Below are 121,896 nucleotides of genomic sequence, written 5' to 3'. Positions count from 1 at the left end.
ATAGGCTCCACACACAGAGTAATTGGGCTTATGAGCAGTTCTTTGTCTACATCAATTTCTTTTTTTTTTTTAATTTTTATTTATTTATGATAGTCACACACACAGAGAGAGAAAGAGAGAGAGAGAGAGGGTGGGGGGCAGAGGGAGAAGCAGGCTCCATGCACCGTGAGCCCGATGTGGGATTTGATCCCGGGTCTCCAGGATCGCGCCCTAGGCCAAAGGCAGGCGCTAAACCGCTGCACCACCCAGGGATCCCTACATCAATTTCAAACAACAAACCAGCACATTGCTGGTCTCGGGACCCATGCTCAAGTTTCAAAGCTGAGGAAAATGAATGACAAGAGCTCTTTATTCTAAAGGAAAGTTCTAGACTTGTCCATGCAGCTAAAATACCGCTAGGTTGGGGATCCCTGGGTGGCTCAGCGGTTTAGCGCCTGCCTTCGGCCCAGGGCATGATCCTGGAAACCCGGGATCGAGTCCCACATCGGGCTCCCTGCATGGAGCCTGCTTCTCCCTCTGCCTGTGTCTCTGTCTCTGTCTCTGTCTCTGTGTGTGTGTGTGTGTCTCTCTCATGAATAAATAAATAAAATCTTCAAATAAATAAAAAATAAAATACCTAGGTCAATCCAATAAGTACAAACCTCAGGCTTGATGATTATCAAAGAGGTTGGAGTTTCCCTGAAAAGAAGTCTTTGAAAGGAATTCATGGACACAGAGCATAGTGGTGACTCTGCTCCATGACCAAGCAGAGAGGAGAAAGTGCTTCCCCCTGCTCCCCTGCCCACCCCCCATTACCTCAAACCAGGTGAGGGAGCCCCCACAAAAGACTTGCTAGAGACTGAGGTTACCCAGAAAGCATCTCACTTTGCTGCTAAGTGCTCACTGAGCTGGAGAAACAACTCTTAGGCCTGGCCCATGCTGCTACCAGAGCAGACGGCTCTTGAGAGAGTGTGACTGATGTCCCTGGAAGTTTGGGGCGCACATGCGGAGGGAGACTGTGGCCAGCTGAGAGAGAGGAGAGAAGGCACCAATGAGAGCAGGCCACCCTGGACAGCTGGTCGGGCTGGGAACGTCCTTGTGGAGGGAAATCAGGTCCAGATCATCCTGAAGGATCCTGTCCAAGGGAGGTTTTAGCCAAGAAGCTGTAAGGGTATCAGGGACAGTGACTAAAAGAATGGGCAAAATAGACCAGCCCAGAAACACAGCTCACTAAAGGGAGAGCAAGGATTTGAAAATCTTTTAAAACAGAAGGCCTTTGCCAGACAAGCAGGAACCAGAACAGCACCAGCTATGCTTACAGGCCCCTTTGTCTCTCGGCCCTGAGCCCCTGCCCCATCCCATCCCAGACAAGGTGCAAGCAGAGGGCGGGGGGAGGGGCTGCAGTTAAATGTCAGCCCAAGGTCCCCCTTCTTTCCTTAACTCCTGCTCCTCTGGGCTACAGGCTGAGCCCAGATGGAAGGGAGCAGAGGTTGCTGGTCATCCCTGCTCAGGGCTATCCATCTAGCAATCTTTCTTGATTGAGGTTCGGTGTGCCCCCTAGATCTGTGGATTCACATTTTTTCATCAATCCTGGATCTCTTTCTTCTCTCTATTCTTTCCTTCTGGAAATCTGATTAGATGTCTCACCCGTATCTCTTATCATCTCTTTGATATTTTCCACACCCTTATCTTCTAGGTAATTTCTTTGGGTAGAAGACTTCGCTGATGATTCTTTCTCCGACTCTGTCTAATCTGCTATTTGACACTTATGTTTTTATTGGAACTGGTATGGTATTTTTCTCATTTCTAGAATTGTGATTATTAAAATTCCACCTTACTATTTCTAATCATTTCTTGCTAATTGATCATCTTTGCAGTTGAATTTTTTATTTCTTTTATCACTCGTACACAGCTAGTCTATACTCTCTGACAACTCCAATGTCTACATCCTTGGCCATCTCTATCTGCTGTCTCTTACTTCTCTTAACTCCCTGACCCACAGTGCCTTACTCTCTTGTGTTGTGAGACTTGGACTGTGAGCCCACTGCTTGATCATAATCTGCGTCGATTTTGTGGGCCTACACTCGGGCATGGGTAAGCTCTCCTGCAGAGAACATGGGCTTTGTCTTTCACTGGAAGCCAGGGTGCATCACCAACTGGGGATTATTTCAGCTTCTGTTTGGGAGTACAGGCTCATTTTGGGAGCCTCTCCTTCCTGACCTTTGTCTGGCTCCATTTCCCCATGGCATTGCTGCTACCAGTGATCCCCACTGATAACCCCTACCCCCCACCTCCTCAGGCACCTGCCCCCCACTGCATAATCCCCCACCCAGCAACTTGTTACTCTGGCTCAGGCTACACTGAGAGCTTTGGAGAGCTCTCTGATCTTTTATGAGACCAGCAGTGTGTCTTCTGCTGTGTCTTTTCCAGGCTGTGGTTGTTTGGCAGGGGGACAGTTCCTTGGAGCTCCTAGGCTGTTGTCCCCATATGAATAGTCCTAGAGAAGTATTTTAAACATATGTATACATCTTAGCACAAATTCTTCATAATAAAATTATGTTATTCTCTCCTTTGCTATTGTCTGTTGCTGCTACTTCCTGTGATTTGGGGCAAGTTACTTAACTTTTTGAAGCCAGAGGTCCCTCATCTGTAAGTGGGAATGTCAATACCCACTTTGTAGAATAATGAAATGGCTAGAGTAAAGCAGTTGGCCTGATGCCTGGTACCTATTTCCTTACAGATGGAAACCCATTTCTAGTAATAGATTTGCTACTGCATTGAAGATATAAGGCTTAAAAATCTGTGAGAACTTTAAAAAAATATCCAAGTTAAAATGAATCTTGTATAACAGATTTGTGCAGTAATCAATTGTGTTTCTTAAGAAAAGTATTCACACAATCTTTAAGAAAAGATTAACCATGGGTGTGGAAGCATGACTTGCCTAAAAACAATGCAAAGTCTAGTGTGATGGAGCAGGAAGCAGGGCTGCAGGGAGGTAGGGCATGAGTCTGAAGACAGGGCTGGGCGTGAATGTCACCAAAGAGGCTCTGGGAGTGTTACCCCTGACCGCACACCCCACAGTCTCTGTCACATGTCCTGTGCTGTTCCCCCACATCTGGCCAAGCCCCCACCTTAGTGTTGCTGGCACATAGGTGCCAGCAGGGCCAGATTAGGAGCTAGGGCCCAAAGCATATCCCAGGGAGGCTTCTGTGATAAGGATGACACTGGCTATGCTTGGGGGAACCCAAGGATTGAAGGCTTGAAGAACCAGGAATGTCGAATTCAAGACAGCAAGAGTCTCCAGCCCAGCCTTCCAAAGGTCAGCAGTCTGGGGAAGAGATCCCAGAGCATCTGGTTTTCAGGCCAGTGTTCTCTGCACTGCTTATGTGTCCCATGGTGGGGTTGATCCTATGACCACCAAGATGCAGAGCTTGGCAGGCACAGGTCCTGCTGGGGCAAAGCTGTAGGAAGGTGCATACATGCTCACAGCCTCTGTGTCCAGCCCTGCATGACCTGCCTTGCTCTGGCCAGCCCTGCTTCGTTGGCCTCACAGAATGTGGGGGGTCCTATGAAATGGCGCCATGGGCTGGGAAGGGCTTTCTGTGTCTTGTAACTTGTGCTCCTGTGACACTCAGTAAAAACTAGTGCTGGGAAAATCTCAGATCACCCCAAAGGATTTCAAGCCCTTCTGTTCGACGTCAAGGTGTTTTATTCTGACCTGAGGTCCATTTAATAAATTCCTTGGGAGAAGCTAAGGATCCCCTTGAGTGTAGGGAGCATGTGGAAAACCTGGGCTGAACTGACCACCCCAGGAGGAGGACTGAGCTGTAGGTTGGTCTAGGTCCTCTTGGGTTCACTGTGATTCAGTCCCACAGTGGAATTTACATCTTCCCATAACTGGGCACAAGTCACCATCAGGGAGTTACACACGTGACTTGGGGAGATGACAGGACTTGGAGACTCCAGGGCTGATGAATTCTCTCTGTTGCCCAAGCACGTCCACACCAAATGTGAATGACCCTGGCTCCGGAATTAAGGCCTGAGTATTGACAACAAAAGGGAGACCAAAGCCATAATATGGATTTTAAATATTGCCAGTGGATTTTTTTTTCATCAGAAAGAGAATGTGTGAGCCTATTTGGAAATACAGTTTTCTGCATTATGACAGATGCGTGTGAGCCTCTAGCTCTTCCGGTAAGGGGTCAGCCCTCTGGCTTTAACAAACTCCTATATGCAGAGGCCAGAGAAGTAGAAATCTTGGGAATTAAAAATGCAAGAGTCAGCCACTTAAAAGTGTTTCTCTAAACAGCTGGATTTTAGCTGATTTTTGTGTATATTAATATGGTTCTGTTTTTCATTTACTGTTGGTTGCATGAAACATTAAGGCTTCTTTTTCTTATGAGGCCTCTACACTAATTTTCTGAGGATAATTCTAAAAGGCTTGTTCCCAAATATTTAGGGAAAAATGCCTACCACGGTGCTATTTTGTAGAAAACAACATTCCTTAGGTACATACTGTGGCATGTTCAATTCGATTCAGTGAGGAGCTATTACAGCAAGTTGGACAGGAAGGATAGTATGAGAGGCTCCCTGTCCTCTGGAAGCTCATTACTTGGTGGAGGAGCTAAATATAAAGCGAATAACAAACAATGATCACAATTCAGACAAGTGCTATGAAGGAAGGGATTTTCCTTTTTTTTAAGATGGGAAATTCTATTAGACTAGAAGCTTGATAACCCCATGGCCTTATGCCTTGTGTGCCACAGAACCACCCACTCTCCTGGTGAAGTATGATGGTCCCAGTGGTAGGATGGACTGGTGAGTGGGGGTGAGATAGAAGGCTGTTGTTGAGAAGCTCTGTCCTGGAGTTCAGGATAACAAAGTCATCTCTACACTGAGGCAGGTGTGACTGGTCTCCAATGTGTGTTACGGTGGGTGTTCCCTGCACTTCTCTGGGCTTCTGTATTGTCCATTTGCTCTCACAGTTTGTGCTGGCTCCTGAGCTACTTTGGGTTGCGAGGACCAAGAAAATCCTTGGGTTGTCTCAAGTGATATGTTTCATTGTTAAGATACCAGAGAGGTTAAAAGGGAATATCAAGGCTGTGCAGTGGCCTGGAGTTGGCAGGTGCCACTCCCAGCACCCGGCAGGAGATTAGTGGCTACTCACAGCTCCAGGGTATACGGGCACCCCAGTTGTTGGCCTCAGGGAATAGGCACACACTGCTCCCGATCTAGGCCCCATCTCCAGGGTAACTCAGCCACATTGACACTACCACTAGCCAGTTCCACTCTTCCATACGGCTCGGACCTACTACCACATTTCTGTGCTCTGTCCCTACATTTTCCCTCTCAGCTCTTCTGCATCTTTTAAGATCCTACCTTATAAGATTCTAACTTTCTGGGATCCTCTGCCCAGCTGGGTTAGCCCTCATCCTATATACAGAGTTGGTCTTGAATAGAGCTTTTGGGCATCAGGCTCAACCCTGAGCAACTGTCCAGTTCTCTGGGTCAAGTGCCCAGGGCCCCTGCTACCACCTGCAGTATCTTTCTGCGAAATGGAAAAAGACTCCCCATCTAGGAAGATAATTATAGAAAGGACTGTCTCTGACTGGATGAATTCAAAAAAGGGGCTCTTTCCATAGGTTCTTGCACCCACAGCCAGTATATGACTTTTTGCGCTGAGTGTGGCCTGGGTTTCAGTGCCCATTGCCCTATTGGCCAAATGTCCTGACCAAGGCACACCCGCAAGGTCACATGCAGTAGCCCTCGGGTACACAGCCTTGGCCCAATTGGTCTGACTCACCTGAGCAGTGATCAGGTGGTACAAACCTTCCCGCTGGGTAAGGAGCCATTCAGAAGAGAGCTGTGGGCACAGCAGGCGCCTGAGTCTTTCCAACCTGGGCTGTGCATGCTGTGACCATGGGAACTGCCCGACCTTCAGGGTATCCTCCTCAAGGGAAGGGAGATGGGCTATGGATGGAGCCAGGGAATACCAGACACAGCATGACTCACTAAGAAATTAATTAGCACCTTGTCTTTTTTTTTTTTTTTTTGCTGCAGTGGGAATGCAATTTCCATTCACCAGTAATAGAAAAAGGTATTCTCTCCTCTTCCTTTGGGCTTGTGGGTTTCAGAATTGTGGGCTCCCCTGCTCTAGGGGAAGTTGACCACTTTTTTTCTGATTCCAGCAAAGTGGAGATAGGTGCCCCCTCAAATCATCTCCATCCCCAAATGGCACAACTCTTTATTTGCAACATCTAGGGGAATGAGGATTGCATAGCCAAGAAGAATAGGGGCTGCGAGGGAACAAGATGAAGGTGTTTAGAAGAGGAGACAGGTTTAGACAGTCCAGGGGAGGTAGAGCCCTGCGCCGTGCTTCCAGGGAGGATGGAGGCTTCAGAGATGCCTGGGAACCCAGACTTGGCACCTTCATCCTGAGAGCCATGGCGAAGGTTCTTCTGCAGGCCAAGCTGGGGTGGAGGGAGCTGATCCCATCAGCAGAGTTGTCCAATCCCAGATGGTCTGTGCATGATAAGACAAAAAGCATAGGCCACAATGAACTGCGGAGCACCAGCTCTGCTATAGAAAAGAGACTGCATGCAGATTCGCAGGTAGGTTCTTTGGATATATTTTAAACGCATAGAGAATGCCTTCCTCTGGCAGCAATTGTAAACTTTTATAGCAACCGAAAAGCTGGAATCCAAAAGAGCTATAATCTATAAGCTATCTGTGTATGTGTGTGTGTGTGTGTGTGTGTGTGTGTGTGGTCAAATAGGTTCAAACAAATGTTTCCAACTGTCAGTGCCTCTTATTATGGTTTTGCCTTTTAGACAAGGACAGATGGCTGGCATTTTGGGTCATGCAGATCCAAATTCATTTTAGAATCAAGTGATAGACACAGCTAAGCCTTCTCTAGATGGAAAGAGACTGCAAGCCATGAAAAAATTCTGACGCCCTCACCCAATTTTTGTGTGTGTGAGCACTAGAGTGACCCCAGGGATGGAGACGGGTACCATGACATCACATGGGGACTCATGACAATCAAAGAAAATCTGACTCCATGTTATCACTCACTCGCAATGGTGAGTGGTCACTTGGAGCCAAATATAGTTTGTTTTTTTAAAAAAGAAATGGAGCATTTCCTGCCCCTTGGGAGTCACAGGACAATTCATACCAGCTACATGGCCTTCTCTGCCACCCACTCCTAGGTTCACACAGCATTGTGTCTTGCCTGAATCACTTCTCATAGCTCCCTTGCCAAGCCTGACACTCATGCAGTGGCCTCCAGTACATACTCCTTTAAGTGACCAGAGGGAACTTTTCAAGGTCAAATGTGATCATCTCACCAGCCCTGTGCTCCAATCTATTATCCTTTCCCATGGCTTCCCATGGCTCTGGACATGAAGACCCAAATGCATAATGGGGCTTACAGGATCCTGTATACCTGCTTCATTTTGCTTCACAGCCCACCCCATTTTCGGAGCTCCATCCGTCACTCTCCTCTCTTGAAGACACCACAGTCCCTCCCATCTTGAGCCATTTGCACACACCATCCCTCTCTATGAATGTCTTCCCCACCCATCTAATGCACATTCCTCCTTCAGGCCTCTGGTCCAGCCCCACTTCCCTAGGCAACCTTCTCTGAACCTCCTGGACTGGGTCAGATCCTGTATTTACCACACTCCTGTGAGATGTACCTCTGCTTCATGCATGTGTCACAGCCATAAATATACATTGATGATATGGTTCCATTAATATTCTTCCCTACAGACTCTAAATGCCACATAGGCAGGAACCTCCGTGAACTTTCAGGCCTCTATTTTTTTGCTCACTGCCACATCTTCAATGCCTTGTGCTGTGGCTGGAGTAAGTAGGTCTTCTATACTTTGTTAAATGAATGAATGAATGAATGAATGAATGGACATAGAACCATCAGGCATTTATCAACAGATGGCCCATTTGGCTTTGCCAAGAAACCTTTGGATCCTATCGTCTGAAAACAAAAAACGCTCTATGATCTCTAAGGACCTGTTCCATAAAATTCTATGGCAATGAGGGAAGATTTCTAGGCAAATGACCAATGAAAGGGAACACAAAAGAAATAGGCTCTCAGCAAGGAAGGGAACAGAAAACATGGCTAAACGGGATTCTTTTCTCTCCGCACTGTTTGTAGTGATTTCTGTCTTATCCACTGAGGTTGAAGAGTATGTCTTATTTATCTTTATATTCCTGGTGTTCAACATCTCACATGCAGCAAGTAGTAGGTACTCAATAAATGTTTGTTGAATGGAAAGAGCAATTCATCACTTAGAAAGATATGAACACAGTGACATTATTCTCCATTATTAAATCAGACTTTACATTAATAATTGATTGTGGTCATTGAATTCTTTTATTGTGATTTCATTAACTATTCGGCAATCCATGGGCTCATATTAACCTCCCGGCCTCTTTCATGTAATTGAATGTAATGGCTTGAAAGGGTTTGTGATAACAAGGTTAGGAAGGCTCCATGCCCTGAATTTGATTGTCTATTTTTCTGGCAGGCAGCATGGGTGGGTTTGTACATCCCCAGGCTATCGACTCTTGATTCCCCTGCACTGCCTGGCTGCTCAGCTACTTCCTGCTGCCTTTGCTGCCCCCCAGCTCAGCTCCTGTCCTGATGGAAGTCACTGATTGCAGCAACCACTTCTGGATGGAAACACAGAGAAGCTTTGGAAGCTACCAGAGTAAAAATATATTGATTTAACCTGAAGGCTTTCCTCAACTCAGTTCAATCCATTCTGTTCAGAAATATCTGTCACTATTTTTTGGATGGATTCTTTAAGAGTTTTAGTAGGGTTTATTAAACGAGTTTGTTACCCAGAGATCCAGAGCAAGAGGTCCGAATTTACAAATATTTGGATGGGCATAGGCAGTAGTTAGGGTCCTTCTGTTAACTTCTGGTTCCCTAAATGAGCCCTCTCTCCAGGCCTTTGCTCATGCTGTTCCTTCCTTCTGGGACACCCAGTCTCTTGCTTTTCCTGCCTGGATAAGCCCAGCTCATCCTTGGGTTCTCAGCTTAGACTGTACTTCCTTCCAGAAGCCTTCTTGGACACTCTAAGTCTGAGCAAAGTTCCCAGCACCTGTGGGTTCCCCTAAAAGAGTTTTTAATACACCACATTTACTTATTTCTATGCCCCATTCCACCTAAAGCTGAGTGAAGGCAGGGACCGTATTTTAATTACTACCAATTTCCCACTACCTGAAATAATGCCTGGCACACAGGAGAGAGTTAATAGATTTTTGTTGACTACCAGATGAACAGGATCACTGACCCTGAGAATAAGCTCCTTGAAATACAGAGAATGATAGAGCCTGGCTTTTTCCTTAGGGCCAAAGGTCTAGGACTAGCCTGTATATACAAGTAGTTAGCCCTACATGTATATACAAGTGGTTCAGTTTATTATTTCATTAGAAACCTCCTTTATAACAATTTTTAGAATTTTGCCATATACCTTTTTTTAGAAGAAGATTTACTTATTTATTTGAGAGAGAGAGAGCAGGAATGGGAGGGCAAAGGGACAGGGAGAGAGAATCTCCAGCAGATTCTGTGCTGAGTGTGGGAGCCCAACATGGGACTTGATTTCATGACCCTGAAATCATGACTGAGCTGAAATCAAGAGGTGACCACCCAACCTAGTGCACCACCGAGGTGCCCCAAAATTTTGCTATATACCTTGATGACTATGTAAATGCTTATTCCTATTAATCATAATAAAAACAACAAAATAAATGATGAAAACACAGAAACCATTTAGCTATAAAATGTCATATCAATTTTGATTAATGTAATCGCATATTATGATAGCATTTCTTACTAGTCATAACCAGATTTTTCCAAGAAGAGTAATTTATGCAGATGCTGTTTAATTTAAATCTATTTCTGGAGATAACTTATATAAAAATTTGTATATTTTTTAAAAACATACTCCATCCACATCGAATGTTTCAGGACAACTTAGTAGTAGTAGCAGATTTCGTGGTGGTAGTACTACTAGTACTCTAGTATTACTAGATCTGCTAGGAGTCTACAGCATCATTGGCTCATCACAGGAGGGTAATACTTTACAATTCAAATAATTTGCTTGGAGGGTAGATAAGATCATTTTCATAATTGTAAAAGGAAAGAAATTTCTGTTCTTCACATAGTCTGTTGGGTACTCACCTTCCAGAAGGATGCTTCTCCTCATGAATTCTGTGGACAGCATGGGCATGTGAACAGGTGGAGGAAAGTAGCTCCTGGAGAAAGCCTTGCTTGGGACCCTGGTCTTGCACTAGCATCCTTCTGCTTTTCAGGACACGGGATACAGTGTTTCTAACAATGTCCTCGCCCTTTTAATGTCAAGGGATAGTGACAGTATGCATTTGGTTTTTTTCACAAAAAATTCTGTATTTTGTGTCATTTGTAAAAACTTTTGAAAATCAGGATGTGCATTGTTCACAATCACACAAACAAGAGGTAGGCACCCTAGGGAGCAAACACACTGCCTCCTGGGGTCCAGAGGACTGGCTTATCCCTAGGATTTCCTCTAGCAATTCTACCCATTTTATCTCTGAGGAACGTTGGAGGTTTTCACTGTAACAAGTAGAGCTTCCAGGGAAACAAATTCAAAACTTGCTCTTCCAGTCTAGAGAATGTTGTTTTGGCCCTATTGCCTCTAAGAAAAACTGACTTGTGAAAATCTAAATAAAAGAATGCAGTTTGTACTACCAGAAATGAGCCTTTGCTTCTTCTGAAATTGTCCTGAATTTCAGGTGCATTACTGTGTCGGGGCTGCAGGTAATGAGCCTCATCATTCCCCAGGGGACAGGTACTGAGCACAGGCCTCCATGTGCAAGGACAGGGCCAGCCACCAGGTTGTCAAGATATGGAAACCCCACCTGTGCTCTCTAGGGTGAGACATGCTCATATATACTGCAGAGAACCACAGAAGGATTTGAAAATGTGAAGCTCAAATAAAGGAAGGAAGTTCCTATCACAGGAAGCCAGGATAAGGGGTCATGGGGCCGGCCGTCAGTGCCTCAGCTCCATCACTGGGTGCCTTTCTTGATGCCAAACTCCTGCCTACCCTCAGATGTTAGCAAAAATGCCATTCCTCAGACACCCTTCCCGATGACAGCCCCGGACCTAAACCAGGTCCTCTTACTAGTCCCTCCTAGCGTCTACCTATCCCAGAGTTGTAGTAAATTGAGGGAACTCCAGGCAGTGTGAGTGTTCCTGGGATCGACCTTTCTGGAACATATCTTGCATCTTTTCATTCATTCTACTATTGTTTGCAATGCTCTTATTTTCTCCCAGAGAGTTCACTGACCTGGGGTGCTTTACACCACCCTCTCCAACCCCGGCTAATGCTGCCTTGTCCTTTGAGTTGAGACCAACCTTTAGGCATCCCCATCTGTCTGTATCCCTGTCACCCCACTTAATAAAATGAAGCACAGCTATAGTCTTCTACGTATGTCTCTCCACCCTACCTCCTCATGTGAACTCCAGTATGGTAACCCAAGACGGACCACAGGGTAGGTGTTCTGCTATTATTCTTGGATGAAGGACATCACTTAGTTTAAGTCCTTTTGGATCAAATGAGAGCATGAAATGCAAGGATGGGTAGTTTCTTGACCACAGTCATGGCTAGTTTGTTGCAAAATTGAAACTACAGAGTTATTCCCGTACCTTTTCCACTGTGTCTGTTGGTTTAATTTCAGCATATTTTAGTGTAACAATATTCAAAGAGAGGCTTTACACATTATAGAAATATAATATAAATATAAAGCAGATTCTAATGGGTATCCAAGCAAAGATTCATGATATGGATGTTTCTGAGCCCCAAAACTAGCCCTACCAATTTGAGAACAGAATGTTATTCAGGATTAGTAACTTGAGTATGAATACAAGAATGCAGAATGACTTCTTGGTCAAATTGTGAAGTTAGGTTGTGAGTGTTCATTGAGTTCTTCATTTCTTCACTAGCTTTAGATTCACTGAATGCCTATTATATGCCAAGCACACTTTAGGCGCACGCAGTCCAGGTAGAGATAGGGACAGATAATTTAAGCATGTGTGTAAGTGCTATGAGCAATATGAGGTGCCCTGGGCGTCCAGAAGGGGCACTTGGCACTTGGTCACTATTTTTGAATAAGTAAAATCAGTTGGAGAATCAGTTGGAGACCAGGATGCGCTTAGTGGGCAAGTGGGTGGTTATAAGGCTAGGCAGGTAAGTGGAGACTAGAGCAGGAAAGGCCTTATGGCACTGAAACTCTTTGTAGCTCAGGCTGAGCTCTGGTGACTTGCGGAAGCTCTGTCACTCTCCGCTGCTCCTAAAGGTTTTATGCGGGAGGATAATCGCTCATTCTGTGTGTGTGTGTGTGTGTGTGTGTGTGTACATGTGCACGTGTGCATATGCACACAGGGAAGGGTGGGGATGGGGAGCGGGAGGCAAAAACACCAATACTGTCCTAGCACTGTTTTACTATTCCTGATAATTAAATGTTCCCAAGCGAAGGCTCACGAAATCATGTCACACTGCAGAAGAACAATTAAACGGCCAAATGGCTCTTAGATGCACATCCTTCATTAGGCAGCACCTGTCATGTTTGAACATAAATCAGAGGGATTGAAATGGGTCCTTGCGTAAGATTGTTGTTGCATAATTTTCATACTTTTAAAACACGTTTGTGGACATCCCAAACATTTGCCCCTGGCTATAGATAACTTCATTTCTTTAAAAATGTACACATGCTTAGAAACTATTATAAGTGGAAGCTTATGACAGAAGTCACACTAAACCCTGGTCTTAGTAAGGCCGACAAGGCCATGCCATTCCCACAATGGACTCTATCTGCTCTTGCCAATGTCCTGCTTCAAGGGAGAAAGTGTGTTCTAAGCTGGTCTTGAGTTTTATACTGTGCCTTTCATGCCTACTGTATTTTTGTTAGTTTTTATTTTCCCGTATCCAGGATGCGTGATAGAATTTCTTTTAAAATTCTAAAAAGTTTAATTTTTAAATTGGAACAAAATTTTCAGACATTGATTTCATAGTGTTCTGACAAAGGTTACCTATATTCTCACATCCCTGTGATTATATCTTCAGAGAGATTTTTCTTTAAGCTTTGAATGTGAATGTTCTGGGTTTACCTTTCCCTTTCATAGCCAAGCAAAATAACTTGCTACCCCCTCCGCCCCCAACTACAGAGAGCTCAATGCTTGTCCCCATGCTCTGCAGCTTTCCTGGGCATGAGGCATTTACATCTCAGCTGTCATCTTACCTTTGATCCCACTGCAGAGCTGGTTTGCTCCATTTTTTCCTTCATTTTGCCCTAAAGTATGAAAGTAGCTTGTACTCCTGCATTTAACAAAGTACCATTAACATATGGTTAGTTGACGTGACAAATTTTTGTTACAGGTTTGGAGATAATGGAGAATTATAATAAATAAATGAGTTGAACAATCAAATGAAACAAGAAGAAAATAACCCCAACCAGGACACATCTTAAAAGTCAGCCATCCTGCTTATTTGGCACTAGCTATTCCACCCACAAGGGTAGTGTCTTGTGGCGCTTAATCTGACAGTTTTGCTCCTTTAGATGACTTTCCTCCCTGTCCTCTGAAAGGATCAGAGCCCCACCCACTTCAATGTTAGGGGACAATTGAATATCCCTGCTAAGGATTCTACACCCAATTCCAATGTGTATGGGTCCCCCGCCCCTCCTCAAGCAATTCTCTGGCACCAGCTGGGTGTTCTAGAAGTCAACTCAATTCAGACACTATCTATCTGGAGACAACATCAGAGCCCACAGGTTTATGGCTCAGTCCCACAAGCCTGTCATCCACTTCAGATGCCAGTTTGACGCCCATAAATCAGGGATTCCCACTACGTCCTCTTTGGCTCATAGGACTCAGGAAACAAATTTACTCACTAGATTATTGGTTTATTACAAAGGATATTAAAGGATACCAATCAACAGACTGCTGTAGAGATCTATAGGGTAAGGTATGTGGGAAGGGGCTTGGAGCTTCCATGCCCTTCCTGAGTAAACAACTTCCCAAATCTCCATATGTTCACCAACCCCAAAGCTCTCCAAACCCTATCCTTTTGGGGTTTTATGGAGGCTTCATTACATAGACACGATTGATGAAATCATTGGCCATTGATTCAAACTCCAGCACCTTTCCCTCCCTCAGAGGTCAGGGGTGGAACTGAAATTTCCAGCTCTTTAAACAGAGGGTTGATTTTCCTGGCAACCACTCCCCATCATTAAGGGCTGTCCCAAAGTAACTTCATTAGCATAACAAAGACATCCTTGTCACTCTCATCATTTAAGAAATTCTGAGGGTTTTAGGAGCTCTATGCCAGAAGCAGAGACTGGGAGAAAGACTAAACATATATTTCTTATTATAAATCACAGTATCATACCTGCTGATAGCAGCGGGGGGTGTGGGGGGTGCGCAGGAAGCAGATGGAGAATAAGAGGGTTTGACCCAAGACAGTTTAGTGAAGGGTCTATTGACACCAGCAAAGGGAAGTAACAAGAGATGGTGAGGTCCCCAGGGATGAGCCATGGTGGGAAGATGTTATCACTCCTGGACTTGACCAATCTTGTGAGAACCCGGTGAGGGTTGGAGCCACAGAAAATGGAGCTCCATGTGGAGCTGGGGCAGCAGAAAAATGCAGCCAACACTGGACCCTTGGGTAAGTAGGGATTGGGAGAGGGAGTGGTGTGGGATGTGACAAGTACATATCTCCTCTTTTCTCCTCTTTTCTCTTGCAGGTGCCTCCCATTGACTGAAATCAACTGAAAGCCCTGGGGCCAGGGAACCTGTGTGGTGCCCTCCTGGAGGTCAGCCTCCACGGGCACAGAACAGTGCAGCAAGAGGAAGACTAATCACAACCAGCTCATTCTTTACACGGGAAGTTTTATCTCCCTCATTGTTTGAACTTCTCCCCCTCAGACTTGACCTATATTTGTGGTCTTTGAGCAGTCAAAAATCTTACTAAGTATTTTTTTCCCTCAAACTAAAGAGCAGTTCTCTCCCCAAGAGAAATTCTGTCATTCATCTAGAACAAGTGTCTCAAGACTCTACCAACATTAACAGCAGTGGCTCCTTAAGGTTTGGAGCATCACCTCTTTACTGAATCTTTTCTCTATGTATTTTTTAATGGTCTTATTGAACACCTGCCCCCCACCTGCCCCCCAAACGCCACCACACACACACACCCTGAGCAGCAGATGGCCAGGCTGTCTTAGCTCTTAACACACAACTGGTGGTGTTCCCTAGCTCACTAGTGAGTATCTCTCACTGACTTTCTTTTATTAATATAGTGAGGAAGGGGAAGGTGTGATACTGATAATCATGTTTGACAAATGATTAGATGTTAGGTTGTGAATATTAGCTGCATTGCTTCTTGAGGAGGCTTCTCTTTCCGTATCTCCATCCCTCTGGGACAGGAAAACAAGGGAATCCATAAAGGACTGTTTTTTTTTTGTTTTTTTTTTTTTTTTTGCTCCTTTTCCTGCTTCTATTCTCACTAGGACCTATGCCCCTACCTTTACACACCCTACAGAACAGATCATGTATGTCCTCCTTGTAAAGATCAAGGAGTTGATTTCTTTGGCGTCTTCCAGTGCAATAGATAAGATCTAAGGAGAGGACAGTCAGGGTCAACAAGAATGTTTTTCAAAACCACAGATTTACCATGACCTCTGGCTCTAGGGCATTAATAACTATGGAGGACACCTAAATATTCCTCTTTGCTCCCACATGCCTGAGAAGACACATGCACCAGACCACAATCCTTAGTAAAACCCCCAGACCCAAGCAAAGACCAGACTCTCTCTCCTTTCCTTTCTGAGCCTCCCAGATGCTCTCAGTATCTGCTCTGTCTCTATATCTTCAATAAACTCTACTCTCACTTCTTGGCTTGTTTGATTTCCATTTTGTATGAAGCTAAGGACCCTCTTGGCTGATCCTGTGGGACCCCGCTCTGGGTCCTTGGACCCAGCTAGCCTGCGTCACCTCTGGAATCTGAACAACTCCTGCTGCAAGCCCACACATGACCCCACTACCCAGCCCCTTGCTCTAAGAAAGGTTGGTGGATATTCAAAGAGATGTGAAGGGTGGCTGACACTAATTACGGACCTCCTTAATCCCAGCAGAAGAATTAAAATAAGATTTCAAACAAACACTGGTGACAAAGGCAATTATCTCTCTCTCTCTCTCTCTTTCTGGTTAGGAATAAGTACTTCCTGATTTATCTCTTCTAATGATAATTTGGGCCTGAAGGATATACTGCAGTTGTTGGCAGCTCTGGTAATGATATGGTCTGAAGCTTTTTAAGTGTCATTATTCAATTCCTATGAATAAAATAGTTAAGGTCAATTATTCAAGATAAATAGGGAAAAAAAAACATTATCAGAATAGAGGCGTGGCTAATGAAAATGGCTCCTATCACAGAAGGATTTCCTCTTTCCTCCCTTCCCCTCTTAGAGCCATAGGGTTTGGCCAAGGGAGATGGGCAAGGGGGAGATCCAAGGCCTTGGTGGAGGGGAGGGGAGGGAAGCACCCTTTCCTGGGGGGAGGCCAGAATGGCCTTTCTTCTGACAGCAGGATGCCTGCCCCAGGCTGCTTAATCTCCTTTGCCCCTTCTATTGGCCTGGGAGTGGGTGTGTGTTGGAAGTAGGGTGGAAGCTGGTTCTCAGGGAAAATAATGTTGCAACTGAGAAGCAGTTGTCCTAGGATCAATGAATTCCAAGGAAGAAAACCTGTGTCAGAGACTTACCCTTGTCACCACACTGCTGAGGGCTTCCAGTTCCTGTCACTGTGACAAGTCAATGCTCTAGGTTAGTTTCCTTACTGTATCAAGACAGCTGTGTAACATGTTCTAGGCAGAATGAGCAGATACAGGCTTGGTGCCTGCATTCTAAGACAGAAGATAATGGAGAAAAGGTAGTAAGAATATGCCATATATATATATATATATATATATATATATATATATATATATGTATATACACATATGTATATATACATATATATATATGTATATAGCTATCTCTCCTCTCACCATCAGGGGCCTCATCTATAGGTAAAGATATGGCTTGATGGTAAGGGATCTCACCAGGGATGGTGAGAAAAATGCTATTACTTTCTAAAAGGGACAGGTCCTCTTTTACTAGAGGACTATTGCTGTGGGTTTTCTCCTATAAGACTCGTGTGAGCTGCTATATTCAAATGACATTTTGCCCTTTATTTATCCTATCTGGATCTAGTTTCCTCATCTGTAAAATGAGGATGTTAACAGTACCTACTTCACAGAGTTATTGTGATGTTTGAATGACTTAACAGTACTATCACTATTTGAGTTGATCAGAATAGCTGGGCTGCTTAATACTTTTACTTAACATGTAAGAATTTACTTCTCACTCACTCAAAGTCTGCTAGGGGTCCAATGACTCCCCAAGATAGCCCTTTTCCATGGAGTGACTCAGGGTTCCAGACAATTTCCATCTTGTGGCTTCATCACCTCATGATAGAGAAAGGTGAGTGAATGTCGTCAAAGAAGGAAGACATCCTAGGCAGCATTTGTCCCTGGGATCCCTGCCCCCTTTTCCATGCATCTGTGAGAACTGGAAATGTAACCTACATGGCCTTGGTAGGCCAAGGGCTTGGGCTTGACATGATTGAACACTAAGACCTAGTAGACAGATGTCCACGGCTCTTGCACAGAAAAGATTGTGATGTATAGATTCTGGACAGTGGGAACCTTGTTTTCAGTTCCAGGTCTAAGCAGAGGAAGAATGAGTTTCATCCCCTTCCTAGGCCCTACCTTCCCCTCGAACCCTCTGTCACCATAAGCAGAAAGCACCAATCTGGAAGGACAGCAGCAGCCATAGCAGCCCTCAGAGGAGAAACTTCTGGTCATGGCCAGAGGAGCACAGGTGCAGACATAGGGTACTTGCATGAGAGAGACCCAGGCACAAAAGCTAGGTCATCTCCAGCCTTTGGAAGCTTGCATCCAGGCCTGGAACCAAAATCTTCCTTAAAAATCAACTAGGAAAGGGATGCCTGAGTGGCACAGTAGGTTAAGCATCTAACTCTTGGTCTCAGCTCAGGATTGTGATCTCAGAGTTGTGAACTCAGGGTCGTGAGATCAAGCCCTGCACTCAGTGTAGAGTCTGCTTCAGACTCTCTCTCCTTCTCCCTCTGCCCCTCCCCTCCAATGCTCTCTCTCTCTCTCAAATAAATAAATAAATAAATAAATAAATCTTTAAAAAAACAAACAAAAAAGAAAGTCTTTAGGAAAGACACAGTATTTCCAAATTTTATGGTAAGCAAGCATATAAACAACTACTAAGGTCTAGTAATTAGGATGCAGAACCCAGAAGCATGCAACTTGGCATTAGAGCACCTAGAGACACAAAATCAGGAGTCCAGACTAGATTACAACTCTTTCTCTAACCTTAGAGATGACAGAGAGACAGAACCTTAGAGTATCAGAGAGACAGAACCAGAAACAGCATTTATAATGCTAAGTGTGTCACCTGTAAAATCTCCCTAATGTCCACAACATATGAGGTAGGTGCTCTTCTATTCTTAACTGAGGCAGACACAGGTCACCCAACTGCCTCAAGTCTGGAGCAAGTTTGAATATGACATAAATTTTCTAAAGACTATGACTCAAAAAAAATAAAAAATAAAAAAAGACTATGGCTCAGCCAGCATCAATGAGTCCTCTCACTCTCTTGGTCAGAGCAGTGAGAGATGGGGCCTTTTAGGCACAGCTACAGCTTGGACCACAGATGGAGAGCTCTTGCAGAACTATTTGAGTCAAGTACTTGAGTATTTGAGCTCAGGCCTGGTGGGTTTCAGTAGTAGCTTTTCCTATCTGGTGCATCAAATAATGCACAAATGATTAAATGTTATTTCATGGACAGAATTTAGTACAAATTATAGTTGTTTCTTCTGCCCCTGAACAGAAGCTTCCACAGCTTAAAGTAGTTTCCATTCATTACCCCTAAGTCCTTCGCTCAGTGTCCTGCATATGATCTTGCCCATGGGTGCCTGAAAGCTCTGTGTTGGTAATGTTGACACAAGGTAAATGAATGGATTCCCACAATGATGTGCATGGAAAAGTTCTCTGGGAACTAGAAGGTATTGCCTCTCCCTAAAAGTCTCTTTTTCTAACTCAGAACAATTTAGGTCCTAGGAGAAGGCCTTTCCGTGCCCTCCCTCCAAGGCTGCAGTGGCGGGGCCTGACAGCAGCCGGTGTTTATTGGGAGTATCAGGCAAGTCTGGACTTGTGTGGCCATTTATAGCGCAGGCTGCCAGGTGCCTATTTATGTGACAGAACAAGGGATCCACTGGGACAGAGCAAACCCTAGGGAACGAGTTCCATGAGCAAGGATGATGTTGCTATCAGGCTGCTGGGGGCAAGGCAGGGCCCCTAATCCATTCTGCCATCCTATTTGGCCCCGTGAACTTGTTCCATTCTGAGCCTAGGAAGGGGATGTGGGCCAGACCAGGAAGAGGAGCCTTCCCCCAGATCAGTGTGAATTGGTGAAAACAGGAAGAACAAGTCTCTCTGGACTGGTAAAGATCCCAGTCTGATTTAATGCACTGAGGACTCCAGAACATTCCATACAGTAGCACTGGCAATAGCAGAGGGTTTGTGCTCACAGTAGAGGCTCAGTGGGCAGCCTGGTGCTGACCTGGCAGACTGGGCATCAGCAGGAGCAAGGCTTGGCAGCTTTGGCTGTGATGGGATGTAGTTTTCCAGGTGACTTTGCAGGGGCTCTTGTTGGCTTTTTGGCACATGCATGGCATCAGAGGCCTCAGCAGCAGCCACTATAGGCACTCCCCTAGAAGAAGAGAAAAGTGGCATGGAGAATGGGGAGAAGTCAGGGTATGCTCTTTGTATAATTTTTGTGATCTTGACTTTTACCCCAGCCTCAGGAAAGCCCACCTGCTGCAGGAGTCTATATCCACAGGTTGAAGAAACATTCTTTCTCCCCTGGCTCCATGTAAGAGTAGAAACCCCACAACAGCAAGCTATGAGGGACTATTATTCCTCCCTCAGTCGCCCTTTCTGGGATAATTAGGGCAAGACCAAGACATGAGTGTGCTATGGGCAAGGCTAGGACAGGATAATTGATTATACCTTCCAGCCGATATTCTTTATATGCACATTCAACATTTACTTGGTAGAGAGATTGAACACTGCATGAGGGATGGGCAGAAATCACTGGTGGCAGGACTCAGCATCCCCTTCCTTGGGCGGGACAATCCCCCATGTTCCTGAAGGCCTCTAGGGAGGCAGTATCACCCTGCTAAGAACCAGTAGCAGATATTGCTGAGCAGAATGGAAACTGCGGGTAACAGGTCTCCTCCTGCAGAGAAGTCTCTTAAACATCTGAGGATGTCTGGACGTAGTTTTTGGAGGTCTTGTGCCCTTCAGAAGTGACTTATGAAAACACTCCTTTTGTTCATATCCAGTATGTACTTAAGAGTGGGTCTGCAAAGTCAAATTTTCTCTCTCTCATTACAATTAGTGCAGCCTCATTGAGGCTGGCTGGCAGGCAAATCCCCCTTTAATCTAGCTCTGGGGGTATTACTACCCTATCAGCCAAAAAGTGCTTTTTGGCTAATTTTCTGCTCACTTTAATTCTACTTACTGATTTGTGAATCCACAGCCACACACTCTGGTTTTGGTTGAGGATACACATTTTTTTTTACATCTCTTTAGCCTTTTTCTCCTTTTCTTCCCTTCAGTGCTCAAACTTCAAGCCCATTTATCACATACATTCAAAATAGTTTCCTTGAAGTTCATTCAGATCAATAACACCAGAGTATTTGATTTTGTAGAGCTGCATACTAATTTGATACCTATTTTTGCTGTATCTACTGTACCAATAGATTCTGAAAACAAGTTTCTCTTTCTCTCTCTCTTTTTTTTAAGAAACTGAGAAAGAAAGAGAGAGAGGCAGAGGCAGAGGGATCAAGCCAACATGGAGCCTGACAAGGGGCTCGATCTCACAACCCTGAGATCATGACCTGAGCTGAAATCAAGAGTCAGACACTCAACCAACTGAGCCACCCAGGCACTCCCGAAAACAAATTTCTCTAATGAACACCAGCTCATGTATCTCTCAATGCTTTTCCTCCTTTGGTGGCTCCCCAATATCTGTGTGATAGAAGTCAGAATTCTCTGGCTTGATATTTAGGCCTTTCATGACCAAGCCTCACCTCCTTTTCTACTGTCCTCTCCGAAATTCCCTCTCATGCACCCCACCCTGCATGCACACTGGAAATGATAAGCATTCCAGGATCATAATAAAAACCTCTTAGAGACAGACACCCAATTATCCAGCAGGCTCGCAGGACACCGTATGAACTTCCTGACACATCTGAGAAAATGATAGGACATCTCCAGCACAACTCATAGTACTAAATCCTTACAAATTCAACACACATCAGACCCAATGCACAGCTCAAATCACCCACATTCTTCTCATTGCTCAGCTCCCTTCTATCACCATGGCAGCCCATACCCAATAGCAAACAGTTAGGACCCCTGACAAGAGAATGAGGACATTAAACTTCAATGTTTGTACTCTAGAGTCTCATGTAGCTGTCCAGTTTTTCTCTCCTTGTCACACTATGAAACGCAATCCTTAAAAGCCCCATCTGGGTTAGGACAGAGAAACTTCTGTGTCTTCCAAGCTGCCTATGATGAAGTCACAGAATCTCCCCGCCTTAAAAACTAGCAAAATAAATGACATGACAGTTTCTCTTCATTGGACAGGCAGCACAGGGCAGTAACCTCTGAGAGAAAGGCAATAAATGAGACCTACAATGGCCTCAGTTAATTGCCTATAGGGTTTCCAGGCTGATGTTCAGAGAGGCAGAGTCCAAACAGAGCCTAACAGTTTGGCTGAGTTGAGCTTGACAGAGGTCAAAGTTTAAAGAGGCCAAATTGGCTAGAATTTCCAGGGCAAAATACCAGAGAGGAGGGAGATTTACAGAGAGCTCCAAATATCTGCAGAGAGATCCTATGGAGTGTGTGGATAAGGCTGATCTGAGCATGTACACAAAGATACTACCTGAGGCCAGGATAAGAATCAACAGAAAGGAGTGGGCAGGGTGACCTGGGTGGCCCAGGTATCAGAAGACCTGAGTGGCCCAGTCAATTAAGTGTCTGCCTTCCACTTGGGTCATGATCTCAAGATCCTGGGGTCAAACCCCACGTTGGGCTCCCTGCTCATGAGGAGTCTGCTTCTCTCTCTCCCTCTGCCCCTCCCCACACTGTGCTCTCTCACTCTCCCTCTCAAATAAATAAATGAAATCTTAAAAGAAAAAGAAAGGAGTGAGCAAAAAATTCAATAGAGATCACACAAGGCTAGAAATAATCTGTATTCCCATCAGCCAGGCTGGAAAGACCTTATAATACAGTGGATATTGAGAGCAGATTTCAGATATCGCCTTAGTAGTGAGACCAAATTAACCCTAGACCCTGGGGAGGCCCTAACAAAATATGAAAGCCAGTCTTGGAATAGTTGCTCCCCAGAACAAACTCCAACAATATACAAAGGTAAACATTGTCATCCATAAAATTTGTACTGTTTAGCATACAATAAAAAAAATCAGGAATGCAAAGAAGCAGGAAAATGTGACCTATGACTATAAGCAAAAAGTAATAATATATATAGGTTTTCAAAAGACACAGATATTAGAATTAGCACACAAGGATGCTAATACCACTATTATAAATATACTAATCTTCAAGAACATAAAAGAAAACATAACTATGATGAATGACTTGAAGATATAGAAAAGCCCCAAATAGAATTTTTGGAGCTGAAGAATGCTATATATTAAGTGAAAAGTATACTAGATGAGAGTAACAGATGATTAAACATTGCAAAAAGAAAGATCAAAGAATTTGAAGACATAGTGATAGAAATATTTAAAATGAAAGCAAGTAAAAAGATTATAAAAAATTGAATAAAGCGTCAGTGAGCTGTGAGATAATATCAAGCAATTGAACACGTGTAATTGGAGTTCCTTTTTTTTTAAGTTAACATGTAGTACAATATTGATTTCTGGAGGAGAATTCAGTGATTCATCACTTACACACAACATCCAATGCTAATCACAAGTACCCTCCTTAATATCTATCACCCATCTAGCCCACCCCCCACCCACATTCCTCCATCAACCCTCAGTTTGTTTTCTGTCATTAAGAGTCACTCCTGGTTTGTTTCCATCTCTCCTTTTTCTCTTTTCCCCCTTTCCCTATGCTCATCTGTTTTCTTTCTTAAATCCCACATGAGTGAGATCATAAGGTATTTGTCTTTCTCTGATGTATTTCACGTAACATGAATACTCTCTAGTTCCATCCGTGTTGTTGCAAATGGCAAGATTTCATTCCTTTTGATGGCTGAACATTTAATGCAATCCCTATCAAAATGCCATTAGCATTTTGCACAGAGCTAGAACAAACGATCCTAAAATTTGTAGGGAACCACAAAAGACCCCCAGCAATTCTGAAAAAGAAAAACAAAACTGAAGGCATCACACTTCTGGATTTCAAGCTTTAATACAAAGCTGTCGTCAACAAGACAGTATGGTAATTGGAGTTCTATGGAAAAAAAAGCAGAGTGAGAAAGAAAAAATATTTGAAAAGAAAACAATGAAATTTGATGAAAATTATAAACCCACAGTTAAAATAATCTCAACAAACCCCAGGCAAAAGAAGCATGAATAAAATGACATCAAGGTGTATCATAATCAAATTGCTTCAAATAAATGATAGAAAGTCTTAAAAGCAGCCAAAGAAAACATATTACTTAAAGGGACTGAAAATCGCAAATTTCCCATCAGAAATTATGCAAATCAGAAGACCACAGAGTGACATCATTGAAACACTGAAAGGAAAAAATGCCAGCATAAAATTCTATAGTCAACCAAAACGTCTTCAAAAAAAAAAAAAAAAAAAAAAAAAAAAAAAAGAAAGGAAACTAAAGACTTCTTCAGATAATGAGAAGTTGAGAGAATTTATCATCAGCAGACATCATCAGCATTACAAGAAATGTTGAAAGGAATTTCTTAGGTAGAAAGAAAATGATACCACACTGGGGGTTATTCTGTATATTAGTAAATTGAACACCAATAAAAAATAAATTAAAAAAAAATAAAAAAAAATAAAAAAAAGAAAGTGATACCATTGATAGTATACAAAAGAATGAAGAGCAGTGGAAATGGTAACTATATAGGTAAATTGGAGCATATAATTCCCCCTCATTTTTCAAATCTCTTTAAAAGATAATTGCTCCAAACAAGAGTAGTAACAATGTATTGAGGACTTTATAACATGTAGAATGTTATACATTAGAATGTATGGCAATAATAGCACAAAGGCCTGGAGAGGGAAGTGGAAGCATACTGTTGGAAGGTTCTTAAAACATATGCAAAGTAGCATAACATCATTTGAAGGTAGACTGTGATAAGTTAAAGATGTACATCACAGGGGCACCTGAGTATCTTAGTTAAGCGTCCGTCTCTTGGTTTCGTCTCAGGTCATGATCTCAAGGTCATTAAGATCAAGCCCCATGGTGTGCTCCATGCGCAGTGTGGAGGCTGCTTGAGATTCTCTCTCCCTCTCCCTCCCCATCTGCCCTCCCCTCCCATGAGTGCTCCCTCTCTCTCAAATAAGTAAATAAAATCTTTCAAAAATAAAAATGTACACTGTAAACCTAGAGCAACCACTAAGATAAGACAAAACAAAGAGTTATAGTTAATAGACTAATAATAGAGATAAAATAAATTAGGATAGGGACATGCTCAAGGTCATCAGTACTTAACCTCCATATATCAAAGGGAAATGAACAAAACTACAGAGCAAACATGGGGAAGATAAAGGACCTGTGTCTCCCTATGTAACAGTAGCCTAGTCCTGAAATGTAACCACAATGTGTCCTAAAATAAAAGATAACATAGAGGCCATTGGCACCACTAATCTTAGATATATAAGTTATTAGAGAGTGATATTAACCATCACAAAAGGCACCATCCAGAGACACAAACAGAGAAACATTCAGACCAAATTGGTGAGACAGATTTAAGATATTGACTCCACATTTTCCCCTTCAGCTGAGGACTCAATCTAAATCAACCCAGTTCTGTTTTGAGAATTCTGGTTTTAAAACCTCTCTACCACGAGGGACTTGTAGTTACCCAAGCCAACATATTTGCACATGTTCTTTTCCTTCCTCTGCCTGCAACATCTTTCCCTATGTTATCTCTCTGGCAAAGTCCCAATCAACCTGAAGTGGTTCAGTTAATGAATCACCTCTCCTGTGATGCACCACTTGCTCTCTCCTGGTGATTGCCACTGGGTTCCCATAGCACCTGGAGCACAACTCTAGCTTAGCATTTATCACAAGGAATTGTGTTTTCCTATTTTCCTCCAGACGAATAGGTCTCAAAGTTTAGCATGCATTAGAACCATCTGCAGGGCTTACTGCTGTCCTCCTCTCCACCCCTAGAATTTCAGATTTAAGAAGACTTGGATGGGGCCCAAGAATTTGCATTTTTAACAAGCTTCCAGGTTGATGCTGATGCTGGTCCAGGGGCTACATCAATCAAGACAGTATAAAGCCCCCACAGGACACAAAAAAATGTATTTATCTTTTCACCCGTCACACCTAGTATGGTGCCGGCACAAAGTAGCTGGTTTGTACACATTTTTGTAGATGGATGAGTATATGAATTCATTAAGATATAGTCTACTGGCACCCCTAGAAATCATTATAGCTTCTTTATCAAATAAATAACTCCGTGTAGCAGAGTACCGATATAAAAATAGTCAAAGAAATATTGAAGTATTTGTCATTTATATCTCACGGTCTTCTTCTCCCACAAAATAACTTTGAGACAATTTGAAAAGTTAAAACACCAGTAAAGCAGGACACTTAAAAATAAAAATTGAATAAAAATAAAAGTAGCTTAAGAAGTAGGTATGTAGGGTGGCCCAGGTGGCTCAGTGGTTTAACGCTTGCCTTCGGCCCGGGTATGATCCTGGAGACCCTGGATCGAGTCCCACGTCAGGCTCCCGGCATGGAGCCTGCTTCACCCTCTCCCTCTCCCTCTCTCTCTCTCCCCCCCGCCCCACAGTGTCTTTCATGAATAAATAAATAAAATCATTAAAAAAAAAGTAGGTACATAGAATATAGGGGTACATTTCTGAAATTGAAGACAAAAATTAGCTCTGTGCTTCAGAACCTAATGCAAAATGATGAACACTTTGGGCAGCAGAGAGTTAAATAAAGAAGTTAACGGAGAAGAATGTTTGGAGACCTTTTAATGTATCATTGCAGGGCAAAGAATGGCAGCCCATGGTGACATACTGCCATGACCTTCCAAAGATTCTGTAAAAATGCATATTAAATTACTAAATATTATTAAATTATTAAATATTTTAAAAATATTATTAAATATATTAAATTACATCTATTAAGTTCTAATATGCTGAAATTGGCCAGAATCGTTCCTGTTTTCTGCAGTGGCATCCTGATGGGCAGACACCCATGAGCAATAAAATACATGCAATGGAGGTGTCAGCATTTCTGGGCTTCATGAAGACCATCGCTCCAGGAATCTCCCCTATAGTTTTTCTGGAGCTGGATTGGCGGGCACAGTCCCTGAGAGACCCAACAAAGTCCAGTTTCTGAACCCTTCCTGTAGGGGCCCAAATAAGACTCTGGTGCTCTGTCCCCTTAAATGACATTTTGTTTCTCTAGCCACAAATAGTATGTTGTAGATAACGCATTATAATAGCAACTATTCGTATGGTGAACCCCATTTACAGGTGAGACTCCTGAGGGTCGGAGTGGTTAGTGATGCATCCATCATCTCAAAGTTGGTACTCCATGGAGACAACCATTCCAACGATCTCAGCTGCAGCCCAGCATCTCCAGAAACTCTTGTCAGCTCCAACTGGATTTCGAGCAGCATTGTATTTCTTGATCTGGGAATGCTGACTATCTATTTTTGTATATTTGCAAGTTTGACAAATGTCAAAATAAAAAAAAAACACAAAAAGAAGTACGTTTATGTGAAGGAAAGAAAAAAACCAACCCTAATAATGGCAGAGACAGAACTGACGTAGTAAATTAATTTTCAGGATTGGCTTTAAATACAGTATCACACTCCTCGGCTCCTCTTGTAATAGTCACGTGCCGGGACGCGGAGAGAACCGTGTTTACCATCTGTTACGCTCTCACACTTGGCACTTATGAGATGTCACTTTTCAACAAAAGAGCCATCACCAATTTCAGGTCGGGAGAAGTAACGGGTGATTAACCCTATCTTTCAAAGAGACTGTAGAATTTTTGCTTGTGGTTTCATAAATGGATGGATCTGTATTAGAAAGTAAAATTGAGAAGGTAAAGTTGTGTGTTTTCCTTTTCTCATAAAATATGCGCAGTATTCTAGCATTTCTATCGTGGTTCTATTAAGGACGAGGAACAGATCCTTCGATCTCCTCCTGTGAGGGCGGATCTCTTGCACGGAAGCAAGCTCTGTGGCCTGGTTGGGCAAATCCAGGTTGCCGGTTGCGCCTCAGCCTGCGCCACCTCCTCCTTGATTAATGAAACTCTGCAGGGAGCCGGCTCCGCGTCAGCTGGGTTGAACATTTCAGGACATCATCAATTTTCTTTGTCAGTTTCTCTGCTTTATCTGATTACAAACTCTTTCCTCTCTAAATATCACTTTACATAATAATCAGGCAGGAGATTTGATCATTCATCACTCACTCCCTCTGCAATAACTTATTCTGTATTGTGTGATACAGGCAATCAGTCCCCCCCAAACCCTTCTCTGTGTGATCTGTGAGCTAATGATCACGGGGATGCTCGAGGGCATACTTCTAGAGACCAAGAGGTGGTGGTGGAGGTGGGTGGGAGGGCATTTAGACCCAGACCACCCTCCTATTTCCTCTGGCAAATAAGCAGCGTTTGTTTCTCTCATTAATAGCTATTCTCGACTGAGGGCCTCTTAGGATCTGGGTCCTCTTCATATGTGGTTGTCCTAAGTATTACAAGAGCCCTCCGAGGGAGCTTATTATCCTGATTTTTACAGTAGAGAAATTTGAGGCTTAGTAAGGTGAAGTAATCTGCCCAGGGTCATGCAAGTCTGTTGGATTCCCTGGTGCAAGCCCTTTATACCTCCACATCTAGGTGTCCGGCTGGCTATTCGTCCCTGCTCCTGGGGCTCACGGGTCTAGGGACGGGGTTCCTATGGTGTCTACTTCTCCCGGCCCCACTGTCCCTCCTACCTTTCTTCCCAGCCACATGAGAGTCTTCCTAAAAGCAGAGACCCTTTGCGTCCGAGAACCCTGGGTGCCCGCTAGGTGCCTGACAGTCAGGGCACACAGACACCTATGTGTGCCTCTTTACCCAATGACTGGCTTCAGTACAGTTATGCACTCCTGAGGTGGATTTTAATTTTATCTACATTTTTCTCTTCTCTGTTTTAAAAGTCACTTTAGCTCCTTCCTGAAATCCTGTGTTCTCTCTCTGGAGATCACCTTGAACCGGTTCTCAGGTAGGTCCTTGAAGATAGCCAGCTGCGTGATCCTGTCCTCTGTTTGCCAGGCAGGGCGAGTCGGTGCTCTCAGCACCACCCTAGCGAAGTCAGGAGCCTTCTGAAGGATCCAAGGCAATGTGACTCATCCTGAATCTGGCTACGGCACTTTCTTCTCCTGCAGTTCTTGACTGTTAAAGAGTAATTTCCTGGCAGGACTGTGCACCTGTCTACCAGCTACTCTCGGGGGTTCTCACCCCGGCCAGCCCCTCTGGAAGATGACTCCTAGGTCATAGCCTTCTGTCTTCCCACGGGGATCCATGAACACCAGTCAAGACCTTGAGATCCCACTGTCAGTAAGGTTTTCTCAGAGAGGCCGCAGGGCAAACACAGTTCTCGATCATACAACGAAACAGGAGCTAGTGTACGCCCCACTTACTAAGCGTAACTCCGAAGTGGTGCGGCGCTTCTGATGTCTGAATCGCGTAGCCTTCCATCCCCGCAGAACTGTCCTCACAGCCCTAGGGCAGAGCACCATGCGTCCTGGGGGAACCTGTTGGGGCAGCGGAGCGGCCAGTGGGAACAGGGCCTCCTGGGTCTCCCCCAGCACCTTCCCCGGGCCGGCCGGGGCTGTGCAGTCTGGCCTGGACAGAAAAGTCCGATGGTGAAAGTAAGCTAGAGGCCAGCGCATGAAATGGGTCAGGGAGATGGCTTGGGATAGGTGAACTTTCCAGGGCCCCGCAGGACGGCTTCTCGGGGGCACTGGCTGCAGGGTGTGGCAAGGTTTTAAAGAGGCAGCGAAGGATCAGCTGCAGGCCTCCCGAAGAACTGGGGTGCGCTGGATGCTCTTGAAGTGTTGCTTCTGTTCAGTGGCACTTACCAGCCATTCGTGGGCTTGTGCTATGCGCGAGGAGCCGAGAACACTGTTGCTGCCCCCGGAGAGCTCACAGGTTTACGGCGAAGGGGTCATATTTTTATAGAGTTCAAAAACAGTTATATTATTTTTCTAACCACACGTATGTCTTGAGCTAGACAAGAAGCTAAAAGGCAGTGAAGCCATCAGCTGGGTGCTAAAATTGCAGAACAAAATTTGCGAGGTGTCAGTTTTCTGTCAGTTTCAGAACAAACAGCCTGGGGCTCATGGGAAAAGAGGCGTGGGAGCCGGGGCCACCCAGAGATGGGAATTGGATCTTGGTGTCACTCTCCATGTATCGTTCTACATTTAAAGAAATGTCTCTGTTTGTAGGCTCTGCTGATGCCAGGTGGTAGAAAGTTTATGTGTTGCCTGGGATTCAAGGCAGGGCCCCTCTGCTCAAGGTTGCTCCAAATGGCAATCATTCATTTGTAGGAATTTATATAATACAGTCCCCATAATACAGTTAAATTGAATCCACTGCCTCTTGTGGGGGAAAAAAGCATGGATCTGGGAGCCAGACACATACGTCTCCTGCCTGCCATCACCAGACCACTGTGCCACTTGGTTCAGGTGATTGGGCCTGCTGTTTCTTGTTGGCAAAATGGGAATAATAACAATAATAAAGACTTCCTGGAATTATGATGAGGATTACAGAAGATCATACATTAAAGCCCCTAGCTCAGTCCTGGTACACAGCAGACATTTATAAAAACATTCTCTGGGTTTGCACAAACAAATGCACCTGTCTGCATTGGGTTTTCATAAGAGTTTTGACGAGCCAGAGCTGGGAAATGGGGGCCCAGGGCAGAAGATTGGCCAAAAAGGGCGACAGACCCCAAGAAGTAGAGCCATGAGGAACCTCCAGGTGAGCATCTCAGCAACATCATTAGAACCATGGTCAGAGAAGGCAACGAAAGCAAGGAGGCTGTGACGGGCAGGTGTGTCTACTTCCCAAACGCCTTTTGAATCCACCCATTTTTATTCATCCCACTGCCACCGTCTGAGATCTGGGCACCTGGAATCCTCCAAGGGCCTCCTAATTCATTTCCCCACCTCCCCCCCTTCTGTCCATCTGCTCCTTAACTCTGTAGTAAGAAAGATCCACCTGCACTTACAGCCCTCATGACCACTCTTTGCCTTAAGTAAAAAGTCTCATGTTCTCCCATGGTTTATAATACCCGATGGAGGGGCACTTGGGTGGCTCCGTGGTTGAGCATCTGCCTTTGGCTCAGGGGGTGATTCCAGGGTCCTGGGGTTGAGTCCCACATGGGGCTCCCTGCAGGGAGTCTGCTTCTCCCTCTGCCTATGTCTCTGCCCCTCTCTCTCCGTGTTTCTCATGAATAAATAAATAAAATTTTAAATAATATAAATATAATACCTGCTGTATCTGGTCCCTCAGATCCTACTAGCTGGCCTCTTTGCTGACAGCCATGCTGAAGAAACTCAGTTCCTCTGTCTTCCCTTGTGCCCTGTTGTCTCTGGGCTTTTGCACATCCTGTTTCCCACGCTTAGAACACTCTTACCCATCACCCTGTTTTCCTGCATCTTCTATTTATCTTTCAGACTCCTGATTGTACATGTTTCTTCCTCTGGGAAGCCCTCCTTGTCTACTTGCCCAGTCCCAAACTGGGTTGATAACCACTCTAATCTCTAAGATGCATGAAGCCATCTCACACAGTAGATGGCATACAGTGGCATCCAATAAATGTTTACTGGGTGAATAGATCTCCCTGGCAGAGGAGCTACAGACCCACAGGCAGATAGTGTAGAAACAATTTACCAGCAGCTCTCACCTAGGTTTTTCCCACCTGTGCCAGTCAGGATTCCAGCAGGAAGCAGATGGCTCACAAAAACAGGGTAATCTAGAAGAGTGTGACCAAGGGACTTTTTAGAAAGATGTAGACTGAGTCAGGGGAATCCAATAAGGGAGGGAAAAACACCTGCCCTTGATTAAGAAAAGCAGGAAGCCACCATCTCCTTGGGCCAGACAGGACAAGAGGAGAGAGTTACAGAAACTCAGAGCTGCAGTCAGAGGAGAGGCCTGTTGGGTATGAACTGGGGCCTTTGGTGAAAGAATGCAGCCACTGCTCATCGGGGCCTCCCCCCACCCACACACTCCCCTCTCTTACTCGTGCCTCCACTGGCCAAGACAGTCAGAGGATAAGGAAACCTGTCAATGCAGATTCAGACCTGTGGGCTCCAAGCAGACTGGAGCAAGATGGGGTATGATTGTAGGGAGAAACAGAATATCCAGTTGTTCTAATAACCTATCTAATAACCTGTCCTAAACCACTATAGGTAATAGCTTCCTCCTTCCATTGTTAATGCTTCTATCCCTTGGAACAGAATGATGTTGACCTGACAATTGAATATAGATTCAAAAGAAATGACTTAAAAAATATTTTCACTTGGGGCACATGGGTGGCTCAGTCCATTAAGCATCCGACTCTTGATTTCGGCTCCAGTCATGATCTCAAGGTTGTGAGATGGAGCCCCATGTCAGACTCTGCACTGGGCATGGAGCCTGCTTGGGATTCTCTCTCTTTCTCCCTCTGCCCTTTCCCCTCCTTCCTCTCTCTCTCTCTCTCTCTCTCTCTCTCTCTCTTAAAAAAGAAAGAAGAAAGAGAAGAAAGAAAGAAAGAAAGAAAGAAAGAAAGAAAGAAAGAAAGAAAAAGAAAGAAAGAAAAAGTACTTTCATTTAACTGAAAAGATTAAGATTTTTAAAACTTAGTTCTATTTGGACTCAGTGTCTTATTCATAATTTAATGAAAGTTGATTTAAATTTTTAATTTTTAAAAATTAAAAAGTTTTAAAAATTGGCTCTGATATTTGCCCAACACTGAGATGTAACTCAGTCTCCAATCTGCAAGTGAGTTTGCCCACTGCCAAATAGGCCAAGATCTGAGCAAAGGCCTTTTGTCTGGACTGAGAAACCTCTCTTCCAAAGGCATGAAACATCTTGACAGGGACAGGTGTGAGTTTCCCCACTGTCCATCTACTGGTCATGGGAATTAGATGTCAGATTCAAAGATAGCTTGCAATTTGAGGGTTAATATGTTGTCACATAGAAGATGTCAGTATGGAGTCAGGACTTTTCCTGCTTGAACAGACGCATGCTTCTTCACTTGTGAATCCATAAAGAGCTTCCTGTCTGCTGAACTCTGGTGTGCTGGGACAATTCACAAGTCAGACTACATGCAAAGGCTCCCAGTGTGTACTAAGTGCTGCAACACCATCTGCTTTTGTCTGTATTTAGGTGCCTCATTTGTTAGCTCAGAGTGCTAAACGCTAAGGTTGCAGGGGCCGGATGCTATCAGGACTCAGTTCATCTGAAGGAAACCTCGTCTTCAAACAGAATCAGAAGAACCACAGCTGAAGGCTTGTGTGTTCGCCACTTCCTTCACTCTTCACCAAGCTCAAAGTTCTTTCCTTGAGGGACTCCCGTTTTGAGTAGCCGCACATTTGTGGGTTGCGGTGCCTGCTCTGTTTCAGGACTGCTTTGGTAGACCACAGACACCTCTGCGTCGGGCTGGTTACAGCGGTCCTACCTGGACGACACATGCATAGTGTATGAGTGCTATGTACTGCATGTTTGGTTCCCCCAAAGTCACACATTGAAACCCTGATCCCGTATGTGATGGTATTAATAGGTGAGGTAAGTAGGTCATGAGACTAGAGTCCTCATGCCATCATGATTAGGCCTCGTGCCTTTATTTTGTTTTTTCAAAGATTTTTATTTATTCATGAGAGACAGAGAGAGAGGCAGAGACACAGGCAGAGGGAGAAGCAGACTCCCTGCAGGGAGCCCGATGTAGGACTTGATCCCAGGACCCTGGGGTCACGCCCTGAGCCAAAGGCAGATGCTCAACCATTGAGCCATCCAGGAGCCCTGGGATTAGGGCCTTTAGAAGAAAAGACACAAGAGAGATCTCTGGTCACCACGTGGGGACACAGCAAGAAGGCGGCCATCTGCATGCAAACCATAAAGAGGGCTCTTGCCAGACACTGGATTTGCAGACGCCTTGATCTTGGACGTCCAAGCCTCGAGAACCGTGAGAAAGAAATGTTTGTTGTTCAAGTCAGCCAGCGCATGGTATCCTGTTGATAGCAACTTGAACTGACTAAAACAGTGGGGATGTGGCGGATATATGATGGACACTATGTTAAAATATTTTTCTCTAAGATTCCTTGAGTGAAACCGTTTGCATCTGGTTTGTTATCCTAAGTCCCGAAAGAAGCTGTGTTTATCCAGGAGAATTGGCTCAAATATGTATAAATGTTGGATTTCCTATCCCCCTCTTGGCTTTTCATTCAAAATGTGGCTTGTGGAAGAACCACTTTGCATAAGAAATGTGGGGAGCAGAGCTAGGGAAGGGAGAGAGGAAAAGAAGGGGGTTGTGTCCGGACCTCTTACAGGCCAGCAGTGGAGGGTGCCTTTTTGTCACTGATGCAGAGAGAGGCCAAGGCCATGTGTGTGAAGTCTAGAGCAGGGTGGATGCCACAGCCACAGAACCACAGGATGCAGTGTCTGAGGGGCTTCCCAGGTGAAGTTGGGTTACGGGGAGGGTCCTGGGGCACAGGGATGACATCCCCACTCCTCTCTCTCCTCAGAGTCAAGCAGAGTCTGGAGAAATGTGACAAGGAAGGCTATAAATAGCTAAGCAAATCAATAAGCAATGCACGCAATTAAAGATGATTTTAATTATATGAGCCTGCCTGGCCACCAGACACTCAAGTCAAACAGAGTAAATGTAATTTCCTTTAACCACTCCCTTCCCTGAGGCTAACAGTGTTTGTGGATCATCTCTATGTCCCTCCAGAAAACACATCTCAGATCTCACAGGTCTGCCACTGTCAATGCAGCATGCCACTTGGTCTTCTCTTAGCTCTTAGGAAAGCTCTGATTCTAGGGCAGTGGGGTGTCGGAGATGCCTTCTGCAACGCCTTTCATCTCACAGTGTTGAAATCGGCTGCTTGGAGCCTATGTGGAACCTGCCTGCCTGCCAATACACGTGCAGAGCACCGCAGGCTTACAGTCCTGTAAGTATGGCAGGTGATGGTTCCCCAGATTTGGAAAGCTCCCCACATGTAGCCCTTGAGATCAAGAACCATATCTCTCTGTGTTTCTATGGGGCAGGCCAATACAGTGTTGCTCTCAGACCAGGGCAAGAGGGTCCCCTGCCATGCAACCCTGTTTCAGAGGGTCTTGCATGTCATAAACATAGAAACAATCAATTCCTTAAAGAACATGACACCTCTGTCACTCAGGATCCACTGCTCTGTGCTGGCTTAGGGCTCCCCCCAACTCCAACCCCCATTCAGGCCCCAGGGAGAGACTTCACTGTCTTGCCCCTTGGCTCAAATACTGAGCAGATTTGCATGCTGACACCAGAGAAGGACACTTCCTCGAGTCCAGGTGGAATTTGAGCTGTGGAAGCTTCTAGAGAAGGAAAAGAAAAATTAACTTGTCAAATCCTTCCTCTTCACGTAAGTGCAGTTGATTCTTGCATAGCAAAATCTCATTTCCCAGGGGGGTTGATGCCCATTTCTTTGCTTCTCCTCACCTGATTTCTGGCTCGGGGCATGTACTGGCTAGTATGGTGTTCACAGTAAAGGCTAGGGAATGTTCTACATTCTGGAACCCTCCCAGAGCTCTCAAATGTGTATACATAAAGGTAGAAAGTCAACCTGTGCCGGATAATGACACTGAGCCTCAGTCTTGACAATGAGATGAATATTGAATGCTAGAATTGTAAATGGCTTTATTTTTATAAAAATATTTAATAGGGTAAAATCACTTTTTCAAATTAAAATCGAAGTTTTATTTAAGTAATTTTGATTTACACTTTTAATATTCATGAACTATGACCTATTTGCTTTTGAAATTCCTAGATGACTTTGTAAACTTTGTGGGGAAAATAAGTGTTTTGAAAACACACACTAATTTTGATTTACATTTTTTATGAACTGACATTCAGATTCTATATACTTAAAATACAGTTCTATATATTTTTTCAATCCTTGAGGTGAATCCTTGAGTATGGGTATAGTTGAGATTGCGATACGTACAGAAATACAAAAATAGAGCTCAGAAAAGAAAAAAAAGGATGAAAAAAATAGAAAATCTTCAATCTGTTTAAGTTTTTTAAAACTGGAACCAATGAAATTTTGTAGACCTCTGGTGAAACTACCTCACAACAAATTTACAAATAGGATATAATCAAGTCTTCATTTAATGAAGCTTTACTTAATTCATCGAAACAATGGAAACGAAAATAAGAAAACCCTTGATTAAATCGATAACTTGAAGAGGTCAAGTAAGATCTCTGAAACTGCATACTCCTTACTATAGAAAGACTTAATTATTAATCAAAACAATAAGACTGTAAGAGGGCCTTCATTTCTGCTCTTGTTAGGGTCCCAAAAATGTTTGGGGTGATCCTGGCTGCTCAGATTCTTGTCAGCAAGCCTTCCCCTGCTGAGGGTCCTTGAGCATAACTCCCCATGTTCTGAACCTGGGACTTGCCATCAGGCCACCAAGCTACCTGGCCACCACCCATTGGATCAAATCCTCTCGGTTTCAATTCAAGACTTGCAGAGACTCAGGACATTCTGAAAAGAACAAAGAGTGATGTAGGATCTTATAGTTCCTAGCACAGTGGCTTGCAAAAAACAGACCTTAATTGTGCTTTTTAACTTTTACTTGGAAATCGTCAACAAGCATGCACTCCTGTGGTCAGGAGGAGCCGCCCATTCTTTAAATAGATGTATGCTGAGCATCACTGGGGTAGGCACCGAAACGGACTGGAGGTGAAGTCTAGGATCGTGGCTTCATGGGGTCTGATCGGTGGAGATGGCAGATGTGATTTAAGGAATCAGGCAAGGTGACAAAGAAGAAAACATGACTGCTCATCACAGAGAGACTCACAGCCAGAGCTGCCAGCAGGAAGGAGCAGGTGGTGGTGGCATCCTCCCACTGCCCCCAGGAACTTGACCTTGATCTTCTCTCCCTGTTTCTGATTGTCTGGCTCAGGGCTGGCCTGCCTTCTTCTCTCTCCTTTCCCCTATAAGCCACCCTCAGGGTTTTATATGGAAGAAATGTGAAACTCTTACCAGGAAGCAGCAGTACTCAAGTAAATGGAAATTCAGAGCAGAGGGACTGCATCATGGAAGCTTATGTTAAAAAAAAAATAATAATAATCATGATGAATGTCCTTGTCCTTGGAGAAAGAGGCTTGTATCTCAGTGTATGAGAAACGACTGCCTGAAGCATCAGGGGTGTAAACGTGCTTCCCGAGATTTTAGTTGGTGCTGTAAAAAAAAAACCAAGGCTGTGGGAAGGCTTAGAAAAAAAAGAAAATAAGGGGCTGGAGCCGCAGATGGGTGAAAGTCTCACTGATTCCTATAGAAATAGAGCATTTAAAATTAGCTTGGTATAAAAATAATCAGGGATGTGGGGTTGATTTACTATCTATATTCCCCACTGCTTGATTCAATTTCTGTTTTGAGAAATCTGTCACGTATCCAGTTTCCTCCAAAGACTCAGTCTCAGCTCTGGGCCTCAGGAACAGTGGTCACTGCAGCTTCTCGGTGGGGGTTGGAGGGCTTCTGGGGAGCTCCTCCATGGGCCGCCAACCTGGCGCCTCCCAGCCCGGGCTCTTGACCTCCGAGTCTTCCTGTCGCCTGTGCTGACCCAGGCAAAATTCTGAGTTTCCTCCTTCACCGCATCTTGTTACATTCCCAAGTCCAGAAACCCTTGAGCCCTTTTATTTCATTATATTTTATTTATCTTTTCTTTTCCCCCCTCAAGACTAACTCCTACAGCCACAGAAGGGAGCCGAGGCCTAGGCCTTGATGGTTAAGAATCAGACAGGTAAATATTGTAATAAAACTGAAAGCATAGGGCAGATCTCAAATCAGAAGGCTAATGGCCTTCTGGTCATTGGGATACCTTGTGTTTCTAGAGTAATATCATGGGTGGAAGTGTGTTCCAAGAAGTCTGAACTGTAAGAGATGTTCTAGTCCTTCATTCTCCCCGGTCATTCCACACCTGGCCGAGGCCGCACCACTGGGGTGGTGGCAGAGCAGATCGCTGTCACTTTGAGGGTGGCCCAGCACTAGTGAAACAGGCCCTGCTGTGCTTCGGAGGACCCTGCCTGTCTACTGTGCCTCTTGCCTGTGGCCTTGAGTACCTGCCAGGAATGAAGGCTCAGGATCAGGGTTGAGGCTCTCGTCTCCCAGGGTTGGGGGTGCAGCAGCCTCTGTTGTTGGGGTCCCACCACCCCCAGAGCTGCCCCTGCAAGTGGGATGCAGATTCCACTTCACGCTCCCAGGCTTGGAAAATCGTAAGGTCATGTTTCAGGGCTTCTGCCCCTCACGACCTGCAGAGGCTACTCCTCTGTGTTTATAAAGTCAAACTTAAAAAAGAAAAAAAAGAAAAAAAAAAGAAAAAGACCTAAAGCCCACAAGCAAAAAAGAATGAAGTTAGGGCAAGGGAGGAAGGAGAATGACTGTTTTATGAGCTGGGGCTCCGGGGGCGAGGTTTTGGGGGCAGTTTCGGCTTTGAAACCTGTTGAACCCTCCCTGACAACTTTAATTAGACGCCAGCATCTACTGAGCGTGGGGGCCCCGACCACACATCTCCCCGCCTCGCCCCCTGGCCCAGCACCACAGCCGCTCTGGGAGGGGCTCTGCCAAGGCCAAGGCCAAGTCTGTCTTCAGGGAGGGCATCAAGCAGAGGTCAAAGCACTATTTCTCCCGGCAGGATCCAGGGCATCCTCCATCTCTTGTCCTCTGTTCCCTGGTCCCCTGAGCTGGCCTGAGTGCCTTCCACAGGGTGGGGGCTGTCCTCAGACTTTCAGGACCTCACAGGGCCAGGGGGTGGTCGAGGGAAAGAACACTGGGGCTGCCCTGGCCCAGTCCTGGCTCAGGTTTCTGCCGTGGGCAGTGTGGCCATCCAAGCAGGTTGAGTAGAGGAAACTCCTAGGCAAGTAGGGGACCTCGGAAGGTTTTTTTCTCCCCTAGGTGGGTGATGAGAGATGTGTGTCCCTCTAGAGAGGAACTGGGAGAGCGCCTGAAATGGGGTACATGGGCCAAGGATGTCTGGGTGCTGCCACCTGGTCTAGACTTGGACCTAGGGCTTTGAGGGTCAATAATTGGTAGGCTCTGGTATTAAGAGCTCAGCCTCAGGAACAGGATTGCCAGTGTGTGAGTGTGTGTGTGAGTGTGTGTGTGTATTGGGGGGTATTCCTATTCAGGACAAATGCACCAGCAGGCAGCAGGCCTGGGGGGTGGGAGAGGACAGGCCTTGCCAGCCTCTGTGAGCTGTGGAAACGGGGTGGGAGATGGGCCCAGCTGTAGGGTCACACCCAAGCCCAGTGTCAAGGACACTGTTGGTTGCTCATCAGGCACTTAGTAAGACATAGCTGACGAGTAGGCAAATAATAAGCTGTATAGCTGACCAGAGATTGGGCCAGGCCCCACGTTCTTTCAATAGCCCTACAGAGCAGGATCCCTCATCCCCTTCTATAAATGATTCAGTGAATGAAGGAAGAAGGCCCAGGAGCCCATGTCAGGGGGTCAGACTGCCCAAGGGAAGGCAATTCTTTTCTTTTTCTTTCATCTTTCATTTTATCTTATTTCCTCCTATGTTTACTCTGGTGATGGAATTACTGCAAAAAGTCATGAAGATATTAGAAAACAAGAGTTATAGGTTTAAAAGCCAAAGCTTGGGGCTGCTGGTGGCTCAGTCCACTAAGCGTCAGACTCTTGATTTTGGCTCAGGCGATGATCTCAGGGTCCTGATATTGAGTCCAGTGTGGGCTCTGCACTCGGTGGGGAGTCTGCTTGAGTTTCTTTCCCTTTAACCCTCCCCCTGCTCTCTCTCTCTCTCTCTCTCTATCTCAAAATAAATAAACAAATCTTAGAAAAACAACAACAATAAATCTTTGTAGACAGGAAACAGGGAGGCAAAGATAAAAGGCCAGCAGCAGGATAAAGAACTTTGGCATCGAGCTGTGGTTGGGGAAATGACCAAGACTCTCATTAACCTAAGTCGTGGTAGCGTGATAATTGGATCAATAATAATATTATTACCATTGACAACCAGAAGATGCTACTACGTATGCACCAGAGGCCATCTCAGGGTCCGGGACTGCCTCCCAGGTACATGACATCTGGACGGCTAGCAGATCGTCAGGGTCCTCGGGAGAAGGCGGAGCCACCCCAGGAGTACTGACAGGCCCTAGAAGAAAGATGTAGCAGAGAACAGCGCCAGCATCACTGGTCCCATGGTGGTTTCTGACCTGAGCTTTTCTTTTCCAAGGCTGAGTCAGAGCCTGGGTTAAAGGACTGGAGCCTTCTTTCTATCTGTCTCTCTCTAAATGCAAGTGTGCGGGGGGAGGAGCAAGATGGCGGAAGAGTAGGGTCTCCAAATCACCTGTCTCCACCAAACTACCTAGAAAACCTTCAAATTATCCTGAAAATCTATGAATTCGGCCTGAGATTTAAAGAGAGACCACCTGGAATGCAACATTGAGAAGAGTTCGCGCTTCTATCAAGGTAGGAAGACGGGGAAAAAGAAATAAAGGAACAAAGGCCTCCAAGGGGGAGGGGCCCCGCGAGGAGCCGGGCTGAGGCCGGGGCGAGTGTCCCCAGGACAGGAGAGCCCCGTCCCGGAGACGCAGGAGCTGCACCGACCTTCCCGGGGGAAAGGGGCTCGCGGGGAGGTGGAGCAGGACCCAGGAGGGCGGGGATGCCCTCGGGCTCCCCGGGACAGTAACAGCAACTGCGCGCCCAGGAGAGTGCGCCGAGCTCCCTAAGGGCTGCAGCGCGCACGGCGGGACCTGGAGCAGCTCGGGGGGCTCGGGCGGCGGCTCCGCGGAGGGGGCTGCGGGGCGGGAGCAGCTCGGGGGGGCTCGGGGGCGGAAGCGAGAATCCACCAGCGCAGGCCCCGGAGCACAGGGCGCCGGGACACAGCCCAGGATCCCGCCTCCCCCGGGACAGGCAGAGGCCGGGAGGGCCCAGGACAGAGAGGACGCTCCTGCCCCAGCTGAGCAGATCAGCGGCCCCGCCCCGGAGCCTCCAGGCCCTGCAGACGGAGTTCCTGCGGGGGCTGAATCCAGGTTTCCAGAGCTACCCCGCCACTGGGGCTGTTCCTCCTGCGGCCTCACGGGGTAAACAACCCCCACTGAGCCCTGCACCAGGCAGGGGCACAGCAGCTCCCCCAACTGCTAACACCTGAAAATCAGCACAACAGGCCCCTCCCCCAGAAGATCAGCTGGACGGACAACTTCCAGGAGAAGCCAAGGGACTTAAAGAACACAGAATCAGAAGATACTCCCCCGTGGTTCTTTTTTTTTTTTTTTTTTTTTGTTTTGTTTTGTTTTGTTTTTGTTTTCTTTTGCTTTTTGATTTGTTTCCTTCCCCCACCCCCTTTTTTTCTCCTTTCTTTTTCTTTCTCTTTTTCTTCTTTTTTTTTCCGTTTTTTTTTTCTCTTTTTCTTCCCTTTTTTTTTCTTCTCTTTCTCTTTTCTTTCCTTCTTTCTCTCCTCTCTTTTTCTCTTTTTCCCAATACAATTTGCTTTTGGCCACTCTGCACTGAGCAAAATGACTAGAAGGAAAACCTCACCTCAAAAGAAAGAATCAGAAACAGTCCTCTCTCCCACAGAGTTACAAAATCTGGATTACAATTCAATGTCAGAAAGCCAATTCAGAAGCACTATTATACAGCCACTGGTGGCTCTAGAAAAAAGTATAAAGGACTCAAGAGACTTCATGACTGCAGAATTTAGAGCTAATCAGGCAGAAATTAAAAATCAATTGAATGAGATGCAATCCAAACTAGAAGTCCTAACGACGAGGGTTAACGAGGTGGAAGAACGAGTGAGTGACATAGAAGACAAGTTGATAGCAAAGAGGGAAACTGAGGAAAAAAGAGACAAACAATTAAAAGACCATGAAGATAGATTAAGGGAAATAAACGACAGCCTGAGGAAGAAAAACCTACGTTTAATTGGGGTTCCCGAGGGCGCCGAAAGGGACAGAGGGCCAGAATATGTATTTGAACAAATTCTAGCTGAAAACTTTCCTAATCTGGGAAGGGAAACAGGCATTCAGATCCAGGAAATAGAGAGATCCCCCCCTAAAATCAATAAAAACCGTTCAACACCTCGACATTTAATTGTGAAGCTTGCAAATTCCAAAGATAAGGAGAAGATCCTTAAAGCAGCAAGAGACAAGAAATCCCTGACTTTTATGGGGAGGAGTATTAGGGTAACAGCAGACCTCTCCACAGAGACCTGGCAGGCCAGAAAGGGCTGGCAGGATATATTCAGGGTCCTAAAGGAGAAGAACATGCAACCAAGAATACTTTATCCAGCAAGGCTCTCATTCAAAATGGAAGGAGAGATAAAGAGCTTCCAAGACAGGCAGCAACTAAAAGAATATGTGACCTCCAAACCAGCTCTGCAAGAAATTTTAAGGGGGACTCTTAAAATTCCCCTTTAAGAAGAAGTTCAGTGGAATAGTCCACAAAAACAAAGACTGAATAGATATCATGATGACACTAAACTCATATCTCTCAATAGTAACTCTGAATGTGAACGGGCTTAATGACCCCATCAAAAGGCGCAGGGTTTCAGACTGGATAAAAAAGCAGGACCCATCTATTTGCTGTCTACAAGAGACTCATTTTAGACAGAAGGACACCTACAGCCTGAAAATAAAAGGTTGGAGAACAATTTACCATTCGAATGGTCCTCAAAAGAAAGCAGGGGTAGCCATCCTTATATCAGATAAACTAAAATTTACCCCAAAGACTGTAGTGAGAGATGAAGAGGGACACTATATCATACTTAAAGGATCTATTCAACAAGAGGACTTAACAATCCTCAATATATATGCTCCGAATGTGGGAGCTGCCAAATATATAAATCAATTATTAACCAAAGTGAAGAAATACTTAGATAATAATACACTTATACTTGGTGACTTCAATCTAGCTCTTTCTATACTCGATAGGTCTTCTAAGCAAAACATCTCCAAAGAAACGAGAGCTTTAAATGATACACTGGACCAGATGGATTTCACAGATATCTACAGAACTTTACATCCAAACTCAACTGAATACACATTCTTCTCAAGCGCACATGGAACTTTCTCCAGAATAGACCACATATTGGGTCACAAATCGGGTCTGAACCGATACCAAAAGATTGGGATTGTCCCCTGCATATTCTCAGACCATAATGCCTTGAAATTAGAACTAAATCACAACAAGAAGTTTGGAAGGACCTCAAACACGTGGAGGTTAAGGACCATCCTGCTAAAAGATAAAAGGGTCAACCAGGAAATTAAGGAAGAATTAAAAAGATTCATGGAAACTAATGAGAATGAAGATACAACCGTTCAAAATCTTTGGGATGCAGCAAAAGCAGTCCTAAGGGGGAAATACATCGCAATACAAGCATCCATTCAAAAACAGGAAAGAACTCAAATACAAAAGCTCACCTTACACATAAAGGAGCTAGAGAAAAAACAGCAAATAGATCCTACACCCAAGAGAAGAAGGGAGTTAATAAAGATTCGAGCAGAACTCAACGAAATCGAGACCAGAAGAACTGTGGAACAGATCAACAAAACCAGGAGTTGGTTCTTTGAAAGAATTAACAAGATAGATAAACCATTAGCCAGCCTTATTAAAAAGAAGAGAGAGAAGACTCAAATTAATAAAATCATGAATGAGAAAGGAGAGATCACTACCAACACCAAGGAAATACAAACGATTTTAAAAACATATTATGAACAGCTATACGCCAATAAATTAGGCAATCTGGAAGAAATGGACGCATTCCTGGAAAGCCACAAACTACCAAAACTGGAACAGGAAGAAATAGAAAACCTGAACAGACCAATAACCAGGGAGGAAATTGAAGCAGTCATCAAAAACCTCCCAAGACACAAGAGTCCAGGGCCAGATGGCTTCCCAGGGGAATTTTATCAAACGTTTAAAGAAGAAACCATACCTATTCTCCTAAAGCTGTTTGGAAAGATAGAAAGAGATGGAGTACTTCCAAATTCGTTCTATGAAGCCAGCATCACCTTAATTCCAAAGCCAGACAAAGACCCCGCCAAAAAGGAGAATTACAGACCAATATCCCTGATGAACATGGATGCAAAAATTCTCAACAAGATACTGGCCAATAGGATCCAACAGTACATTAAGAAAATTATTCACCATGACCAAGTAGGATTTATCCCTGGGACACAAGGCTGGTTCAACACCCGTAAAACAATCAATGTGATTCATCATATCAGCAAGAGAAAAACCAAGAACCATATGATCCTCTCATTGGATGCAGAGAAAGCATTTGACAAAATACAGCATCCATTCCTGATCAAAACTCTTCAGAGTGTAGGGATAGAGGGAACATTCCTCGACATCTTAAAAGCCATCTATGAAAAGCCCACAGCAAATATCATTCTCAATGGGGAAGCACTAGGAGCCTTTCCCCTAAGATCAGGAACAAGACAGGGATGTCCACTCTCACCACTGCTGTTCAACATAGTACTGGAAGTCCTAGCCTCAGCAATCAGACAACAAAAAGACATTAAAGGCATTCAAATTGGCAAAGAAGAAGTCAAACTCTCCCTCTTCGCCGATGACATGATACTCTACATAGAAAACCCAAAAGTCTCCACCCCAAGATTGCTAGAACTCATACAGCAATTCGGTAGCGTGGCAGGATACAAAATCAATGCCCAGAAGTCAGTGGCATTTCTATACACTAACAATGAGACTGAAGAAAGAGAAATTAAGGAGTCAATCCCATTTACAATTGCACCCAAAAGCATAAGATACCTAGGAATAAACCTAACCAAAGATGTAAAGGATCTATACCCTCAAAACTATAGAACACTTCTGAAAGAAATTGAGGAAGACACAAAGAGATGGAAAAATATTCCATGCTCATGGATTGGCAGAATTAATATTGTGAAAATGTCAATGTTACCCAGGGCAATATACACGTTTAATGCAATCCCTATCAAAATACCATGGACTTTCTTCAGAGAGTTAGAACAAATTATTTTAAGATTTGTGTGGAATCAGAAAAGACCCCGAATAGCCAGGGGAATTTTAAAAAAGAAAACCATATCTGGGGGCATCACAATGCCAGATTTCAGGTTGTACTACAAAGCTGTGGTCATCAAGACAGTGTGGTACTGGCACAAAAACAGACACATAGATCAGTGGAACAGAATAGAGAATCCAGAAGTGGACCCTGAACTTTATGGGCAACTAATATTCGATAAAGGAGGAAAGACTATCCATTGGAAGAAAGACAGTCTCTTCAATAAATGGTGCTGGGAAAATTGGACATCCACATGCAGAAGAATGAAACTAGATCACTCTCTTTCACCATACACAAAGATAAACTCAAAATGGATGAAAGATCTAAATGTGAGACAAGATTCCATCAAAATCCTAGAGAAGAACACAGGCAACACCCTTTTTGAACTCGGCCATAGTAACTTCTTGCAAGATACATCCACGAAGGCAAAAGAAACAAAAGCAAAAATGAACTATTGGGACTTCATCAAGATAAGAAGCTTTTGCACAGCAAAGGATACAGTCAACAAAACTCAAAGACAACCTACAGAATGGGAGAAGATATTTGCAAATGACATATCAGATAAAGGGCTAGTTTCCAAGATCTATAAAGAACTTATTAAACTCAACACCAAAGAAACAAACAATCCAATCATGAAATGGGCAAAAGACATGAACAGAAATCTCACAGAGGAAGACATAGACATGGCCAACATGCATATGAGAAAATGCTCTGCATCACTTGCCATCAGGGAAATACAAATGAAAACTACAATGAGATACCACCTCACACCAGTGAGAATGGGGAAAATTAACAAGGCAGGAAACAACAAATGTTGGAGAGGATGCGGAGAAAAGGGAACCCTCTTACACTGTTGGTGGGACTGTGAACTGGTGCAGCCACTCTGGAAAACTGTGTGGAGGTTCCTCAAACAGTTAAAAATAGACCTGCCCTACGACCCAGCAATTGCACTGGTGGGGATTTACCCCAAAGATACAAATGCAATGAAACGCCGGGACACCTGCACCCCGATGTTTCTAGCAGCAATGGCCACGATAGCCAAACTGTGGAAGGAGCCTCGGTGTCCAACGAAAGATGAATGGATAAAGAAGATGTGGTTTATGTATACAATGGAATATTACTCAGCTATTAGAAATGACAAATACCCACCATTTGCTTCAACGTGGATGGAACTGGAGGGTATTATGCTGAGTGAAGTAAGTCAGTCGGAGAAGGACAAACATTATATGTTCTCATTCATTTGGGGAATATAAATAATAGTGAAAGGGAAAATAAGGGAAGGGAGAAGAAATGTGTGGGAAATATCAGAAAGGGAGACAGAACGTAAAGACTGCTAACTCTGGGAAACGAACTAGGGGTGGTAGAAGGGGAGGAGGGCGGGGGGTGGGAGTGAATGGGTGACGGGCACTGGGTGTTATTCTGTATGTTAGTAAATTGAACACCAATAAAAAAAATAAATAAATAAATAAATAAATAAATAAAAATAAAAAAATAAAAAATAAAAAAAAAAAATACTCAGCAAATTTCAAAAAAAAAAAAAAAAATAAATGCAAGTGTGCTCTTCCAGCACCTGACCGTGCATGAGAGAACGTGGGCAGAGGAAGGCAGGCACTCAGCTGGGCAGTGGCCACGTCACTTCCATCAGTCCTTAGGGCTACCCTGATGGCTTTGCCCCATGGCGCCATGGGGCACTTTCGGAGGGTCTTCTGAGTTCAGTAAAATCAACAAATGCTTTACTGACACGGATTTAGCACATCATCTTAGTATCCCTCTCACGGGAGGATGTAGGGTAAAATCTGCCATCACTGAGGGTGGCTGCAGAGACCAGTATCCCCTGGGTCCATGCGGGGCCTCTGTTTCCTTAGGACACAGTGGGCCTTGCACTAGTGCACCAGGAAAATACACACCAGGCCTGAGCTCAAATCCAACTGTGACTTAGATTTGCAAAATGTTGGGGGAACATATTTAATCTCCCTGAGCCTCAGCTGACCCACATACAAAGTAGAGAAAATCATATTCACCAAAATTCTTTTGGGGGAGAACACACTGAGTTTGTGTGAAAGAGGCACTTTGTGATCAGAGGTGAAACCTCGAAAAAATCTACTCAAGGAAACCACCTTCTAAAGAGAATGAGTCTGGGGGTGCCTGGGTGGCTCAGTCGGTTAAGCGTCTGCCTTCGGGTCAGGTTATGACCCCAGAGTCCTGAGATCAAGCCCCATGTCAGGCTCCCTGCTCAGCGGAGCCTGCTTCTCCCTCTCCCTCCCCACTTGTGCTATCTCTGTTGCTATCTCTGTTTCTCTCAAATAAATAAATAATCTAAAAAGAAATTTAAAAAATTAAAGAGAATAGGTCTGTTGAATGGGAAGCCCAGCTGTCTGCCAAGCAGACAGAGTGACCAGCGTGTCAATACGTAAGACATATTTGGGGACAGGGGAAAATATAGCTGGGAGAGAGCCCAAGGCCTCCCCCACTCCCCACCACCCCTGCCACCTGCCCTGGTTGGCCAGAAGGGCTTCCAGGGGCTGGACATGCCTTTGGTGGAGTTTTATGGGTTTGTTCAAGGATGTTTGAAGTCAAGCCCTCCCTCTTCAGTCTTCCCTAAGGAATCCTCAGCAAACTTTCCCTACTACTCACTTCGCTAGATGTGGATGGACTTTGGTGGGGGGAGTCCAAGATACGCGAAGTTCCGTGCTGAGGCTGGCATGGAGGGAAGTATGGAATTCTGGGCGTACAGCTGCAGCTAATAACTAGTTACATACATAAAACCTGCTACAGAGTGAGTGTGCCCTGAGTGGTATTGAAGAGCATTTTTACCATAATAAAAATGAATTCTCTTCATCCCATTTTACAACACTGAGCTGCCTGTGCTTCTGTTCCCAGAGGGCAGGATGCAGCACCCTCTCCCAGTGTGAGCTGTGGAGGACACACTTCCTTCTCCGTGTTCAATCTCTTCTTACTGAGGGCCTCCTGGTACCTCTACATTCTGCTGCAAGGAGGCATTTGCAGTATGGAATAAACAGGAACACCGGTAGCCCCCAGACACAACTGGGGGACTGTGCTGGCCCCTGCATGCAGTACAAGTGAGTACCATACGTGGCTGGGCTGCTTGCACAATGCCACCACCTCCAGGCAGTCTGCCCAGAGTTCCTAGACGCCTGTACATATTCTCTGACCTCATCATTCCTGGATGAAGAGACCTAGCTTGTCTGCTACATCTCCCGTGTGGCTTTTTTAATTTTATTTTTGGTTATTTTTGTGCTTTTGAAATGGTTACTATTACATTGTGTGTGGCTTGAGCTCCTTGAGGGGGAGCTTCCCGTTCATCCCAGCACCCCTCACAGACCTGGATGTGTGCTTCTGCCTAGATACCCTTCATAGATACAAGCATAAAACTCCCCTCCCTAAGAGCTTCTGGCATAGGTTGTAGAAGCTCCAGTGTTCAGCCCACAAGGACACGCTGTGACCTGGAGTTGTTGAGGGCTCTCTGAACACAGATGGGTGTGGAGGGCTGACCCACCAAGTCCCGCCCTGGTGGCTAGAGCCACATAGAGCTTAGTGCCCATGCCAAGGCATGCTGAGTGTGAGATATGGGCACTGTTCATAGCTGTCTCCAAGACAGCAGACAGAGGATGGGGTCTTCCCACTGCTCCAGGTGCATGGACACCTGTTCTTACCACACCTCCGGCCTGTGGTCTTCCCAGCACATGCCATCAAGCAGGATTCTAATTGCTACCCAAGCCTCTCAGAATAGTTCCAGAACTACATTAGCCTCTAAAACAGAACAGTGTGCTATCACTGGAGGAGTGGGGGGAAACGTTAGGGAGGCTGCAACCAGGGTGGAGCTGCTCCCCGGAGCTGCTGGAGCTAGAGCTGGAGCCAGAGGGTGTGGAGAGGCTGAGAGTGTCCCTGGAGGTGCAGTGATGTTTAAATGGAACCTTAAAAATAAGAGCGCTTTTTCCCCTTGCTTCAGTTACAGTTTCTGGATGGACTCTCAGAGCCACTCCCTCTGGAAGCACAGGGAAGGGGCGGAGTGCTAGAAGTCAGGAATTTTAGAAATCAGGGATGATTATTCCAATTTTTAAAAAGTTGGAAAGAGCATGTTTCAAAACTGTACCAATTAGATTAATGCTGAGCTTTATTTAAAAATCTAGAAAAATTTGGTGGCACCTGGGTGGCTCAGTCAGTTGAGCATAGATCTTGATTTCCTCTGAGATCATGATCTCAGGATCATTAGATGGAGTCCTGCATGCGGCTCCCCGCTCAGTGGGGAGTCTGCTTCAGATTCTCTCTCTCCCTCTCTCTCTCTCTGCCCCTCTCCTACTTGTGCATGCTTTCTCTGTCTCTCTCTAATTGAATAAATAAACCTTTTTGAAAAAAAGACCTAGAAAAATTTTAAAGAGCTGAGTGGGATTGAATATGGGCTTCAAAAATCAGATAGATCCATGTGCATGTAAATCTTTTTGATTCTACATCCACAAGCAACTTCTTGAAGCTAATTTGTATTGTCTGTGGACAAGAGATAAAACTATCTATCTCAAAGAGGTCATTGTAAGAATTGACTGAAAATGTGAAAAGTCCTTTGCACAGTGTCAAGCACAGGGTAAATATTCAGTATAATGTACTAGAACATAATTGAGAATACATTTTGTATTATATACATTATATATAGTTTATAATGCAATATGATGAATAACTAGGAACAAATTTTGGTTCACTGAGAATGTTATACTAATTTAATTTTAAAAAATTTTTGTTGCTATTACAGCTCTAGCCATAGTATATCAGGATTTTAACAGAGAGTTTGACAAAAATCCTTAGTAACATTGTTATGCTTGTGACAGATATTCTGGTTAGTGATTACCCCTGGGGAAGGAGGTGGAAACAGATGCACAACAAGTGCATAGAGAGCTTTGTATCTGTGGTGGGTTTTTTTGTTTGTTTGTTTGTTTGTTTGTTTTGAGACACCATGCAAGTGGGGGCCGGGGGAGGGGCAGAGGGAGAAGGAGAGAAAGTCCTAAGTAGACTCCCCACTGAGGGCAGAGCCCTACACTGGGACTCAATCTCACCACTCTGAGACCCTGACCCCAGCCTAAATCAAGAGTCGGGCACTGCACTGACAGAACCACCCAAGCACCCCTGTGGAGTTTTATTAATTCAATAATTCTAAAGAAATATGACAAAATGTTTGGGTGGGTGGGGAATGGTCACTTCTGACCAATAGCATGCTTTTCTTTCAACAATGACTTTTCCCTTAGAAACTAACAGCCTGGTTCCTGACTAAACCACTTGTCTTAGTCTGTTCTGGCTGCTATAACAAAATGCCACATATTGGGTGACTTATAAACAACAGAAATTTATTTCACAGTTCTAGAGGCTGGGAAGTCCACGGACAAGATGTCAGTATGGTTATATTCTGGTGAGAACCCTTTTCCTGGTTTATAGCTGGCACCTTCTCATTTACATGGTGGAAGAAACAAAGGATCTCTCTGGAGCCTCTTTTATTCTTTTAAAAGACTTATTCTTTTATTTATTTATTTATTTATTTATTTATTTATTTATTTATTTGAGAGAGAGAGAGAGCATGTGAGTGAGCACTAGGGGTGAGGGAAGAGCAGAGGCAGAGGGAGAGAGAGAATCTCAAGCAGACTCCCCACTGAGCATGGAGCCAGATATGGGGCTTGATCCCAGGACCCTGATATCATGACCTGAGCTGAAATCAAGAGTCAGTCAGTTAACCAAGTGAGCCACCTAGGCGCCCCTCTGGAGCCTCTTTTATTAGGGCATGAATCACATTCATGAAGACCCTACCTTCTTGCAATAATTAATTCCCGAGTGCCCCATCTCCAGATAGTGTCCCATTGGGTTTAGGGTTTTAACATAGGAATTTGGGGAGGCAGGGGAAAGGGAGGGCGTTGGAGAGGGGGACACAAATATATAGACCCTAGCACTGCTGGCTGAAACTGCTCCCTGCATCTTTTGTAAAAGATCACTCCTTTTTAAAAAAATTTTTAAGATTGTTACATTTTGAACAATGTGGTTCAGCACATAACATCATAGAGCGATCAGAAGAACTGGGATTGGTAGCTAAAATAAGGAACAAAAACATAACATTTTACAGTACAGTCTGTGTGGTTCCTCATGGGAGAATGACATTTTCAAGACTCATAGCAGAAGGAGACTCCTAAGCCCTGACTTGCCAAAGTCAGCTGCGATGCAGAACACTGCCTTCTCTGAATCACTGCAGGCAAAGTCTTTCCTGGAGAGTAACCGAGACTTTCACAAAAACACTTTTTAAAATTTGACCCTGACATTTTAAGATATTACTTTGACAGTAAAGTCAATTGTTATTGAGTATTTGTATTGCCAACCACATTCGATTGATTCCTGATCTTAGCTTCTTATTTTTAACAAGTAAAATGCAAGTCAAATATATGTAAATTATATGAAAAACAACCCTGGCTGTCACAAAATCCAAGCAATACACAGTGAAAAGATAAGTTACAAATCCAGTTTATGCTTGATCTGATTTATATGGCTGAGAGAATACATTTTTTTCAAAAGGGCTGATATTAGAGGAAACAAGCATCGTACAATGTCTGAGAGGGAAGGGTGTACTTGCTGTGTTACGTGTACCAGTACCGGTTAGCTATTGCTGCAAGACAAACCACCCCAAAATGCAGTGGCTTAAAAAATAGAAACATTTATCATTATTCAGAGTTTTCAAGTCAGCTGGGAAGTTCTGTTCATCTGGGTCAAGATTTGCCAATCTTGTCAGTGTTCATTTATTCTTCTTTAGTTAGCTGGAGGTGGGATGGGGCAGATGAGTTAATCTAGGATGACTTCATTCATGCAACTGTTGGTCAGCTGGCTGTTGACTGGGACACTGAGATCATTGATGGTGTGTGCATGTGTACACGTGTGTGTTAGAGGAAATAAAGAACAAGGATCATTACCAGGGGTAAAGAATGTCACATGTAACAGGAAGCCACTGAGGACAAATGTGACCTGATTTGCATTTTGGTCCATAGCCTTGGTGATTGTCCTCAGAGGTTAAGAGAACAGACTTTATAGTCAAAAAGACTAGATTTGTGGCAAGGTCCAAAACTCACTGCAACTTAGTTTTCTCATCTCTACAATGTGAATGGTGTTACCTATCTCTCAGGGTAAGAGTAAGTGAGGTAATGTACACAAATCACTAATCATGGAACTTGGCACATAGTAGATTCTCAAGGATAAAAATGTCAGATTCTTGACCTTCTAGGGATTTCATTGCTCCCATGACTCTAGACATTCCCAGCTTCTTCCTTTTCTTTTGCATATAGATATGAATATCTTGGTATGATCCTGGTGTAATGGGACACACATTCTGTTCATGATATCATCAGCAAAAGACAAGGGGGAGGTGTCCTTGTTTAAATCTGAATTGGAAAGATACTGGTCCCATCATTAGCCCTTAGACTGGCCTCTCAGAAAGAGATGGGAGGGAGGTATTAGCTGTCCCTGCCTGGTAAGATTCCAACCCCAATTCCCTGGTGTCTTTCAGGAAACTCTCAGGAATTAGGGATCCCATTTATCTCTACTGTTGTCCACCAGCTCTGCCTAGAAGAGCAGAAGAGCAGTGCAGACATTGTTGCACAGGCTGAGTTTTTGGACACAAGGGCATGAGGCAATTGTCTGAGGTGATGAGGTGATTGTGCACTGGTGCTGGGCCCTGTGGCCTTCAGATAGCGCATCCCCCCACCCCCCGCCTGTTGGCTCACAGGAAGCCTACCGCTGACTTCCATTAACAATGTGCTCTCTGGTTAAATGTGACAATCCTTGGGAAAGGTCATATTTGAAGTAACAGACATAATCCATTAGCTTAAATGGAGGACTAAAGATCTGCCCCAGAACCTCCAGGGATCTTGTAAGCACAGCTTGAAAATTACTGGAAAAGTCCATCTCTGGGATTCAACTGCAAAATCTAGGCCACTTTCTGTCAGCCTTGCTGAAGCAGATCCTAGGAGCAGTAGCCCTAGTGCTCACTGAAGAATCTACCCAGTATCTACCCACTACCCAATGCCACATCTTGTCATACATACCTATGTTGGCCAACTCAGTCCCTCAGAGTTCTCTGTCTTACAGAGCATTTCCAAGTGGACCTGAAGCTGTTTCCCCATAGCTGGGAATAGAGGCTAGAACTATTCTATCAGAAGGTCAACACTCTGCCCTTTGGCAGAGATCAACAGGGTGGGACCACAAACCTTGTTGAGAATAGTGTCCCTTACCTTCTCAGTCACACATACACACACACACAGCCTGGAAACTTCCACACTGCTATCCTGGCTGGCACTAGGCCTGCCATTGAGCTGGCACAATGAGAGTTGTGAGCACATGGCAGATTGGGGGTTATTTTTAAACACCCTTGCTGGGAGGCAGCAGTGACCTTAAAGTAGGTTGTCTCTCTTTTTCTGGCATTTCAGTTTTATTGTAAAAGCATTTATTTGTAGAAATAGAGAATGTTAAGCTACAAAAGCACATGTTATGCAAATGGCAGATGTTGGATGTTTCCCATGTTGGCAAAGGGAAATGGGGTGGGGAGGGAGCAGTGGTGACACACCCTTGGAGGTGAAGGGGAACACCTGGTCACCCTGTCTTGAGCAGGACCATACCTACAAAACATGTTCTTCTTCAGACCCAGGGACCTGAGGGGTTCCAGGAACTTCCTGAACTCAGAAAGGATCACTTCCAGGATCTTCCTGGAAAAGAAAGCAGGTTTTGCTGGTGGGATGGCACCATCAACCCTCCCCCAAAGTCCCCTTCTTGGTTGTGATTGCCTGAGAAAGCCAGTGGCATTTGTTACCATCCCCTTGCTGAATCTATCCCATCAAAAGGGAGAAGAGATAAAAAGGAATCACCTTCAACTCGGAAAGCCAAGAAATATGGTGAATGCTTGAAGATTTGTAAATGTTCTGAGAAGTTGGATCTCTGAATAATAATAATAATCATAACATAGCAGTAGACAAATATATTATTAGTATATTAATTAAATAATATATGGATTATATATAAAGTGAACAGGTTAATATAGTTATTTTATACTATTATTCATATGCTATTATCATTTCAGTGAGTAGTTCTGCAAAAAATTTTTAGATGCTTTATGCATGTCAACACTATATCAGACATTGAGAGTCCAAAACCCTCAGGGGGTTACAGTGTAGTGTAAAGGGAGAGACAGATGCATAAACAGATAATTTCAGTGGAGCCATGGAAATGAGTAGGACAGAGGAGGGCACAGGCCCAGCCAGGGGACAGAGGACAGAGGCATAGTGTAGAATTCACAAAGGAACTTCCTATCACTAGTGCTTGCTGGAGGTATCAGGCTAGTGAGAGGATTAGAGACCATGTCAACACAAGCCTAACACATGGAGAGTCTTCTAAAACAGCAGCAACTGCTGATATTTTGTTTTATGCCTAGAACTTTCCTGGTGAAGGCCCCACATAAAGATCTGTTCTACAATCCCAGGAGATGAGGGGCCCCTCGGCCATGTGCCCACAGCACTTTTCACTCCCTTTTCTTAGCATGTGGTACACTGCAACTTCATGATCTCCTCATTAAACGCTTTCTCTCCCTCTGGACCTTGGGCCCCACACAGTATGCTTGTCACCTCTGTGTCCCCAGAGCTGGGCAGACAGCCTATCACACAGCCAGTCATCAATAGATGTTTCTGGAATAAATTAGCAATGACTGCATGAAAAGCATTACAGAAAGTTAAGCTTCTCTTCAATTCAGTTTACTAAGGAAATGTGAGTTATTTTGGATTGAACAGAGCAAACATCCAGATCACCCCTCCCCTGGGTTTCAGGTCTAGTGTGAGGCTAGAATTTTATGCTTTCAGGGGTGAAATAAAGAGCAAAGGGAGTTAAGTGATTTGTTAAGATGATGGTTACAGCTCTTCTCTGAAGTGGAAAATCCATGAATCAGAAAAGCTCACTGGTCTCATTCCATAATAGGAAGCGTTCAGCAGAGAGACCAAAGGAAAGGTTCACTTCAAGGCAGACCTTAAACTCAGAGCATCCGGCACCCAACCCTGAGCCTCCTACAAGCTTTGTGCAGCTCGATTGCCCACCCCCTCATGTCACTGAGAAAGGAGTAACTAAACCAAGGTGATGTTTATGAATTTTTATGAAATTAGAGCCCTGTCCCAGTTCTTCAGAATCTGGATTGGAATGAGAATTCATATAGACGATTCACCACAGAAAATTAAAGCTGGTGCACTTGGATGAGGCAAGCCCTGGGAGCTCCACAGGAGTTTACTAGATCATAGGGGAAAAAAGAGTCAAACCAAGAAATAGACTCTTAACCATAGAGAACAAACTGATGGTTACCAGAGGAGAGGTGGGGAGGGATGGGTGAAATAGGTGATGGGGATTAAGGAGGGCACTCGCTGTGATGAGCACTGGCTGTTGTATGAAAGTGTTGATTCACAGTATTGTACACCTGAAACTAATATTACACTGTATGTCAACTGGAATTTAAATAAGACCTAAAGAAAAAAAAAAAGCATTTGCTAGATCATTTTGCTCTCACTTCTCTTCTCAGTAAGAATCTCTCCTACTTGTTTCCTATTACCAGATATTTTTCCTGACCCAGATGTCCTGGCCTGCTTTCTGGAGCTAAAACATAGGAGGTAATAAAAGCAGAAATGAAAACACAACATTTACAAATAAAAAGCAGTATCTCCCCCCGCCCCATCCTTTATTCTGCTGGAAACATCATGAGCCAGGACCTGCACACAGGCTGCCAGTCTCCAAAACGTGAACTAAAGAGTCCTAGAAATGCTCCTTTTCTTCCCTTACAGAAATTTGTTAAATGAAACATGATTCCAGCAATTTAATCCTCTCGACTCTTATTATTGGAAGATTCCCTGAGCATTATACCAGGACCACTGAACTTTTTGAGTGGAAAAATAAAAATAATAATGCCTGAGGACTCTGACTCTGAAAAGTAAATAAAAGCAAGTGGATTGTGGAGAGGAATCAAAACTTCAAGGAGGGACCACCAAGGTTAGCTTCCATCTCCCCCTCTTTAGGTTTGTTCTGAGGATGACGTCTCGCCACACTGCCACATGCGGCAGGGGATGGTCATACCGGTAGGGAAAACTTCAGTAGAAATTATTTCTTTCTGGTCAGAGGAAGCAGAGACATCTCCTGAGGGCTGGGGGGTAGAGGAGGCCAGAGAGGGGGGCTCTCCTAATTCTGTACATAAACCTTCCCAAGTCCCAACTTTACTCCCAAGCAATACACATGCACAAGACAGACCCGCAGCACAGTGAAGTCTTTGAGAACTAAGCTAGGAAGTGAACTGCTGCCCACAGAAGGTTAAGACAGAACTTGTGGTCTGAATCAAACCGAGTTGGTTGCCTGCTAAACCAAACTTCAGCATCCTCCTTAGTGTTATGATAGGAATGAGTGTACACAACACAACACTCACAATGTCCAGGATATAATCCAAAACTATCCAATATACAAAGAACCAGGAAAACATGACCAATTCTCAAGGGAAAAGACAAAGAAACAGATGTCAACCCCCAAGTGACCCAAATGTTGGGATTATTAGGCAAAGACTCTAAAGCAGCATTAAAACTATGCTCTGTGGGGAACCTGGGTGGCTCAGTGTCTGCCTTCAGCTCAGGTCATGATCCCAGGGTTCTAGGATCAAGTCCCACAACAGGCTCCCCTTGGGGAGCCTGCTTCTCCCTCTGCCTATGTCTCTGCCTCTCTCTGTGTGCCTCTTATGAATAAACAAATAAAATCTAAAAAACAAAAACAAAAACAAAAACAAAAAAAAACTATGCTCCATGAGGTAAATAAAAATATACTTGAGGATCCCTGGGTGGCGCAGTGGTTTGGTGCCTGCCTTTGGCCCAGGGCATGATCCTGGAGACCTGGGATCGAATTCCACGTCGGGCTCCCTGCATGGAGCCTGCTTCTCCCTCTGCCTGTGTCTCTGCCTCTTTGTCTCTCTCTGTGTGACTATCATGAATAAATAAATAAAATCTTTTTTTAAAAAAAAAAATATATATATACTTGAAATGGGGGCTCCTGGGTAGCTCAGTTGGTTGAATGTGTGACTCTTAATTTTGCTCAGGTCATGATCTCAGGGTTGTAGGATTGAGCCCTGCATTGGGCTCCACCCTCAGCGCAAAGTCTGCTTGTCCCTCTCCCTCTGTTCCTCCCCTGGCTTGTGCTCTCCCTCTCTCAAATAAGTAAATATATAAAATCTTTAAAAATATACTTGAAATGAATGAAAATATACGTGTTCTCAAAGAAATAGAAACCATAAAAAAAAGAAGTTGGAAATCTAAAAATTCAGTATATGAAATAAAAAATTCAGTGGAGGATCCAATAGCAGAATATAGATAATGAAAGAAAGTCAGCGAAATCTTATCCAATGTGAAGACAGCAAAGAGTGAAAATAAATGACAGTTTATTTGGGACAATACCAAAAGTGTCAACATGTATCTCACAAAGTCCAAGAAAGAGAAGAGAATGATTAGAACAGAAAATTACTTGAAGAGTTTATGGCCATCAATTTCCCTAATTTGGCGAGAGACATAAATTTAGAGCTTTTTGAGAAGCTTGGTGAGTCCTGAACAAAACAAACTCTTTAAGAAATACCTGCACACATCATAACCAGATGGCTAAGAACCAACGGGGAAAAGAATCTTGAAAGCAGCTAGAAAAAAATGACACATTACGTACAGAAAACAATAATTTGAATACTTGTGGATCTCTCTTCAAACACTGTGGAGACCAAAGAAATAGCATCTTCAAAGTGCTTGCAGGAAAAGAATCATCAGCTCAGAATTCCGAAAACAGCAGGAATATCCTTCAATAATCAAAGCAAAAAAAGAGACATTTTCAGATGAAGAAAAGCTACAAAAATCCACCAGCAGCAGACGTGCTGTAAAAGAAATGCTCTAGGAAGTTCTTCGGGCTCTTCTGGAAATGAAACCAGAAAAAAACTTGGGTCTTGGGAATGAAGGAAGAGCCTCAAAAATGGCAAATATCTTCGCAAATATAAAAGGCCATTTTCATCTCGTGAGTTCTTTAAAATATGCATGGCTGTTGAGAGCAAAAATTATGAAATTATCTTTGTAGTTTACAACGTATACAAATATAATACCTATGACACCATAATACAAAGACCAGTGTGGGGAGATGAAAGCTTGCCAACTTTCTAATTTAGGTTTCTTTTTTTTTTTTTTTTTAAAAAGATTTTTAAAAATTTATTCATGAAACACACAGAGAGAGAGAGAGGCAGAAACATAGGCAAAGGGAGAAGCAGGCTCCCTGTGGGGAGCCCAATGCGGAACTCAATTCCAGGACCCCAGGATCATGACCTGAACCAAAGGCAGACACTCAATCACTGAGCTACCCGGTGTTCCTCTAATTTAGGTTTCAATATTAACTCTAAGTAGACTTTGAAAGGTAGATGTGTATATTTTAATACCTATGACAACCACTTAAGAACAAAATGTAGCCTCCCAAAATCAAACGAATTAAAATAGAAAATTAAAAATTTTCTTGAGTAATGTCCCAAAGTAGGAAAAGATGAAGACAGGAATCAAAACCAGAAGAAACAAAGAGAAATCCAATGATAAAAGGGTAGGCCTAAACCCAATCTCATTAATAATTATGCTAAATATTAATAGTCTAAACTCTCCAATTAAAAAATTTAGAGTGACAGTAGATTATAAAGCAAGACCATATTATATCCTGCCTACATGACACATACTTTAAATAGAAAGGCACAGATAGGTTGAAAATAAAAGTTGTACCATGCAAACAGTAGTCATTAGGAAGCAAGAGGGGCTATTTTAATATCAAGTAAAATAGACTTCAAAACAAAGAGTATTACCAGAGATAAGGATCGTCATTCCATAGTCATAAAAGGGAAAGTTCTTTAGAAAGACTTAACAATTATAAATAAGTATGCAACTAATAACATGAGCCTCAAGACTCATGAAGCAAACACAGACAAAATAAAAGACAGAAGCAGACAATTCCAAAATGATCTAAGCAATTGGTAGAATAAGTGGGCCAAAAGAAAATCAGTAATGACATAAAGTATCTGAACAACTAACCACCTTGATCTTACTAACATATTTAGCATACTAAAGCCAACAACTGCAAAATAAACATTCTTCCCAAATACGCATAGCATATTCACCTCAAAACAAGCTCCAATAGGCTTAAGAGAATTGAAATGACACAAAATATATTCTCTGATTGCAGCCCAGATTAAATTGAAAATAAGTAACAACGTGATATCTAGGAAAACTAATATCTGGAAGTTAGACAATACACTTTCAGATAATTCAAAGGTTAGAGTACCAGAGAGTGTCCCAGAGAAGGTGTGAGATTGCAGTGTTTGCCTAATTTAATTGAGAACAAAAGTGTTTTTTTAGTGGAGTACTTCATAAAGCTAGTACTTCATGGAACACATTCTGAAAAGCCTGCCTAGAATTTGCCCCCTGAAACCATGATGTCTTTTCTTTTAGGAAGGGAGTGATATTTCCATCTGTACATGTAGAGATTGTTCTATCTGTCATAAATGTTTAGCAAATTCGTATTGATGGGAGACTGCCTCTACAGCATGTCATCCACGTCCATCTAAAATTGTTTACTTTTTTGTTGGTTCTTTGCCTGGGTCGGGATTCTTCAATAGGGACATAGTTGGCTTGTGTCCCAGAAAAAGCAATTCATCAAGTAATTGCCAAGCGAGCAAGCTATGGCTGGAACACCAGGCACGGCAAAATTTGGTCTTCCTTGTGGACTACCACCCAGCTAATAATAAAGCAGAGTCTAACCACATGGAGTCCCTCCCGTGGTGCCCACAAAAGAATGATTGTGTTTTAGATATATTAGAGGAGCTTTTTCTCTTTTTTTCCCCTAAGATCAGGAACAAGACAGGGATGTCCACTCTCACCACTGCTATTCAACATAGTACTGGAAGTCCTAGCCTCAGCAATCAGACAACAAAAAGACATTAAATGCATTCAAATTGGCAAAGAAGAAGTCAAACTCTCCCTCTTAGCCGATGACATGATACTCTACATAGAAAACCCAAAAGACTCCACCCCAAGATTGCTAGAACTCATACAGCAATTTGGTAGCATGGCAGGATACAAAATCAATGCCCAGAAATCAGTGGCATTTCTATACACTAACAATGAGACTGAAGAAAGAGAAATTAAGGAGTCAATCCCATTTACAATTGTACCCAAAAGCATAAGATACCTAGGAATAAACCTAACCAAAGAGGTAAAGGATCTATACCCTAAAAACTATAGAACACTTCTGAAAGAAATTGAGGAAGACACAAAGAGATGGAAAAATATTCCATGCTCATGGATTGGCAGAATTAATACTGTGAAAATGTCAATGTTACCCAGGGCAATTTACACGTTTAATGCAATCCCTATCAAAATACCATGGACTTTCTTCAGAGAGTTAGAACAAATTATTTTAAGATTTGTGTGGAACCAGAAAAGATCCCGAATAGCCAGGGGAATTTTAAAAAAGAAAACCATAGCTGGGGGCATCACAATGCCAGATTTCAGGCTGTACTACAAAGCTGTGGTCATCAAGACCGTGTGGTACTAGCACAAAAACAGACACATAGATCAGTGGAACAGAATAGAGAACCCAGAAGTGGACCCTGAACTTTATGGTCAACTAATATTCGATAAAGGAGGAAAGACTATCCATTGGAAGAAAGACAGTCTCTTCAATAAATGGTGCTGGGAAAATTGGACATCCACATGTAGAAGAATGAAACTAGACCACTCTCTTGCACCATACACAAAGATAAACTCAAAATGGATGAAAGATCTAAATGTGAGACAAGATTCCATCAAAATCCTAGAGAAGAACACAGGCAACACCCTTTTTGAACTCGGCCACAGTAACTTCTTGCAAGATACATCCACGAAGGCAAAAGAAACAAAAGCAAAAATGAACTATTGGGACTTCATCAAGATAAGAAGCTTTTGCACAGCAAAGGATACAGTCAACAAAACTAAAAGACAACCTACAGAATGGGAGAAGATATTTGCAAATGACATATCAGATAAAGGGCTAGTTTCCAAGATCTATAAAGAACTTATTAAACTCAACACCAAAGAAACAAACAATCCAATCATGAAATGGGCAAAAGACATGAACAGAAATCTCACAGAGGAAGACATAGACATGGCCAACATGCATATGAGAAAATGCTCTGCATCACCTGCCATCAGGGAAATACAAATCAAAACTACAATGAGATACCACCTCACACCAGTGAGAATGGGGAAAATTAACAAGGCAGGAAACAACAAATGTTGGAGAGGATGCGGAGAAAAGGGAACCCTCCTACACTGTTGGTGGGAATGTGAACTGGTGCAGCCACTCTGGAAAACTGTGTGGAGGTTCCTCAAACAGTTAAAAATATACCTGCCCTACGACCCAGCAATTGCACTGTTGGGGATTTACCCCAAAGATACAAATGCAATGAAACGCCGGGACACCTGCACCCCGATGTTTCTAGCAGCAATGGCCACTATAGCCAAACTGTGGAAGGAGCCTCGGTGTCCAACGAAAGATGAATGGATAAAGAATATGTGGTTTATGTATACAATGGAATATTACTCAGCTATTAGAAATGACAAATACCCACCATTTGCTTCAACGTGGATGGAACTGGAGGGTATTATGCTGAGTGAAGTAAGTCAGTCGGAGAAGGACAAACATTATATGTTCTCATTCATTTGGGGAATATAAATAATAGTGAAAGGGAAAATAAGGGAAGGGAGAAGAAATGTGTGGGAATTATCAGAAAGGGAGACAGCACGTAAAGACTGCTAACTCTGGGAAACGAACTAGGGGTGGTAGAAGGGGAGGAGGGCGGGGGGTGGGAGTGAATGGGTGACGGGCACTGGGTGTTATTCTGTATGTTAGTAAATTGAACACCAATAAAAAAAAATAAAATAAAAAAAAAAGAACTATTGGGACTTCATCAAGATAAGAAGCTTTTGCACAGCAAAGGATACAGTCAACAAAACTAAAAGACAACCTACAGAATGGGAGAAGATATTTGCAAATGACATATCAGATAAAGGGCTAGTTTCCAAGATCTATAAAGAACTTATTAAACACAACACCAAAGAAACAAACAATCCAATCATGAAATGGGCAAAAGACACGAAGAGAAATCTCACAGAGGAAGACATAGACATGGCCAACATGCATATGAGAAAATGCTCTGCATCACTTGCCATCAGGGAAATACAAATCAAAACCACAATGAGATACCACCTCACACCGGTGAGAATGGGGCAAATTAACAAGGCAGGAAACAACAAATGTTGGAGAGGATGCGGAGAAAAGGGAACCCTCTTACACTGTTGGTGGGAATGTGAAGTGGTGCAGCCACTCTGGAAAACTGTGTGGAGGTTCCTCAAAGAGTTAAAAATAGACCTGCCCTACGACCCAGCAATTGCACTATTGGGGATTTACCCCAAAGATACAGATGCAGTGAAACGCCGGGACACCTGCACCCCGATGTTTATAGCAGCAATGGCCACGATAGCCAAACTGTGGAAGGAGCCTCGGTGTCCAACGAAAGATGAATGGATAAAGAATATGTGGTTTATGTATACAATGGAATATTACTCAGCTATTAGAAATGACAAATACCCACCATTTGCTTCAACGTGGATGGAACTGGAGGGTATTATGCTGAGTGAAGTAAGTCAGTCGGAGAAGGACAAACATTATATGTTCTCATTCATTTGGGGAATATAAATAATAGTGAAAGGGAATATAAGGGAAGGGAGAAGAAATGTGTGGGAAATATCAGAAAGGGAGACAGCACGTAAAGACTGCTAACTCTGGGAAACGAACTAGGGGTGGTAGAAGGGGAGGAGGGCGGGGGGTGGGAGTGAATGGGTGACGGGCACTGGGGGTTATTCTGTATGTTAGTAAATTGAACACCAATAAAAAATTAAAAAAAAAAAAGAAAAGACCCCGAATAGCCAGGGGAATTTTAAAAAAGAAAACCATAGCTGGGGGCATCACAATGCCAGATTTCAGGTTGTACTACAAAGCTGTGGTCATCAAGACCGTGTGGTACTAGCACAAAAACAGACACATAGATCAATGGAACAGAATAGAGAACCCAGAAGTGGACCCTGAACTTTATGGTCAACTAATATTCGATAAAGGAGGAAAGACTATCCATTGGAAGAAAGACAGTCTCTTCAATAAATGGTGCTGGGAAAATTGGACATCCACATGCAGAAGAATGAAACTAGACCACTCTCTTTCACCATACACAAAGATAAACTTTTTTTTATTTCTTTTTAAAAAAATTCCTTTGAGCTGCTAACACTGGGGAGAGTGGCTTGTTCTTATTTAAGGGTAATGGCAGGTAATATCTATCATGACTTGTTGAGGAAACAAAGTTGAAATTGGAAATAGTTTGCTGGAAATAAGCCATGAAGGAGGATGGGGTGCAGGTGTGGAATGTTGAGAGGGGTCTGGGCCAGAAGAGAGTTTGGGAGAAGGGCTCCAGCATTCTTCAGCTGAAGAAGCTGCAGGTTCTAAAGAGCCTCCCCACACCCCAATCCATCCCCTCTGGCCCCTGGGTTTCCTCAAGTGCTAGCAAGAAGAGCTAGCACTGACTGTGCCCTGAGGAGGTACCGACCCCTCCCCATCCTGGGCATCAAGGTGGTGACAGATGCTTTGTGTCTGCAGATGGGCTCTGTTCTGGAACCAGCCTATATAGACAGTGTCCCCTTAAGAGAGCTCTGGAAATGAAAAGGTGAGATATTCAGGTACAGATCAAGAGATTTGGTGTTTGTCGATTAAGAGCCTTTGGCCCAGAGACTGGTCTGGCATGCCTGTGCTGAGTCCAGGAATCTGGAGGTTTGGCAAGCTCTCTTGGTGGGCCCCATCTACAGCCAGGTTGAAGGAGACTTACCCTGTTCCTTATTTTCTCTTTATGGGAGCATCTCATTCCCAAGTTCTTCTGGGGGAGCACCAAACTCCTAGCTCCTGATCCACCTCTCCCTGTGCTGATGGCTGCTCTTCCAACAAGTGGGTGTCTCTGTGTATTGTGGCCCCTAGAGGTTCTAACCACTTGTCCCAGCACCTTGGGCTAGCTTCAGCTCTAGTGCCCAGTGCTCTGTGAGCTACTGGTAAAGTTCATTGACTCCAGTGTCTCCAGGCCCAGAGGTTCCATGTGCTGCCCCTCTGCCCCCACCCTTCTTCTGAGGAAAGTGGGACAGGTCTTCCTCTTGCACTGGCATCCCCTGCTCCAAATGAACACACTGCCCTGGCATCATTTGCTCCAGATGAACGTGCCGCCCTGGCATCACCTGATTTGAATTTATCTCCCAGGGATTTGAGGTTAAGACTATAGTATATACTTTAGAATCTTTCATTTCAATGTTTACAATGTATACAAATTTTGCACTCATCTACATAATAAAGCTATATAAAAAAATCCCTGCCATCCTCCCCAGTCCAATCTTAAAACACATGATGCTTTTTGTGTGGTGTTCATCCTGCCAGTTTGGTCGTCCTGCACAAGGTGTCACATTTCTGGGGCATGGATACCCTAGTGTGAGATGTAGCAACCTAGGAGAAAAGTTTGTTATCTTAGAGAGACTCGGTGCTAAGAATGTAGGAAGACTGAGCCTTGGCTGTTTCCAGAACTAAGGAGATCCACTCTAGCTCTGAAAGATGGCCTAGTGTAAACAGCAGAGGGGATATATGGAGGGAAGGATAGGAAGGAACCCAGGGGGCCCCAGAAGCCCATCTGAGACTTTCTCTGACTGTACAAGCAGATCATTTGAAGGTAAAGGTAGAGAGAGACGTTTTGCATGATCCTCTGGACAGCTTTGTCCAGCTAATGAGGAAACTGATTTTCCTTCTGGTAACTGATGGTTAATTGATGGTCCAAGCGTATCATTCCCAATGTGGCAGGACAAGCCTGAGGGCTTGCATCAGTAAGCCTCTAGCCCTAGGTCATGAGAAGCTTCAGGGCAATGCCCATTTTCCTGTTTTGAATAGTTCTGTGCTTTTCCAGCAAAAGGATGTCATCTGGCTTTGAACTGAATCCAATCTTTCAGCCAGTCTGCTTTGTCCTTTGAACAAGTTGCTCTCAATTCCCTGCGGATGGAAAATTTATTACAGTGTCTTGGATGGGTCCTGCTTTTAATTGCCCACTTATTCCCCCTTAAACATCTTGTGTTTTATGACCCAGCCCTCTGTTGGAGCTGGGTCATGGCTTTCGGAGAAAGGCTGGAGCTGAGGTCTCTCTTCTAATTACGATAATCCATCCAGAGAGCAGCAAAAGCCTGTGAAATAAACTGTCCCTGCTGCCCTCTTGTCGTTTATCTTTACTGATTAAAGAAAATTCATGGAGAGGAGCTCCTGCATTCGTCCTCAGGTTCTGGCAGCTATGTCTTCATGTACCTGGCAACTGTGCATGTAGACAAGATCATTCACATTCACCTTTTCAGACAGAGGAGTAAAATGAGATGATAGACAAAGAACTATATCCAAGTGATATAATCTCTTAGAGAGGTAATTTCTGTCTTCCATTGTTAGCAGCCTGCCTTCAACTCTATGAATGGTCTCCATAATTCATTTGCTCCTTTAATTCCTCTTAATGTGTAGTCCCAAAATAGACTCAGTGCTCTTGCCTTGACTACTGAGTGTTTCACCAACAGGATCCGGGGCAGCTTCTTTATGCACTGGAGAATTATTCATGTGAAGAGAGGCTGGTAGACAACCCCTGCCTGAAAAAGAAGCAGAAAGGGATTTCCAGACTCTAAAAGAAAGATTAGAATCTCTGTTGTAGTCACAGGACATGAGCAGCTGATGGGTGAGGCTCGAATCTATGGAGAGCCACTGATAAACATGATTATAAAACACAGAGCATTTCCATGTGGTTAGGGAACAAGCAAATCATGGAACACATTCACGATTTTTTTTTAAATTTCTAAGAAGTACAGAAAATTCATATCTTGCCATTTCTCAGAACTCAAGAGTGAAATAATGAATTTCATTTCCCTTAAAGGCTAATGTGCAAAGCAGTCTGGCAAAGGAAATAGCTAGGATTGGTTTTTTTCTGAGTCCTAGGACCAAATAGCAGCCAACAGGGGTTAAATCTTGGATTTTTGCTACAAGAGGCTCTGTCCTTGGTCCTTATCCACCCCAGATGATTCTGAGCTGGTGTATAAGAAACACCTAGGATTATAGTGAGACCTGAGGCAGGGCCAATCTGGGGCCTGGGTACTGGTGCTGACTTGGTCTTTCATTTGTGTTAACTTGGACAAAACACTTAACACCTCTGCAGGCCTCAACACTCCTATCTGCAGTGAATAGATGATTCCTTCAGGGAGGGAGAGAGGATTAAATGGGGTGGCCCATGATAAAGAAAGCAGGGAACTTCCATCACTACAATGTGCTGTGACTTTGTAAGCACTTAACTACCTCTTCCATTTGGGGACATTTTCCTCTGAAGATCCTGGGTTTTCTACATGGTGTTTCAGTTCCCTTCTCTTTTCATAAGTGTCACCTTGATATGATGATTTGACAGCATTATGTTGGTGATTTTTTTAATCCCTAGAAGAAGTAAGAGGTGAGGGAAAGGGGGAGAGGAGTCAGAAAGAATGGGGAGACCTCTGGCTCCAGGTAGTGGAAAGGAAGGATGGAGAGTCATATTTTCTGGGTTCGTATTCTGGTTCTACCACTTCTTGACTGTGTGACTTGGACAAGATATCTGTTTGGGATGAGTTTCCTTATCTCTATGATGGTGATTCTAATGGCACCTGCCTCATAGAGCTTAATGAGAAGTAAGTAGGCAGTGTATAGAAAGCCCTCAGCATGATGCTTGGCATATGGCAAGCTCTCCAGAAGTGTACACAGTTCATTGCCATGTCTACTGGTGCCCTCAATAAAGATTTGTTGAATAAGTGAATTCAATAAGTAATGAATAAAATACCAAAATGGCAGAAATTAAAGGACGAATCCCTTCCAAATATCTTCTCTGAATATCAATAATGAAAATTTGTAAGACAGTCAACAAGCATGGATTGATGTGGCCCCAAGCAGCCTCTTGAGCCTTATGTGCTGCTCCCTCCACCTACACTGCTCCAACCACACCAGATGCATGAGCAATTCTCCAAATGCTCCATGGTATTCTGTGCTTTGAGATGTTAGCCTAGAACACTGCCCTCCATTTATTTACTGGGTGAATCCTAATTCTTCAAGTTTCCATTCAAATACCACTTCATCAGTAAATATTACTCAAATCATCCTGAGTCAGAGTTAATTGATTTTTGAAAATAGGCTAGCAGAGTTTTATTGTTGTTGTTACGGATGTTTGTTTTATCAACTGGTACATGTCCCATTGACTCCTTGCCTTTCAACAGTCCATGGGTCCAGCTGTGGGGAAACAGGAGCTCCATATAAGCAGCAGACTCTCCAGAACCAGGAGAGACACTTCCACCTTTTCCCAGGCTTGATTTCTTCCTTGTGGTGTTGCCAGCCATTGGCAGAATGAATATATGGGTATCTGTTGTCTTGTGTGTAGAATAAAGGGGTTGGACTAGTTGTTTGAGGCTCTCCCAGCTTTAAACTCCCCTTATTTCTGGGACTAGATGGTCCTCATAAATTAGTGGTGGATATTTGTTACAGTTCTAGCCCAAATATCTAGCTCTCAAAGATGTCACAAAAGACAACAAAATTTCCTGCCTTCCTCCCCAACAAACACACACACACACACACACAAAATGTACAACTTATTCCCCAAGGAGATTCTTTTTTAAAAAAAGATCTTATTTATTTTATTTTTTTAAAGGTTTTATTTATTTATTCATGAGAGATATACAGAGGGAGAAGCAGGCTCCATGCAGGGAGCCCGACGTGGGACTTGATCCCAGGTCGCCAGGATCAGGCCCTGGGCCGAAGGTGGTGCTAAACCACTGAGCCACCCAGGCTGCTCAGATCTTATTTATTTTAGAGAGAGAGAGGGAGAGAAAGAATGTGTGAGCAGGGGGAGGGGCAGAGGGAGAGGGAGAGAATCTCAAGCAGACTTCCCACTGAGCTTGGAGCCCAACACAGGGCTCCATCTCATGACCCTGAGATTATGACTTGAGCCAAAATCAAGGATTGGACCTTTAACTGTCTGAGCTACCCAGGCGCCCCTGCCAAGTAGATTTTTGATTGACCCTGGCCTGGGGCACCCACAGCAATGTCTCAGGCTGATAAAAACTCTTTGGGACCCCTGGTCCCATATCTTCTCCCATATCTTCAATATGATCATGGGACTGAAACAAAGCAACTTATCCCAAAAAGAAGCTGTGAAAGACAACTGGTAGGGGACAGACACATGAGCTCTGTGACATCTGTAGAGGTATGTATTTAGATGCAGTGGATTCCAAGAGTCACCCTTTGAGGAAAAATGTGTTCCATTCCCTGGTATCATTCTCTTCCTCCTCTCACCGTAAACAACGTGTGGAGGAATTTTCAGTCTAGAATGTCCCTTTGTAGAGATAGAGCAGCTGACTATGGCTAAGTCCTCATTCACCCTGCAATTCTCTGCAGCATAAAATGTCATTTTATTACTCTGTGATAGCAGTTATGATTACACAGGGCACTGAAAAGGAGAAATGGTGATGGGGCCACAAACTGAAATTCAATCTCACGATTTTAGAGGTTCCATTATTCTAGGCCAAGTGCTATTCTCAGGCTTTCTGCTTGACGTTCTATAGCCATTGCCTCAGACTAATTATAATCCATCTGACTATCTAATTCTAACGGTCTAATTTTATCATTCTGTAATTAAGCTTCTTCTGGCAGCATGTATTTAGCCATAAAGGGAAATATTTCCTTTCCCATTTTCAAAATTGGTTAAGTGAGACGAGGAAAGGTAGTTGTATCCACTGAGATCTACATTTCTTTTGAGCAGTGGTTTTTCTTATTGACTTAAAGAGCTGATAGATTCATCCAAGAAATACCTTTTCAGGTATAAAATGTTTGAAGCACTTTTTTCCCTAGAAGACAGTGGTAAATCAGTCAATATTGATCAAACACTTTAATCACTACCTTGCAGCCAAAGACCCAAAGGGAGAATGAACAAAGTTTCCTCTGCAAATATGTACTTCAACTGATCATCTTGTATGTCTGAGAGGCAGAGTCTGTTCATTGTTTATACACTATCCAATGTCATCTCACTGCATTGTGTGTGGAAGGTGCCTAGCTAAAGAACCACATTTCCCAATCTCCGGTGCAGAGAAAGGTGGTCACATGACAAAGACTGGCCAATGAGAGTAAGCAGAATGGCCAGGCGGGGTTTCTGCAAAATATTATCATAAGAAAGGTGGACTCAGTTGGAGGTGTGTCCTGGGCAGTGCTTCCTTCTTTCTTCCTAGAAAGAGAACTCAATTACTGAAGCTGAAGCAACCCTCAGTGATCATGAGGGAAAGGCGGAGAGAACTGCAGAGGACTTGGCCCTGACATCCTTAAACCAGTAAACCAACACCAGCACCTGCCAGCCCATGGACTTTTCATTTTGATGGGAAAATAAACCCGCGTGTCCTTTAAGCCATTCTGATCTGGCCATTTGATTACATTCATGCATTTATTTGTTAATATGTCTCTCCTCATTAGGATGTAATTCCACAAGGGCACTGACTCCGTTCATCACTGTATATTATACCTCAAATGTCACACACACTTTTTTTAAAAAAAGATTTATTTATTTGAGAGAGAAAGAAAGCATGAACAGGGAGAGAGGCAGAGGAAAAAGCAGGCTCCTGACTGAGCAGCAAGCCTGACAGAGGGCTCAATCCCAGGACCTTGGGATCATGACCTGAGCCCAAGGCAGATACTTAACGAACTGAGCCATCCAGGTGCCCCCTCACACACACTTAATAAGAACTTGCTGACCATTGAATGAAGGTGGCCAATGCACTTACTGATACAATCTGTAAGCCAGTAAAAACTAAATTTGTCACCACGTCTTCTCCCAAGGCACATCCTGCTCTCAGAGGCTACTAAAAAAAGCCAACTTGCCAAAAGCAAATTTAAAACTCTTCATTTAAACCATGAGATCTTTAGGACATTTCTACATAGGAGTAAACTTTTGGTCATTACTGATGACCTTTCCTTAACATAGTTCCCAAATCATGGAGTAAAAGAGGAATTTTGGAGGACCCCCCCCCCAGAAAAATCTACCTGCCTATGTCTAAGCCTGAGTCCCATCTTGAGCCAGGTAAAGCATTCCTGACCATGAGAGGGACTGACCACTGCCCTTAGGATCCTGAAAGCCAGTTCAACACTCTGCAATATGATCCTTTGGGGACTTTTCACTGTTGAGGAGGGTTGTCATAGTTGCTCCTGAACAACTGGCCCAGGGCGAGCCAGACATACCAGGGAGCCTTCTCTCACCATCTTGTCTAAAATGAAGGCAGATGGGCCAAGCCTGGGCTTCACACGTCTGCCCAGCCATCACCTCAAGTTACCTCCGCTCTTAAGAAACCATATTCGGGGATTTGAACCCTCCATGCTCCTTCTATGTAGGGTCTCTCGGTACCATGTTTTGTGTTATTTACTTAGTAAATGTGTTTTCCTTGCTTCTTTCTGTCTTCTGGATAAATAGTCTAACCTGGATGAACAGGGTCTCTGTCTTGTTCAGATTGTTACCCGCCCTCCTCACCCCCACCGTACTGCTGCATCTAAATCATACTGCACATATAAAAATAGTGAAAATTCCAGGGCCAGAGCAGGGTCTCCTACTCCCACAAAAAACCTGGTTGTCCTCTAAAGACCAAGTGATCTGCCACTTTTTTGTTTGTTTGTTTGTTTGTTTGTTTTTTTTTTAAGAAGAGATTTCCCTGTTGTTTGTCACCAGATGTCTGATAAGCAATGACTGGCACCAGCCACTCCAAGCCTGGATGGTGGGGGGTTGGGTGGGGAGGATAGGCCTCTACACTGCATGGCAGTGTCTGGACAGAACCCCGGAAAAGCCTATTAAATATTTATTTAGGTCAGATCATTGAATCATCAACTTATCTTTATACACAAAGAATGGAGCTGGAATAGATTTTAATAAAACAATGAGGAACTTTCTATTTTTTCTTCATATTGTTTCCTGGGCAATCAATTCAAACATGTGCTATATTGGAGGTTGTTTCATGAAAGCTGGTTGGGGTAGAAAAGAATAGCCGGCGTTAATGCACTGCTTTATGAATTTACAAAGCGTGTTCACAAACATTATCCTCACCTCTTCACCTAGCTCTTCTGTTTCTCAGCTCACCAAACTGTGAATTGGGATAATAATACTCTCCCCACAGAGTTGTTCAGAGATGCTGTATATAAAACTCCTAGCCCAGGGCCTGGCGCACGGAAGGCCCTTAAATGGTGGAGCTTAGTGTTTTCTCAATAAAACCTCAGCTTTTCAGTGTCCACACTGTTCCTCCACATCCTCTCCAACACCCTGGCCAAGGCCTCCCCAGCACCCTCCGAGGGAGGATACCTGTGAGCTCAGGGTGCTGGGCTAATATTCATCGTGCTCTGTGCCTCCCATGCCGGGCCTCTGGCCAGCCTGCCCTCTGCATCATGGTCACTGGGGTCCTCTGCAGACGCCCTCATTCACCGAAGATGTGGTGTGCACCTCACTGTTGTCACCTCCACCCTGACCTCCCCGAGCTCCTGTGACTCGAGAACACACAGGCCAGTCCCACCAACGCCGGGCTTCTTGCATCCCTCCACTTATGCTCCGCTAGCCCCCAACCCTTTGGCCACTCTGGATGTTCCGTTTCCTGGAATGGACCACAACACCTCGAATTCAGACCTGTCACTCACAAACCTTGAATCCTCCACCTCAAGCCCTCAGGAAATCCCTGCCCCTGTGCTGGCTCCTCAGCCCCACTGAGATCTCCTGCTTCAACCCTTTGATTTCGTCACACTGGCCCATTCCTCCTCCCTGCCTGTCCTTGCCTACTCCGCCTAGGGTTGGGCCTAGCAATCACTCTTGCCAGCATTCCTAACTCCCCTCACCCACTGCATGCCTGGCCCCCTGGCGATCCACCGAGTATCCATCAGTTCCTCTGTCAGTAAACACCCGCAATGCTGTGCTTTAGGGGATTGCCACCCATGGGGATAAACTCATGGTCTCTGATCTCCAGTTAGACCGAGACCTTGCCCCCAAGCCCATTATGTGCTCCCGGCTCACTCACCACCATGATGTCAGCCCTTCTGCACTATCACCTCCTTCTCACTATTTTCTGATGGTTTCAATCTTTATCTGACAAAAAAAAAAAAAAAAAAACAACCACCAAATCCATAAACCACCAGAGGAGAACTCCTTAACTGGTGCCTGCATACTTACTTGCTCTTCCACCACTGTCCTTCTCATTTGGGAGAGAAGGCTTCTCTCCAGAGGCCTCACCGAAGCACTTAACCTCCTTTTCCATGTGGGATCCTTGACATTGACATTGAAGTGTTCAAGCCTCTGGCATCCTAACAATAAAAGCCAACCAAGCAAACAAGAAAAATAACATATTTCCTTGCAGCTGTGGTTCTCTGTCTCCTGTCCCTTCTTAGCTCCACTTCTTGGAGCAGGTGTCCCCACACACAGCCTCCTCATCCTCACCTCCCTTTAGTGCCTGGCCTACTCTACTCTGATGTTCCAATGTCACCGCCTTGGGATTGCTCCATGTGGCATTTGGGACCTGGCCCCACTTTCTCTCCAGCCTTGACTCACATCCAGCCCTCCACACACTCTTCATTCCAGCCATGATCAAAGATCACTGACCTCCTTATGAGCCAGGCTTTTCCCTTGCCTCTGGGTTTTGACACATGCTCTTCCTTATCTTAGGAAAGATTTATTTCCATGTTTCCTGGCTGACTCCTGCTAGTCCTACTTTTAAGGTCCAAACCTAAAGCCACCCCTGCATCCCCAAAAGTCTGGGTTGGGTGGCCCTGCCGTGTACTGTCAGAGAGCTCTGCACACCCCCATCCCCAATAGCATAGAACAGCATGAATATACATTTGATTTCTGTCTCCTTTCCTTAGTAGAAATTGTATCCTTTTTTTGAAGCACAGTGGACACACAATGTCACAATGTTACATTCATTTCAGGTGTACAACATAGTGATTAGCCATCTCTCTAAGCTATGCTGTGGCTCACTCCAAGTGTAGCTATCACTTGTCACCATACCACACTATTACAATGCCATTGACTCTATTCCCCACGCTGCATCCTTTATTCCTGTGACTTATTCACTCTATAACTGGAAGCCTGTACCTCCCAAGCCCCTTCACCCATTGTACCCATCCCCCTACCCTCTTACTTCTCTGGTAACCATTAGTATGTTCTCTGTATTTTTAAGTCTGTTTCTGCTTTTTGTTTCTTTACTCATTTGTTTTATTTTTTATTTTTGTTTACTGTTTTATTTTTTCCACATATAAGTGAAATCATATAGTAATTATCTTTCTCTGACTATTTCACTTAGCATAATATTCTCTAGGTTAATCCATGTTGTTGCAAATGGCAAGATCTCATTCTTTTTATGGCTGAGTAATATTCCATTCTTTATCCATTTTTTATCTTTATCCATTCATCTAGATCCATTCTTTATCCACTCATCTATAGATGGACTCTTGGGCTGCTGCCCGATCTTGGCTATTGTAAATAAGGCTGCAATAAACATCGTGGGGAGGCATATAGCAGGAATTCTATCTCATTCACAGTTGGGAGTGCTCCAGTTGGTAGTTGCTTTAAAAAATGCTTTTTATTTGGATCAAATTTCTACCTACCTGCAAAGGATTTTAAAACTGCTTAAAAGTAGATTTATGATTCATTTCTTTTGTGATTCTACTCTCTTGGAGTGCAGGGTTACAGATATCTGTCTCCCTGCCTGTGTGAAGGCCAAGGGCTCCCAGGACTTTGCTGGAATCACAGAAATCCACAGCTCCTCAAACACAGTGCATCCCAATGTGGACTATTGTATCTGTTCTCCCTAGAGGGAGTTTCAAGGTCTCCATTAGGGCACATCATCAGCCACCCAATGAGTGGTCAGTTCCCCTGAGCCTCCATCCCTCCAGGGTCCATGAGGGTCTAACAGCCTTCATCCCACAAACTCAGGGATTTAGATGTCACCTCTGTGCTTATTTACACCTGGGGCCAGGTGACAGGTGATGCCACACAAGGAAGTAGCCGCGACCCCAAATAGCCCCTCATCTCCTTATTCCTTTTATAATGGCAGCCCCAACCACCACCACCCCCCAACCAGACACTTGATGATAATTTGAGGGACATGTTGGGACCAACTGCATGTAACAATGCCCCTTGTGAACACATCTGACTGCCTCCCACCATCTCTTCTTCTGCTGTTCCAAGGGTTATTGCACCTAAGATACTATCTATCACCCCACATGTTGCCTGGCTTCCAATGTGTGCCCCTCCCTGGGCTTGGGGCGTTCCCTCCCAGCAGAGCCACATTACTGCATCCAGCCCTACAGCATGGCGGTGGCTCTCATGTCCACTGCTGCCTCTGGAATTGTCCTCTTTCCTACCTCCTTCATCTTTCAGACTTCTACCCCTTCTGGGGCACCAGTTTACACAGCACGGGTAGCTGTCCCAAAGTCAACTGTTCCTCGTGACTGTAGAACCTGCCAGGCAGATGGTCCTTTGTCTGCAGCATCTATGCCTCCTAATTTCCTGGACTGAGGGAAGGCCTAGACCATAAGACTGCCTCTCATTCATTCTACAAACTGAGGTGGAGCACTGCTCTGTGCCATCACTAGGGGGCCTCGGGGCTCCAAGGCCATCACTAGGGGCCCTCGGGGAGCCCAAGGGGAGAAGCAGTGGGTCCAGGAGATCTTCTGGAGGCAGCAGATCTAGGGTGAAGTGCCAAGTCCCTGCATACTCCTGGGGCCTGGTGCGTTGCCTGTCCTGGAGAGGCATGAACAGGTAAACCGCAGCTTAGTTGTCAGGCGGCCACCAAAGGCCACCTGCCCACTTTGCTATATTTAAAAGGACTTTCCGTGTTTTGATGATACTTGACAGTTCTTTCCCACCTTGGGTCGATCTGAATGGAGAGCCCAAAGCTTTCTGCTTATGATGAGCAGAACGTGATCTCTTGGGGTGTATCTGTGGGTTCACTTCTCTACAGAGAGACATCTGGATCTTCACAAGGATATCAGGTGCCAATTACACTCGGAGTCACCTTGGAGCACACAGGATTTGTATGGACTAGCAACCAGACAGCTCCTGTCCAAAGGTGGTGTGAAGGCCACTGCAAGGTGGGGGTGAGCTCAGCCTCCCCTCCCTGCTCCTGCTGATTTTACTGGAAGCTGCCGAGTCTGAAGGGGTTTTCATAAGACATCTGATGCTATGGCAGAGCCCTTTGGGGCGGCCGTGCTGCCCATCTGGTGTTCAGGCTACGCCTTCACAGATACCAAAACTTAAAATGTTGACTGGTTGTCTATTTAATCAAATAACCAGATTTTAAAAACTGAACAACTGGTTGTTTCACTAATCATAAATCAATAGGTTTCTTTAATTACAGAAATGGGCTGGATCCCAAACCTGCCAGTGAAAGGATTTACTCCTTTTTTGTTCCTTGTTCCTGTTTGCCATCTCAAGCTTAAACATCAATCTAGCCTTTGCTTGAGACAGTGGCAGTGTCCCTGTTCCAAACACAAACCAAAACCCTTGTGGGCCTGTGGAGCCATCCTGCTGAGGCCAGGCATGAGGCTCCAGAGAGCAGAGAGCACACTCGTTCACAGAGAGAAGGGAGAATGAGCAGAAGCGCGTGACGTAGTGTGGGGGTAGCATGTGTGGAATGGGTTAGAGTGCAAATTTGTGTGGGCTAAGGATGTATTTAAGCTCCAGAAGGGTTTAGATGAATCTACAGATCACTGCCTGGAGGTGGGACGTGAAGGATGCTGACAGCATCCGTCCTTCTAGGCTGGAGCTTGAATTCCCACTTTCCTCGAGCCAGTCCCATTTCTAGAAGCTGGTACTGCTGTCCCCTCTACCTCATCTCCTTTGGACAGACCTCCTTGGAAGTGATCCCACTCTGCATGAGTACTCAGTCACCTCCACCCTGGATCTCTGAAGTCCTGTCCCATCTTGATCCGTCAAACACAGAATCTCACTTCCTGCCCAGAGTCTGAATATAGTTTGGTTGTGCTCCATTTTGGGCTTGATTTATGATGGTAAAACCCTTCCCCAGGATGCATCTCCTTCCCGCGTCCCCCAGTTCAGCTTCATGCACTTCACTCGGGGCAAGTCCTCAGCCTCGGATAAAGGATGCCTTCCCATCAGAGGGCAGGAACCATGCCTGTGTTGGTCACAGAGTTCACCTGAAACCCTAATGCTTGTCAAAAAGCAATACTCTGAACACATGTGCTGAACAAAGGGATGCCATTTGCTTTATGGGAGCTATTTTTGGAAGTCATGAACAGAATACTCAACTGGATTACTGTTGGTCTGACTCAGAAAATTATGTATATAGGCTGACTTCCTCACTATACAATTAATGTAGTCTCCACACTATTGCCAGATAACATTTCCCAAACATTCTTTTCTTTCTGTGGTTCCTCTGCTTAGAAACTTGGCTCCTCTTAGAATGCCACTCTCCTTCGCCTGACAGCAAGACCCTCCAAAGCCTGCCTTTCTTCCTTTCTCAGCACTTGGCTACATAAGCATTTCCCCAGCTAGCCTGGCCTCCTTGCTGTCTCTGAGCATGCATGCTCATTCTTTCTTCTGTGTTTCTGTCACCTTCCCAGTCACTTCCCTGTAAGCCACCTCCTTACCCATAATGCAACACCACATTGTCCAATGGCCACTTTGTCTATAGATCCTCCTTGAGCATTCAACTCACAGAATCTCTGCCTGTCCATGGACCTCTGGGACTGACGGCCTCTGATATTCATGAGACACTGCAGTTTTATGACATCATGAATGATTTATCTTCATGTATAGAGCTCCTGTCCACATTGACTAGACTTCTAAGTCTTTGAGCCACTTTGCTGTGCCCCCCATATGCCTATAGAGGTGCGAGTTTCTGCTTCCAAAAAGTTAGTTGGATGAATGATTGAAAGGCCAAGATTTCTTTTCCTCCATCTTTGGATAGACTGACCAAGGCCTTCCAAGGGCTGCTAGAAGGGAGAAGTAGAGAGTTGTCCTCTGCCTGCATGGCTTGGGAGCAATGATATGGTGATACGGTGCCAGGGACTGTCCCAGGCTGAAGAGAGTGAAGGCAGCTCACAGGCAATCTGGGACAGCCCCTTGTGACTGCTGAAGCAGGCTGTACAGGCTGGGAACATGCTTGGGTGCCCAAGAAAGAGACTAGTGCCCCAAGGAAGGGCTCTGGAGCCTAGCCAATTGAATGCATACTGTAATGGTGGCAGCCACTGGGGCTTTTTTCCATAAGAATCAGTGAATCATATTTTAGAGTATCTTGTTAAATGCAGATTTGTCCTTCAACTCTGAAAACACGATCTGTTGCTTCTGTATCGAACCAGCTGGCTTCATAGTATCTTCACAGCATATTTTCCAGGAATGTGTTTTTAAATCTCCTTTGGCAATTGACTCTAACTGGCATTTTCCCCATCAGATGTGCATTATCCTGCACAGCAAAACTGATCTTCCCTTGGAAGTTGGTGTGTAAGTAACTATCATGTAGTGAGAGCACGTGTGATGTGTCATGACACACATTGTCATTGTCATTGATGTGTTTACTCTCTTGGTTATTAAAAATTGACAAGGCTTGGGCTCAGTCTTGAACTATCTCTAATAGATCATGGACTTTTTCCTCCTGAGATTGTAACAAAGAGTTGATTGTCCTCCAGTATCCAATATCCTCCTTTTACTTAGTAACAGGACCCTTGATTTTTAGCTGCACACATCACTTCTTGACATAGATAACACATTTCTAGCCCCCCTTGGAGGAAGGTGTGCTCGTGTGACTAAATTTTGGAAATTAGATATAAATGGACATGTAATGTGTGACTTCAAATAAGTGCCTTTAAAGTAAGAAAGTGGGACAGCTCGGGTGGCTCAGCGGTTTAGCGCCACCTTCAGCCCAGGGTATGATCCTGGAGACCTGGGATTGAGTCCCATGTTGGGCTCCCTGCGTGAAGCCTGCTTCTCCCTCTACCTGTGTCTCTGCCTCTCTCTCTCTCTCTCACTGTGTGTGTCTCATGAACAAATCAATAAAATCTTAAAAAAATAATAAAGTAAGAAAGTGTGCCCTTGCTTTTTGCTTTTTTTTTTTTCATCTTCATGTTGGAATGCCAGCATATTTGGAGCTCCAGTAGCCATCTTGTACTTTGGAGACAAACTTCTAAATTATTAAGCTATTGTTATCCTGACTGTTGATCAGCCCGTCGTAATCCTAATTGTGGTGATTGTTTTATGTCCATTTCTATCCAGATCTTGTGAGCTACATTCTGGTCTCCCTTGCCTTCTGTCTTTTGATTACATCTAGTCAATGGGAGGCACTAGCAAGAGAATGGAGGGCAAGAGTTGAGAAAGAAGGATATTTTTCTTCCTTGCTTACTCCATGCTTAAGTGCCTTGATACAGCAGTTTGCTCCTTTTTACACTACAGTTCTTGCCAGCGGGCCTCTCTTCTCTATCTCTGTTTTTCACGGGGCTCTAGCAATGCTATATTTTCCTATATTCCATCTAGACCAGAAGTACTAGTAGCCTCTTAATACTGCTAATCTCTGGGATGCTTAGCAACCTTAATTGTGCCTACACCTCTATAAATAGTCCTTTTGTTAATTTTCTGGTTATACATTTCAGTAAAGTTCTGTTTCCTTCTAGGACCTTGGCTGATGGACCAAGTGAGGCAGGGACCAGTGGGAGAATTGCAATCTTGCTAGTCAGTACCTTCATAACCAGCCAATAAATTAACATTTTTACCAGTATACTTACACAAACTCCTATCTGTGACTCGTGAGAACCCTGGAAGGGCCGTCCCAACTATGACTTCTATCTATCCTATGAGCTGTGTAAGCCACTCAAAAGGGCTTACCTACTATAAGACATGATTCTACTTTCAAGGAGTTTTCAATCCACTCATGGACTGTAAAGAACACAGATAGGAGTTAATTTTCACATGATGGGGAGAGTGAAACTATTGTCATCATTGGAGTAAAGCTGATGTGTTGGATAGTAGTGAGCAACAAGGTAAAGACCTTCAAAACCAGGCAGAGAAAATTGAATTTAATTTGGAGCAATGAAAACTAATGAACATAAGGTGACATGATAAAAAGTGCTGTTTTATTAAAATTTATTTGGCAAAAACCAATTGGCTTATTCTTTCTGCCTTCTGTTTGCTCACTATTCCTTTCATACCTTGTAAGTGCTACTTGAATTAACTTTATAAATCTAGATCTTTTCTTGTCCCCTTCAGCTTTCCAGTGCCAATAATGGATAAGTCAAATCCACCCTCCTTTAGAATGACTTAAAATGCTTTTTGGCACCCAGCTCCAGCTAATCTCTCAAGTGTCATCTCCAGCCACCTCCATCCTACCTTCTGCTACAGCCCCCATTACTGATTATTATTTTCTGAACACACCACACACATGCAAGCTTCTGAGACTTTGCATATGCTATTCCCTCCAACCCAGCACTGTCCAATAGAACTTTGTGAAGTGATGAAAATGTTTTACATCTACTTGTCTAATATGTAGCCACTAGCTATGTGTGAGTGCTGACCACTTGAAATGTGACCAGTGTGGCTGAGGAACTGAATTTCTAATATTACTTAATTTTAAATAATAAATTTTGTTTTGTTTTAGATTTTATTTATTTGAGAGAAAGAGAGAGAGAAAGCACATGAAAGGGAAAGGGACAGAGGGAGAGGGAGAAGAACAGACTAGACTCCCTGCTAGAGAGCCCAGCCCAGGGCTCTATCCCAGGACCCTGAGGTCATGACCTGAGCCAAAGTCACACGCTTAACTGACAAGCCACCCAGGAAAAATAAAATAATATTAAAACAGAGAGGGAGACAAAGCATAAAAGACTCTTAACTATAGGGACAAATTGAAGTTTGCTGGAGGGGAGGTGGGTGAGGGGATGAGATAACTGGGTGATAGGCATTAAGAAGAGCACTTGAAATAATGAGCACTGGGTGTTGTATACAACTGATAAATCATTAAGTTTTACCTCTGAAACTAATAATACAGTATATGTTAATTAAACTGAATTTCAATTAAAATATTTTAAAACATAATTTAAATTTCAATAGGCACATGTGGCTACCATCTGGATAGCACAGCTCTCACCAAAATGTTTTCTATTCTTCTTCCCTTCCCTTATCCCCATGGGGAGATCTAGAAAACTCCCATGTATTACTGAGGACAAATTTAAATGTCATTGCCTCAATCTACTTTCTTGTCCCCTCATCCTTGCCCCATGAGAATTAATTACTTCCTCAGCTGTTTTCCTCTAGCACTGTACACATGCCTATATCTATCACGCAGCATGGAGCCTTTCTTTCTTCTTTCCTGGCACCTCATTGTTCCAACATTCTAACTGCATAGTACTAATTGCATTTCTCTAGGTGAGCCTTCTTGCCTGGAGGCTTTTGCATGCACTGTTGCCTCTGCCAAAAGCACTCTTTACTCATCTCCCCTGGCCAACTAATGCCTTAAGATTTCAACTTAAATGTCTCATATCCCAGGAAGCTTTCTCTTATACCATCCTGTATCCAGAGCCTAAACTAGGGGCTTTCCTTTCTGAGTACTCTCATAATGTCCTACAGCTACACATCATAGTTCTCTATATTTTACTTGTGTTTGTATCCTGTTTCCCCTCTGTACTTCAAATCTCTTTGAAGACAAGGACGTATTGTTATTCAAATAACTACTACAGTACTTAGCACAGCGTAATACAGATTGAATATAACCAAAATATTCCTGTTGGGGCGCCCCGAGAGAAGGCAGAACGTGGGTGTGGGACTGCTGTCCGTGGTCCTGAAATAGGGCCCCTGGATAGTGCAAAGTGTCCAAACCCTTTGGCAAAGGAGAAACGAAGTTTAGGGGTATCTTATAGGGAAAGGAGAGAGGGTATAAGGTATAAATAACAGGAGAAAAATAAAGAGAGGAGAGAGAGAGAGTACGAGATCACTTCTCAGGGAAAAGAAAATATTTGCTATCATATCCAAACCATTGGTGTTAACTGAAAGAAATCACAACCCAAAATCAACTAGTGAACCTCTCTGGAGGAGAGTAAGGATTGTGTGTGCAAATGTCAACTTGAACAAACACATTTGCACAGGCTGGCAGTGCCAGCTAGGCAGAAATAGAAAAACTGAAGTGACATTCTCAGCTATTCTTAAATGCTGATAGTTTGTCTTTGCTTTTACTTCCTCCTCCTTAACATATCTGTTCTTTACACTGCCCAAAACAAATGAGAATTTATATCCCTTATGTTTCATAAATTTTATAGTTTATTTTCTATGGGTGTTTTTTGTTTGTTTGTTTTGGGGGGGGTTGTTGTTGTCAGTCTTATGTCATTGATAGATAATTCAATGAGAATCAAATTCTCCTACTCTCTCAGACATTATTTTTCCCGTTTTTCAAATTTTCTTAAATATGCCACACTCTTTCTCTACTCCTACCCTTATTGCTCCCAGCTGATGACCTCACTTCCTCTTTCACTGAGAAGTTGAAAATAATAGTAATAATAAAATCTCCTTATCCTTCCAATAGTTAAAAAAATACTAATATAATTTTTTTACATCCTTTTTTCCTCCTCGGTGGAAGATTTGTCCATATGACTACTAAAGACCAAATCCTCCACTTATACTCTAGGGGCCATTTCCCCCCATCTGTTTAAGGACTTTTCTCCAGCAGTTACCTTCCCTCTGCATTGAATATTTTCTCTACTAAATCTTTTCTTTGCATACAAATGTGCTCTAATATTTTCCATCTTTTTTCAAAAAGGTTTTATTTATTTATTCATGAGAGACACAGAGAGAGAGAGAGGCAAAGACACAGGCAGAGGGAGAAGCGGGCTCCATGCAGGGAGCCCAATGTGGGACTTGACCCTGGGTCTCCAGGATCACACCCTGGGCTGAAGGTGATGCTAAACCACTGAGCCACCCAGGCTGCCCTATTTTCCATCTTTTAGAAACCCTCCCTAGCCTATATCCTATAGTGACTGCCCGCCCCAGTTTCTCTGTTCTCTTTTATAGCAAACTTGAAAAGAGTAGCTATGCTGTCTGTCTCCATTATGTCTTTGACCCATTCTTGCCAGGATTTTGCCTTATGACCTTACTAACATCACTTTTTAAAGTCACTGATGATCTCCATGTGGCAAATTCAGTGATCACTTTTCGCTCCTCTTTTTTCTCATCTTCCCATCCACCATTTGATGCAATTGATCAATCCTGCCTCCTTGAAACACTTTATTCATTTGAGTTTGTTTTTTCTTTTTCCTGGCCTTCCTTCTACCTCACTGCATATGCCTTCTTAGTCTTCTTTACTGGATCCTCTCCTTCTTCTAAACCTTTAAAAGTAGGCTCCATCTTTGGCCATTTTCTCTTCTCTCTCTATATTCACTCCTTTGTGATCCATCCAGTTCTATAACTTTAAATACCATCTACATGAGGGCACTTGTCGAATTTAATTCTCTATCCCCCACCTCTCTCCTAAACAAAAAACACCTCTCCTGACATTTCCAATCACATGACATAAGGATAGGAAGGCTCTATATCCATTTTGGAGGAGAGTTCTGATTTATGACTGTTGTCTCTGTGAAGTATTAATAGCACTTCTTTCATTCAAAACTGTCCCAGTTTGGACAATATATTATGTGGCCACTTGCATTAATTTCCCATGGCTGCTCTAACAAAGTGGCTTAAAACAATACAAATTTATTATTTTACAGTTCTGGAGGTCAAGAGTCTAAAGTGGGTCTCATTGGGCTAAAATCAAGGTGTCAGAAGGCTGAATTCTTTTCAGGAGGCTGTAGGAGAGAATCCATTTTGTTGACTTTTCCAGCTTCAAGAGGCTGCCCACATTCTTTGGCTCATGGCCCCTTCCATCTTCAAAGCCATCAGTTATTGGTCAGTCTTTTTCACATCACATAATTCTGACACTGATTCTGCCTCATTCTTCCACATTTGACTCCTGTGATTGCATTGGGCCCTACCAGATAATCCAAGATAGTCTTATTTTAAGGTCAGCTGATTAGAAGCCTTAATTTAATCTGCAACTTTAATTATCCCTGACCATATTAAAAAATATATTCACAAGTTCTGGAGATAGGATATGGACATCTGTAGGGTGCCATTATTCTGCCTACCACACCATCCAATAGGCTTTGCAAACTTAGCATGACCCAAAATTGGCTCTTGGCCTTCCCCAAATTATCTTCCTCTGCAGTTTCCTATCTCAGCAAATTGTGTACCATTCATCCAGCTGCTCAGGCCAAAAGCTTTGCTTGCATTCTCAAATCTTGCTCTTAAACTATGTATCTGATCCATCAACAAATCCTGTAAACTCTTCTTTTACCTTTAAAACACATAGTCAAACACATTTCATCCCTCTCCAACCCATTACCATCTTATTCCAACTCACTCTCTCTCTTACTTAGACTGTTGCTGGGCCCTATATGGTCTCCAGCTTCTGTTTTGCCTACCCTGTTTTCTGCCCCAGTCTATTCTCCACAAAGCAGCCAGAGAGATCCTCTTAAAACATAAATTGTGTTATGGTCATTCCTCTACTCAAACTGCTCTACTGATTTCCCACCATTTGGAATAAGAAGTCAAGGTCCTCACCATGACTGGCAAAGCCTTTCCTAATGTGGTCACTTACACTTGTTCTGCCTCACTTGTTACCTTTGGCTCCAGAACACTGTAAATACTAAATCTACTACTTCTTTGCTTCCTGTGGCTCTAGGGAAAACTTTAAGGTGATTGTCAGGCTAGCAAAGTCAGAGCTAGAATAGTGCTATTATCAAAAGGGAACATATGGAACTGTTTTGTCCTCTGCTTATATTTAAATATTTTGGAACCTAAAAGAAAATGTTACTGAGGCTTAGAGCTTTTCTTTGGGTTTTGTGGAATAAACCACCAGTGACCCAGTAGGGTCAGTTCTGTGCCAGAGTTTTGGAGAGTATTAAAGCATGACAATAACTAGGTTTAATAATAGTCTTTGCACTAGACCTTAGGGGATTTCTGGCAGCCTCAATTACTCCAGTTCTTATTTTCTTTTGCCCTGTATTATCTTTAGTCGCCCTTGAATGCAGAAAGACTTTCAGCTGGAAAATTTCAATTTCCTATTTCAAACATGCCACAAAAAAATGTCTCCCTCTCTCAACATATATTCTGTATGCATGTACAGATATTCTGTAGATAGTGTAGACTGTATTTCATCTCGTGAGATTCTTCTGGCTTAATTATTGTTTTCTCCTCTTAATTGCTCCAGTAATCTAACTCTACTGTGCTTGCTAATGAGCACAGCTTAGACGTTCCACATGTAACGAGCTACAAGAGTCATTCTCTCATTATCGTCACTAAATGTTCCCATATATATTCTCAGTTGACATGTGTGAAAGCAAAAATAATAAAAACTATAAAATTCTATGGTGATATGAGGAAGTTTAATGTTCATAAATAGAAAGCTGTGGCTTTAGCTTATACTTATAAAATGTTAGCTTTGAAAGGACCTGGAAAGATCATTTAGTTAGACCCTTTGTTTTATATACAAAGAAACTGAGGCTCAGAGATATGGCACGCCTTTGGTGGAGACACACAATCACAAACCCAGGCTTCCTGACTCCTGATCCTGTAAGGTTTCCACTGTGGAGCCTTTGTCCCTAAGAACACATTTGCTTATCCTGCTACTTAAATTTAGTTTCCATAAATAAATGGACCAGAATGCCCACTGGGGTCTTATTTATAACAGTGAAAATTTGAAAACAATCTAGATGGCCAACATTAAGAAAATCATATAGTAAATGGTGATATACTTAGGTAATATTAGCTAAATATTATATGATCATATATTGCATATTATAATTATATAATATTATACAATGATAAAAATCATTTTGGGGGACACCTGACTGGCTTAGTCAGTAGAGCATATGACTCTTGACCTGGGGTTGTGATTTCAAGCCCCATGTTGGGTGTAGATATTCCTTAACAATAAAATCTTTAAAAAATCATTTTTAGAAAATATCTAATGACCTTTTGAGTCCTCACAATATAATGTTGAATGAAAACATCAGGCTAACAAACTGAATAGATATAGTGTGATAACAATTTTGTTTTATATATATGGTAAGAGTAGAACACATCAAAGAGTGATTTTTTAAGATGATAGGATTACAGATTACTTTTGTTCCCTTTTAAAAATGTTTTTGTTTTACAGATTTTCTACAATTTGCATGTCTTAATTAAATTTATAATTAGAACAAAATTGTGGTTTTTCAAGAGAAAAAGATATGATCAAGCCTTAATAACTTGAAAGAGATTTTTTTCAGACTGAGGTGGCAATTGCAGAGGATTATGAAGAAATTTATAGAAGCAAGAGCTGTTTGCACAACTGCTGTTAAATTATTAAGTGGCAAAACTTAGGCTAAGTAAAGAAGACAAGTCAACATCTGATGCTCTTAAATTTCCTCCAGTTTCTTCTTTCTTCAAACAATATTTGCTGAGGGCTCAGAGGCCATTGCATTGTCGTGTATGTTGGAAGCACTAATTAAGTGGAATGTAGCTTTTCTATGTAATTGTGTGTGTATATAAGTGATGTGCAGGGCCAGGCTAACAGAGATGCCAAAAGAATTATGCTGCTCCTCCAAATACTCCACTGACTAGAAATAAGATAAATTGAAACTAAACCAGCCTCATATTATTTGTATATAAAATAGAAAAAACAATTTTGTTGACACCCAGGGCTTGAGAGTAAAAATACCATTGGATATGAAATAATACTATCAGCTTGGAATTGAATTGGCAATAAGTTTCAAATGCCATAACTTATTTAACTTTCATTCCAATAATCTTACTTTATAGAAAAAGTAAAAGGATAAAGGAAAAAAACAATTATATGCCTCAAGATATTCATTCCCATCTTATTTCAAATAGCATAAAATTAGGAGCAACAAAAAAATCCCAAAGGAAGAGGATTTATAATAAAATTATAGCATATTTGGAATGATATTCTGAAGAAAGGCAATACAAAGAAATGCCTGTGATACAATACTTAGAAGTCAAAACATAAAAATGTATATTTTTGTTATTTTGAACATAATTATATAAAATATATGAAGAAAGAAAAAACTATTATCTGTTTTGTTAGATTGATAGGATTGTGGATTACTTTCTCTATTTTCCAAATAGCTTTTATTTTTTTAATTTTTATTTATTTATGATAGTCACACAGAGAGAGAGAGAGAGGCAGAGACATAGGCAGAGGGAGAAGCAGGCTCCATGCACCGGGAGCCCGACGTGGGATTCGATCCCAGGTCTTCAGGATCGTGCCCTGGGCCAAAGACAGGCGCTAAACCGCTGCACCACCCGGGGGTCCCCCAAATAGCTTTTAATATTAAGGATCTTCTCCTTATCTTTATGACAATTGCTCTAGCCTACTCTTTTTTGTGGGGTCACTTCCTGCTAGGCTTGGTTGTTTATAATTATCATGTGTAGTATCCATATGATGCAGTGGTAGAAAGGCAATCTCTGGAGACAAATCGTTTGTGTTCACAAGGCTGGTTCTACCAGTCTTATAGTGGTGTGGTCTTGGGTGGCTTACTTAAGCCTCTGTTTCCTCATCTTTTAAATATCAGATCTTGAAAGTTTCTGAGCTTTGGAAAGAATGTTTTAATTGTTCACATCTTCTGGGGATGGTTCCTGCCACAAAGCTTTGTGGAGAAACATATTACACTCTAAGCTGTGGGCAGGACCAAAATAAGAGGTGCAGGCAAAGCTTTGAGTAGAGGCAAAAATTCTAGTCAGCAAGTCAGAGAAGCAGGTCCAAAGGTTTCACCCACTCCAGAAAAAGGACTAGCCCCTGCCAGAGAGTAGTAGAGTGGACCCTTAAGGAACCATAAGTTGAGAGAGGGAAGAAGAAGGTCCTGGGGCAAGGATCTATCTTTTTTTGCTTGTGCCCTTATCTGTCTGTCTGCTTATCTATCTATCTATATATCTATTCACAACTTTGGGAAATTCCAAACCTATCTTAAGTAGAAAGAAAGATATAACAAACCTTTATATATCCATTACTGAGCTTCAACAAAATGAATGTTTCATCTATTATCCCACCCATTCCCCTTCCTTGGAGAATATTGAAGTAATAATTTTATTACTATATCTGTAAGTGCTTTGGTATGTATCTCTAAAAGATAGAAACTCTTTTATTTAATATAACCATAACAAGATTATCATGCCTAAAAAGTTAGTGATAGTTGTTAAAGGTGCAGCTTGAGGACTTGTCCCACAGAGAAGTGAGTAGAAGGATCTGATACACTTGAACAGTCAAAGGGACACCCTGGGAGCACAGACCCATTAATTTAACATCATCCTTCCCCCCAGCACTGCAGAGCAGGCAACCTTAAAAACCACTTGGGTCATCAACCAGCAGATTCGGAAGTTGGCAGATATGGTACTGAGCTTTGCACTATGTAGGTACTAAAGACCAAAGTCAGGACTTGAATTCTGGAAGAGTCCTTCAAATAGACTGAAAAAAAAATCGCCTAAGAAGATACTGTAAGGTATGGTTTTCAAGCAGAGTTCACAGGGTCCAGGGATCATTTAAAAGGAAAGAAGAGGCAGAGGAGAGAATTAAAAGACTATGTCCCCCACAATTCAACCAGTAGACCACTTTTATCTGTTTCATCTCCCGAGCTTCTAGAACAATATCGTACAAAGGAACTCTCTGATGCCCAAACAAGGTCTCTGCTGGAGAGGTCCCTTTGCTGGTCAGGGAGGCATCTGTGCAGGTGGGACAGCACAGGATGGGAAGCCCAAGGCCCCTGTCTCCATCTGACCTCAGATCAGCCACTTACCCTCAGATGCATCACCTGCAAAATGAGGACAACACTGGTCTTTGCATGAATTAAATGAAATTAGGTGTGGGACAACACCTACCACATACTGGGCATTTAATACATTTTAGTTGATCTGATCTAAATATATCTGCTAAACTGATGGACTAACATATTGAGAAACTGACAAGATACTATTTTTTCAGGAATTTTGGAAAAATGAATTTGTCATATTTCTGCATATTGGTGTATGTTAATTTACATAAATTACTTTGTGTTCTCCCAATAATCTAATTCTAAGCCCATAGAGTAAACTAACCTCTGGCAAGCAAATTCCAGTCCAGGATACACCATCACTGTCCCACTAGATGGGATAATGGCATTCTTCAGGAAAGGAGGGACTTCTAAGGAATTATTCTTCTGAGCATGATGTAGCCAGAGGTAAGGAGACCAACTGACAAGTGTCCCAGATCCTGGGCACATTTAATGGCCCTGAGACTGGAATTCTTCCCAAATATAGATCTTTCTTTTATTGTTTTCTTTTGAAAAAATGAGGCTTAGAAACATTTTGAAGTGTGATTCATAGTGACTCCATCTGCATAAAATCAGGGCTCAGAGCTTTGGTCTCGCAGGGGAAAAGTTATGTGACATGACATTATTTGCTGTGATTCATCACTGCATAGCAAAAAGGAAAGATGGGTGTTGAGAGGCTCCCTCTTTTCGTGCGAGGGGTGGGGAGTAAGCAGAAAGGGAAAGGATGAGGATGGCCTATCAGGGTCGCATTGGGAAGTCAGCAGGCTGATGCACATCAAAGTCCTAGGTCTTTTGCTGAAACACAGCTGAGTTCACTGAGACAAACAATACCTATTAATATATCTAATTTTCTTTCCCCCTTTTTAGCTGTTCCTGACTGAGGCAGACCACCTGGTGACAGGGATGGAGTTTTCTGGATTTTCAGCCAACCTTCCTGCTCCCCAGGAGGGTCATGCTCTTTTCTCCCAGGGTAATGGGCTGTGACTTTGGCCTGATAAAATTGCCTTTGCTTTCCAGTTCACCATGACAAAATCTCGCTTTCAGCACAGAACCCAACACTGTCCACCACCAGTTATAAAAACAAGAATAAAATGTTTGCCTGGCACTTGTCAGCCCAGAATTATGATTGAATGAATTCTGTAATCTTCTGTTGTCATGGAGATGTTGGAAATAGAAGTCTCCAAATTGGATGTACACAGGGAAAACCAGAGGGATGGGGCAGTTTGATCTTATGGTTTCCTCTGGCTCCTCCAACATTGAAATTCAGGTTCAAGAAAGCTCCTGTTCTGCATAAATCACTTACCACTGTGCTCAACAGCCTGAACACGCCCATCCCAAACCATCATAAATCGTTTTTTCTCTTTCCCTCCACTTTCACCTTCATTTCCTCCAAACACCCTCTGTTGCATTTGACTGCCTTTATTCTTTTATTTTTTTAAAGATTTTATTTATTTATTCATGAGAAACACACACACACACAGAGAGAGAGAGAGAGAGGCAGAGAGAGAAGTAGGTTCCATCCAGGGAGCCCGACGTGGGACTCGATCCTGGGTCTCCAGGATCACGCCCTGGGCTGAAGGCGGCGCTAAACCGGGGCTGCCCTTGACTGCCTTTAATAAAGGTTTTTCGGGGTTTTTTTTTTTTAATGGAATCTCAAATCCCTGAGAACTGTAGCTCCCTGATATTAAAGGAGTCCCTGGTTTTCCCTAACCTCTTCTCAAACAAGGGATGAAATGGGAATTCCAAGCTCCCGCATAGAAGTGTTCTCTTTGGACTATTGAGATAGTGAATGCAAAAATACATTCCTGGGAACAAATGTTGGTAGGAAAACTCTGTCTTGGAAAAAGATGGTGCCATTTATCACCTTTTTTGTTTCCAAAGGACAATGGTGAAACAGTATACCAGGAGAAAAATGGCAACAGCTCTCGAGTGCTCTGGTTGAGATTGGACCAGGGAACTGGAAGATAGTAAAAAGACAAACCCTAAAGTCTAAATAAAGCCAGAAATGCCCACTAGAGATGATCTGGGGAAAATGGTCTAGGGTGAAGCTGGGGAGGCGTGCATGTCCATCACAGGTAGATAAACTGACAAGTGGAAAGGCAATCATAGAAAATAGGCTTTCTGATTCTTAATCTCAAGTCCAACTGAATTTAAATGCAGCTTTGCTCTTGTCAGCTATGGGGGGGTCACAGGGACAAACTTGAAAGCCAAGGACACAGACTGACAGGCTTATCCTGACATTCCCACCTCTCACTCTGTGTTTCTGCTTCAATGGGACTGTTCCTAATGCTCTAAGTGACATAAGAAGAAAATATGTTCTCCTTCAAAGGAACTGATGATTTAATAGGGGTAGTAGAGACAATCCATATCCTGGAGGGATGGAAAGAGGGTGGGGAAATGCTGAGGATGCCTTGCATTGCTGTTGTCTGCATCCACACTCATCTTAGCTCTTGGTTTAGTCTCTGCCCTGATGTCTGCCCTTCCCTTGGAGGGATTCTTTGTCCATTGGGACTCCCACTCCCTGGAAGTTTCAGGTGCTCTTCAGCAACCACTCTGGGGCACTCCCTGTTCTCTCCTTACCCACCAGCACTGTTTCATCTGTGAGCTGTGACTCCAGCTGTGACTCCAGCTTCCTCATGCTGACCCCCTCTCTCCAGCCCTTTCACTTTCTTACTGCTGATACCTTTCTTCTCCCATCTCATCACTTCATGTGATCCCTAAACAAACGATGTTTTCTCAGTCATCAGCTGTCCCTTGGCTTCGGTTCCTTCCCCATCAGCCCAGACCCCAAATCCACCACTGTGATTTTCCTCTCCCCAACTCCCAAGACTCTCCTGTCCTTCCTTAACACCTAATCTGAAGAATTACAACCTTAAGGGAACCCAGCCCTATGCCTTGGCCCCTACATCCCACTGGAGAAAATCATTCCCCATACATACCATTGCTACCACAGATGGCTCTCAATGCAGCCCAGCAGGCCTTGTTCCCCTGCTTTATCAGCATCCCTTTATGCCCACCCTGAACTGCTTATTAAAGTTATCTTTGTGCCCAAACCCTCCAACCCAAGTCCTTTCCCTCTTCATCTCTAGCAGACAGTTTTGCTTCCCATTTTACTGAGAAAATGAAGATCACCAGACAAGGACTTTCCAAGCAGTATTCTTCCAGGGAGTCTTACAAATTTGCCCCCCTTGACACTCTCTTACACCGTCTCCTGGCCCAGTCAGGTAGGTGTGCTCTTCTGCTGCCAGAGTTAATCTTCCCACCAGTGTCACTTCCTTAAAGATCTTGTTCAGTTAACCACTCCCATGCTGTTTGCTGAGACTGAAATCTTTATCCTCCCTGAAGACTCCTTAAAGCCACCTGAATAGACTTGTCTCTTCCATCTTTTAGAAAAACCAAACAACCTCAATCCCAAACTGCTCTCCAGTTACTATCCATTCTTGAGTATGATTCTTCACAACTCTTCTGAAATTGCTCCCCTTAAATTTATTGATTGTTTCCATCTTTTATTTTGCTAAATCCATTATCCACCATCTCTCCTTTTCTTAGTGAAGATTTAGCACTATCCCCTTGCATTTAGCACTGGTAATCAGTCCTTCCATTTGAACCTCCTGTTTTCCCTCCTGTGGCTTCTAAGATGCCTCTCCCTTCTAGTTTTCTTGTTACCTCTCTGTGCACTTGTTGAAAGTATTCTTTATGAGTTTATCTTTCTCTGTTTACCTCTTAAATATCAATGTCTATAAAGTCTTCCTTTGGCCCTTTACTTTTCTTACTCTATATAGTCTCAGGATGACATTCTAGCTCGTATTTACATTCTAACACTCCTGAGTCCTTGCCTCTGCTCTGATCACTTGTTTGTGATCAGGATCTATGACCTATTTTGCATCTTCTCTTGAATGTCTACATAAATCTCCACTGATTCGTAGTCCCTAGATTGGGTTGGGGGAAGTGAAGGACATCTCTTAAATATTGGGTCATTAATGACTGAGTTCATATTGCTTTGTGATTTATATTAGCCATGCTCATTTGCCATTGGTTAGTAGATCCCACCATTTTTTTTTTTTTTTTTTTTTTTTTTTTTACACAACCATATCCAAGAGAACAATGAGGAGCCTAAAACCTATATCAGAACATGTCTCAAGTCTTCTGGGATACTGATCTTATTCCATAGGCTATGATAAACAGATTGGTCTTGTTCACTGCTCTTTCCTACTGGTGATAAGGGGAACTGACATGGGGTTGGCAAAGCTCCCAAGATTAACTAAAAGAAATCAAGATCAAATATGCTGTGTCTGAGCTCAAAGAGGAAAATAACTCTACAGGAATCTGGATAGACATGAAACCCAGCATACCAGACTCTGACAAGCCATTTCTCATGGAGATTATCCTAGGATCCTCTGAGAGTTTTAACTTCTGTGGTCTCTGCCCAGCAAAGGTGCCAGACAGAGAAAACAGTGCCTGTTTTGTAGTTCTAAGAACAGTGGCAGCATGCTCCCTGACTTTGTGAAGAGAAAATGAGTTTATGCTGTAGAAAAAAAAAAGATGTGAAAAATTAGTTTTGTTGCTCAGTTTTCAGTTCTCAAGTATGGATAAAAAGATGAAGGTGATTTTCTAAATCCTCCTACTGGAATATTAATTTCAGTCATGAAAAATAGCTCTGAGATAGAGACACTGTTTTAGGTGGAGTGTTTTTTTCCCATCAATTTTTTTAAATTTCAAGCTTATGGAGAAATGAGTAGAATAATTTGATGAATATCTGGGTATTCTTCACCTGATTTCATCAATTTTAACATGTGATGGTAGAGTGGGTTGTTAATGTCTTTTGATAGTATTGGCAGTGTTGTGCTCATTTATAATTTAAATAACTTAAAACAAATGTTTATTGAGAACGAACTCACAGGGGCCAGACACTGCTCCAGGCCCAGAAATACACTGGTGACAAGAACATACAAAAATCCCCCATATTTGTGGAATTTAGGTTCATCTTGAGGGAAGACAGACAGAAAATAAATAAATATAGCATGAATGAAATGTAATTTGAGATAGTAAAATAATTGATTCAGTTTTAAATGCCTATAAGCCAATTAGCCCCAACCTATGAATTTTGATCATGTTACTCAAAATGTCTGTGACTCCTTTTTAGAAACTGGTCAGAGGGTAGCTGGAAGCCCACACAGGGTCAGCCAATACAGGAGCTGCAGAGAACCAGGGCCAATTGAAATTTCCTTTGAGAGGTTTATCTGAGAAGGGCAGACTAAGAGCCAAGCTGGCCTCAGAGGGGGATTTGGGAGACTACCCAGTGTGGAAGTAGACCCCACCTCAACACTGTGTGATCCTGAAATGAAGTGGGAGCAGCAGTGGAGAAGAACCTATGTGGAGGGAGGAAGGCGGGGGTGGGAGGACACAACCCAAGACCCCATGTCCCGGAAAAAGTTCAAGAGACTGGGAACCAGAGCTAGAAGGGTCAAATAAGCCTTTGCCCCTTATGTAAAGGGGAGGAAGGGAAATGGGCTAGGGGTAGCCAGTAGCTTCCCTGACTTTGGAATAAAAGTTTTGAGAGTTCCCAACCATCTTCTGCACAAACCAGGAGGTGAGGAAGTCAGCTGAGGTTAGAACAGGAGAGAAAGCTTGGAATGTTCCCTGTAAAGAGTTTGAGAGTGGGGTGACAGGGATTTCTGCTGGTGCTCAGAAAATCTTTTTTGATTGAATCTGCATGTGTCATTTTTGAAACTCCCACCTGCATCTTGACAGATGGGAATCAAAAATACAAAACCCCACTCCCACCTCCCTCCAGCCTCCATCAGAAGTTGCAACGAAATAGGTCCTATCCTTGTTAGAAATGTAAATGGGTGACTTTGCAACCCTGGCCTGCCTTGCAGACTCCAGCAAGGAGGAGACAGGATTAGGTAGCTGGGCTCACCAGACCACAGGTCAGTGCCAGCCCCTAAAGTGGGCAGGGAGTGAACATGGGGTCCTGAGTGGAGCAGGGACTGGCTTCTGTTTTTAAGTAGAATGGTGGGGTCCTTGGAGTTTTCTGCCCTACAGCAGTGGAAGTTGTAGCTTATTAGAAAGGGAAAGACCTGAATGAATATTGAGTACTGCCCATGCGAATGCTTAATTAGAATGAGTTTTTAAAAATCTTACTGTAGCTGGCTGATTCAAATGTATGAGAAATGCTATATTTATCACCCCCTCCAGCCCCAGGTAGCTCATTAAGAAGAAAATGAAGGGTTCTAAATTTTAACGATCACTAATAACATTTCTATTTAATTTATAGCAAAGCCTTTCCTTATAACCCATATGTAAGGGGCTAAGGGAGAGGGGAGATGGGCTGGTGGTAATATATTTGTGGATGAGGAAGAAAAAGAGAAGGGAACTGGCTTTTTTAATGATCTACAACTGACCGACATTCTATTTCTCTATCTCATTTTTTCCTTGCAACTGCCATAGACAATTGCGGCCTCTCCTATACCACTCTCCTTGCCTGGGTCCCCTTGAAATGACCCACTTTTCAAGAGGGTCAGACAGTTTTGTAAGTTGCTTGAAGATCCAGAGATAAGGAGAATCTTCCTGTCCTCAAGCCAATTTAACCATGTCACATGGAGTCTAGAGTTGAAAAGATGATTCTTAAGACAAACCATATATGTATGACCTTCTGGATCAGATTGATGGGAAATTCTCTCAGTCAATAAAGACACATGTAGGGGGGAGTGCCTGTGTGGCTCAGTTAGTTAAGTGTCCAACTCTTGGTTTCAGCTCAGGTCTTGATCTCAGGGTCATGAGATTGAGCCCTGCATCAGGCTTCCCATTCAGTGAGGAGTCTGCTTCTCTCTTTCCCCATCTCTCTCTGCCCCTCCTCCTGTTTGTGTTCTCTCTAAAATAAATAAATAAATCTTTAAATAAATAAATAAAGACACAGGGGGGTGTCTGCTATGCCCTGAGCATCCTACTGGGTTGGTTGGTGTTTGGGAATGAGTAAGATATGTTCCCACCTGCAGGAGCCCAGAGAGTCCCAAATATATCTAGCACCCCTTTGGTGGAGCCAGTGATACACTATGGAGGAACAAGAAGAAGAATGCGAATCCCTGCCTTTGAGATGCCTCACTGAGAAGAGAAGACATTCAGGCAGAGTTGTCACAGAGTAAGCCAACACTTTACATGACTGTTAGTGTAGATGTTAGAGCATATGGGACAGATACATGCTCCAAGGTGACAAAGGAAATGAGGGGTGACAGAGGCCCCATGCTGGGAGACGGTTTTGGCTGAAACAGGTCATGACTAGATGATGTATCTAGTGGGACCATGAAGAGCCCCCTCTAAAGTGTTCTTCTCTGGGGTCACTCATTTGACGTAATGGAAAAGTAAAATTTGGTGATCTTGCCCTGACTGCTACTCACCACTCATTAGCCTGGCTAACCCCTTTGGCCAAGGCTTTGTTGTTTGTCTTTCTCATCTACAATGAAGAAATGGAGTTTGATATGCCTTTTTTTTAACCTCATAGCTATTTGGCCCAGAAGAAACCATAGATTCATCCTCTAAGGGTCTTTTGGAGGACAGAAGTTCATTTGACTTCATGATTATGCTACAAACAAGTCAAGGAATGCCCCAAGACTTAAGGTAGAAAGATAAAACATGAAATATAAATTGAGACAAAAGTTAAAACAGGTAGAGGATGCATCCAGGTTACCTAACATCTGCCTAATGGCATTTCCACTAAAGAAGATGGAGGTGAGGACAAAAGTCACTAAAAAAAGAACATTTCCTCAGCTGAACAAGTATAGGAGTTTTCATATTGAAAGAATTCACCTAGAACCAAATAATTTTAATGAAAAAACACCCACATCCACTCTCATCCTGTTAAAACTACAGGACTTCAACAATAAAGAAGTAGTTTGAAAACTCCCAGAGAGATGAAAACAAGGGGCTTACAAAAAAACAAGACTAAAATTGCCCACAGTCATCTTGTCAATGACAACCAAAAAAAGGTCTTCAATGTTCTGAAAATTATTTTGAGCCTAATATTATATCTCAAGTCCAATGATCAATGCAAGTATATCCTTGCATTGTGGCCAGCAAACATATGAATAGGTCCTCAACAACATTACTTATCAGAGAAATGCAAACCAAAGCCACAATGAGATGCCTACTGGGATAACTGGGATAACTGAATCGATAACAAGTGTCGGTGAAGTGAGTTGACTATAACTCACCCTTTGCTGGTGGAATGTGACTGGCTCAGCCACACTGGAAAACTATTTGACAGTATCTACTGTATAGCCAAGAGAGGTCCACAAAAAGACATGTGCATGAATGTTTATAGTAGACCCATTTGTAATAGCCAAACCCTGGAAACAATCCAAATGTCCATCAACAGGAGAATGGATACACTCCTTACTACCAAGCAATTTGAAAAGCACAAACTACTGGTACACACAATAACATGGAATAATAACATAGTTAATATGTTGAATGAAAGAAGGTAAATACAGAGGAGAAACTAATCAATTTATGTAACTTCAGAACAGGCAAAACAAATTTATGGCAAGAGAGACCACAACAGTTTTCTGAATTGATGAGGCAATCACATTGACCCAGCAGGAAACTTTCTGGTAATGGAAATGTTCTATATCATAATATGGGTGGTGGTCCCATGCAAAAACTCATCCTCTATGCACTTAAGATTTGTTTTCCTTACTATATACAAATTTATACCTCAATAACTCTCACAGCCAAAAAAATTAAAGCAAAAATAAATTGCCAAACAAATGGAAACAAAAGATAGATACTTGGGGTATGCAAGGATTCAGATGAAGTTGTGCATTTTTACAAACTATTACAAAAAATTATTCATGGATGCACAACACCAAATAGAAAATGAACCAAAGATGGAGAATGATATGGGAAAATATGCTGTAGTCACTGCATTAGATATGGATCGAAGAAAACCATTTTATTTATTTATTTCAATATTTTATTTATTTATTTATTTATTTATTTATTTATTTATTTATTTATTTATTTATTGTATACTCTTTTATTGGAGTTCGATTTGCCAACATATAGCATAACACCCAGTGCTCATCCCGTCAAGTGCCCCCCTCAGTGCCCGTCACCCAGTCACCCCTACCCCCTGCCCTCCTCCCTTTCCACTACCCCTTGTTATTTCCCAGAGTTAGGAGTCTCTCATGTTCTGTCACACTCTGGTATTTCCCACTCATTTTCTCTCCTTTCCCCTTTATTCCCTTTCACTATTTTTTATATTCCCCAAATGAATGAGACCATATAATGTTTGTCTTTCTCTGATTGACTGACTTCACTCAGCATATTATCCTCCAGTTCCATCCACATTGAGCCCTCTTGCACTGTTGGTGGGAATGTGAACTGGTGCAGCCACTCTGGAAAACTGTGTGGAGGTTCCTCAAAGAGTTAAAAATAGATCTGCCCTACGACCCAGCAATTGCACTGCTGGGGAGTTACCCCAAAAATACAGATGCGGTGAAACGCCGGGACACTTGCACCCCGATGTTTATAGCAGCAATGTCCACAATAGCCAAACTGTGGAAAAAGCCTCGGTTGAAAGATGAATGGATAAAGAAGATGTGGTCTATGTATACAATGGAATATTACTCAACTATTAGAAATGACAAATACCCACCATTTGCTTTAACATGGAAAGAAAAGCATTTTAACTTGATGCTTGGATGATTCTTCTTTGAGAGGCAAGATTCTGGTGGCAAAAAATTCTATTTCCTTTGCTAGACATTCGATAACACTCTCATTTATGATTTTTAATTAAAGTATTACAATTTCAATGTTTAAAATCAACTTAAAGATGAAGCATGAACAAAGTATTTAGTCACAAAACTGAATATAAAGTTTGCAAACCTAGACAGTGTAAAATTGATATAACTAATTGAAACCAGGAGTAGGGGAGTGTACTTATTTCTTATTCTGTAAAGGGAATAAGAGTCCGTAGATACAACCTTAGGTAAATGAATCAAGAAACTGAGGGTTATGCATATTATGTTAAAGTCATACAGGCAATTACTGATTACAATGAATAAAAGTAACTCTGTAACAAAAATTGGGAAAAAGAGAAGATGGTGAGAAGTAGTATTAGTATAGTATAAGGTGAGATATACTATGAATCCCTTATCTTTCAAAGAAGATTCTCAATCTGTGGACAGTCTGCTCTGAAAGATAAGAAACATAGCTGTTGGAGCACCTGGGTGGCTCAGTGGTTGAGAATCTGCCTTTGGCTCATGTCGTGATCCTGGGGTCCTGGGATTGAGTCCCACATTGGACTCCTCTCAGGGAGCCTGCTTCACCCTCTGCCTATATCTCCACCTCTCTCTCGCTGTCTCTCATGAATAAATAAATAAAATCTTGAAAGAAAGAAAGAAGAAAGAAAGAAAGAAAGAAAGAAGAAAGAAGAAAGAAAGAAAGAAAGAAAGAAAGAAAGAAAGAAAGAAAGAAAGAAAGAGAAAGAAAAGAAAGAAGGAAGGAAGGAAGGAAGGAAGGAAGGAAGGAAGGAAGGAATGGAGGGAGGAAGGGAAAGAAGAAAAAGAAAGAAAGAAAGAAAGAAAGAAAGAAAGAAAGAAAGAAAGAAAGAAAGAAAGAAAGAGAAAGAAAAGAAAGAAAGGAAAAAGAAAGAAAGAAAAGAAAGAAAGAAAGAAAGAAAGAAGAAAGAAAGAAAGAAAGAAAGAAAGAAAGAAAGAAAGAAAGAAAGAAAGAAAGAAAGAAACAGAGCTATTAGGAATGATCATAAGACCTTAAGAAAATAAGGAAAAGGAGAAAATGACACCTTCCCAAGAATGAGTCCAGAGATAGAATTGTAAGGACAGGGATATTTCCATTTTATTTGGCTTATCCTCTCCCATGTGTTTAATTATGTTGAGTATATTCATAGGTTATTTTGGGAAAGGAGGGAGGGACAGAGGGAGGAAGGAGGGAGGGAAGGAAGGAAGGAAGGAAGGAAGGAAGGAAGGAAGGAAGGAAGGAAGGAAGGAGGAAAATATAGGAGAAAGGGATGGGAGGTGGCAAGGAGAAAGGAAGAAAGACAGACTACATCTTTTCTGCCTGAGGAGTCCTGAGATGAAGTGCTAAGGTGACAGAAATGGGTCAGATGAGCTAGAAACTAGGGTTTCTTAGAAATTCATTGAAATGATCATTTTGGTGGAAAGGCAGAAACATACATATTCTTCTGCCTATAATGATGCCTGATGGAAGGAGGCATCAGGGAAGGGAAGGAGAAATTCAGGCTCAGGAGGTTTGAGAATGGAGATACCAGAAGAGACTGGCTCTCCAGCTGGAAGGGTAACGAAGGCTGCCTTATCTCTGGGTGAGGTGCATCTCTAAGGTCCTCTTCAGTTCAGACAATACTTTCGTTTGTTTGTTTGTTTGTTTTTAAGATTTTATTTATTTATTCATGAGAGACAAGGCAGAGGGAGAAGCAGAGACACAGGCAGAGGGAGAAGCAGGCTCCATGCAGGGAGCCCTATGTGGGACTCGATCTCGAGTCTCCAGGATCACACCCCAGGCTGAAGGTCGCGCTAAACCGCTGAGCCACCTGGGCTGCCCCGAGACAATACTTTTAGAAATTAGGCACCATCTGAGAAAATAGAGTCCCTCAACACCTGCCCCCCACCCTGCATTCATTCTATGGAGACTTACTGAGCCCAACTCTGGCCAGTACTGTCACCTTGGAATACACAATGAGAACCCCCCACTGCAATGCCTACCCTCCTGGAGGATGCAGTTGGGGAGGAGGGCCCTGGCATGAATCAGGGTCATCCCAGTGAGAGTGGAAACAAGACCCAAGGGGCTTGTGCAAAAAAAGGAAGTGATGGTACATGGGCATGGGAGTCAGATAGGACTTGGTTTCAAAGCTGGCTTAGCCACTTACAAGTTAGCTGACTTCAGTTTCCTATCTTTAAAATGAGGACAGTCATTGTAAAGAGCTGAGGGCAAAGCCAGCCAAGCTCACAGGAAGTGCTTCAAAAGAGTCAAGATACACACATGAGGCTACTCCAGACATGAGGTAGGACCATGAAGGAGCACTGCTCAGTGCCAAGTGCCACTGCCCAGAGCTTGGGAATCCAAAGAGGAAACAATCAAGTCAGATCTGAAAGGCTCCATGGCAAGTGCACCACCCTAACCCTTGCTTTTGGATAAGCCAACTGGAACCAGAAACTGCTCCAAGGCCAACTCACCAGAGCAATAAAAGGGTATGGGGGGAGCTCTGCTGCCCCTGTGTCTCATCCTCCTCTGCCTCGTCAATGTACACCCCATTGCTGGCCCTTTCCCACCCCCTCCTGTTTCCAGGCCATGGAGACTGTATTCCTTCCAGCTGACCTCTGAGTTCCCCCACTGCTACAGGCCAGGCCAGGCAGTCCAGGCCCCAAGTAGACGACCTGGGGGCTCTGAAACAGAGGAAGGGACGGCACTGTGATGAAGTGGAGCTGCTCTGGAGAGCTGGTCCCAGGTCACCAGGCAGTATAGGCTAGCTTTTGTCAAGATCTGGATGGTAACTGTGTCTGTCTTGCTCAGGAGCCCACATTCCTACTGATGAGTGGAGCTGGCTTGGGAGAGATTCACGTCTCCCTGTAACACTGTCTCTCCATTCAGAACCACCTCTTCTGTTCAATAGCCCCACTCCCAGCTCTGAGTCCTGACCGGTGCCTGGGCACTCTGAGGAGCAGGAAAATCCACACAGCCTTTGAATTGTGGGGCTGGCATTCAAGGCTGCAGTCCCAGGTCTGCACCTTTGCTTTCACCCGAGGCCATATACTTGCTGCCTCCTTGGCACCATGCCACGCCTTATCTTCAGACCCCTGTGCTCTCATCCCTTTCCATGGTGAAGTCTGGGAACTGGAAGATCCCTTCCCTTCCCTGCATGATCTGTGTGTGGTCCCTTCTCAGGCTTTTATCTAGCCCCACCCTCTGCCGGGGTGAGGGTACACCAGGACAGTCAGCATGGTGTTCTTGGGCTTGCACCCTCTCCTAGGTGTCCATTGAGATTTTTGTTGTCTGATTCCTTTCACCCAATCTTGTGAAGCCCAAGCAACATCTTAATTCAAGAATCATCTCTTTCAGACTTCTCTAAGCATCTTCTGGTGCCAGGAGGGATTTTCCCCTTCTGGGTGGCAGGCTGTCCTCTGACACCATTTCCCACTTTCCCTATATACCACTTTTTACAGTAACACTCCATGTTGACATGGCCAATGGCCAATACTTGTTCTTCTCATATAAATAGAAGCTTTTGAATTTAGAACATTTCTGCATCAGTGAAGTCTGGCTTTAAAGACTACTGTTTCTTTGGACTGAAGAATCTCTAATTGGAGACTCAAAATGCATAAGGATTTCTTTCTTCAAGGAGGTGTCTACCTTCTTCTCTTCTCACTGCCAATAAATCTCATTGATTCAATATGTGAAAAACCACAGGAAAATAATCTATGTGGAATAAATAATATATATCAGTTTAATATGGTTAAAGTGCACACACTTTCTTCCCTTTACACAAACTACTTATAAGCAAATTATTTAGCAGTTGAAATGAGAACGATAGTTCCTGAATCCTAGACCCAAGATGGCAGGCAAGTCTACTTACATATTGGCCTATGGATCCCTTTCTCAGGAATCCCTTTGTGAGGGGCTGAGTAGAACTGCTGCCACCTGAGGATTGAGGTTCCTCTAATGCTCAGAGGCCAAGAGAAAACAGATGTCATCAGATTTCACCGGATTGTGGGCTGTGAGGCTCTGAGAACTGTAGGCGGGTGGCCCTCAAGGGACACAGAGAGAGCTCCATGGCGGCCATCAGCCGGAGCCAGGGATCGGCCACTGGTTGGCGGAGGAGGGAGTCTCTCACAGGCTGGCATCCACCCTGCCCACAAACAAGACTTTCATTAAGGAAAGTTGTCATACCGACTAAACCTTGATGAGCAGCACTGAGGGCCAGAGCCCCTGAGCCATGGGCTGCACTCTGCAGTATCCAAAGCTGCTACACCTTTCTTTCTTGAATCCTCCTAGAGGGTGGTAGTTACCTCTGAGTTGATCATAGAAGTGACAGAACTATGGTTCTGACAGGTTGAGGGGTCCACGTACCCCAGGAGTTGGAGAAGTAGGACCCAGACAGGGAATGCACAGGGGATACAGGGGCTGCTGCTTACCCAGGACTCTGGAGGCTTTGAATGAAGGGCTCGCACCCAGGACCTGAGTAAAACCCAGTGGTCTTTCTGCCCCAGTGCCTCCCAAGTCACCCTGGCTTGCCATTACTGCCCCTGTCTGCACGTATTATGTTCATTTATGCCATCAGACTATGCTTGTGTGGCCTACAACTGGAGGGCTCACTTACAAGTCCAGCCCATGCCCTGTCAGGTAGAAGCTTGGCATGGGGGCTCTGACTGTAATACTCCTTGGCCAGGATGCATTCTTGCTTTTCTCTCAACACTACTGGTATGACCATGGGGGTCAGGGAGATATACACAGAGTACTTGGTCAATCCTGTGACCTGGGGGCATGTGTTATTGACTTGTTTGCTGAGTCCTTCCCACAAGGAGTGAACCTGTATATGTTACTACATCAATGTAGTGCCAATGGTAGCTTGCGGAAATAGGGTGGATATTGGGGTGGCTTCTCAAAGGGATTTTTTAATTGACAGAGGTCTGTGAAATAAAACTCTTGAAAATACAGGAAAGCAGTTTTGTAAGTTGAGAAAACCAAAGTCAAGATTTCATTGCTTTTGTACTAAAGTTTCACTTAAAAAGCATGTTTTACTTATGAAAAATAGAACTAAAACCGTAGGTGCTTTGGTATAAGTCAGCTGCCTTGACATTGCAACTGCATTATCCTGAAAAAGGGACCTTCTCTTCGCACATTCTAGCAACATTCTGCCTATAGATGGTCGGCTGTAAGAGGTTCTGACACCCAATTTCTAATGTGTGGGGAGGTGAAAGAAGGGTGTTTCATCCCACATTGAAGGAATACCTCACAACACCAGATGAGTGTCCTACAATTCCACTCAATTCTGACACTATCTACCTAGGGACAGCATCAGATTCCACAGGTTGAGGGCTCAGTCCCACAAGACTGCCCTTCACTTCAGATGCCAATCATAAGTCCAGGTTCTGATGGACTGACTATAAATCAGAGGGCCCCATGACCCCCTCCTTGAGTTCAATTAATTTGCTAGAGTGGCACACAAAACTCAGAGAAACATTTTTCTTACTAGATTAAAAGGCTATAAATTGAGAATAGTCAGAAGAGGCACATAGAGCATGTTACAGGGAAAGGGCACGAAGTTTCCACAACCTATTTGAACATGATACTGCCTCCAAATTTCCAAGTGTTTGTCTACCCAGAAGCTCTCCAAACCCTATCCTTCTGGAGATTTACAGAGGGTTCATCAGATAAATGTGATTGATTAAGTCATTGGCCATTAGTCATTGATTCAGCCTCCAGCCCTCTAATCCCCTGGTCAGTTTTCCTGAGAGCCAGCCCCCAATCCTTAGGTGCATTCCCAAAGTGGCCTTATTAGTATAAAAAAAGACACCTGTATAGCTCTCATGGGGAATTCCAAGAGTTAAAACCCTAGTAATTCTGTGCCAGAACCAGAGGAAGACCCAATGTAGGTTTCCTACGGTAAATCACAATATCACTGCTGTCTGGATCAGTGGATCTAATCCCACAGAAGCTTCACATCCAAATATCAGCAATGTGTATGGCTTCAAGCTGATGATTCTTCTGAGAAGGAGCCAGAAATAAAAACATCCTTGGCCTCTGGGACCACACACAGAGCTGGGAACCCAGGTCAGTGCTTTGGCTCTCCAAGTGGAAGCTGCCCATTTATTTGCTGCCTCGTATGCTTGAACACTTCACACACTAGCTTCCTTCATGTGGAAAGGATCACTGGTGATTTGTTCAGGCTTCTCCCCATCCTTAGACATTCCTCCTTATCACTTTTGAATTTAGTTCCATCTACTCTGCCCTCTCCTCTCTGTAAAAAAAATTAATTAAAAAAGTAATTTAAAATAAATTGTGTCGTTAGGCAATTCTTGTCTCATGTAGCATCTGCCTGGATAAGCTGATCAGCAGACTGAAATGACCCAGACGCATTTCTGTCATTCCCAGTTTGTTTTTTTAATCAGCTGAGACTTGGCACCTGGATTCCTTGCCAGGGAGAGCTCTGAGGGATCTCCAAGTCAGTCTGGCCTCACTCCAGCATCTAGCTCTGCCACACAGCCCTGCTTACCTGCAAACAGGGAGGAGTTTAGCTTCCAGGTGCAGGGTCATGCAGTTCCTGGGCTCTCTCATTCAGTTTGTAAGTTTACTTGTTCAGTGTGTAACCTACTCCCATGTGGCTCCTCTATACACTCCTAAGGGGCGCTGACCATGCTGGAGGCCCCCCACTCCCCTACCCCCAACCCCGTGTGGCTGCCTTGTTCAGTTCACTCCCATCCCCCATAAATCTGTCAGTAAGGCTACCCCCAGGGCCTTGCATTTTTCCTGGCTTCAGCCAGGTTCGCTCACTTATTTGTTTTCCATGTAGACAGCTTGGTAGGCTTAGGACCATCCCAGTGGAGGAAGGTCTGCTCTGGCCTCAGTATTAAGTGCGTACAGGATAAATCTTTAAAGAAGGACTTCTTATATAATTCCCACGTTTTATACTAAAAATGTCTTGGTCAATTTTGGCACCCCTTGAATTGTATTACAGTGGACTCCCTGCTTGTATAGTCTGAACTCAATAAGTATCTGCCTTAGGAAGTATTTTCCTTTGGGGAGTGGAGGAGCTGGGATCCAAGTCCAGCTCCTGGCTCTAGAGCTGGCACTCTTGGTCATGGCACTATACTCCTCAGAGCTTGGATGGCCCCCCGGACATGTTTGTTCATGCATGCCAAGAGCAGCCCAGAGGTAGGAAGACCAATCTGCCTCTAAACAATGAATACAACCCAGATGGAGCTGTCCTGGGTCTTTGATGGATGTGGGCCTTCTCTGTGGGTGCTGTCTTACTCCCTTCCTCTTTTCAAAAAACTATTTCAAGAACTTCTGCTAGGAGCCAACTGGAGACAAGGAGTTTGAAAGATACATTCTTGGGGGATCCCCGGGTGGCTCAGCGGTTTAGCACCTGCCTTCGGCCCAGGGCGTGATCCTGGAGTCCTGGGATTGGGTCCACATTGGGCTCCCTGCATAGAGCCTGATTCTCCCTCTGCCTATGTCTCTCTCTCTCTCTCTCTCTCTCTCTCTCGGTCTGTCTTGAATAAATAAATAAAATCTTAAAAAAAAAAAGAAAGATATATTCTTGCTCCAAGTGATGCCTTCCTTTTGCTGCAAAAGGTCCATCAGCAGACCCAGACAAATATAAATTCTAAATACAATATCTTTTTCTGAGCCATGGTTGGGTGTCCTCAAGCAGACAAGGCCAGATTCCTTGGCACCATTAAGAGTCTCACTCCTAGGACATGTAGGTGGCTCAGTGGTTGAGCATCTGCTTTCAGCTCAGGGCGTGATCCTGGGGTCCAGGATCAAGTCCTGCATCAGGCTCCCTACAGGGAGCCTGTTTCTCCCTCTGCCTATGCCTCTGTCTCTCTCTGTGTGTCTCTCATGAATAAATAAATAAAATCTTCAAAAAAAAAAAAGTCTTACTCCTTCTGTTTCCTCCTCTGCAAATGCAAGCAGAGTTGGTTACCTCAAAGGCCACAGGTTACTTCACAGACCAATAGAGATATATGCTAGTCAGTAGCGAAGGACTCTTTGGGACAAGGTTGAGCATCTTTCACCTCCAGACAGTAATGGCATTGGGTTCATTTCAAGGGGTAATACTTACCTGGCAGGGGAGATACCATGATCACGAAGGGGCAACTTTAAATAATTGGTAGTCTGGAGCACTGAGGTCATGAAGTCATCCCTAGATGTGGATGGATTAGTCTTGTCTTCAAGGGACAGAGAAAAGAGGTGTGTGATATAGGGCTGCTCATTGGGCTGCTATCTCCATTGGCTAGATGTGGGCTTGGCATGTATGACAGAGACCCAGGAGAACAGTGGCTTAAACAATGATGGAGTGTATTATTGTCTCTCAGAAAAGCTTGCGTTGGAGTGGCAGCTGCTCTGCAGAGCCCTGGGGGCCCAGTGGGTGTCTTGCCACTCCTTCCCCAGGCTCACTGGCAGGACCACTCCTCCAGGGCCCATGCCTGGGATGCTTGGGCGAAGCTATGTGATGCCTTTGAAGGGAGCCTGCCTTTGGTGGCAGAATGGATCTCTGATGTAAAAATCTGAGGAAAGATGACAAACCAGCCTTAATAAGCTTGGTATAATTAAAGATGAAAGATTGGTTAATAGGAATCAGAATCTTTTCTGGTGCCTCAGGAAGAAAGTGATGAAAGGTGAAATAGCAACTGTAGATAAAAATGCATTTTAATTCACTGTATGTTCACCCAACCAGGGCCAGAGACTGAAGGGTCGAAATATGTAATGTCAGGTGGACTCTTGGTCTTTATTCTGCTGCGGACACTCCCCAGATGGTTCTCTCATAGAGAGTACAAGAGGAGTCTCATAAATTCTGGTTGTTTGAATTCCTATCTGTTTGGGCAAATAGAAAAATGCTTGCTCTCTTTTATCTCACTGTGGATTTGTGGGAGCATTCAATGAAATGCAAATGCCTGGTCTCATCTGGTATTAAACTAAGTGTTTGACTAACACCCGCTGTTACTTCAACTGAAGAAACACCTGGGTTCAATCTCCTATATCCTCTGCATGTACAGCAGCCTGCTGGAAGGTCCTGGGCTCCTAAAAAAAAATCCAAAGGGCCCTTAGTAGATACTTTCTGACTCTAAGAAAAATTTACCCATGTTCAGTAGTTTGACGATATATATTTGTTACTTGATGTTCATTATTTAAAAACTTGAAGATTCACAAATAAGCACATGAAAAGATGTCCAACATTAAGGAAATGTAAGTTAAAACCATAGAGAGATATTACTACACACTCACCAGAATGGCTAAAATAAAAAATAGTGGCAACACCAAATGCTGGCAAGGATGCAGAGAAACCGGATCACTCAGACATTGCTGGTGGGAATGTAAAATGGCACAGTCATTCTGGAGAAGAGTGTGGCAGTTTCTTTTAAAACTTAAAATGGATTCCTGAATGACCTAGCAATTGTACTCTTGGGCATTTATTTTAGAGAAATGAAAACTTATATACTAAATATACAAATACTTATAACAGCTTTATCCAAAATAGCCAAAACCGTTAACTACCCAAGATATATCCTTCAATGGGGAATGAGTAAACTATTGATTAAATTAAACAGCCATGTCACGGGACACTACACATCAATAAAAGGCATGAACAATTGATGTACACAACAGCCTGGATGAATTGCAAGGGAATTGGCTGAATGAAAACAGCCAATCCCAAATGTTTTTTATTGTGTGATTCATTTATATAATATTCTTGAAACAAAAACACTACAGAAGTGGAGAACAGATTACTGGTGCCAGAGGTTAGAGTTGGTTGGGGGAGGACAATATAAAGGGAGCCATGTGGTGATTCAATAGCCCCTTATCTTGAGTGTGGTGGTAGTTCTATTAAGCTACACATGTCATCGAATTGCATAAGACTACACATGTACACAGACACACAGGCACACACACAAGTGCGCGTGTAACTAGAGAAGTCTGAAACAACTCTGTGGATTGTACAAATGGCAACTTCCTGGTTTTTGTCTTATTGTGCAAATTGTCAACTTTGGGGAAGACTAGAGAAAAGGTGCGTGGAACTTCCTGGTACAATTCTTTGTAATTTTCCCTGAGCCTATGATTATTTCAAAATAAACAGTTAAAAGACATCTTGTAGTGTCAGAAAGCAAGGAAGTGTTTTAAAAAAATGTATACTGATGGTAGTATGTCAGGGCACACAGAAGCCAACAGAAATAGTTCTCAGTGGCCAAAGCTGGAATGGTTTGGGCAAAAAAATAAAATAGTGTTGGATTATGACTTGAAGTACAAAATAAATATTCATGAGTTTGTGTTAATATAAATAAATGATTGGAAAATAAATAGATGGAGAGAAGAGATGAATCTCTCTTGTAGGAGAATTCTAAATAGTTCATATAGATACTCCACCCTCAAGGAGCTGGAACATAACTTTCCTCAAGTGTGAATTTTGCATAGTGAATTCCTTCCAAAGAATACCATATGGAATGGGAGGAAGAGTAACTTTGCAGTAGAGAACTCTTGACAAATACTCCCTCAGCCAGGTGATCAAGGTCAGTATGAACAGTGATAAATCATGGATGTGTCCCTGCTATAGTGTGATGAGAATGCCTCTTACCTCTATGGTCTTCATCCCCAAAGCCATAACCCCATTCTAATCATGCGAAAAATCAGACAAATTCTAATAGACAGACATCTTACAAAATACTGATCAATACTCCAAAACTATAAAGGTCACTGAAAGCAAGTAAAAATCTGAGAAACTGTCACGACAAAGAGGAGTCTAAGGAGACATGCCAACCAAACATAATGTGTGATTCCAAAATAGAAAAGGGTCATTAGGTAAAAAACTAAGGAAATCTGAGTGTATCATGAACACTAGTTAATAATAATGTGTCCATATTGATCTATTAAGTTGAACAGATGCCCCAGACCAGTGTAAGATGTTAATAATAGGGAAAACCATGGGCTGGGAATATGGGAACTCTCTGTACTATTTCCTCAAGTTTTTGTTTTTGTTTTTGTTTTTGTTTTGTTTTGTTTTTTTGTAAATCTGAAACTGTTCTTAAAAAACTGTGTAGTCTCAAATAAAAGTTTTTTAAAATTAAAGATTTGATATATAGTTTTTGAGCAACTACTATACAACAGGCACTTTCATAGGGATTATATGGTCGAGATCATCCTAACGGTGGGAATGGTAGCATTCGTTGTTTCACTGAAGGAGACCCTGAAGCTCAGCGAGGATCTCCCAGTTAGGAAGTAGCTAAGCTAGAATGTGTGCTCAGGTCTTCTGATTTTCATCCCATGGCTTTTCCCATCATGCCACTCAAGGATCTGAGGGAAAAGTGATTATTCAGTTATAGTGTTGAGATGAATTACTAGAATGCTCTAGGAGCCAGAGCTCCCCATTCCTCAACCATGTCTACCTTTTATCATTCCTACAGGAGTCAACATAATTCCCCAATGTTTACATCCATTCAGGATGGTAGAAATTGTTTCCACGTTAGGGATGGAGAAACAAACTCAGAGAGGTAAAGTAACTTGCTCAAGGTCACTCAGCTAGTGGTGGATCAGGATTCAAATACAAAGCTTGCGTTCTTCCCTGTAACCAGGCCTTTGAATGACCAGCATGGCTCCACTGAGAAATTTCAGACCATCTCAGATATAGCCATGTTTCCTTGGTCTTTTCTCCAGCTGCTTTTCATTTTGCAGGCATAATTAGTGAGTAAGGATTCAGTTTCATCTAATGAGAAGAATCTTTGGAATATTTTTATGAAAAAGATGAGGAGAGACAGTTGGTCATTGCCATTACAGGGGCATTACAGATTATAAATCCGCATTATAAACCTTATAAATCCACATTATACATCCACATTATAAACCTTGTAAATCCACATTATAAACCACGTTGACAAAATCTTGCACAGTAACCCCACTGTCCCCATGCCTGCTTTGATGGCAGACATGATTAATCAATCTCGAGTTCTTGCCAACAGAGCCTGGACTCGGCCTGACAAGCCCTCCAGGCAGCCACAACTAATCCTCAGAGCCAGTCCTGAGATGAAACCCCTCTCCTTCCCAACTATAGGCACTACCACACTTTTACGCTTATATTTTTCGACATTTGAAAAACAGAATGAGAGTGTGCACAAGCTAGTTATTGCATTGGCAGCTAATGCTGCAGTCACAACACAAAATGATTTCTTCAGCCTTTAATTAGGATGCATCATCCCAACCACATTCTTGATGCAATATGCCTGTTCTCTAAGAAGGGGCTGAATGTCTAGCCTGTGGTGTCATGATACCCCAGTTACTCCTCTAAGCAAAACCAAGAGGCAGGATGCCAGTGGGCTTTGCAGGCTAGGCACCCATGGGAAGCACCATTAAGGTTTATCCTTGATAGAAGCAGCTCTGGCCATTGTAAGAAGTGATGCCTGCAGGATGAGGCTTTATTTTTGTTCCAGATCATGAGCCAGTACTTGTAACAGCAGCAACAACAACAGAAAGTAATAGCCTAGAGGCTCAGGAATAGGCTGGAAAATTACCTAGTGATCCCTGCCCACTTGCTGACTGAATCAGGCCCAGGAGATCAATAACAGTGGGAAGTCCAGGGTGTTGATCACAGACAGTACATAGTATTCTAAAATACAAAACCAAATTACCCAAGACTAGCACTGATGGGAATTTGACAACCCTGATGAAAGCTGAAAAGAAAATCATTAGTCCAGAGCACGTCTAAGGAGCTCACAAATTGTGTGTTAGCTTGACTCATGTTTACTAACCTTTTTGTTTTCCTTTATAGCTGTGTTTCCTCCTCCTTCAGTGGGTTCCCACAGCTCAAGACTGTGGGAGCACATGGCCCCATGTAACATAAACATGGGGACGTGCTCTCTGCTGTGTGTGAGAATATTTCCCACAGACAGAGGGATGGCCAGGTGTTTGAGGACATAATGTCCCACCTTCTTTTCATTTCCAAAGATGCCACCACTGTTTTGCCACAGTCCCGTGTCCCTGGGAAGCAAAGAATGGGCAGTCATTCCCCTCCCCTGCTACACATGCATGTGCACACGTGCACACACACATGCAGCTATTGGGGTACTGAATTCTCTTGAGCAACTAGAGGGAAGAAGGAAGTGGAAAGAGACCAGCCCCTGCCTTCCCCATGCCCTTCTGTGGGAAGATTTGGCTGACCTAGAACGGATCGATTCTCTCTGACTGACCGGGCAAGTCCTGCAGATGCTTGTTAATATTCTGAGAAAGTGAGGTTCTCTAATCACCTTTAATGCTGGAGGTTCTATGAAAGATACCAGAAACATGAGTGGCAGAGGACATTGGCCCCTGCGCTGTGCTGTCCCTCTGGGTCCCTGCACTCTCCAGACTGGGACATCCAATAGGCTTTGTGGAGAGGACACCCCCCCTCAGAATACACCTGACTTCCATACTTTCCAAGGATCTCATGCCATCCATTTGCCACCATCCAATGTGGACCATTAGTTAGTAAAATTTTGTGTTGGTCCACCTTGGAGATCTCATGTTTTTATACCTCAAATGTGGCTGCCATAGGTTGGGCACCAATTTCAGATCCGTCCTTTCATTTATTCATTCACTCAACAAGTATTTATTGAGCGCCTACTACGTGCTAAGTACTGGAGCTTCACCAATGGTTAAGAGGCACTGTTCTAGTCTCACAGAGCTTGGTGGCCCAATCAGTTGCAGTCGTGGTAGAAGAACTCCTTTTGATTGACACATGGTGCATGCCATGACACGATGGGGGAAAGCCACCCATGGCCACTTTCCTCAAAGGAGATTATGGCCAAGGCAGGGATCTCAGGCTCATGAGCATCTCACCTATATACCCATGAAGGAGGTTCCCTCTTCTCCTCTCCATCCACTCCAGAAACCCAGGATGCTGTGATGATCTGGGGAGGGTGGGTCTTTGGAGTCATAAAGCTTTGGCTCAAATCCCAGCTCCCCCCTCTCTGTGTGCTCTTGGACAAGTCATCTGGCTTCTCAAAGTTTCATTTTCCTTGTCGTAAAAGTGGGGGTGATAACTACAGCTGCTTCATAATGTTGAGAATTAATGGAATTAATAAAGGCACTAACAGATGACAAGAATTCTGTAAATGTTATCTTTTATTCCTACAGTCAAATGAGCAAGTGCCCAGTACTCACCTATTCCTGGATATGAGCCCTAGGAGTACAACAGGCAATATCCATGGAGTGAGGCGGCCTATGAGGTAGCAGGAGGCACAAGTAGGGCTCAGAATGTCCTATCGCCCTTTCTTGCAGGCTGCTTGATGGCCGCAGGAGAGAGCAGCCCAGGGGGCCTTACACTGTAATAGTGCTAACGGTAGAGAAAGCTGGGCATCCAGACCACAAGAGAAAATACAGAAGTACGGCTCCCCTAAACTGCGTTCCTCCCACAGCAGATGTTTATACACAAGTATACAGCAACCAGCAAACAAGACCTTGGGGGCTGCATTTTTAGACCAGACCACCGATTTAACGAACAGGTATTTATTAATATTTGGATTTTATATCTGCTGTCAGAAATGAAAACAATTAGATTAGCATTTTATAGCGAGGGCACAAACAACTCATTTTTATCTTCTGGAAATACACAACCCACATGAAAAATCACGACAATTTCCAAATCATTTTGCTGCCTCTGCTTGTGAGGCAACTCTTTCCGCGGCACACCACGGCACGCATGCGACAACCCCACCTCTCTAGGTCATCGAAACCCTAAAGGACGGATGTGCTGTGTTTTGTTCCACTTGCCGAGCTGTGGTCTGTAGAGTTTGCCTCTTTGCCCGGGGTCTGCCCCTCTGCTGGCCTGTTCGCATTGCTCTGGTCAGCTCTACGCAGGGATCCCGGGCCCTTGATCTGCTTCAGCGCCCCAGGACATTCACAGGGGACAGCACCTCTCCCTCCCTTCCCACTGTTCCCTGGTCTGAGCCAGCAGCGAGCAGCATCCCTGGGTTCCGTGACAGGTGTCTGCGTCCACAGCACTCACCAAGGCCATGACTGAAGCAGCGACATCTGTTGGGGGCTCGGAGAGAAGGGGAAAGCAGGAGGAGGGCCGAGCCCAAGCACAGATTTCAGAGGAAGAACTGGGCCTCCTCCTGCCAACTCCTTCCCTCCCGCACTATTTCTGCAGCTGGCAAGCACGAAAGCACAGTGTGTGAAGTTCAAATCTGTTTCTGTACTGTCAGATCAAGCCTGGGAAGCCGAAAGCGAGAGCACACTCTGAGGTGAGAGTTGCTTTACAAAGCACCAGTCAAGTGTCCCTGGGCTCTGGGACAGATGAGAGCCGAAGCCAGCCATTTGTTTGTGTGGCCCTGAGTCGCAGACAGGAGACAGGAGAGCTGGGGTGCTAAGGAGACCTGCCCAGAGATCCGCCCTCCGCAGAGGAGGGCGGGGAGTTAATCAGCACCCCACATGGCTACAGCAAGGGCCCCGATCAGGGCCGCCCACGCCAGCCGCAGAACATCGCAGGCCCCCACGGGGCAGCTTCTCCCCCCGGTCGAGTGGACTCCTGAAGCTCTTACACACATTTGCTGGATGGTGGCTGGATTTGTGCCACATTACTGTTGGGCAAGGGGCAGCTGCTCAAATGAGTGCCATTAGACATACGCATGCTTACAGGCCTCTTAGAGATGCGATTTTCTTCTGCATAAGCCAGCAAATGAACTTTGCACACTAAATTGAATAACTCTTATTATCCTGTGAAGTCATTCTCCTTATTTGGTGACCACGTTCCAGACACAGAGGATTATTCCCAGCTGCTGATGTGACAGCCTCAGAGATTCTTGAAAGCCGTTTCTTCCTTGGGCATGACTCAGGGCCCTCCTCTGCCCTCCTCCCCCAAAGAGAGAGGCCCAGCCTCCATTTATTGTCACATGTCTGTGGATCTAAAACTGGACCGGTTCCCTCTCAGTATTAAAACGGCCTCCTTGGCGTGGTTTAGGAGGAAGAACCCAGGTAGTAAATCAGGTCTTTCACCACAGATAATGAATAATGAATGTTATTCAGTGTGAAACTGACAGCAATTCTTCACCTGTCAGATTAAAAGGGAACAGAAAAGAGGGGTTTAAAAATAGCACCGACACTCAGGGTGTGATGGGGACAGCTGGGAGCCTGAGAGCCATTGTCTGGCAGGCAGGGAGACGGCAGGAGGGAGCCAACCGGGCACCATCAGAGAAGTTCGGGAGCTCCCTGGGGCCCTGTGTGTCTTCAGTGAGGCTGGAGGACTTTCTCCTTGGGGGCTCTGACCTTGAACAAGGTCTTGCTGCTGGCTGCCTTGCAGCCCATCCTCCTTCACTCCTGCGATAAAGGAAAACACAGAGAGGGCTTCTCAACACACAGCACCGTGGAAGTCTCTGGATTTCAGCTTCCCATAAGCTCTCTCGGAGACCATTTGTAAAATGAGGGACTGGAGGAAGATTCTGGAAGGCAGCATAATGGAAAGAACACAGGATCTGGAATCAGATGACCCAGAATTGAACCAGATCATCCAGTAACCTTCAGCAAAGCCAGGGGCGGGGGGGGGGCGGGGGGGGGTGGCGGGCCGGGGGAGTGCTGGTGGTTAACCTGGTCTCTGGGAGCCTCACTTTCCCCGTGAGCACTTGGAAGATAGGACTCCTCCCTCCATGGGGATTTTGTGAGATATTCTACATGAGCCACCTGTTTGAGGATCTCAGTGAACACGAGTTCTGCCCCTACTCCCTACTAGCTTTAGCACTCTGGCTGCAGCGTTGTAGCACTGCCCATGTTTTTCCAGCCCTGTCTGTCCTCTCGCAGCTTCTGCATAGATATCTACCTTTACCGTTCCTCTACCTTAGACAATCGTCAGCCCATGAGGGTGGTGGCTGTCTCTCTTATCACCACTGTTACCCAGCAATTAGAACGGAACCCAGTGCCTAGGAAATGCTTACTGTATATTCAATGATCTGATCCTCCCTAAATAGCTCTTGGTTTTATGAAAACAAAAGTGCAGATTCAAAAAAAGGGGGGGGGTTGATTCAACCAATGGTCAGGTTACTGGTTAGCCACTGGAAGGGAATAATGAAAACTTCTAAAAAATAATAATAATAATGAAAACTTCTACTTTAGTGAAACTTCATAGTTATTCCCTTTTTTCTAACGATCCTTCTTCCCATCTGAGGCCCACCCAACCCCTGCACTCTTTAGGGAATCAGTACTTCCTCAATGGGCCAGTGCTTCCTCTTTTAAAGGTGCAGTTGAGCTGTACAGGGAGGACTGAAGTGACTTACAAAAAGCCAGACCCCAAACATCTGACTCTCAAACCTTCACTAACCAGTCTAACCCTTCTTCCTTAGATTCTGCTTTCAAAGAAGAAAAGAAAGTAATCATCTGGTGGCATATAAATCACTATGTTGACAACATATCTGGTTGTTGTGATAATTAGAATATTTAAAAATTCTCAAGAGATTATTTATGGCTAGATCCCAAATCTTCAGCTCAGATTGAGACCCTGGAGTGCAATCAAGAATGGCTTTCAAACAGGTCCTGACTCTGGTCCCGGAAAGACTCTGCCTCTTCCAACCAAAGACTGCAGACCCGCTTCCAGCACATGATTAATTCTCGACCTCATTGCCTCCTTGACAGGCCCTCTGAGGGACCCGAGTAAGTCGCAGGGGGACTTCCTGGAAGCATCACCACTATCAGCTACCCTGCTAAGGTATAAAAAGATCAAACGGCTCCCAGTGCAAAGCCTAGGTAAGAAGTTCCCATTCTAAGAACAATAACATTGTTGACTTTTGGGAAAGAAGGACATGAAGAAGAAAGGTCTGTGCCTGTATTGAGTGGACGTTGGCAAGTCCAAGACAAAAACATCAACACCTCCTAATGGGGTTAGGAACTGTAGTTTACAAATTCAACCAAATTTGCACCTCTTGTGTCTCAGAGTCATGTTTCATTAGGGTGCAGAGAGAGCAGATGGTCTTTCCCTCTGCAGTGCACCAGCTGCACCTACCCCCATGATCACTCAAGTGCAATTGGGAGATGGACTCATGCTCTTCACCTCCATTGGAGTTTTCTGTCTCACTCCAGCAGACCGCCTATTTGTGTCCAGGGCCAATGCATTTTCAGGGAAAAGCAATTTTCTCCTGGGAGCTACAAATATTGACCTGTAACAGATGAGTAACAAACACCACAGTGTCTGGAGAAAAAAAATTAAACAGACAGTCACATTTCCATCTTCAATATTGTCCTACCAGGGTGCCAGTGATTTTTAACCACTGAGGACAGCCAGAGCCTATCCATTATAAACAGGCTTTCTGTAACAACTAGCACCATACAGGCACAGATGGAAACTAAAAAACAAAAACACCAAAAACCAAACCAAAACAAAAAAACAACAACCAAAACTGATGGATATGATTAAAAGGCTGAAGGTTTTCAAACAATCTCTCTCAACTTCTTTTAAAAATCGAAGCACAATCTGTTTACTTCACCCAGTGATGTCTCTATAGCATTTTCAGTGTTGTAACCTGAATTTAGATGAAAGGAAAATACTAGATTTGTGTTCTGTCTCCTTCCTTGAGGTAACTGGTGACTAGTGATAAATAGATATAATTCAGTGAATCTGTCAGAACGAGGATGTTGAGACTTAATATTGTGAAAATGGCAATATTCTCCAAATTGCTCTACTCATTCAAAATCCCAGCTGGCTTTTCTCGCAGAAATTGACAAACCAATCCTAGAATTCATATGGGCCCAAGTAGCCAAAATAATCATGAAAGGAACAGCCAACTTGGGAGGATGGATACTTCCTGATTTCAAAACTTACTCTAAAGCTGTGGTTAGCAAGACAATGTTCTACTGGCATAAGGACAGACATAAATGGATTATAATTGAGAGTCCAGAAATAAGCTCTTATATTTATGGCCGGTTTATTTTTGACAAAGATATCAAGACATTTCATTGGGGAAAGAATAGTCTTTTTCACAAATAGTGCTAGAACAACTGGATATCCACATACAAAAGAATGACCTTGGACCCTTACCTCACACCATATGCAAAAATTAACTCAAAAAGAGATCCTAGACCTAAATGTACAAACTAAATCTATAAAAACCCTCACAAGAAAGCATAAGAGTAAGTCTTAATGACCCCATGTTTGGCAATGTTTTCTTAAATATGACACCAAAAGCAAAAGCTATAAAAGAAAAAAGAAATTGGACTTCATTAAATTAAAAATATTTATACTTCAGAGAATGCCATTAAGAAAGTAAAAAGGCGGGATCCCTGGGTGGCGCAGCGGTTTAGCGCCTGCCTTTGGCCCAGGGCGCGATCCTGGAGACCCGGGATCGAATCCCACGTCGGGCTCCCGGTGCATGGAGCCTGCTTGCTTCTCCCTCTGCCTGTGTCTCTGCCTCTCTCTCTCTCTCTGATGTGACTATCATAAATAAATTAAAAAATTAAAAAAAAAAAGAAAGTAAAAAGGGAAGGATGACGGAGCAACAGTAAAGAAACACGATCCCTTTGTTTCCAGAAAATCTGAGAGGAAAAAAAAAAAAAAAAAAGGAAGGCTTATCAAGCCCTCAAAGCCTCTCAAACAAAGGAGGCACTTTTGGAAAAGAAGAAAAAGAGATCAAGTTTTAAATGACTGGACTGGTTCCTACATGATTCCTGGAGGGAACAACACGACAGCATGCACCTAAGACAACTAAAGTGAAGCCTTATGTCTTGGAAGTGCCAGATAAACATCCCTTGACCTTCGTTTTATGCATCCAAAAGATTAATGGGGTTAGAGTTTACTGGTGCAGGAGACCACTGCAAGGCTTCCCCTGAAGAAGATTTTCAGAGGTGTCTTTGTGAAAGTGACCTTCCAGACCATAAAAATGCCGCATATAGTGGAATCCTATTTGACCTTGTGATTTCCAAACTTGAAGTCTGTCTGAGAATTCATCTTGAAATGCAGACTAGCCAAGGTCAAGAATAAAAGCATCTCTATGACAGACAACAGTTATTGAGGAGCACATGAGGAAGTTTGGTGTCATTTGTTTAAAAAAACTTCATGAAACTTCCTTTCCAGGGAAAAAATTGTAGGTAATCTCAGTGTTTTTACACTTTTTCCGTTCCTCAGTGGCCTCTCATGCTAAGGAGAATAGAGTAGGTTTCAAGTCAGTGGGCTCACCTGGTTCTCCAGTTGAATGCATCAATCAGCTCATTCGGCAGCTGAACCAAACCCAAAATATCCTGAAAGCACAATGCATTGGAAGCATGTGGTTCTGCTTTTTGGAATTGTTATACAGTATCTTCAAAGAAGATTATTTTCTGCTATGTCTTCAGAAGCTGCTGGGAAGGGGTCAGGGAAAAGATGACATCCCTGGAAGGCACTTTCCATTACAGCCCAGTTCCAGGAGAAAGTTCCAGTGTGTTTTCCATATTGGCTGCTACTGCCATCTCTGAAATCAGCAAAGGATTCCTGTCATGGTAGAAGATCCTGCTTTGTCACATTTTCTATCCCGGGGTTTAATGTTGGTGAATGAATACCCAAGCATGAATACAAGACAACAGTGGACCAAGCCCAGAAGTATACTTGAATCTGGGAGTTCCTAGGGCCTTATTTTGGAAAGAACTTAAAATACAATCAGAAAGGACACAGAGAGAAAAAAGACATCCCATAGGCTCAGAGATAATACTTGCAAATCACCTATTAATGATCTTGAACCCAGAATGTGTAAAGAACTGTCACCACTCAACAATAATGAGAAGATGAATTTATATCTTCAAATTCACATGCCGCTTTAAAAATGAACAGAGGGTATGAACAGACATTTCTCCAAGGAAGATATATGAAGGTCAATATACACATGACAAAAGTGCATAATATTATTAGTCATTTGGGAAAATGCTAATCAAAACCACAGGGAGGTACTACTTCACACTTAATAGGATGATTCTAATTAAAAAGAGACAATAATAAGGATGTGGGGAAATTGAAACTCTCCTACATCGCTGATGGGAATGTAAAATGGCTGCCCCATTTTGGCGAGAAGCAATTCCTCAAAATGTAAACATGAGAACTTCTCATCGATTCACTTATTTAATTATTGAATTTCTTCCTAATATTGCTTCATTACTCCCACTCATCTTAAGAGCCATGGTTTGCTCATAAAGGGATTTTGCTGCTTTGTCATGGTTTCTTGATCTTCCAGTAAGAGTCATAGAATGAGCAAAGGTCTTCTCCAATGTACAACACATTTTTGGTCTCCTTTCTTTGTGGCTAAAATGGTTTGTTGGGAAAGGACATGATCTCTTTAATCCCTGAAGGTGCTGGGATAGCCAACATTGAATCCTGTCAATGAGGGAAAAGTAAGATGCCAAAAGGAACCACATCCAAGATTCACAGTGGGATTGTCTATCTAGCCCCTCCCTGAATCCCATTACCATTCTTCTGTGTCCCCCTTCAGTTAGCCCAGCATTCTTTTGCTCAGGACTATGCATGATATGTGCTCTCTCTCTGTAGTTAAGGTGGTTAATGGTTCCCCAATGAAACAATGAAATGAAATGCTCATCCCTAATTGAAAACAAGATGACTCTTCCCTGGAGCAGATCCTTCTTTTTCTTTAGCATGGGTCTGCTTTTCTATTGTACATGAGGGCACATGAACACATCCCCACTATTTTAGTCAGCTTAGATACCTTGGTTGTGCTGAGGGAGTATTCATGGAGTATCCTAACTCTACAATGTCCCTCAGACAGAACTGCTAGGCAACCCTCCATCTTTAGAGTTTTCCTCTCAGACCACAAGGGCCTCAAGCAAAGATGAGCCAGGATGCCAGCTGCCTCATGTCCCCCAGCCTCAGGTGGAAGGCTCTGGAGAGCTTTCAGTATTTCTGACAGTGTTTCAGATATAGAGCTGCCTTGGGCTGTGGAGTGTAAAATGCTTCTTGACAGGTTGAAGCTATGCATGCAGGCACCAGCATCAGTTTGGTGATATGTGAGGACATACATAATGGGACATCCTCTGCACTCGCTCTAGACAAACACTTAGATTGGAGCACTAGGAATTGATTTTCCTCCCTCCAGCTTCCATTAAACTGTAAATATTCTTCACACCGGATGGCTGATAGGGTAGCTTAGAGTGCTTTTAAGAAAACCAAATACATTATGCCTCTATCCCCTGTCCCTAAATCAGCATAACTTAACATGGGGCCACAGATCATCTCTGTCACATAGTCACCTGGGGAGTTTGCTAGTTTGTTAGACACACCTTTTCCAGGCTCCATCTAAAAATGTTACTGCCTTCTAGACTTTAGGCCCAGAGGTGGGGAGTTTGCATTTCAAATAAACTTATTTTACACATGAGTTTAAGAATTGTGTGAGCTGAGTTGGAGCCTGCTCCCACAATTCTAAACCCTTAGGCATCCAACCTGTCCCTCATTTACCGAAGATACGTCATGAAAAAGACTAATGGATGCAAATCACATCAGACACAGAAGTAAATTAAGTGATTATTCAATTTTTCCACCACAGGGCTGCTTTAAGATGTCTATGGGGCATTTTAGTAGGATTTCATTTAGAAAATCTAATTCCTGTTTTAAGAACCCACAAATTGCATCATTTAAGTTACACCTTCCTTGCACAGCTACCATGCACCATTCACTTCCATCTCTCACTCCTGACCCAATCTGTGACATGTGCGATTACCTTCCCATTCTATGGCAGCAGCTCCCAACCACGACTGCACATCAGAACCACCACAGGAGCTTTTAAAAATATCAATGCCCTGCTCACAACCCAGACCAATTGCATCTGAATTCCTGAGGGGTAGGATTCAAGTACCAATATTTTTAAAGCTGCTCAAGCAAGTCTAGTGGGCAAGCAAAGTTGAAACCACAGTTCTGAGGGAGCATTGAACCCATTTCTCATAACTCCAAGCCCACCGACATTTGAGTCAATGGTCCTGCCTCCACATTTTTCCTTGTCTCTGGGAATGCACTCTCCCATCCATCTCCTGGGCTCCATCACTCCAAGAAAAGACTGGCATTGTACCTGTGCACACTTGCCTCCACCACCAGTAAAGTTGCACCATTTGGCTCCTTGCTGAGTTGCACCTGTTCTGTTGCCCAGGCTGCCAGTTTGCTGCCTAGGGCCGACTTCCCTCTCTCACTCAGCCTTGCCTTCTGCCCTGACACAACCAAGCCACACTGCTCCCCCCATTAGAGTCAGACTTAAAAACCCTCCACTTTAGGAACACATATTCATATTCATTAACCACTGAAGTCAGTTCACCTCCCTGGCCAATGTCTGAGATGTTGAAGGCAGTATGGGTAAGGAAAGAGAGAGGGGAGATAACCTCTTTAAACCGCAGGCTCCTAGTCTGCAAAATGAGAATAATAATACAGAGCTTCTAGGCTCTGAGAACCAATGGACAAGGTTGTCTTGCTTTCAGAATGATCTTGGATATCCTCTAGGCCCATCATGGGCCAAAGACAAGTCTAGAACCTTCCTAGGAATGAGAAAGATTTTGTCAGAGGTTGGTACTTTTGGGGTCCTATTCTAGAGCCATGTCCTGGACCCCCAGGATATCTTCCAGTCTACTTGGAGCCTGGATCCTGCACCTGCTGTGTTAGGGAGCCCAAACAACAGCCTGCCATGCTCCACTGGTCAGCTCCAAGCTAGGGGGTAGGGGAGAGGCAAGGCCAGACCAGGTCTGGCCCACAGGACGTATTTGGCAAAAATATGTTATTATTCTGTCCTCAAGATCAAGACCACTTGCCCCACCCCCAGCATCCACAGCCCCACCTACATGACTGGCCATGTCATTGCCCCCACCCCGGCAGAACTTCTCCATTGCCCTCTACATCTCCTTGCAGGCTCTGCTGCTGCCACAATCCTCCAGGAGCCACACTACCTCCTGGGCAAATAACAAAGCCACCAGCAGGATGGATGTGAGGGTTAAATAGACAACATATGGAAAAGAACTTCTCATCTAGCCAACTGTGGTACCAATGCTAGGTTTATGGCTGCCAAAGAGAAAACTTTATTCTTTCACTGAGTGTCACTCTGCTGCAGACCTATCCCAGGACTGTGGCTTCTCCCTCTCTGGCCATCTTCAGTCCAGAATGTGTGACTCCCAGCTCTAAGCTATCTGTGTGACCTTGGCCATGCCTTGCAGGTTTCTTGAGAACCAGTTTCTTCATTTGAAGTATGAGAATGGTTCAGTTTCAGAGTCGTTGTAAATTTAAATCTCATAACGATTCTAGATTAGAAATAACATCACGTGTGTGTGAAACATCTGATTTATCATATGCATCTATTAAGTTGTGGCTTTTATTATTAATATTACTGTGACTAAGAGCCAGGAAGTGTGGGATCTCATTTTGGGGAAAAGACTTTTATAAGGGGACTAACTTTCCCCTCCCTCCACCTCACCTGAGCCCTCTGCTCTATGCCCACTTCCACACCC

The 121,896-nt window shown here is 43.6% G+C and overlaps 2 long non-coding RNA genes and 1 pseudogene across 5 annotated transcripts; 2 read left to right on the top strand and 1 right to left on the bottom strand.

Moving 5' to 3' along the window:
• Positions 1–6,219: 6,219 nt before the first annotated feature.
• Positions 6,220–18,070, bottom strand: LOC144296451 (uncharacterized). 3 transcript variants are annotated; one of them, XR_013363571.1, is made up of 5 exons: positions 17,082–17,277; positions 16,797–16,937; positions 13,285–13,361; positions 10,187–10,353; positions 6,220–6,501 (listed from the first exon to the last, which is right to left on the bottom strand). It is a non-coding gene; the product is annotated as an uncharacterized LOC144296451 (long non-coding RNA). The 3 variants fall into 3 exon arrangements; XR_013363570.1 differs by lacking the exons at positions 13,285–13,361; positions 17,082–17,277 and adding an exon at positions 17,844–18,070; XR_013363569.1 differs by lacking the exon at positions 13,285–13,361.
• Positions 17,406–55,511, top strand: LOC144296450 (uncharacterized). Of its 2 annotated transcripts, XR_013363568.1 has the most exons (4): positions 17,406–17,556; positions 47,524–47,723; positions 54,640–54,792; positions 55,262–55,511. It is a non-coding gene; the product is annotated as an uncharacterized LOC144296450 (long non-coding RNA). The 2 variants fall into 2 exon arrangements; XR_013363567.1 differs by lacking the exon at positions 54,640–54,792.
• Positions 55,512–116,928: 61,417 nt separating this feature from the next.
• Positions 116,929–117,891, top strand: LOC144296605 (large ribosomal subunit protein uL30 pseudogene; annotated as a pseudogene).
• The last annotated feature ends 4,005 nt before the right edge of the window (positions 117,892–121,896 follow it).

This window comes from Canis aureus, chromosome 24 (assembly GCF_053574225.1).
Source record: "Canis aureus isolate CA01 chromosome 24, VMU_Caureus_v.1.0, whole genome shotgun sequence".
NCBI lineage: Eukaryota > Metazoa > Chordata > Mammalia > Carnivora > Canidae > Canis > Canis aureus.
Note: the sequence above shows the minus strand (reverse complement) of the source record. Positions and strands in the feature narration are given on the sequence as shown.